Consider the following 105,523-nt stretch of genomic DNA (forward strand, 5'->3'; position numbering starts at 1 on the left):
CGACACGCTGGTATCACTAGCAATGAACAACCAGACACGTTAGTCAAAAGGACCCTGTTTTTGTTTTTAACTTGCTTTTGTATGTCACTTTATAATATATAGTTTTCACTAACCTAAATAATAACGAAACACTCAAAATTAGGCCAGGTTGCTACTGCCTGTATAGGATAAACTATTTTTTGCCTTGTAATGGCGCACATCATTCTTATGAAACCAGACGCTAGCACAAACCAAGACTATGTATGTATGTATCTATGTATGTATCTATGTATGTAAATAAGAAGCCTAGGATCCTGTTTTAAATAATTTAGAATTTTCAAATCACTATTGAATGTCTTATGCAATCTCCTGCAATCTCACTGTAAAGCCCGGTCTAGTATACGCTGAGCATACCAGTTAGTTATGGATCATATGGAGTACTTCTCGGAACATGACTGGACCATTCAAATTAGCGAGAAAGTTCCATTTATTCCTTTTAAGGAGCTGAATTTTGCTTACCGGAGCAACCCTACGGTCATATATATATATACATTGTTGGTTTTGAGAGATTGTCACTGCTGTGTACTTATTCAGAATTCTACTGTTTCCTAAACAGATTCACCAGTTACTCAGCAATTTTCAGCATTAGATATGCCAGAACCGGAGTACATCTCAGACGGGAAAAAAACAAGTTCACTTCGAAACCTTCAAGCCTTTTGCCACAGAGTGCTAACTGAGCCTAGAGGGCGTGTAGTTTGTTACTATCTATCTATGTTAGCGTTTACGTTAACAGTTACAATAAAACCTTAATTGAGGTAAATTGACAAGAGGCCGCATTACATGTGACCGACCATTTGCCAGCTATCACATTGAGGTTGGTGCCGTGTTGTCTGTCTTTAATTACATCGGTTTTCTCAATTAAGCCACAACTTGCAATGACTTATCAGTTTTTTTCAGATTTGTTACGCTGTTTCTTAACTCTGTTCTTCAATATTGTTACCGTACTTGACCTATAACAAAAATTAAAGGATTAGGCCAGCGGTAAATTACCTTCCATTATAAAACATCCTCAGCTCACAATGCGGTTCCTGTGAGTTCCAGCTCATGTTGTCTTCTTTTCCAGCCGTACGTGGTCTTTTAGCAACCTGTGGATGGTTGTCGGTTTCACCCTGACTCTACCCAGTTTTTGCCGCCGTCGTACAAAGTGAAATATTCTTGAGTACGGCGTAAAACACCAATCAAATAGATAAATAAATACCAAGATGTCAATGTTAGAGCGCGCTGTCTGTATCACCAACAACAAACGTTATACATGTAGCTTTACCATCACTAAGTTCCGACCTTTAACCTATCGAACAAGCCTGGAATATGTTTGGTAGGCGCCCTCAAGATGGGTAAGCGCGTACGTCAACGTCAAAAGCCATTGATCACTGGCTTGATACATGAAACGCTTTGGTTTTGTTTCTTAATGTGCAGATTATCATGTGTAACAAGATATAACACTACAAACAAATTTTTCAACTTTCGCTTTGGGTTAAAATGTCTTCAAAGTACAGTTTTCTTAAGGGCCCAGTGGTCAGTCCGAAAATTACGTCAACGATGATCCCTTTGGGGGACAAACCGAACGGGTCTGGCTGGTGTATTCCGCTAACGCCGACGACCCCCGATGTGCTATAAGCTACTATGATTAACTTCGATTATCGCCACATGCGGTTACTGAGTGGGAGGAGTAGGTCTCCAATGGCTGGGAGATTGACAGACCTATCTACCATGCCATCAGTAACATTTTAGACAATGTGACCGAATATATACGAATAATACAGTAATGTTTAACAGATGATATTGAATACACATTTATGTAGCAAGAAAGTGTGATGCAGAATCAGCATATCGCATTACATCAATCAGCTGCTGCTCAAACGTTGATCAGGTGTAAGCCTCGTCGAATCTGTTGATGTCGGGCGAACTGAGGATGACTCACACGATATCGACACCTGATTCTTCATGGCAAACGTCTTGTTGTCGTTTTCTGATTGTCCCATGTAATATAACACCCTCATATCTCTGTAAAAAATATGATAACATGAGTCTACATATCACATCACATTCTATATACCGGTACTTAACTCGTTAAGGAAAGGGTAACCTGGGGAGAATATTCGTCCCAGCTGTAAACAGGCATGGCAACAGCTAATTCTGAAATCAGCTGAACATCAGCAGGGGGTCTGTGGCCCCCAGCCGCCGGGACCAGGTCTTTGGGGTTCGGGGAGTGAGAAAGCACTAGAGAGCATTTAATACAAGATTAATAACGACAAAAATAAAGGATAAAAGTGTATTTTTACCTGCCACACAACAGAAAATAAAGTATTCAGCCATGTTGAATACATGTATGTCATAATAAAACACTGCATTTCATTAACGGTAATGTCCCATCACATGTAATTTCTGACATACTTCTTGGAACAGTGTCTACTTTTTCCTTTTTTTGGCTTGTAATGCAGTTAATCTTTCAATGGCTTTCCTCTTCTGTTGCTGAGCAACCTTCTCCAAACTCTTTATCCCTTTTCTAACAACTGTACTGGGAGGGACCACCTTTTCAGCAGATTTGATGTTTTTTAGTCTGTTCTGTTTTAATGTCTTCTGTTCCTCCCACAGCCTCTTCTGTTCCTCGGCTGCTGCCCTCATGTTGATACACAATGATTTGTCCACTTTGGTGTGTTTCACATCTGTCTTGGCAAAAAGTTTGATGGCAGTGGTGTTCCTGGCCTTAAGTGCATACTTTACAGTTTGGAATGCATTAAATGTGTTAACATTCATTCTTGATGACCGGGGATCAATTATGTCACCCATAAGGTTGAAAGATGATTCCACCATGGGTCCATGGAAACATGTTAATGCTGTTTTGGCAAGTTTACAAAGGGCTGGATACTTATTCGCTTCGTCCAAGGCTGCCCACCACTGATCAACGTCGTGGACACTTCTGTCAATTAGACTTGTTAGGCTCAAGTCTACATTGTACCTGGAATCTATGAGCTTCAAGTGACACACTAGATTGTTCTTCATCTGTAAGGAAAGGTCTCAAGCTCTCACCTAAATATTTGAGACATTTAACAGTTTCACTGTGGCCTCTTGCTGATGGGTCAATAGCAGAAATTGACCGAAGAAGCTTGCTATCAAGAGGTAGTTTTTTCTGCAAATGCTGAGCACATGCAACATAAGCTGCAGAAACTTGCTTCAGAAACTCTGTTACTGTTGTGTCCTTTGGGTGACTACTCTTAATGATTTCTTCCACATTACTTCCAACAAACATGTCCTTGATATTGACAAACAGGTTACCATCATTCAAATTTAGCACTTTCAACTGAGCTGCAGATTTCCCAGCGATGACTTCAGCTTTTACAAAGCATGCCAGAAAATCGGAGAATAATTGCTCCTGTTTGTCGTGTAACACATGAATCATGGGTGTATTTGTTTGAAGGAGGCAGGTGAATTCTTTCAGCATACCCAGGACTGCAGAATATAATGACATGATTAAATGGGTCTTTTTGGACTGGAACAAGACTTTTTCAATAATCCTGCGCTTTCTCTCCTTACCATCTGCCGTAGTTTTCTTCTGCGCAAGCTCTGCCCAAATTTCGTCTAATCTATTTAAGCCATCAGCTGTCAATTTTTGTTGGTCCACAATTCCATTTACAGGTTCCTGGTACAGTTCTTTATCGTCTTCCTTAAGGGACCCATAGTAGAATACAGCAAAGGCATCCATCATGACTAGGTTGGCCAAGCTTGTGTCATAACAAGAAAGCCACCTGTGAGGAATAAACTTCTTTGGCATGGTGAATGGTGTATCAAGCATTTCACATATTTCACTGAAAAGCTGTCTTAGATCTGTACTCCACACCAAATCATTATGTAAGTCGTTGGCTAGACCTTCAACCCATCCTTCAAAAGGGGAACAGAATTTCTTGCACGCATTATGTACATGATGACAAGAATCCCCGTCAATATCAAGCAAGTTAGGAGCTCTCTCTCTCCGAATTTGAACTTCCAGACCATTCTTAGAACCCCGCATCACGTTGCACGAATCCATCAAAATGGAGACTAAATTTTTCCATGGTAATTTCATGTCAGTGAAAAGGGAATCAAGAGTAGCAAGAATGCTCTTAGTGTCAACCTTGAAGACTTCAACTGATCGAAGATGTTCAACCACAACTTTCTTCTGTTCCACGCTGAAATAACTGGCTAATACAGCTAACATCCTTTTGTCACTGTTAGATGTGCTTTCGTCAATATTGAGACTGACAGGCTGAGACTGTAATGCACTGGCTGTATCTTCTGAAAAAGTCTTTCCCAGGCCATGTGTCAGTTTGTATCCTGCAGTCTTTCGTTCCAATTTAACACAACTCAGGGCTCTCGGGTCCTTTGCAAGTTCACAGGCTGTTTGGACAATCACTGGCACGAGGCTCAAGGGCAAGCTGTGTTCTGCTAGAACAGAGAGGACCAGAGCCTGAAAAAACAATAATTAAAATTTTAATTTAAGAAATAATTTAATATGTACATAATATCTTTAGTTCCATAGATCTCTCTCTGTCAAAAAACAATGATATTTGTGTGTGTCTAGGTCAAATTAATACAACAAAATGATCCCACAAGAGACGATCCAAGCAGATCTTTAATATTGCTCAGCTAATCATTATACAATCACTACTTATTAATGCGAAGGGGGTGGGGGTGTAGTCTAGATATACCTCTAAGCTGTTGTATAAATTTAAATTATTTCAAGAAGTCAAAGAGAGACTTTAAATCAGGAAGACAGCAATTGATTAATTATAGGCAGACAGCAATCGACTGTAAAATGAACTCTCTAGGGAATATCAAGGAGTTTCTAGAAGCCATAGATTTACTACCTGAAGATCCTGACAAACAATATATGCAGCAGAATGGCCTCCTTTTCTACAATAGCACTCTACAAACTAACCAAGTCCGATAGTAATGATTATGAGTAATAAATTTGAAGCAAATGAAGTAGAGCGTGCACTACACCAGTATAGGGCATTTAAGTCTCGTCGGAATTCTTTGCACTTCTGGGTACCCTTGCTGCATATAGGCATGCGTCCCCGAATCATGCGTTCGAACATGACGCCTGCTTGCGACGTGATAATGTAACCACGTCACCAAGCGAGCATGAACGTCACTAAGACGTTGGTTTCAGTGTCAGAGGTACCCGGAAATTGTGAAATCTCGCTCATTTTCTTCAAGACTTACATACCCAATTATAAAGCAAAGCCATATCCAAATTAATAGCATTAAATATGAAGCTAGCACTACAGTTAGTGTTGCAGTAGACTATTAGAAATCCTTCACCAAAACCATCAGGAAAAGTGCAAGGGCAGAGATTTATTAGGACTAAAAGACTTACTTCTGACCACTGTCAAAAAAGGAAAAAAATAAAATATTTTTGATTTTGTTGCAAATAGGTTAATTAATATTAAGCATGAATGTATATAAAAATAAAATAAAAATGAAGTAATGAAATTAAGGTTGTGATTAGGCCTACATTAAACAAAGGCTGTCAATTAAATCAAACATTCATGCCGACAATACTGTGAATATTGAAAATCAGACAATCAAATAGTTTTTCCAAACATAAAAAAGGTAAAGAGGCAGTCAATATAAGTTTACCTCAGAATGAACTTGTCTATCAGCAATTGGGGTGAGTGGCTCCGACTCCGAGTCCCGCTTCTCGGTAGGTTTTGCAAGCGTCCCCCATCGTGTAGCATCAGTCACAGCGCTCTTTTTTGTGAACGCTGATCCCAGCGAATAATTCGAACGCCGAATTGACATATTCTCAGCGTGTTTTGAAACTTTCATGGCATGGTTTGTCAATGCAACGCATCACCTAGAGCCGTAGTTGATGATGTCGTTGCAGTAGGTGCAGAGTGCTTTACCAGGGATGTCGCACTTTTTCACAAAGTTTGACAACTTCTCTGTTACGTCTTCGAAATTCTTTCCGATTTTTACTCGAACTGTAACGCTTCTGTCAAGCCACTCCCATCTAAATTTGTTGCGAACAGTCCTATCAATTTCTCGGACAGCCGATTCCTGGTCTCTTGTCAAAGTTTTCGCCATTTTCGATTTGTAACATAGCGCGAAATTGAATAGAACAGATCGAGTGATTGGCTGGAGGAATGACCCCTGAACCAATGAAAACAGCCGTTTCAAACCCAACCCAAGGCTTCTTAAAATAGAAGGATACAACAGAGCGCTCTCTGACAGTACGCACCAACCGTGCCTAGAATGCACGGACCGATGAAGTTACGGTACATTACCCACCCTATTTTTTTAATTTTTTTTTTAGCGAAATTTAACGTTTTAGAAAAATGGCCCTCTAGAATTTTTAAAAACGGCGGAAATCCGCCGATCGGCGGAGAATTGCCATGCCTGTGTAAACCAAATGAAACGTCAGACTTCAGTTTTTTGAAAGGTAAAACCTTTTGGTCTCCATGGGATTTCAAAACTGCTATGACGCCTATAACCTGTTTCTTGGTTGGAGATAAAACAGACCATGAAGATTCAGAATAGTGAACTGTTAACTTAAGTCCTTATGTACAGGACACAGATGCTTGCGCAAAGCTGTTCATCTGGTGTATCGCGATGCAAAATGATCTTCAGATTTTTCTCCTCTTCTAGCAATTGTTTTGTTTATTTCATTGGAGTAATTCCCTGTACATACAAATTTTTGATAAACTCGCCTTAAAGCCACAGATGAACAATTTGAGTCTTTGATCTCTTTGGTGAGTGTTTGATCTAGGACAAGGCTTTAAAGGCCTGAACCGGAAGGTCTCACCTCTCAAAAAAATGCCCATGACAAATCCAAGGCTGTACGTAAATCTCTCCAAGCTGAGCCACTAATCAGTTGAATGGCTGGCTAATACCAGACAACTGGCATAAACAAATGTGGTAAGACACAGATCAGAGGACTTCCACCCACCGTCATGTTGGGCCCTTAATAGAAAAATGTCATGATCTCTCGTGTCGTATGGTCTCAGGGTCATGAAATTTTTTTTTGTTAAGAGATCATGGCCATGGGCGCCTATAAGCTGACAAATAAACAAACAATAAAATGTGCAGAGCAAAAACAATTTTTTATATCTTTGTGATAAACATAACAATCCATGTACATGATTTTGAACATGTTGATTAGAAATATGTAAGTTATTAATGTCTGATATACAAGGTGCTGCCAAAACACTAAGTGTTTTCATAGACAGTAAACCAAACTAATAAACAAACACTGGGAATGATCAATAAAAAAACGAATAATCATTGTATAAATATAATGAAATGATATGAATATAACCAGCAATCAAAGGTTATAGAAAAATAACAGAACAGATGAAAAATGTAAAATGAAACAAATGAACACGAATGGATTAGTCCACAAACAGATGAAACAATACTGTAAAAGTTGCTTTTTGACATCTATCACTTCGGATCTACATCTTGTAACAATCATTCTATTAATCTAAACATCCAACACATCTACACATTTAAGTTTTAGCCATAAACATATTGCACAGAAAGCCATAATAGGTCTTACATGAATATCATGCATATAATCGCACCAAACATTACTTCAAAACAAATTAGAACAAAGCCAAAGTTCAGATTATGCAATGTATACATGCTAAGATGTTGGCTGCAATCCAACAGGTCTTTAAAACATGCAGTCTACAGACTGGTAACAATTCAGAGGTCTCGGACCAACACTGGCAACTAGTGGCAGTGGAGAGCCAGATGATATACGCTGTACATGGTTTTATACATGCCCTTAAATGCCTTTTATTACAGACATTCAGATATATACATCCATTTTCTACAATTCATACTTGTAAAAAGAAGAGTTTATATACTACTGACTCTTCAATGTACGACTAGTAATACATGTATCTCACTGGTATTTTCTTTTGACCTCAAGACTAGGTAAAACAATCAATATACAGCTTGTGATCTAAGACAAATACATTTACACATTTATTATCAACATGTACTATCTATTATTTCATGTAGTAAATCATACAAACTGCACAGGTAGCATGGTACACTAAACCCTGGAGCAATCATCATGGTCATTAAGCTTTGTCTACCTTACTATGGGGACAAATACAAGTCTGGGTAAATTTAGTATGGTTTGGCATATTCTAAGCATGTACCAACATTCGTTTTCCAGTCATGAACTACAATTTGCATATATGTAGTATTGCCATCATTATTGTATTTTTATATTACATTTGGAAAATAGAGTTTTGACATGACACACTGCCACCGATGTTTGTTTTTAATTCTTAACATGCAGTTAAGGATGTGTCCTAACATACTGAGTACAAAATAACTTATCAGCTTTCTGCTTACGATGTTTTCCTAAGATCCTAGTGTTCAGTTCGCAAATGAAGTAGCTTTCAGAGGTGACATCAACTGCGGAATCTAGGGATTTAGATGGGGGAAGGTTGTGGGCTGGTCCCCGTCTCCCAGTAAGTTTCTTGATGACATAATTCCCAAAATTTGTAGACCAGGAAATATGCACCACACAGTGAGGTTATTAGAAATGTTTGGATCCCACCATGCATCACATTTTTATCAAACGTTAACTGTGCAATAAAGAGGAAAAAAGTACATGGCTGCACAGATACATCACATAATGTGTTAGAGAAGGAACAAAAGTGTAAAGTGCTGTGAAGACTAGCTATACGGTAATTATATACTTCTAGGTAATGGACTTCTAATGAGAGTTATCTACCCTTGAACATGATCCAACTGTATGGTGGTCAGAATCTTTCCCTTGAAGGGATACAGAATTGATTCAGATTGGCTGGTGTGAGAGATAAGGTGTGAGAGTCCAGGCAAAAGATTTAACCCAAGAAATCTCATCGATTCTGTATCCCTTTAGGCTTTACACTGTGTTTGCAGCCACGTAAGGGGAAATCTCAGTGTCACAACTAAAGAAAGCAAAGACCCTTGAAGCACTGCCATGGCAATAAGGCCTTAATATCTTGCAAGTCATGGTATGATCAAGACAAGTACATGTTATGCGAGACCACAGCTGTCTTTAGACTAGGAACATTTTTACAATCTGTACAGCTAATAAATACTTAAAAATGACATTATAAACAAGACTACACATGAGTAAATTCCTCAAATGACTAGACATATTGTATAAGACTTCATAAAGATACATGTATAATGTATGTTTAAACAGAGTTTTCTGTAACCATTTTCAATTACCAAAAAAAATTCTCAAAACAGTACAGTTCAAAAAAAGTCACAAATTGCACAAAGCATGGTTGTAAAAATTCATGTGAAAAATGCTGAATTTTGCTACGGCCCTGAACACTTTACCCTAATGGAAATAAAGTGCATATTCTTAACAATTGCAAGATCTCTCACGTAGGATTTCATGTTATCTGGCACTCAGGTCCTTCATTGGGTAAATGGACCAAATCTGAGTGGAGCTGATTAGTCGCAACTAAAAAAAAATTGATAACGCTAATTTTTTTTTGGTATGTGTAAAGCTTGGAACACAGCAGAAGTCCTAATGCTGGATACATTTCTGATACTCTGACGCCATCTATAATTAACCCTATTCTTAAAGCATAATTACTTTAAGTTCTTATTTGTCGCAAAGCAATGTACTTGACAAATAATAGTCAGTGATTGACATACATCCCTCACCTGTAACAGTTAAAGGACAATCCAGTGTTAGTGTGTAGTGTTTGAAATTAATATGTAAAAGTAATTTCCTATTTCTACCAACACCACCAAAACCTGGTGAGGCAAAGTTTACCATAACAAGAATCACTGTAGGAAGCCAGACATTACCTCAGTGAATTAATGTATTGTGTTGAATGTTATGTATTATAATTCATTCAAACAGTTGTTTCATGATTAATCTTGTCAAAAGGTGCAGGTTTAACAATATTTTAAAATCACTTTCTTCTGGACTAGAAAAAGGGAACAAGTACGTGTTCATAGGTGATCACCTCACCCTTCAGCATGTACTAATATCTCAGAATAACCGTGATACTGCAAATGTTGAGTTCACCCATAAATATTCATTAATTTCATACATAAAGAATGCATGCAAAAATGACATCAGCAGTTATCAGTTGATGGTGATTTAGGTAGAACTACATATTAATGTACCCAATATTCAAGAAAAAGTAGTTTGATACTACATGAATACAAGTACTTGTAAAACTGACTAGAAAAATAACTACAATTTGCTCAAATAGAAAAATTAAAGTCATAATCATAATCATAGATTTCATCATCATACTCATAGTCATTATCAGTATCTTGATCATCTGAGTGAGAGGTGCAACTATCTTCACCTTCTAAATCAGAACACCTCATGGACACATGTAGGGCCACAGCATAGGCATCATCATATAGGTCAAATTTGTCCAGAGTCTGAATGACAGATTGTGGGAGGTGCCCTGAGGTAACCATGGAGATATGATCTATGGGTGGAGGGGTATGTGGAACAGCATGGGGAAGTGATTCCATCACCTCTGCAATTGATGTGGTGTAAGGGGCCTCATTGTTCAGGATGAAGATACTGTTCTCTGTAAAGGTCTGCAGTTGAAATGTGTCGGCAAGGGACCCATTATCAGAGAATGACGGTGGCATTGGTATTTTGCGAAGGGAGGTAACCCACTTACACCTAACCTCATCCAGCACTAAAGCTGGTTTGCCTGGCATGTATATGATTACTGTGTCATCACGGACTGTCATCAAATAAGCACGAGCAAAATCATCATAGGAAATCTCCGGTGGCAATACCTGCCAAGAATTGAATATTTTTGTTTGGGTGTCAAACATGGCAAAGCCTACTGATTTTTTGATGCAGAATTCCTCTGAGGGCCCTGTCCGATGTCTGTACCAGACATATATGTAACGGTTGTCCTTGACAACTGCACGGGCCAGACTAATGAAACGACACCCAGGAATCTGATAACATGTGTACTGGTGGTTGGTTAGATTACACATAAATAGGTGACCGGTGCCTTCCTTATTCCCCAAAACATACAAACTGCTGGCACAGAACACCATTGCTGGTGGCACATTTCTGATATTTGTCAAGGTGGTCCTGTAACAAGGGTTGTAATAGTCAACAGTACGAAAAGAATACAAAGATGATTGAGCATGAAGCAGATCTAGGACAAGTATGTTAATTTTGAGCATATCGGTGGGGTATGGAAAACTTGAGCACAAGTACATGTAGAGATGGTGATCATTTGTGACCAAATTACACACGGTCTGACGAGATGGAATGTTGTGAAGAACCTTCTCTCCAGCTATTGGGTAGTGGAACCATTTCTGATTTTCAATATCGTACACCAGCACTTTGAGGAACTTCAGGCCTTGATTGCACACTACTGAGAATAACACTTGCTGTTCCTGGTCGTGTAAAGGGCAATATGACACACTTACATATGACCCTTGACTGTATAGGGATGGGTCATCTTCTGAATCCGACTCATCTATGCTTGGAATAGATGCAAATCGTCCTTCACCTATGCTGGTCAAACAGGGATTTGGGGCAGGCACTTGATTTGATAGCTGCTCTGGTAGCTGTGGTTGCATAATTTTATTGACTAAATCACCACCAATGTTTTCTTCTTGCTCAACAACAGAGGTGCGAGGGTTAGAATCATCGTCACATCCCCATAATTTAATGCAGGTACCCAGTATATTGGAATGACATTTGCGGGCCTCAAAATCTGAATCAATCCATCTCTGAACAAGATATTTCAGATCAATGTAGGTGGTGTGCTGAACAACATTTGGATCTTCTAAGAGACGAAGCAGACAAGAGGCTGGTAGCTCTAAAATTTCATCATTATAAATTAAATAGTCATGAAAACGTGATTCAATAATCTTTTGACAGCAATCTCTGACATCAATTAAGTTGTGATTTTCTGCAAGAAACCTGGTACGCAAACAATTTCTGAGATCTATGTTGCCCAAATCTCGGTAAAATTGTCGACAGTATTCTTTCACGTCATCCAACAACAAGAAATCTGAAATCCGTAATATGTCTTCAATATTATCCGCTGTAACAACCAGCGAACCAGTATACATGTAATCTAAAATGAAGCCGAATACATTATCATCTTCCAATACCACTGATTCGGTCAAATCTATTTCCCTGGTTGTTTTCTCTCTCATATCACAGGTAAACATCGACAGAAAATACGGGCTCCATAGCGAGAGAATGGCCTTGTGTGCGGTGAACGTCAAGCCATTCAACATCAACTCGACGTCACACAACTCGCCGGTCTCACGCTGTCGAAGCAGCGGCTTGATAATGCAGTCCTGCACATTTTTCGCGAAGTGTTTCCTTTCGGCGCGAATATAGTGCGACATTTTCACATAAAACACGTTTCACAGAACATTCTTAGCGCTGAAACCTTTCAGGTACCGTTATATCCAGAGTGTGGGCCGTCTGCTGTCAGTCTCATACAAACCATCCCGCACTAAATGACTCATCTTCATTAACATAACATTATAACAAAATAATTAGCAAAAGGCAGATAAATTTCTGCAGTCATTTTGCATGCAAATTCACTCACTGTACACTTTTATTAGATATATGTTTTTTGTTTTATTATGCGCTTATAGTCTTGTTAAAAACCAGACTGTCTCTCGTTATATAGCGTCTAGTAGCGAAGCAGTTACTGCAGTGAAATACAACAACAACACACAGTGCTCCAAAGTGATGACGTTCCACTGAATGTAAGAAATGAAATAACAGTATTTGATAACGTAAGAATATAGCATAGGGCAATGCTAGCATATGTACAGCTTGTAAGCTTAGTATTTTCAAAGAAGAATTTTTATGTTATTGATCCATGGACAAGACAAATGCACTGATAAAGTGCGAAAAGATAGTCAGGTGTTGAGTTGAACACTTGGGTGTCAGTTGAAGTTCCGCGTGATGCATTGAGGCACGTGGTGCACTTCAAAAAGTGTGTATGGATGTTTAGGGTTGGAGAGTTGTGTATAACAAGTAATTTTGAACTGTTGTTCTATATGCTTTATAATGCTTGAATGTCACATCATTTATTGATTGTACTACACTATACCAGCATTTTACTATTCTGACATACAAAGATACAACAATCACACCTTCAGAAACACAATTTTTTAAAGAGCCTTTTTGAAGCATTTTTCACAAAATAATATTTTCCAGTTAACCCGTAGATTTGCCATTCATTTAAAAGTTCTAACTGATGTTAAAAATGCATTTATTTTGATCACTACATGTGTATTGTGGAAAAAGTTACAGTACAATGATCATTGTTTAGTCTCATCATGGAGATATATATGGTTACACATCCATGGTCTCACTGTGTTTGGTGTTTAATTAAAAACTTTGTAATACATGCACATATGTGCAGTGTGCTCTGTATAGGGCTGTGATAATATGTGATAGTATATGTAATCACAGCCCTACAGAACTAATGTGCAGTGCATTGTTTTGCTCTATTTTTGATGAACACATAGTCGTGGAAAGCACTCGAATAAAGTATGGAAAATAATCCCACAACAAAATTTGTGACAAAATGATCATGACTTAGTGACAACATATATATATGCACATAGAGAATGGATGTCTTGGTACAAGACACATACAGAGTTTGCTCCCTTTATACACAACAGTCTTAATTCTGCTGCGGTAGGCATTTCAAGCCAGTCAAACTTTCTTCTTGTTGTTAGTCAGTGTTCAAGTAGTCAGATATTATTGAGTACAATTCAAAATGAGATAGATAAATGAATATTTTCTTCAGCTAATAGACAGTACAGAAAGGTGGGTAATCAATATGTCTTTTTGATGAAGGGTGACCCCTTCAACGTTTTAAAGGCCTCAAATATCAACAAATTTGTTTCCAACTGTATCTTGGTTTACACTAAACATTTTGTTTGTTAATGCAGGGCACCCCACATTGCATTTCATTAAACAGCTTAAGAAATGTAACCATCATAAAGTGTGGATGATTAATTTGACACTGTCAAGGTTGTTGTCAGAAATTTCCAAAAATGTAGATAGGGTGCCCAAAAGTGATGCAAATGGCTTTTTGGAGTGTGCTTCACTATTTATTTATTTATTTGATTAATGTTTTATGTCGTACTCAAGAATATTTCACCTACACGATTGCGACCAGCATTATGGTGGAAGAAAACCGGGCAGAGCGCAAGTCAAACCGTCGACCATCCACAGGTTGATGACAGACCTTACCACGTATGGCCAGAGAGGAAGCCAGCATGAGCTGGACTTGAACTCACAGCGACTGCATTGGTGAGAGCCTCCTGGGTCATTACGCTGCACTGGCGCGCTAACCAAATGAGCCACGTTGCGTCATTAGGTTTGAAATTTAGAAAGTTCTTGTCCGTGAAATTGTATTACAAGATAATGTCATATTATAATTAGAAAGGATTGTATTTATGTATAGTCTTGATATGGTCTGCATACTCTATATGTTCTGAGGAGTATTTTGATGGGTTGGCTGTTGTGCTGTGTTAAATGGAGACAGGGATGCATATACACACATTTTCTGACAAATGCCTCATCAGGAAACAAGAACTGACTTTCAGGCTTCACGATCTTCTAGGCTTGACACCAGAGAATTTCTGTCTGGACCACTGCATTATTGTGTGCAAGTGATGAAATACGGCCCAAAATGCTTGTGTGACATTTGTCAACCCATCAACACAAAATTTGACAAAATTCACAATGATGCCATTTTATAATGGGAAAATGTATTCACTTCCATCCTGTGCAACCTGACTGTTGTTATCAGTGTTATTATTCTGTTTAACATTTGACTTACATCCTACAGGTCAATAGCAGAGTTTTGAGTAGGATGTAGTTTTCCAGTTGAGATTTGATTCAAGTGAAACATAATTGGGCATCAGATTTCACCTGTACACGTATTTCTGCATATTGTCCATTTAAGGAAATTGAAAATGTAATATTAGCACAAATCATTGTTTGATACATGCGTTCATAATTCAGACATCAGAGGTGAAGTAATTTTCAATCAACACAGATTTTAAAGATAACCATGTAAATATTTAGAAAGACTGAATAAATGTTTGTTATACTCATATAAAATATGTGTGTTATCGGAAATGCAGATTATATGAATTCCAGGCTGTAGGCATAGAGATTGTGTAACTGGTTGAGAATGTGATAGAGCTGAGTGTTGTAAACAGCCTTCAGAGATTTATTGTTAATTTCCTGCGTGGGGATAAATTTACAATCCAGTGTTAATTTGTCATTGTAATGAAAACAGTCTGTGCACCTGAACAGACAAGGGATGTATTCTTCAGACATATTGATATAAAACATGATATAATTGATTAAGAATATTTGTTCATAGCCTTCAGATTGCTAAGAACTTACAAATACCTTTAGTTGACAATTCAAGGTTAATAAAAGGGGAGCACATTTCTGATACAGTACCAGTTGATAGATTTGGCATTTGTTGTCTAACAATACATTTTAAGGGCATAGTCAGTAAATTAATTGTTTTTTAACGTCGTCAAAACATTTATTTGTGTTCTCTGTAAACTTATACTCTCCTCACTTTTTTATTCTAAGGAATCAAGACATGTATTTAAATTTTGTGTACCTACATGTTCATATGTATCAAGAAATTCAGAGTTACAATTTACTAATGCAAATATGTAATGTTATTCCATATTTGTGTTAATTCACATTAAAACTGTGGTGTAATTATTCATTGGCAGCATGCATACAAGCCACCTCTGTAAAAGGCTTATTTTGATCTGCCGTCAAGTAGAAAACACCGGGGGACTCATATGACAGCTGAGGAGGCGGTACATTCTGGATGGGTAGATTCTGCGTCATATTACATCCACGTAACACAACCAAGATGTGTAAATTAATGACATTTTAGCTCCTTATTTTGCAAGGTTGACATTAAATGCTTGATTGTAATTTGTTGTGAAGGGGGACAATAGATCAGCAATTACTCACCATATCACTTCTAATTCACACACTGACAGGGTTATGTAAATTATGGTCATTATGTTGGCTGCTGGTTTGGTAGGCTTGGAGAGAATTCTTTGACTGTCTAATTAGGGAGGGGACCGCAGGAGCAGTTCCTCACCTGAACATAAAACCTCTAATTAAGTAAGTAATTAAAATGGTCAGATGTTAGCTCGTTATTGCGCATGGGTAAGGAGAAACCATTTACGGCTATCTCAAGAAAGAGTAGGCAGTGGAAGATATTCTTTACCATATCGCTTCAAAGTAACACCAATAATAAGCCACACTTTAGCTCCTTATTGTGCCTGGTTCAGCTCTTTCTACATGACTATACCGGTCTCTGCAGCATACCTTTGTCATACTGTACAATGTTATGTTCTATTAAGTCCATCCCCTGGTCATTGACACCAAGCACCAATTCACCTGTTCCTGCTAAGAGCTTTTTTCTTTAACAGGTAAATTATAGGGAAACGGCTTGAACAAAAGAGGTGTGTAAAAGGAAATGGTTAAGCTGTATTGTTTCCTTTGTGTGTGTATTTTATTGTGTTTTGTGTACACTTTGTGGAGAAGGGGTTAGAATGAGGACCTGTAAAGCTTTACTGTGGGGCTGTGGTCATTAGCCTACCTGAGGCAGGTAAACCACTCAGCCAGATCCGCCCCAGCGGTCAGCAGCTGGGCTGTCACACTTTGTCAAGATGATTAACTGTGTGAGACCAGAGTTAGACAACTCTCAGGATCTATATGTACTGTGCTATACATTTGTGTGCTGAGTAAACGACCAGCTAGCTGTCTTTTGTTGGTATACTCTCGGTTGGTATACTGTCTGATATTAATTGTAACATAAATTGCCCAAAAGGAGATGTTTTAGCTTCTGAGGATCATCTAAAGGTAAAGTGTAACATATTTTATACCAGTCAAAATGAACTGGAAGTCAATACACTTTTGAATATTTCATGTGCCACATTAAGATATTAAAATTGTAATATAAACCCAGGATCTACTACCGTATGGATGGTATGAAGTGAACAATCATTACTGTAGTCTTAGTCTCCTCTTTCTTTTAGATTGGCCCTTTCAAGTATTATCAGCTATTTTCAGTACATGTATTTGCTGGTTATAATTGTTATGGGGCACCTTCATGGCCAAAGAGGGTTAGCACGCCAGCACGGCACAATGACCCAGGAGCCTGTCACCAATGTTGTTGCTATGAGTTCAAGTCCAGCTCATGCCAGCTTCCTCTACAGTCGTATGTGTGAAGGTCTGCCAGCAACCTGCTAGAGCCCGATTTCCACCCATAATGCTGGCCGCCATCATATAAGTGAAATTATTTTTAAGTACAGTGTAAAACACCAAACAAATAAAAAAATATAGTAATGAAAGCTCTTGAATTAAAGTTCATATTCATCAAATTCTGCATAACAGCCAAACTAAATTTTGCCAAATTTGCATTTGCTAATTGTAGTGTTAAATAATTAATTCTGAGGAAGTAGAAAGACACATGTATTTTCATGCCTTTTGGAAATTTTGGGACACTTAAATTTACATTTTTCTAAATTACATAGCAGATATTAATCCGATAAATTCATTTTCCCATTTATATCTTAATGACAGAACTGTACTTGGGCAACTGGAGCTGATGCAGCATCTCGGATTACATAGTGTTAAGATTATCTCCCTATCTTCATACATGTATACATGCACTGTGCATATGCATTGATATACCTCAGGTTATATCTTCAGGTTAATGTACACAAACATGTAAGCAAATAAATTTTGAGTATGCATGCATTGACATGTAGTCGCATCTTCCTAAAGCCTTGCTCATGAACTTAGAAAATAGACATTTTCTGTGTGTTTAAAAGTGTAACAGAATGTTATTTGAAGTGCGTATAGTGCATTAGGGAGCTAGTGATTGTGTAAGTGTTTAATGTGACGAATGCATATAGCTAGCCAGCAGGGATTGACAGTTGCTTGTGTCATATGTTGTGGGCTCTCCTTGGCAGGTCTGTTGGGCCAAGATGTACAGCTGAAATGGAGAGAGCAGTGTGGCAGTCTGCCTGAGGAGTTAGTTCTGCTGTGACACCAGGGACAGGCACATCAGCTAGAGGGACCAGGGACACCAACACAGATGTATCAGTCTGTAGGATCAGCTGCACACCATGTCACCAGGAGTACCAGTACTTGAGCATCAGTACAGGATAAGCAGGCCTTGAAATCTATTCACATGTAAGTGCTGTGCCCTTATCTTGCCATGCATATGTTAGAGTGGAACTAATTTTGAAAGGATTATCACTATATCTGAGTGAGTCTTTTGGTAACTAGATTTTATAGCCACACTTAATTGTTCAACGATTGCATAAGGAGGATATATCCTTAAGAGGATTAAATGTATTACAGTCACTGTTTTAAGTTATCTAATACACATTTGTGGATTTCGTACATAAGATCTTTGTGACCAGCCAGTTCAAGTTACTGCTGGGTTAGAAATGCCACAGGATATTCAGTTACTCAACAGTATTATAACAGTATGCAATTGTGTGCCAGTGGTACTAACGGGGTGCATGTAGGTATCTCCAAACTAAAGTTATATACCTACAGCTTCGCACTGCGTAAACATTGTCACTGACTATTACATGCTGTCGGCCACAAGCTCTAAAGGCTAAACATACACAGGTTTTTCTCGTCCAGTCCTAGTTACAATAGCTGCCTTATTTCTGGGTTAACTCAGGAAAGCTGTCCAAACAGTGCACACAGAGAGGTGTGTATACATGTGTATGTTCTATGTGGAAAATCCCCATGTATCCTTAAATCCTTTTATCATATTATATAGCGTTTGTGTTATGTGAGTAAATGTTAGGTTAAATAGTTCAAGCTTTCATAAGTAAGGCTTTTGATCTTGTGTGGGCCGATGTGCTAATCAGTTACATGTAGCTGGAATAAAGCAGGGAACCTCCTCTGAGTTGGGATTGCTGGTGGGGGGGGGTCAAGTAGTTAGACAGGGTCAAAACTGCAGACAGATACGAGGTCATGCACATTGCACATGTTACCTGGTACATTTAAAGTGAAATAAAACAAAGAAATTTGGATATCATGAAGCCTTTTTATACACCATGGACTTTCACCTTACTTTACTGGCGTGGGTCATATTATTGTATCCAGATTTTGTCTGACTGTCCATCCTTTCCCGTGTTTGAGATATAACTCCAGCTGTTTTCTGAGGCAGTTTTAATGTTGGCTGGATACAGTTTATTCATTACCACAGTTGCCCTGATGACCAGATTGTCGTTGCCACTACACTACATCTACTATAAAATGGTGTAACTATGTGTCCAATTAACTTGTTTGCAAGTGCAGGTTTAAATTTTGGTTTATGAGGCATTTCACTTTTTTTTTTTTTGTTTTTTATATAAGTTTAAGTTTAACTTAATGCCTCTTCGTAATGTAAATTTGAGGACTGTCAATTAAAATTTCGTCTATTTTGATTGATATTTTTTATTTCAAAATGCAGAAGCTCTCAAGTGTCTCATAATCGGTTGCAGGATTCATTTGTATGATTTTGGCTTTATAAGTGTTTTAAGTGTTCAGTCAACAATAGATAATGTGTGTACTCAAAAGAAATATAGCTGTCTTTGAATTGGGTTAATGAATATTGATTAGGACCTTATGTTTTGTTCATAGGAGGATGTAGTAGGTGTGTGTATTTGAGATGCCTGTCAAAACATGATACAACAGTTCTGTCATACAAAGCTTGGGTTGCAGATTAGGGATTGGGCTGACACAGTATATAGCAGCTTTACCCCAGTGGTTGACCTTCCAGACCTGCTAAGTCTGTCATGGCTATTCAAAGTGAGAGGGGTCCTGGGGATGTATGTCAGGAAGAATGAGACATTAGTCAATGTGTGACATGTGACAGTGATTAAACTTATGCTGTGTTATTGAGGTAGAGTCTTGATTGTGTTGTCCTTTGTGTGGGACGCAACAGGACCCCCCCCCCCCCCCCACCCGTGATGTATATAAGGGAACAAACATTGGCCAGTATGATCATGTTAAGACTGCATGGAGAGGTTGATGGGGCCATGTGACTGGCTTTTCCTCTTGAGACCTATACACTCTAGTGACCAGATATGGGGGTAAATATTGACTAGAGGCTTCCCCAAAGCTCTACCCTTCCCCTGTCTTAAGTTGATTGTTGACAGAGAGGGACACTGTCAACCGACTGGACCGCTTCTCCTAAGCCTAAAGCACATCTTCCTCGTAACACCTGGGTCAAAGGTGATCTATAACTGAGCTATCTGCGCTCTTTTTTTTTATCCACTCTCCTCAAACATCTTTGTTATTGTGTGGGTTACATGTGTAATAAACTTCATTGTGGCCCAGATTAGTTGTGTGTTTACCTAGACAGTACTAGCCTTTTACCTTTGATCAAGCCGTACGCAGGTAAAACTGGAATAGTTACATTACATGATGGTGTACCCTAATTTCTCGACCTTTTCGCTCTTGGAAAAGCAATTTTCAGCATGATTTATGTACCTTTTAAACTTGATTTTGGAGACAAAACTACATTTGTTGGGTGTGCTGATTTCAGGGCATCACAAAAAGTAGAATGTTATGGAGCTTCACAGAATAATGCCCTCAAAGTATGCCTAAATAAACACCTTGAAGTTGCAAACATCCAGAAAGGTTTAAAAATTAACCAGTGTCTTTAGCTGTTGATTATCATGTTATTGACCCATTTTTGTTGCCAATAATTCAGCAAATTGTTCCGCTTGGATTTTCTTTACATTTGAAGAATTAACTTATGCTGTCCAATTGGCACATGTGTGTAGGTGTTGAAATTAAAGCTGAGTTCATCAAGTAAGTTTGTGAATTGTGTCTCAGGTCTTGCCCTTGTCTGTGCTCCATCTGGAGTTTCTGATGTGCATCTTTGTTGTAAGGAGTTTGCCTGTTTTATAAGCAGTTCACACATGCTGTTAAACAAATAATGAACTGTGGCTTGACATTATAGCTTTGGAGACTGTATTGTCAGTGTAGTAGGTGGTGTTAGGGTTGTGTTGACAGTGTGGCTGACCTCAGAGAGGCTAAATCCCATCAAAACTTGATGGAACGCCATTCATATGCTATACTGCACACTGATAGAACATTATAGCTTCATTATGATTTTGTTTTGTGGCTTGCATATGCTGAAAAAAAAAATAATGAGGAAAAAGCATTTTTGGATGTACACAGATATCATATATCGGAAACATGAAAATAGATAATTGGCTTGATGACTTAATGGACTGTAGAAGTCTTTCTGTAGGAGATCACTATGTATGATAGAGGGTTAAGCTGAGGTTGTTGAGTACAGCAGGGTGATTATTGCTAAACATGCAGATCATAACTTTTACCTGTTTTGGGGAAGCCGAGAGCCTTATCTAACAGCCAGATTAGAATGCCAGAGCTATATCCTGCCAGTCATTATTGATTGCCTAATTGGAGTCCATTTATAGGGATGCTGTATATACAGCTGATGACTGATAGCTTTATCATGCTCAAGGAAGAACCACACCTGTATTTACCTGTGTCTGGTTCATTCCTAACGATGTAACTGTCAAGGGGTAATCATAGCAGCCCTCATCAGAGTGGGCTCTGGTAGAATGTGCGGGGTAGTGTAGCACTCTACTGACAGACATGATGGTATCTCAAGGCTTCACTCCAGGATGATAGGGATTTGGAAAGTCAATCATTTCATCAATGTGGACAAGACCTAGTGGAATTTCTGTGTAGCCGGGGTGATATTTGGGAAGACAAGAAAAAATCAGCAGTGTGAATTAAGTGTAAAAGGTCACGTCTCTGAACTAACATTAACATACACTGCTATCTGGGCATTTTGGGAGTTCAATGAAACATTTGACTCATAGACACAGTTCCATCATCTTTGTTACCAACATTGTCTGGAATTGCCTGCTAGCAAGGTTCAAGTGTGAAGTTACTAATTTGACCTTTTACACACTAATATTCGTTGTTCTGACTTTCAGAAATTGACAAAATGGCAGTGTGTGTATAGTCATTCAATTTTAGTCAAAAGCTGCAACTCGTAAGAATTTTGGTTGCGCTGTTCTATTTTCATTCAGCTAATTCAAATTTAACAAGTTGATACAGCAATGCCATACAATATAAACCTCACTTGAAACAAAAAAAGTTAATAAAATAACTGTCTGCATTCAAGATTAACAGTGGTTTTTACCACATCAGTTTGATGGTATAATTATGAGCTAATGTTGCGTTACCAGGTGGACATGTTCTGGACATGCAAACAGGATGGAAATTTTGCTGATTGCATCCACTGTGACATTTGAGCCCGTGGTACAGCATTTCCCTTCTAAAGTGATAGTGGTATTTGGCATTTATTCAGTCTCCAGTAGGACTATGTTGCCTTACACTTGATTTGCTTTCAAATTGCTCCTGATGACATCACTTAACTTAATTAGTAGACCTTATGTCTGGTATATTTGGCAGATCCCCAGTTTGGCTACCTGCTAGCTTTCCGACTTCACTCATTGCTGATGTATGGCACGACAGTTTGTTATAAAAACAGATAAAGAAATATTCGAGACTAGATACTTTCAGTTTCTTCTATTTTATTATTTTTATTTTGGCACCTGTAGAAGACACATAGCAGAACACAGTTGTGTTTGACACTGTATACTGCAGTTGAACTGAAATTTTGTCAAATGCTGAACTTAGTTTTGGAGTAGTTTTCCCTGATTCTGTGAGTTCTGCTGATCTTGACAAGGTGTTTCGAGGTTTGTTTGGAAGGTAAATATCCCACTGAAAAATGTAAGTTTCAGCACATGACTTTCAATTGCCTCTAAAAGTGCACTGTTTTTTTTTGTTTTTGGAGAAGTTTGTGGACAAATACATGTGGGACTACATACATTATTCCACTTGTCAGGTATTAGTGTTGGTGAGTAGAGCTAAGAACTAAAGTCATGTACCAATTATGGTTCAGGTTAGTATGACCCGTGTCGTTACACATCCTGTATGTAAATCAGATGAGCATTCCTACTGACACTTGATCAATAATCCCACCTCCTTGTGCTGCTGCTGATGAGTTGTCAAGGCACCTCCCCCTTCCCCCTGTCATCAGGTACTTGTGAACATTCACACTCACTCTAAGTATACATCCTGAGCTATTATCTATCTGACATAGGACTAGGCCTAACCTTAGCACAGAGTTACACAAGAAAAGCCCTCAGCACACAGGAATTCAGTACACACTTCACCAGCCGACAGATAAACACAGTGAAAGCTGCCAGAGGCATGAGCCGACTAACAACACTTCCAATCACCTGTTCTGCATACATTTACCTTATTTTGTCAGTTTGACTGATCTTTATTGTGGGTTTTCATGATTTTATGCGTAGTTACAGTTCACAATTTCAGTTCATTAGTAACACCTCAGAGTGAAACTAGATGTACATTGTCTTTTCTTCATGCTAATTAATGGTCTATTATGTTGCATGTTTTTTTTTTTTTTTTTTTTTTTTTTTTTTTTTTGGCTTCATCAGTTGCCAATAAAACAGTTAAATTTCAGATTATTTTCAAATTATATCCATATGATGTTAACACTCACACCTTAAGCCCTCACACTGTAACATCTCAGGAGGAACTTGCAGTTAGCTGAAGATGTTGGTATGTTGTTTGTGTATCTGCTTGATTTCATCATGAATATGATATGGAGCATTAGCTGGTAAAACTTAGCCAAATTAGCCAATAGCTTACTTCAGGTTTGAATTGACATCAGTTCCAAAGTGAAACAAAATGAAACATGGCATTCCCGTGAAAGTAATAGTATTGGATAATCACCATTCACAGAAGTTCATTCTTAAATTGGCTTTGATACACATACTTTATTCAGTTTGGAAGCAGATTTTTATTATAGTTGGCCCATGACGTGTTGTGATGTATTATAATATACCTGTGTTTTTGTGGTAGACTAATCATTCCCCTGGCTTTCTGCCTTTGGAAGACACCAGGGAGGCTGAGATTCTAGAAACAAGTGTGTAATGAGAATAAAAGAAGCTGATGCGCGGGATTCCTGGTACAGCGTATATTGTGGATGGTGCTGCCTCGGCTTGCGTGAAATGAAGGTAACCCGTAAAGGTGAAGCTTAGCTAACTTTGGGCTACATTAGGAATTTGGAATGTCTTCCAACAAGTGGGTGTTGGTGTAGCTGGTGTTTGGCTGGTGTGGGTTGGTTCATTCTATGGGGGGCTTTGAGCTGGCTTACCTGGGATCAGAGCTTCAGGCCTCGCCACAGATAAGACATATATGTCTGTGTACACAGGAAATATACAATAGAGGAAGGGTTGGCCAGCCGAGTTCTGACAGGGCCTGTGGACATTAGCCGTTGCCTTCCTAAGCTCTGGCATTACCCCAGCTGGACTGGATGATTATAAACTCTCTGGCAGACCTTACCTGTGGGTTTTTGGCTGGTCAGTTGTTAAGCCTGTGTAATTAGCCAGTGTGTGTGGTCACCTGATGTCCACAATGTTTGCCTGCCAGGTACCTGATCTGTTCCAGTTGGCCAGGTAAGTCATTCTCATTGCCAGGGCTAGTCCGCACAACTACAATCAGTTTTCTCACAGACCTTTTACAATACCTCCCAATAACCGAATCCTTCTCACAGTTCCAAGATCACATTTCATGGAGCCATTTTTATTCTGGCCAAATTTTGAAACATTTTTGTCCCCATTTTCATTACGATCTTTTGAGTTAAAAATACAATGACTAGTAAGTGAATACAATGACTAGTAAGTGAATACAATGACTAGTAAGTTAATACAATGACTAGTAAGTTGATAAAACAAATATATCGCAGCTTGAATATCTGGAACATTGAATGCAGAAATATGTGAATGCCTTAAATTTTACCTCCCAAATTAAAACTTCCTTCTTGTCTCCAAAGGATTTACTGACATAGTCCAGATTCCTCCTTTTACGAATAAACCTTCTTCTCAAAATTTACAAAATTACAAATATACAGTGATAAATCACTGCACTGTATGTTGATCTAATTACAATTCCTAAGAACAAAATTTCTGTTAGACATGATCAGTTTATAATATTTATACAAACATATATATCTATGTATGTATTCATGTTCATATAGGTGAAATAGCCTTTGTGTTAAATATTAATAAAATAAATAAACTACAAAATCTATCTTGTGGATCAGATCAGTTGCATTACTCAAAGAATTGCTGTAACTGACTGTCAGATGTGATGGGCGTCTGCCAAACCAGACCCTATCTTCTCTGATCCTCCACACCAGGTCATGTTTGAATGCTCCAAACTGTGGAGTGCTGATTTGAGCTAGAACCTCTTCTGGTGCATCCCGTTATGTTTATTACATATCTGCCAAAAATATGTTCAGCATTGTTTACTGAAGGTAATAACAAGGCACATAGCTCTGAACCACTGCTGAGTGATGTGCGCTCTTTTGAGTAAACTCAGTCTGGCTGGTTTTGCTGTGTTTTAACAGGATCCAGTATTGGGGTCAATATAGTGTATGTACTAAATGGCAAAATATTGGTGAGATTTCCGCTAAAATCCAAGACGATTATGTCAATGTCTGCAGACAGATTTGAAATGTGTTTTCATACTATATGTGTGTTGTACGCAAAAGGCAATAAGTACTTGTAAATACAGCTAGAACAGAAGTGGAATCTGATAAAATCTTGATAATGCTGGAGATTTTAAAAGTAAAATGGTCTCTGAACTGTAGAAGGTGTTTGTGAAAGGTGCAGATTTAGGTTGTTTTGATGTTGTTGAATGATAATCTTGTTCCACTTACCTGCTGTATGGACAGTCTCATGTGTCGACCAAGTCATTAAGGAACACAAATGTTAACCATTGTGGGAAAATGATTTGAAACATTAAGTCTATTAGACATTAAGGCAGTTTTGAAAAGTTTCATAAGGGATACAGAAATGTGGAATGTTTATACACCGAGACTGGGAATTGCATATAGATGTGTATTATGAATGTCAGAACTGTGCATGTACCTGTTTAAAGGTTAAAGGGTTTACAGTAAAGGGTTTTTATAAAAGTACTCATGTCATATTTCATTATGATTGAAATGGACCCAGATAAAGAACTTACTGAAAACTGAACTACTGAACTACTGTACTTAAGCTGAATGGTTGTTCCAAATACTGGAAAATATGGGAATTTAGGTCAGTGAAAGTTCTTTTCTTTGATGGGAGACACCCTGCCCTGGTGCTGGATGCATTGTGTAACATCTGGTTGATGTCACTGCATATTGTGCCCTGGCAGCAAATGTCTTTGTTATCTTTAAAGAGCTGGCTATTTCTGGCAGCGGTTAGTTTTTTTCATGAGGAAATATTAGGTCAAACCCAGTAGCATGGCTCAGGACGATTTGAAAAAGACAGACACAAACAGGGCTGGTCAATATTTTGCAGTATCTATGCCAACATCTGGCCGATCATATTCCTCTATGTTAAATAGGATGACAGGGTGTACTCTGTTGCTTCAACATACCGCAGTTCGTGCAAAGCACATAATCTTTTTGTAATAAAACCAATTCAAACATTGATAAGGGAAGGAATTGTCTGAACTGAGTGTATGTGGTTACATTTTTCTGAATAGTTAGGATGGCATATATGTCTTAAATCAAAAACAAGTTCACGAAAGACAATTGGTAAAACGATGAATAAATAAGGGTGAAGCTAATATTTCTGTTTGCCCTAATATTTGACTCCATTTTGAACTGTGTATATCTACAGGTTGAACATGTCCATAACAAGAAGACTTTATGCCGAATGTGAGCCCATTGTTCTGATGTGGTCAGGTTGCCGGAATGCCATAATTGTATAAGTACAATTTCTGAGGGTTTACAGAATATCAAGCATATCTATGTTCTGTCACCACAATATGGCTGCAGTGATAAGCCATAATCATTTATTCATTTTGTCAGTAGTAATCACCATTCTTCCAAAAGACCCACCCAACTGCAACTGATCACAAATAATAGTAACTGAAAAGCCATTGTTATATTCCCAGGTTAATGTGATAATACTATTGATATAGGAATATAGGGTTCTAATTAAGGCTTACAAAGATAATGCATTTACATACATGCATGTATGAGAGTAATGATTTTCTGACACTTTTCCGTAAGTCCCTTGGCCCAGCTGTTCTATAGTGTATTAGCTAATACTGGTATTAAGTCACATTTTATATTAAGTTTTTTAGCCAAATTCAGCAGCCAGTGTAGTTCTCCAAAGTCAAAGCATAACACCAGTAATTTTAGTTCATATTTAATTTATTTATTTGATTGGTGTTTTACGCTGTACTCAAGAATATTTCACTTATACGACGGCAGCCAGCATTATGGTGGGAGGATACCGGGCAGAGCCATGGGGAAACCCATGACCATCCGCAGACAGTTCATATTTAGTATAATGTTGCCTAATTTCCTTTAGGCTGAGTACTTAGTTGAAGACTTGGTTTACACTTAAATCTGGTATTAACGCTTAAATCAGTTTTCAACAACTGTGCCCTGATGTTTTATTAGTCACAGAAAGACAGATAGTGCTAATCATTCTTAAATCTCTCAGGCTAATTTTAAAGTTGAGATTGCTGTCACTTGATAGAGTGACGTCAATTCATTGAAGAATCACCTTTTCACAATGAACATCTGATTGGGAGCTCATTGATTAACAAAAGGATAAACCTTGTGTTTACAAATGCCGGCCTTTCAGCTATAGAAGCTTTCTGGCTCGTCACTGGAAAATCAGTGAGTAAGCCATCACTGCAATTCTGCTGTAAATGCATTATGGAACTGAGACATGTTTACAGTAATTGTACTTTCAGTAACTGACCCAAAAATTTGCATTTTCATAGGGAAACACAGGTTACAAAATATTACTTTTAGTTATGAAAGTGACATTTCTCCAGTCAGGCAGTCCCCTTCCTTCCAAACCAGTATCAAATCGCCTCTTAGAATCGGGCAAAATGAGTAACTTTCTCATAAAAAAAGTTTGGTCAATTATGTCATTTTATTTACAGCACTATTTATGACCGACAGTAGCCACAAAATTACTGGTGACTTGGGATTACCTCTAAGCTACTGTTGCTATGGTGTTGCCTGTGTACCCTGACTGATAAGTAAGTGTTTTGAGTTACATACAGCTGGCACTGTGGTGGTGTAGAACTGTTGATGGAGTTGGGCAGGGTGACATTTGTGTGCTGTCTGTCTGAGGGCCGAATGGCGCCAGGCTGGAGTGACAGACATAGTTGTGTTGAGGATGCCCCAGCTGGGGATGGTTCAGTGTGCTATGAGGGCCAGCAACTCTGCCCTGGTCATTGGTGTGACAAAGAAAGACTGACCAGGTGTGAAACAGCCCTACTCACATTCCTACAGCCTGAATCCTGTTATCTGACTGACCACTTCTGACCAGTTCCTTCTGCTGGTCAGTTGTTCAAGGATTACCTTAATCCTGTCCAGACATCTCTGTTGGCTCAGATGTCACCTTTAGTGAACTCTGTACAAGCCCTGACCACCCTAAGAAGCACCCACTGACACCCAGCTTCCCAGTACTTTTAAGTTAGTTACTTATTTAAAACGTCTCTGTTCAATCTTAGTTCATTGTAGTAAACACATATAGCAATGCCCGTCATCTTTAAATAATTTAAGAAATAAATTAAGGATGTGGTTATAAGCTGCATTATGTCAAGTATTAACTATTACTGAGCCTAGCATTAACTACCACTGTGTCAAGTATAAAGCTCTTTCAAGCCAGGAATTTTGTGTATAAACTGCATATGAGCAATTAAATGATACATGTAGTTAAACTACAACTTGTAGTAGTCAACTACTTGTTCCATCCAATCTACAGTATACCTTTACTGCTGTCTTTAACAGTTCATTAACTTTCTACACTAAAAAATATTCATGTGTACCCGTATGAAAATACATGTATTAAGAAATTCAGTTGTGTAATATTTTAATTTCCCTCATACATGCACATGTGTCATTAGTGTATAGTATAGTTTAGTGTATAGTATAGAAATAGCTATGTATATCATATCATGAAAAAATGCATGGGTGAAAAGCAAAAAATTACATTGCGTACTACAACCAAATTAAGGTAAAATGTTGGCATGATTTATGAAAGTTCTGTTTATGAGGATATTTTTATGACAGTTTCATGTGAAATGTGTATATATCAGAGAGTTTTTGTTTTAGAAAAAACACCTTATGTCAGATATGCATGACTTCTTCGATAGACATTGTATATTTCATTAATTGATTCAAAACATGCAATTATATGTCTTTTGAGGGTCAGATATAAATTTAATCTCTATATCAGCAGACCGTGCCTCTGGTGTATAGTACCTCCTAGGGGTATAAACTCTGGTAAGATATACCTCCAGGTTTCTCCTTTGGCTTTATCTCTGATCTGTACAATTTATCATAGTCGGGCATGTTATGGGATAAATAGTCAACCATTACCAGTTCTCACGAGCTTTCATACACACTGAAAGTGATGGCCATGTATACATGTTAATTGGGTGTATCGCATCAACATTTACAATTTAGTACTGTTACTCCAGTTATGGTGCTTCTTTAAGATCTCTTGTAAGACATACTCTTTAGTAAGTTCAGTACAATTAGTCAAAATAAACATTGGTCTTAATTTAGTTATGAAAGATATTAGAATTAAATAATCAAGCACATGCTTTTCTCACAAACTCTTTGATGAGTTTTCTCAGGGTTGGGATTTCTTTTCCATGCATCTGCTGTCTTTAGCTTGTCTCTGTTGTGGAGAATTGATTGGTGACAGGGTTAGTGTTAAACGGTGATCACAGCATTATAAGGCTTCCCAGGTAGCAGCGTAATTGATTCCCCGCTCCGAGAAATCGTTAGGGAGTTTTTCAGTTTAACGGGCTTAAACAACCCCATGGGAAGTAACCTTCAGCAGCAAGGTCCTTTCTCATTTCTTCTCTTGAATGATTAACGAGAGTTGCTTCGTTTTCTTTCTGGACTGGTGCAAGGAACTCAACAAACGTTGATTTGAATGTTTGTTGTTTTTCTCAGGCTTCCTTTCTTGCTTTTTTTGTATATTTTTTTTCATTTTTATTTTATGTGGGTAATGTTTTGAGGGGAAGAGAGCCCACCATCAACATATGTGTTGAGATAGAGCTCCAGTCTCTCCCTGCCTTAGGGGCTAGCTGCTGGGTTAGCCCTTGATCCTATCACTCTTTATTGCAGACTCTATAACTGTCCCACTCAAGTTTCAGTCTGGCGGAAAAGCAGACACACATGTGGCTGAGCATACTCTGGGGAAAAAACCTCACAGGAAATGGGGGGAAGTCCGAGCTGAAGCCTTGTAAAGAGAACAGTTTTGAAGGCAGTTTTGTTGGAGAAGCTGTGGCTGTCAGTGGATACAGGCAGTTTTCTTGGAGGTACCCTGGTACTGTTACTTCATCCTTGGGACGGGGTCTGAGCATGCCTTTTGTCAGCCATCTCAGTTGAGAGCTCATCTGTACTGTGGTTAGGGGAGGTTAGTGCTGGGCCTAAGGACAATGGAGGGAACAAGCTGGAAGCCAGCCAGCCTGTGAAACCAGTGCTTAGACAAGGAAAACAGGGCCGTGATTCTGTGTGAGTGCATGTACTGGACCTGCATCCCATACTTACTGCTCAGCTTGATTGATTTCTACCTTTCTGCCAGGAGGCTGGGGCCTCTGTCCCATCAGGCTACTACAGCGGCAGTGTGCGGGACGGGTCAGTTGTGTGCTTGCTCACCAGTATACCTCTACAAGCTCTGGTTGACTTCTCAACTGAACTGCTCTTGTTCATTCCACAACTGATTAACTATGTAAGTAGTTTTAATGGAATTATGTACAGAATACATAAACTTTTGTGTATTATATACATGTACATGTATGTGTCAGCTACCCTGACCCCGCCTTCTTAGTGCCTTGTGTATGGTGATGGTGGCTGGGTGTACCAGTGTTATCTCTCCCTGGGTATACATGTAATGTACATGTGAAGTTCTAGAGGGGGAGATAGGAGGGTGATGGTGGCTGGGCTATGTTTGTATAGCTCTGCTGGTTCATAGTTGGAGCTGGATAGAACATTATGTGGTATGGGTTTAAGTGGCCAAACATTACCTGTGTCAATAGATGAGGATAGGATATATACTGTATACTTCTGTTTGGCACTGCACTTCAGCTCATTTCCAGTCTGTTAAGGTTGTCTCTGCTATCAGTCTAACCATACATCTGTGTCATATATTTTTGAAATATCATGAAACCTCACAATTCTGAGCCATAGCCAGACCACAGCTGCATACACATGACATGGGATAAACCTGTTTTTGTAGAGCTCTGTAATATTATTTGAAATGCTTTGTCGATATATTACCACATATTTTTAGCTGGACTTATCTTCATAAATACACAGATAGCTTGAAAGAATTTCAGTAGGGGTAATAAAATCATTGAAAGCCCATGTGTTGAGCGGCTAAGAAAATAAGAAAAATGTAATGTTAATAATGCCTTTGGTAGATTTTGTCCTCTACTTTCAGAGTGCGCTGTATAAAAGTTGTCTTGAGTCCGTTTTGTAAAGTATGATTCAAGCATATTACATTAACTTTGTCATGATGCTGTACCCACACTGAGTTTGTCTGGAGTCTATTGCTTATCTAAAAACACCTGTAGTCAGTATTTATTTTGGATAAATTTGTTTGAAGAACTGTTATATAGCTATTCAAACTGTATCAGATATATAATACAGTTTACATCCCCTACAGTCATTGCAGTAAATCTATTCCATTTTGTTTATAGATTGTATGAATTGTAGGTGTATCCGATCTATGGTGACTGTATTTGAAGTGTGTAGGGTAGGACTGTAAGAGAGGATTTATATCAGTAAGCACCATCAGATCAGGGTAGATAGCCCACACCTTAACATAAATGGCATAAATGTATTGTATTGTTAGGGTGGGGGAGTCATAGCGATAGATTCTCTCAATCTCCTCAATATAATGCTACTCTACTTCAGTCCAAGTCATCTTTAATAGTAAGTAATGGCCACCTGTCCACCCTCTATCTCTCACAGAGCGAGCTCGATTAAACCATTGATCTGTAATAATAAGTAGTTCACTTATGGTAAATCAAACTTTAAGTCAGTTGCTTGTAGTTTAGACCCACTGCTGACAATACAGCACATGCTATTCTGTCTGGTTGTGAGAGGCCAGATATTTTTATGATAAATGTGTGTACATTTTCTGAAGTGATTACATATGTATAGGTGAACCTTGCCTGCCAGGGGCCTGATGTTTCAGATAGGGACAATGGCGTGCTACACCCAGGTGACTGGGTACATTTTATCAGGTTCAGCAGATTTTTAAAACTTCTGCAGTTCAACTGCTTTGGCAGTTCAAAACCTTTTTAACTATTCTGTTGAGACATGTTGAATACTTGAAGGGAAGAAACATTATTAATTTTTTTATTGTGTTTTTTTTTTTATTGTTTTTTTTTTATGGAAATATTACAGGTGTTAAATTCACATTGAACTCAGCCCTGTATTGTTAGAAGTGGTGTGAAGGCCGGGTCGGTCATGTGGAACTGGCATGAGTGATTCTAACCGTGACAGGTTTATTCCTCATCTTTTGTTCTCAAAGACCTGCTGTAAACACCCTAGAGACTACCCTGTCAATCATCAAGAGCAGCTCACCTGGCAAAGCTGTTGTTTTAATTACCACAGAATTCCAGAATTACACACACGTTACACAACTCATATTTTATACTCCTAGATGATGAGTCCTTTTTTTGTTCAGGCTTGTGTGGTGTTTTAGGCAGATGTGGGAGTTCATAAAGCAGGCTTCAGGAGCTGTGCAGCTTCTATTATGTATACCACCCAAAAGTTTGTCCATTTCTAAATTACCAATTTGTCCTGATTCAGGAGTTCCATGGACCTTATACAGGTGTTTTGAGGTTTTTGAGAAGGTAGAGAAATACCCTAGTGGAAAAAGTAATGTCATCACTAAAAGTAGTATTTTATGACCTGTATATATGTATCTTTAAATACACTTTTTTTTGGCAGCTTTTTAAGGCATATACAGTTGTGCTAGGCAGATACTCCAGCGACTGTGAGTTCTTCACTATGGAGATGTCTCAGCTCACAGCTAAATACACTCAAATCTAAACCTGATGGAATGTATTTATAGCTTGTTATGCAGAACTACCTCCCAAAATCTCTCATTCTGTTGAGAGACATTGCATGGATTTGGGGGCACTATGCAGCCGTTTGATGAAAGGCACGAGTATAAAATGATAAAGGCCTGTTTTACTTTTTACTTGTGATGGACTGTTTTGAATAGCCTTAAATATCCCTGACCACTATAGCTCTGAGTAAATACAACAGTGACACAGGTGTTGAGGGGAAATGGAAGTAATATATAGTCAAATATTTGCTAGCACTTTAATCTTCAGTGTACTGTGATAGTTTATATCCATGGAAAACGATTGAGGTAATGTGTCAGTCTTTTTAAGAGTAGCAGTAACATTTAGGATAGAGGGTATGTCACCCTCTGTATTAGGCCGGTAACTGTCTCAGGCTGTCATGATGGTTCCGTCAACTGCAATTCCTTAAAACGAATAGTAGTTAGCTTACCAGATTATAAAAAAGGATGAATTTTTGGAATAAAACAAAATGGCCCATACACAGTCACAAGCTTTGAGGCATGAGCACTTCAAAAATACACCCCACAATCAGGAACAAGAAAAACACCGTGGGATGATCCCCAACTACAACAACAACAACAAAAGCCTCTTGTAAAGCTGCTTGTCCCAGATAAAAAGTGATCATAGTGAGAATAAACTCAAAAAGTTGATGTTCTCAGCTGACTGCCTCTTGTTGCGCTATGTCCATTTTTGTTCAGAGAGGAAGGGTTACGATATTAATAGAGGAGTATTAAGGTTGAGGCTATTACGTGGATCATATGAACATGTTATTGTAATACTTGTTAACGGTAAAATAACCAATATATCTATGACTGACCATGTAGAACCTGTTTGAAGTGGCACGTGTCAACACAAAGCACTTGTTTTGGAACTTTTTAATAATCAGATGTCACCCTTACCATTATGAAGATGACAAATGTATGCCTGGGTGTCTGTACATTTCCACTTGTGGGCCAGAGCTGGGTTTGTTGTTTACAAGCAAACAAAGTGAACACAAAAGAGCATGTGACCTCATGCCATGTATAATGTACACAGTCTCATGCAGAACAGTCGCAGAACATAGTAAACAATGGTGGTGGGCGATATTGGAAGGTACAACATACACAAGTTTGTTTTGGTTTGACATTTTACATATAGCTGTTGGCAGTTTTAATCAGGCTCCTCATGAAAACCTGTTTAATAGTGATACTGTATGGGCCGTTCAGAGACATTTGTCTGGGTCGGGTGTGATAAATTGGGGTAGGGCTAACAGCTTTTAACTTTAAACTAGATAGGTTTACAGTTACAGTGCTTAAACTGAAGGTCATCCACTGAATGAGTGCCTGTATATATATAAATTACTAGGTTTCTGGAACTTTATTACCCATCATACACCTCTGGTGGGCAAGATCAAAGTGGGGAATTAAAGCTATCCCCTAGCCAGTCACCACAGGGAGCCACCCTAATGTGTCTATCTTGTCCCCTAAGATAGCTGTCTAATACCACTGGAGAGCTGAAATGTCTGCTATGGACCATTTACTTTGCCATTTCATCCCTTTGTTCTCTACAATTTGTTTTCTTCTTCTGGGCATGAATTGAGGTCAGTGAGTGTTATTTCTGAGTGAAGTGGATTTCTTTTCAACTGAAAGTCGTAACAAATTTTGTCTTTGTTGGCATCAGTTCAGGTAATTTCAGGTGTGATGGGGATACAAGTATAAGGGGGTTATACTTGTTTTGGAGCCCAAAGAGCTGTTTGTATAGTGAGATATGCTATTGTGTGCATGCTTGGCCCAAGGGTGTCCATCTGCCACCGCAAAACAGCTGAGCATGGTGGACATGGGGCTCTGATAAGTAAGGTTAATTAATCTGTATTGTGAAAAGTGTAAGACTCCAGTCTAGGCTGGGGATTAGCGAGATCAAAGAGAAGGTGTCTGGCTAACAGCTTGTATCCCCTTGCACTAGGGTCTGTTACCAAGCTCATTGCCCTGTCCCCCACACTCCCCCTATCTCTCTCCCTCCACCCACACCCCATCAGGTCTGGCCCCTTGGTTAGACCTGGACTGTGCCTTGTTTAACTAACCCCAAGTGAATCCCACCACAGATAGCTTTGTTCTCTCCACAAAATACATTTCTGGGCAAATGCCTGAAGGTGAGGGCTGCCCAGTGACAGGGGTTTGTGTAGGGCTAAGATAATGACAGACCTGTGGGTCAGGTGGTATATGATAACTGGAGCTCTGAGGGCCCAGTGAGTGAGGGCTGGGCTGGCCTAAGTCTCCAGTCTATATGATGTATTATCTCCCTGGCCCTGTGAGGCTGCCTTTATCAAGAGGGAAGGGGAGAAACTGTTCTCACAATGACAGGGGTAACCTAGTAAGACAAATTGATCTCACCATAGACCTGTTTGAGGGGGTGGCTGAGATAATGACTACTATTTGCTGACACTCTTATTAAAGGCCACTTTTGTATCATCCATTTACTGTATTTCTCATGCCATCTATCAGGGTTTACAGTGGATCCCAAAGTAACTGTGGTTATTCAGTCTTGCCTAGCTCCATTTCATAACACACTTTATATTTTAGTTTTCACCAAATAAAAAAGTAACACCTGATTAGATCTATGAAAAATGTTGTCCATGTGATCTTTCGTGAAAAAATAATATGTAAATGTATATAAGTCAAGATTTTGTGGTATATGTGTGTGTACACCATAAGCAATAAATCTAGGTTTCATCTTGATTTGTGTCTTGTCTTTAGGACTTTAAAAGCAAGGTTGAGACAGACCATCCACAAGGAGACCTTGTGATGTAATGAAAATATGTAAAAAAAAAATTAAAAAAAAATTTTAACATCACAGGTTGACAGACAAATACATAAGCACATGTACTATAAATTCTGTTATATGTTTTCTTACAACAATACATCAGTTGGACAACAACGTACCGTGACATTGATTCTGTCAGCCCAGTATGTCTCATGCGGTACATCTGATTTAGCATATTGATAACCTTAACTGATTACCATACATGTAAATGTGTTAAAATATTAGGCATGCGTATGTGTGTGCACATGCATTGCAAAAATGTACACGTAGTATTGGTAATTACTCCATTTGGTGGTACCTGTCTACACCTGTGTATCTTAGGAGAAATAGGTGAAGAAAAACTCTAGGTTGACCACTATTCCAAGCGTCCCAGATTTGGATGATAGAATTGGTTTAGGTCTCAGTAACTTTAACCTGACTTAATTGTTAATATAATCTTTTTCTAAAGTGAGCAACCAGTAACACCAGTGTGTGAGGGTGCCACATAGTTCACATTTTTTTAAGGCAGTGTTTTCTTTTCAGACATTAGAAAAGCTGTTAAGTGTTTGTGGATTGAGAGAGGGTGAAGTCTGAGGTGGTCACTGGTCTGTTACAAGCATATCCACTTTATACCTGCTGATTGTAGCACCTGAGGGGGTCAGGGAAGTCCAGCTAAGTCAGAGGCACATGAAGGACAAGCATTACCCACGACTCACTGTCAGTTTGTGTCTTCTGATTGGAGGAGAGCTGGCTCATGCAGTGCTGATTGTACCAGCTGAAGCCACTGGCTGTCTAGCTTACGGGATTCATAATTAATTCCTGATTGCAGCAGGGAACATCTATTTTCTTCACAGATAGAGAACCAGATATTTTTTCTTTATGCATGGGAATTTTTTTCTTTTTTTTGAACTGGATTACTTGTGGATATTGTACTCAGGATACAAGTAGCTGAAAACTGGTATGTTGGCCTATCAATTTCTCTTATTTTTATACATATATATACTGATTTACTGTTATTCTGTCGCATGTCATGTGCCTTAGTTCTAACACCCTGCTAATTGGCCCTGAATTTTATTTCTAGGAACACTTTAGTGCTGTTAGTGGGTAGTAAAAATAGTGAGCAGTTTTGTGTTAAGTGATCCAAAGTACTTTCATTGTTCAGTTGGGTGCTGTGATACAGAGGGGTGAGGGAACGTTTACATGTTGCCTGTCAGTCTTTAACACTGCACCCTTCTCCAGGCAATGAGCAGATTGCTGTAGAACAGTTCTCCAGGTCTAACATGTGACCAGTTATACACAGTACTGTGTGGTCAGTGAAACATGATTCCTGCTCTGCTGTATTTCAAGATCCTGGAATTGGAGATGGGTGGTGGTGTTGACCTGCCAAGCATTTATGGTGTTATCTTGGCTAGGAATAGGGTGGCTCAGCTAGGAGGAGCTGTATACATGTGTAAACTGGATGACACATTGTCACCTAGCAAGATGCTGAGTAAGTAAACTCATTCTGAGCAGTGAAGAAAAAAGACCAGATAGACTGGTATTTACACCTATGTGAGAGTCAGATGGCTGTAAGTGAAAGGGGCTTTTAGGATTACAGGCAATAAGCTTAGTTCACTTTTTTTGTGATGGAGACAGAAATGTATATCTTTTATTAAATTTTAATTGCATCCTGTATGTTTTATCTGACATATACATGTTTGTCTGTGTAAAGACCGAGTAGATGTATATCATGTTACACTTAATGCAAGTGTTAATGTACTTTGTTGACAGTGCAATTGTGGATGGGTGACCATGTGTACATATTTTTTTCTCTGTTTAATCCACGCACAGGGAGGTTAGGGAGACATTTATGATTGACCGATCCCTAGGTACACATGCATGTATATTATGGGTATATAATGAGGAGACTAATTTGTGTTTAGAGAACACAGGAAATATGACTAAGAGAATGGCAATGTGCACTTGTCATATATATCCTCTCCCTACCTGAGACAGGCAGGGTTGTGGCTTAGTAATCCTCTATTGTTATCCCCCACGCCCGTGTAGGTTGGGCACACTCACCTAGGGCTTATCCCCTCACCTGACCATACCTCATGTGAGGGCTAAAGGCAGATCTAGATCTGATCCTTTCAGATAGTTAGATTGTCGCACTCTTCAAAGATTCCATACCTAATATGTACATATTTGTTTTATCTACCATCATGGATGATAGATATTTGGTGTTTGGGCCATGATGGTTTATCTGCTTTCTGTCCAGACTTTACAGTTGAAGACATTTGTCATGTTAATGGTTAGGTCTCTTTGATCACATCGTCCTTGCCGCTGAGGACCGAGGTTGGGGGGGGGGGGGGGGGATCAGATGCGCAACTATTTCAGACTGATTTATCTCTTCACTGACTTGTCACTGGCTCTAGGCTGCCTCTCTTAACTTCCAGCCATGTGTTCTTCTCATATCTTTAGCAACTACTCATCATTGTATCCATTACAATGCTAATTTAAAAGTAACCTTTAGCATTTTCCTGTTGGCAGTAATTTACCTATATATATGTAGTTGCATTGTCTACCATTGACTGACTCACTGTGTCGCTGCTGTGAGTTGTCTTTACAAAGCAAAAGTAGTATGGTACATGTTAACTGAATTTGAGTTAACATCCACAGCTATGATCCTACAGTTGTGAAAAAAGTTGTCTGTACTTATAAGGTGCTTTGAACTGGGGCAAACTGTCGTTGAAAATTTGTGTGCTTGATGCGCTTGAGGACTTCATAGGCACTCATTTAACGTGAACCTTCAGATCATTTTTGCTGCACGATGCTAAAAGGTAAAGTATGAGTAGTTTTTGCACTAGTTACATGAAGGGGGCTTTTGAGTATGCTAAGGCGTGATTCATAAAAGCTATATTAGAAAGCTTAGCTTAACCTTAATCATACCTGGACAATGCACATGCTGTATTCATGGGCATCGACACACATACAGCTTAGTCCAGCTGTGGAATTCTCTGGTGATCTAACTTGATTTTCCAAGGTACTTGCTTGGAATAGTTGAAATGCTGCCAACAGTAGTGTTATACCAGTGTGTCTATAGTTGTGGATCAGGTGTTACAGAATGAGATCATACCTTAGCAGTCTGGCTGTTTATATACTACATGTTCATGTTAGCAGAAGCATATGTCCTAGACGTAACAGTTTCACCTTCACAGATGTAATATTTTAACATAGGCAGCCACTACTATGAACGTATCAGTTTTACACCTACATAGATCGTCTGTATTCTACAGCATTTTATGTTCACCAGACATAACAGAGTGACATAGACTGTATTTTAGAGGTAAGGTATTATTTGTATCTTCATGTAGACATTCTACCTGTAAATCTGTCTGTGCTCTAGACATATCAGCTTTTGAAAATGTCTGTATTCTAAAGATAACACTATAACCTGGGCAATGGTGAAAGGCATATTCGAGATGATTGAGAGATAGTATTCAGTTTTAAAAAGATTTTATTTCTGAAAAAAGGAGTACAAGAACTCCTGTCAAAAGCAGATATTTATACTAGGGTTTGTATTGAACTAATCAGTGGTATGTACATGCCTTAAGGGAGTCTTTGATCATCTGAAACACCAAAGACAAAACGTGTGAACTCTAATGAAAAGCTGTACTTTTATTAAAGTTAAATACTGTTCAGATAACATTTATCGTCTATTCTGAGATCTGTGAGATTTTAGTAGCCCCCTTGTTTTTTTGCTACTTATATACACTTTTGTGATAACATTGACTGCATCTATTGAAGTGCTTGAGATAAAAAAAAACAGCTCTTTTTTACAAAAGAATACACCTGACACCTGCGAGTGACATAACCAGGTGGTCTGCTGCTAGATGCCCAGAAAACCAGTGACATATATGGCAGATAAGTACATGTATGGCATATGTACCAGTATAGCAGACATATACATACACATTTTGATCACTGAATGTTACCAGTTGTAGGGTAATGAAAGATAGATAGATAATGTAGATAATGAAACTGATGCAACATTGGTTGAAAAACCAAGTCAGTGTTTGCTACATGTGTACAGCTTTTGTAACAAAAAGCCAATGTGCATGATGTTGGAGGAAAGGTGAAAAAAAGCACGCCTGTGTCATTCACGTCTGTGCCTGTACTGGTTCACCTAGCTGTTTTCTTCTGCCTATTGTCACATTTGATATATTCTTCAGTCGCAGAAAAAATCTAACTGGAAAGTTCACTGGAGATTTTCCTCATTAGCTATATATTTATAATACAATGTGCCTATTTACTGGTAAAGGTAGGTATTTTTCTTCACATGCTCACTGTTTTGAAAAATGAAAGACTTGAGATCATAATTTAGGGATAATGGTGTAAACAAGTGGTGAAAAGGATATGAAGTGAAGCGACTTATTCGTGAGCTGGATTTCTGTCTCGCACAATATGAACACAGCTGACATTGACTTTAACAGATTCACTTGAGTTGTAAGCAACAAAAGCATGTTGTAGACCCTGTTAGACACACAGGGTGTTCTGAAATACCTGTGTTAAGTAAAGGCCTCTGCCTAGATGTACAGCAGTAAACAAATATGGTCAGCTATTGTGGGTTGTGATTTGATCATGCACGTAGTGAGCAAATTAAATAACTGGCTGAAAGGAGCATTCCACTGTATTGTCTATCAGCATACTTCTGGGGATTAGCCTTTATTGTAATTAACAACAAGCCCTCATGTTTACAGGTAGACTGTCTGGAGTTGAAAAAGGCAAGGCCACTTGTTATTATTTAAAGCTCGTAGTAGTAACAGATATGTCACTAATGTGTTCACCTCTTTTACATGCAGAGGAGTCGATAAGTGAATTTTGCTCCAACTTGATGGGCCTTTATGGTGATGTGTTGGCATGGATTTTTTCATGTGGTATTCAGACAAAGTACGACAGTTTATGTAAACTTGTGTTTCCTGTGTGCTGTAATACTGAAGTACATGGGGTTATTTACAGGATCATTAGCCAGGGCTAAGATGTGCTGATTGTGGAGTTTTTTCTGACAAAAGTGTTAATGGTGTGTGGAGAATGAGGGGTGGATTGATTTACATTACATTCGTACTGTTGTGACAGCTTGTGTGAGCTGATAAGACAGGATGTTCTAATGAACCTCACTGTCAATTAACCACTCTATAGATGTAAGCTGCTGATACTGATAAATGTCAAGTAGGAAAAGAATTTTTTTTCTTTGGCAAAAACCAATTTTGACATTTTTAACCTGTATATCTAAATCTCTACTCTTGCACTTTACACAAATTCTTAGCTTATAAAAGCTTCTGCTGCAATTGTCTCCCCAAATTTAAAATTAACAAGTCACCCTGTTTTCTGAAGTGATGCCAAGAACAAGTTTACTCTATGGGCTGTGTATGTGTGGCTATTGCTTGGTTTTGTGCAGACTGGATTAGCAGGTGCAGTGGCTGCCTGGGTAAAAACCAGCAAGGTGAGGATAGTACACAAGACCCGGAGCTTTGCAGAACTGGGGTCTCCCAGCTCCAGAGCTGAAAGTCTGTGTGGCCGGCCACCAGGTGTCTGTTAGTTGTAACAGAACCAACTCACGCCAAGATTTTATTGATCAGTAACCTGAGTAAAGCGTTTAAACTTGTGAGAGGGCTTTAGGTTGATACCTGTGTTTCTGGCACAATGGACCATACTGAAGCCACCTTAGCTGATAGCCTCTGCAGCTGGATTAGCTTGGGTTGAGTATAATAGCCAATCGTTATAAATACTCATAACAGCCATTAGAAACGTGGTCACAAGGACAGGTTTGAGGTTGTCAGTGTGCCATGTGCTACATTTCACCGGAAATCAATATCTCCTGTGTGTTGTGAGCAATCTGTCTTGCAGTGATTGGTACTAGAAGTACAGTTAACCCCCCAGTCATGCTGTAACCCACTTATCTACTGGCTCCATTATCCATGGAATGTTGCATGTCTTTGTTAAAACCAGTATTTATGATATCACAGGAAAATATTTTGTGGACTTTTGCAGAAACATTGCATGAGCTCATCTTTCTTGCAGCTATATTTATATAGTAATAAAAGAATTCAAGTCACGTAGTGGTAGATATTGTTTAATACTGTTGTGGTACATATGAGTTTGGGATGCTAACCCTAGGCTATCATCCCTATCTTAGCCTGCCTGAGGCTTGAAGCTTTTAATTATGCCTCAGTGCTATCAATATCATTATTGATCTAGATCTGTAGCAGCCAAACTAGTTTATATTATCGACGGTATCCGCCAGGTGTATAACCTTGTGTAAAAGTGACCTTCTTTATTGGACGCCCTTGTGTTGTTGTTGTTGTTGTTGTTGCAGTAGTAACCTAATTACCTCATTATGCTCGTGAAGATCAGTCGAGGACAATTCGTCCATTGTTTTACTCAAGTGATGTATGTCCATGAAGATTGACATCTGATTGACTTTCTTTTTCCAAGGATGTTGAGTTAATTGAACCCCCCTCCCCCCCCCCCCCCCAAAGAAGTTTTTGTACAGTATGTCAGTGGAAACTGCTTCCCTGTGGTTAGCTTATGTGGAAAGAGCCTCTCTTGTTAAAGTGATTATCATGTCAATAGAGATTTTGTCTGATTTCCGTCTCTTTAAGAATCTGTCAAGGTTTTCATGTTAACTCAAGTATAAGGATATTGGCGTTAGGCCCTTAAACCGCTGCAGATGTCTCAGTCAGTGCTACGCTTGTTAAAGTATCCTCCTGAACAGGCGTCATGTGAACACGTAATTAGTCACTTTTCACCTTTTCCACCCTATGAAAAAAAAATATCATCAAGTGTAGATACGGATTGATGTCTTGCTGTGTTTAATTTTTTCTTGTGTGGTTGTATGATGAGCCGTGGCTCTTGATTTTTGATGAGGTAGATGTGCATTTTTTGTTTTCTGAAGTCAGTAGATGGGTAATTGTGAACATCGGACTCACTACGAATTTTGATGAGGCAGTGGTAAACAAATCCGTGTAATGCACCATTAGGTTTGCATGTGAGATCTTTGTGTATAGAATAAAATACCTGACTGAGCTAAGGTCTACGGTTTGTCCATGTTGTCCAGGGCTACCTGTCCGTTTGCCACCTGCCATGAGGACAGCTCCAGTCAAAAGGTATAACAGACTCCAGTAACAGTTATAGTGACTACAGACAGAGAATCCCTCATGCCTGCCAGCAGTTATAGGCCCAGAAATAAACATCGCGTTCAGTAAAACATTGTGCTGTGGTTGCCTGCTGGCCAGGATGTATGCCCATCAGGTTTCTACAGCAGATATAGGTCAGCATGCTGAGGTTTGAACTGAATTGACTGTCAGGTTTTGGCGGCTTTTTTAGGCCTTGAGGTATATCCAGTGTGAGATCACTGCAGTCAGTTGAAGGATCTGTCACACTGGAGAAAGGACTGGCATTGGCAGGTACATGTAGAGTCAGACATTGTGGTATACATGTAGTGGTACTCATCACCATTAAGTGTTGTTTACAAGTAAGTTTTCAAAGCTTCTGTGCTGTTTTTGGATGGTTATTGTTTTTTATCGTCATGCCAAGTGACGAGATTAGTACTACACAACATGTCCGTATTGACTATTGATGATGTGAGCACTGGTTGAAGGAAAGCTCTACTTGAGCTTGACAGGTTCTTATTTACCATTGTATAATCTTTGCCATCTTTACAGTATGAATATTTTAACATTATAGTCGAGGCTGTGTTCGAAAGTTAATCTGAAGATAGCTAGTACAGTGCATTTTCTGCCTGCCTATGCTGCTAAACAGGGATGGTTATGAGCAACATAGTGCATATGAACATGGCTGTGAGAAATAGTCACGTGGGCAATTTGATTAAGTATTCAGGTTTTTTGGTGTTGTATATTTTGGTGGTAGCATCATAATGTAGATGGAGATTTGTTGAGAAAGTCAAAAGATGAAAGCCTCCTTACGGATGTAAGAATTGGTCATATGTTCATTTGTCTCATTTTAACATAATTTGGAATGTGCACATTCGTATTTTTACGGGCAGTGATTCCATGATGCAGAAACATGCGGAAGGTCATGAGGTTGTCCCCTGGGCTCTGCATGGCTTTCCTCCTACCATAATGGTAGCTACCGTATAAGTGAAATATCCGTGAGTTTATAAATAAATAAATAAGTCCACAATGCACATGTTGGTGGAAGCACATGAAAAAAGGTATAGGCCTGCTGCTCAAAGTGTTATTCACATGGGCACCATAGTGTAGGTGTGAGGACTCTAGTGGCAGGTCACTGTTATCACATGTGTTTCTGCAGTGAAAGATGATAGCAATCTGAGCTGAGAGTTCCATCACTTAGCCTCTATTCAAGCCTCATCTGAGCATGACCAACAACATCTTCTAGTCAGTCCTACGATTATCAGCCTGTAGACGAAGTACATGATACATATGCACCATGAGCTTGCTGCAGAGTAGTATTATCTGTGAGAAAAACACCATATATAAGTGTTCTAAAGGAACTCTCTGAAGATCGCAGGCCTCTTGTGACTTACTCTTATAAATGATATACATGTACCAGTATAATTTATGCATGTTAAACCAAACAGTCTTTTCTTGCCAGTATGAGGTCTTTGTGGCCTATTGTTGACTTGACTATTGCTGTTGTCAGCAGTCAAGGCTTAATGAGTTCATTCACATTGCATGTATACAACATACATGCACCTTTGTCGAAAATCTTCTCAGTAAAGCTATTAATTATTAATTTCCATGTTTAGATTTTTGATTACAGGTAGGAATTAATTTTTTGTTAATGATGATTAGTGTTCGATCAACATTTACTATTTCCTCCCAGTGGCCATTTTTTGATGATCAGGTCAAAATTGTTTAAAAACTTGTGCGAAAGAATAATGTTTGCTGGTGGAATGTTATGTATTACAAGAATGAATAGGTGTACATGTAATAGAATGGATGTAATAATGGATATAATAGAAGAGAAGCGTTTTTTCTAGTTATTTATATAAATATGGCTTGAGGAGAACATGGTGCATGCAGATATACATTGCTGTTTACCGTGTGCTGATAGGGCAGTCAGACATGTGTGATTACCTCCCCTTAATTGTGAGACTGTGTAGCCATTTGGCCTATAGTTTAATTCACAATAACTGTTTAATAATAAACAACCACATTCCATTTCATCTAATTTTGTGGATATACTTTTATTTACATTAATAGTGAAATTTTTAACTTGTGTGATGATTGGTTATTTTCTGAGCTGGCACATTAAAGGCTTTATGTATTACACACCTCTAATGTTTGGAGAAGTTGATTTTATAATAGCCATTTTATTGTGGCTGTGTTTGAAATTAGCCCATATCCTGTGTGTGTCAATCGTGTATTGGGTTAAGCTGGCCCTCGTGTCTTTGCCAGGTCATGATTTTTGTATTGACGCATTGATGTCAGAAGGTTTGGCGTGATAACTGTGGCTGTAGCCCTTGTGTACCGAGCATGCATAATAATGAGTAAAGCTTGGGTGCTTAGACACAGTAGTCCTTGCCGATCTGAGCACACAGCTATATTATCAGAACCCCCTTAGTCTCCACCTCTTCCAGTACGACCATGTCCTGGGCCAGGTTTAAAGTCAAACAGGCAGGATGAGATTTTAGCACCCAGAGCATCAGTGACATGTGAGCATATAGGCCTGGCCAGAAATCAATAGGCAACTTAAATTTAAACAGTGTGACAAGAGGCAAGGGTCTGAGTATTTATCTAGACACATACAAGGTCAGCGTAGGAACAAGGCCTGGCACTGTCTTACATCTACATGTCTAACTGTGAGCCACTGCTGGGAGATGTGAGGACAGAGTGCTGAGGACAAGCCACAGGTAGCATTATAATCCTCCTGTGTGGTTCATGGTACAGGTGTGTGGTTCAGGATGCGAGGACATGATAATTCCCCACCCTCCCCACTTACCTGTATTTCACCTGACACGTTTCCTGTCATTAGCTGTGATTGGTTTTATGGCCCAGGTAATTTCAGTCTTGAACCACTGCTGATAACTGTTGGAGGATCAGGTATTGCCAAGCCGTACCATGGCTGACCAGTTGATATATGGCTTGATTCAATCAGTGTCACAGGAAAGCTTTCCAAGTGCTGTGCCCAGATACTAATTTACCTGTGTTTCATTGTGTGTAGCATGTATAGGTTGTAGCTTGTATCCATTGTATATGACACAAGCTCTTCCTGATTAGAGAATCTCCTGTTTCAAATGTTTGGATGACAAGGACAGATTGACATGGGATTTATTTCAAAGAGCACTATATGTGTATGTATCATTTTGCAGTTTTGTGATTATCTGACTTTCTATCTGATTACAGCCATGGTATAAAACAACCAGACCATGGCCCATCACGGCAGTAAACCCGGGGGGTCGATCAGCGAGGAGTCCGCCGCAAACGAGGGCATCTACTCCCCTCCCTCCAACTACTCAACTTACTCTGGAGAGGTGAAGTACATTTTCGACCCCAGTTACCAGAGTGAAGAGGAGTATTCTCAAATTGCGACCATTCGCCGTCGACTTAGCAGTTGGCAGCAGGCGGCCAGCAGTGGGACCAGATCGGTGGATTACCCACCATCCAAACAATACGACCCAACGAACAGACAGTCGCACAGACCAACGACAGCTAACTACTGCAACACCCAGGACGTCAGCACGCCCACCACTGGGTGCCCCCGTCGTCGAACCTGGTCCCCACCCCCTTTCGGCAGTAAAATGGGTATCGGGGGCAGCATACAGGCCATGAGGAGTTACCACAGTAACGACCAATTAGATGCAGAATCTCATCATGCTCATATTTACGAGGACTTAGAATCAGGGCCACCAAGAATTGCCCCTATCAGTGGCATGTTGAGCAAGGTAAATATTAACATGTGTTTGTCATTTCACAATTATACGATTTTCATACGCCTGCAGTGGCTACAATATCATGTCGAATTACGAAACTAGAATTTGTTATTGTAGGAATTAGTGCAGTAAATTATGTCCGTCATGTGGGGCTTGCAGGTGCACTTAATGGTGGTAAAATATGTGGAGCGAAGTTATTAAATAAGGGAGGCAACTGACTGCACATTGTATGCTCTGTGCAACCCATGATTTGTTGATTAGATATACTGTACTTCACCTAATGTAGGTGGCTTATAGAATCACAATTTCAGAAGCACACTGGGGCCTTAAAATGATAATTTCGATGGCACTACTTTAGCTTTTGAGATAAGTAATTAATTAGACCTTTCAAAAAGCTCTTAAGTGGCCTCATAAGGTGGATGAATCAATCAGGATTGAGCAAACTGAGTGACGTGAAAAAAGGTAAACTTTTAGGTGAAATAGTTAAGAGTTATCATAGTCTACTGATTTAACTTACTGTTATGCAACATGTATATATACAATTGATAGCATACATGAAATGATAAAGCACGTTGGAATTTGCGGGCCATCTATAATCTACATGTGATTCTTGGCTGGCTTAATGGCTGGAGGCAAAGCCAGAGACTAGAACGCTGTCCAATTAATCATTGGCTCGGCTTGCTCGGCTCGTCAGCAGTTTTTTCTTGACAGAACCAGTGGTTTGAACATTTTGGTGGTTAACCGAAGAGTGAATGTGGTGACCCTTACATTGTTGACCGTTTCAGTTTTGTACAACTAAACTCATTAAGCATTGGCACCTTTCTTGCCATTAAAATCTTTAAGCGTTGATAACTTAACCAGCAAATTAAGTCATTATTAGGGTAAGATTCCCGGTGAGGTGATAATCAGTCAGTTCTTCTGTCCAATTTAACACCTCCTTAGATTATTTAGAACTATTTTTTTCCACCTGATCAGCATTAATATCCATTCCCCCACAAGGGCTGTATTGTTAGCATGTGCCAGGCATAATCAACAGTGTAGTGCTAATAAGGCTTGAGTGGAAAACCTTGAGGGCACAATGAACTGATTGATTGTTATGTAAGTGGAACACAGTTGAATTACCTGCTTGTAGCGGTGCCAATATCATTAACCTGCCAAATTGAACTGTCTACATGTGGCTTCCATAGGCCTAATTTTGCCCCACCCACTCACCCCAGGGGGTAATAGCTCTCTGTATTTTCCTTACTAAAGCATGATAAGATAAGTAGTATCATTTGTTTGTTGTTGTTTTTTTTTGTTGCTTTTTTTTTCTCCAGGTACCAGCAAGTCATTTTTTTTGCACTGTCATATCCTTTGTGTCAATTGAATAGGGTCAGGCTAGGGTTGATTTGATTTGGACGAGCAGGTTTGTGACTTAAAGCCTTTGCCATTTTCTGTGGAATATTTACAATTTACATGTAGCTGCACTGTTAGTAATTAGCCATAAATGACATCTTTTCATAACGTTGCCCACCTTCGTATAAAATGAAATATTCTTGAGTACAGCGTAAAACACCAGTCAGATAAATAAAGGAATAAATGATTTATTTGATTTTCTTATTTGACAGAAGCTTTTATAGACCAAAGTACATGCCGCTGGAGTAATGTAATGTAATATATATAAATGATCTTTATAGTTCTTACAAAAAAAATACCTTTTTTTTTATAAAGAATAACATGCATTTTACACTAGTGCCCTGAATTTTAATAAAATTGCTAGTCAGTACACTGAGCTGTGAAACAGTAGGTCAATTTAAGTGTTTTTGAGTGTTTGTAAATGAATGTTTAAGATAGGGTTGACATCCTTGTGTAGACCTGTCATAGTTGAGCTGCTGTACATTGGCAGCAGAGCAGTCTGAGGTGTTGGATTCTATCATTTTCTGTTAAATTGCTTTAATTAAACATCAGTTAAGCTAGTTTTGTAGCTTGCCTACAGAAAAAGGTAAACTGAAATTGCGTCCATGAAAATAAAGTTATCCACGTGTAAAAGCTGATAATTGCTCATGGCTTTAATAAACTTTAATAACGAGAATGGTCACATTTGCATAAATTATGTTTTAACACTCATTTAATGCATGTTATTTCTCACACTTCGGCTTGCACTAAACTTCTAAATACTTGACTTTTCTCAAGTGCAGTCACATGAACAACGTGAGAAATTCAACACCAGTAATACTAGCGCTGTTAGATTTTTTATAGCATGCCCTTTTGTTGAGGATATACATTACACACTTGTACCCTTGACTTGTGGCTCATGCATATAGGTGACAATTAATTTCAAGAATTATTTTGAGTCGTTGGAGTGTGTTGAAGCATGGCAGGCAGTGGTAACTTTATTTACAGTGCAAGGCTGTGTAACCTGTGAACACAAGACATATCCAGACTTGATCGTCCGTCCTCCTAAGTATGTAGGAATGTGCCTTAGGGCTAAAAGTTTCATACCCCGTGTTCATGCTATCTTAGATATACAGCCGAGCCTCTTTGGTACTGGTCAGGAGACAAAAAAAATAATGTACAAACGATCTGCTTCAGTCAGACTCATGTCCACTCCTGTCCGACCCACTCCGATGACCCCACAGGTTGATAGGCCTGAACAAAGAAGACATCAAAGCCTTATCGCTGTGGACCTTTCAAGGCAGATTAAATCCCACTTGTAACCTATTTGTGACACTCAGGGAATTTTGATTTTGATCTGAGATTCATAATTATGCCGCTTTGTGGATCCCGCTCCGGACAGGTGGGAATGAATATGTGCCTGTACATACAGGTGTTGACTTTGCTTCTCTCCAATACAAGGCCTCGCCCTCGCCTGTAGGAACAAAAAATCATGAAATGAATCAGAATGTGAAATATTGGACACTATCAACATTGTTAACTACATGTGGCTTAAAAGTGCACTACTATGTGCCATCAACAGTTAGAATTTAATACTCTTTTTGTTTTATAGAGACGTTATCATTAATAAGTTAATGAAAGTAGCAGAATATACAGAATATACTATATTTGCACACAAAACTTTACCTTGAAAAATTTGTGGAGGTAAGCAAATATCAGAAAATATTACTTTGACACTGAAACTCACATTTTTCTGCCTTCCACACAATCCTTAAAAAATCTATAAGGAAGAATAAAACTCCAATAATAAGGCAAATGGAGCACGTATGTCATGGTGGAAATCTGAGGTCATCTACAGCAGTTATTGCAGTTGTTATAAATTTGTCCATAACATCACTTCTTTAGCATGTAGCCTTCTCTTAAATACTATTCGGAGTTTGATCCTTTTTTGTTGAGGTTTTATTACATTGTACAACCACACAGGGAATGCGTATTAAAATACTTCTCGCATGAATACACTGTAGTCACAGCGAAATGTTCTTTTTTTTTTATTTTCCCAACTGCACGAAGCTGGTTTCTAAATTAGCTGCCAGCATAAGTAAAGGTCTAATTGTTCAAAGTAATCTTGCGGGGTTAGTTTTTATGCATTCCCCATTCAACAGCTGTTATCGTTTCATCATGGACGTATGTGAAATGTAGTGTAACTACCGATGTCTGTTTGTGTTAGTATGTCAGGGGTTTAAGAGTTTGAGCTGTAAGTGGGAGCTTGAGGGGAGGTAGGTGCTATACTTCACACTTTCTGCAGGTATGTAGGTGTCTACCTGGCTATGAGACTAAAGACAAAAGAGGTTTTCACCTGTTGATGGAGTTTGTACCTTTAGTATTTGACCTGTAGTGAAGTGCCTGCGCGCTCTAATGTGGACAACCCTTGACATACCAGAGAGATGCGAGGCAGTCTTCTCCAGAGCACAGGTACACAGGGGCTGGCAGAGCCATGCTGTTTGGGTAATCAAAGCGCATTTTTCACGATTCTGGGCTTGGCTTGAGCCGGAGATAATTAACACACAGGACCAGACTGTCTTATGACTGAGGTTGTCCTTCAGAAAGTGCTTGTGTGTCAGGCCAGCCTAATGTACAGCCTAGCCGAGGGGAATGTAACAAGGTACATACATGTATAGTGTATACAGAGAGATGGGGCTTGGACAAGTCTGGCATATCTGCTGGCTGAATCAGAGGATTTCAATGGGATTACACTGGACCTAAGCTGAGTAGCCAGGAATCTGTGTTTACATCTACCCCTAGTGTGTACCAGTCGAAGTCCTGTGGTGGTAAACTATGGACAGGAATTGACTGAACAGTACTGGTAGCCATCTAAAGCATTTCTGAATGTACCTGTAACTTAGCCTGAACACCTGTAATTGGGTTATCCTCATACACCTGTGACCGGTGGGTTATTGGAGATTCTCTTTATTACGTTGGCTCATTCCTTGTGGTGAGTTGCTGTGTTATGCATAATATTTTAAATTTTATTTAATAAAGTTTTGTCGAAATATCAAAACATCAAATATCCGGCTCCGTTGTTTTTTCGGAGTATCTATGCTTTTGCTTTATGCTAAGCTTATTGGTGGATGAAAACATTTTTGCTGAGTTGTGTTATCGTATAATGATCAGTTACCGATGCCCCCACACCCTCACCCCCACCACTTCCACGTCTTCCACCCCCACCCCACCAAAGTAAAGGCATGGTGTGATATTGTCCTGCAGGTGTCTAGTTCTGATGACATTAATATGGGAAAGTTTAGGGAAATAGAATACATGTATCTCTAAAATGTCACCCTGATTTCATCGTCTCGCTAAATGAATAAACCCTGCTGTATGTAAAATGGTGATATATCATGATTATATGAGGCTGAGGCATGATACTAAATAACAACCACTGGACTGTGAACACGGTGCTAAAATCTTACCTCAAGTTATACTCATAATTCAACACAGTGTTAATGTAAGTTAATGGGCTGCGCTTGACATGAAGTAAATTACCCAGCATGCTGATGATGTGCCTGACATAGGTACTGTGATTAACAGCTGCATGAGAATGTATGATGGAATAATAATCAAATCGTCCAAGCTTCTAAGGCATACTTATTGGGCTATGAATTTTCATAAGAGTTAAGTGTAACAGGGACCTAGTGTTTCCCATTCCATGGTCATACTACAAAGTCACATATCCCACCGCTTTATATTCCATTCATTCGACACACTTGACTCATTGTTCTGCACTGACTTCAGTTTGTGTGAGTGGCTGTCGTTCAGCTGACACAATTGTGCATTGTTACAGTTTCTCATTGTTGAGGTATTGAGGTAGCATTTTTTTTTATAGAAAGGGAATTTGTAAAATTAGGTAGAGCATTCTTCATGTTCATGTTCATGCTGAGAGTTATGTTAATGCCTGCAGAATGAAAAGAACAAAGGTGTGGTCTTGATGATTAGTATGTGGACTGGGTCAGTGCTGGTAAGTTTATACCAACCATACTACATCTGTATAAATAAGTTGATTCGTCAGTCCTGGTTACTTGTACATACAAGTACTATAGTCCATCGCGCCTGATTAAATTAACCAGCCCATTATTGGCTTATAGACAGTGTTATTGGCGATAGCCTCCAGGTTTAGTTCACATGAAGGTAGGAGCGGAGCTAGGTCTTGCGGAGGAGTCAGTGCGGTGTGTAATGCTATGCAGGTCCTGGGTGATCATGTGGGCTGATAGGGTCAGCTATAGCTGGGGGTGGTGATTAGTGCCTACCCTGGTCACTATTGATGTCTTCTTGTACTAGTCATTGAGCCGATGTACAGTCGGTGAGCGGGTAGGACTGAAGTACACCTGGCACAACTGTCGTTAATGGTTATCTTATGTACAATGTATGTACCGGGTCGGACATGTGGCGCTAGATGTAGGCATACAATGATTTCAGTACAGGTAAATATGTCTTGTGTACAGGAATAGGCTGTTGTACATGAATAGGAATGTTGTGTGACTCCCTGTGAATATCAGCATAACTGCATGAAGGTGACAGGTGTGATTGGCAGACTGAGAAAGTCGGCATAAAGGTTATGTGCCGGTACTGAAAATGAAAGACTTCGACGAATGTAGTATCAGGTGGACAGGTATTGAATAGATTGGGAGTATCCGCCTGATTCGTTTTGCTTCTGTTTCTCTCGTATCTTGGATTTTGTTAGCGTATCACTTTCACCGTCTAGGACGGATACCTAGTGTCTGATTATAAGGTTAATGTTTATGTGATACCAGGAACTGAACTGTCCTGAGCTGGGTTGACACAAGTACAGGCACATTGTGAACGTCCAATGCCAGTCACTGTCACAATATGGCCTTCTCTACATCTATTGTTCATCAGTGTTTATAATACTGATCATCAAAGCCAAATGTTCTCCTGGGAGACATCAATTGGCTCCACCCAATCAACTGATGAATTACGCTGGTATTATACAGGTACACAGCACTCCAGTTGATGAGCAGATAGAGTTGTTCAGGACATGTTGTGGTGTACAGTGGCTGCTGGCAAGACACGTACTTGTAAAACAGTGGAATGTAGACTTCATCACTATTGATTTGCTCACTGCGTGTGGCTCAGCATCCTGGCGCTGCAGCTAAACCTGTATAAGACATGTTCATGCCATTGTCAGGGGCCTGTTTGACATGTTATTTCACGTAAAAGCGTGTGTTTCTGATGAAGGTAAATTCCAAGCCGAGTGTCTCAGGTTGTCGTGATCCATGTTAATGTAAAGGTGATGTGCAGGTGCTGGCTATGTGCTGGGTATATCTCGTTAACCTGAGTAGTGTAAGATAAAGTGTCAAGGCTGCCATACAACACCTGCTGGTAGGGATCCATCTAAAGGTCTGTACACACATGTCATACAGGCTAGTCGAGAGTTCTGTAAACAATATAGACAGATCTTTTTATACCTTCATAACAGTAATTATGGAAAAGTAAGAGTTCTCTTTTTTTTTATCTGCTTTTGTGTTTTGTGAGGTTGGATACGATGATTAATTTTCCTGTTTCTATTTCCAGACACCAGGCAAAGGCATCGTCCGGCCAATTGCCTTCAAACCAGTCATCCCGTCCCGATACATGAGCACACCTAACAGCCACCTGGTGGACAGAAATCTCAAGACGTTACATGGCTCTGGCAGTGCAGACGATGGCTATGGATCCCAGGATTACCATGCCCTCAGCAACCCGTCCAACCTCTCCCAGAGTTCCATTCATGTGGACAGCGACCGCTCGCTGAGTTTCTCCAGTGATGGTAATGGTAACTCGTCCAAACACGCTGAACGGCCAGAGTCATTTGTGTCCCTGACGAACCTGAGTCACTTGTCATCTGGTCACATGGAGGGGTACGTCCAGACGCCCTCCCCTAGCGATAGTGGGGTGGGGGAGCTGGAGGCCATATTAAGAGAGAGGGATGCCGAGATTAATGCTCTAAGAAATGTCATGGACAAAAATGAGCGCGCCATCTTCCAGGTGTACGAGGAGAAGAAAATGGCCTGGCAGATGGAAATGAGGGAGCTCAAAGAGGACTGCGATCGTCATTTAAAGCTACAGCAACGACGTGCATTCAAAGCTGAACAGCTGTTAATGTTACAAATCTACAAACTACAACAAGACAAAAAAGCGCTCAGCGATGACCTGGACAAACTTCAAGCAGAGAAGAATGTGGCAGCGGAGCGGTGTCGACAAATTGAGGAGGAGTCAAGCTCGCTCAAGTCACAGATGGAGGAGTCCAAATGGCAAACTCACCAGAAGTCAGGGGAAATAGTACATGTGAAACAGCAGTTAAAGGACGCTAAAGAGGACTTGAATCACAAGTCCAGTGAGGTGCTGACTCTGAAGTCACAGATACGTGAGTGTGAGGAGGAGCTAGAACAGGCTCAGACCGAACTCCTAACCAAGGACCGCGAGATCAGCACCAAAGATGAGGAACTCCGGAGACTCCGCAGTGAATACAACAGTTTGTTGCAGGACTCTCATAGAGAACGAAGGGATTCCAAAAGTACAGAGGTGCCAGTGAAAGAAAGGACTCCAGAAAAACTGTGTGTAATGGCAACCTGTACCTCCCCGTCAGTTAGTGCGAGAAAAACTGACAAAAGTCCCAGCCCAAGTGCAATGGACACGAGCAGCACAGGCTCAAACACTGAAATAATCCTTCAAGAATTTGATAAGGCCAAGGCCGAGTTTGAGAACTATAAGGCTGAGTTTGAGAAGGAGCGAGAACAGTGGTTGGAAGAGAAAAACAAAGTGATACGTTACCAGAAACAGCTTCAATTGAACTATGTCCAAATGTTTCGTAAAAATCGTATGCTCGAGGCTGAAGTGGAGCAGTTATCTCTGGAACTAGAAAACAGGGATATGAAGTTGTTGGCAATGAATGGTGAAGAATCCGTATGTTGAAATGCCTTTTCGAGTTTTCGATAGTTAGTGATGCCATTACCTTGGAAACACACTTGGTTAATCAGCACAGTCAGCTTGTAGTGATATTTGTTTTGTTTTTTTCTTTTGGTTTTATTTTATAATACAGTCCTTGTGTATTCCATCTAGTGTATGAAAGAGTTAAATGACTCTGTGAATTATGTGCCAAATTGTCAGACGAACAGAGTTAGGCATACGCAGATGATGCATAGGATTTTATTTACTGTTATTTTGTGTCACAACTTCATTCATTTCACAATGGCATAGATTTGCTGCTTGAACGTTGTGTGTGTGAAGCTTTCCAAGTAACAAGGTTTATAAATCCAGGTGGAAAGATAGTTGAAAGTTCAGCGTATGTGTGCGTAATAGTGCCGTGAATGTTATATTAACCCAGATAGTGTACCTGTATCATGAGTATTGTGGCTGTTTTATTGTCCTGTTGACAAGGCTTCAAATGAGGCTTATCCACCTGTGTCTTCAGAGAAGGAGGTACAGGACAGGTATGCACAGGTACGCTGACTCACTTGTTTTGCCCTTGAGCTATTGCCGCACAGGAAGTCTGACTTATTTCGTAGCTGACTGAGTGGGTCGTGTGGCTGCATTTAAAACAGAGACGAACTCTTTAATAATCAGTGGATGTATTAACTGTGTGGCCTGGGGCATCCCACATCCCTCAGATGTCACATGACTATCCATGATTACTGTACCACCAGACTATGAATGTGGACGTGTCAGCACATGTCTTTGTACAAATGTTTTTAAAACCATCCAACATCTTATCCTTATTGTGTATATCCATATAATATACTTAATAGACATGACTGGAAATTGATCTGGAGCTACGTACATATGTGTAGTTGTTTTTATATATTAACACTTTTTATGAAAATTAAACTGCCAGAAATAACTTCAAAGGGCCTTATCATGTGACAAAACTTATCTCCCCATCTCATCCTATATATAAATGTGTCCACAAGTACTCATTTTAAATGAAATGGTAGAATTAAGATCAGGGCATCATTTTAAGCATAAGGCTGATGGGTTAACATTTATTTCTAGAGTATGATAGTACTTTCTGACCTACTTCATTTGTTCTCAAAATGCTGGAAGAGGAGAAGAAAATTTTTCTCAGCATGTTACGATGGAAATAGCCCACACAGAATTGGTCAAGTCTAAATGTTTATTCCAAGATAAAAGTATAAAAGGCTTCAGATGTGCCCTCCAAATATAAGAAAAGGAAGTACAGTGAGATTTGTTGATAAGCCTTGGGTATTCAGAACAAAATGGTGTGTTTTTTTTTTGGTTTTTTGTTTTTGGGTTTAACTGTATTATTTTGGCATTTCTGAGAACAAAACAAAAATGCTACAGAACCTTTATGTTGATCTTTTGATTCAAACCCTATGACATTCAGATTGAATCTGATGTACATGTAGAGTCTTACAATACTATAGAGAGTTTACATGAATTATATACCAGATGTTTCATTTATTGATCGTTTTTGCTGGCCTACATCCATATTGCAGATGTATGCTGACCTTCAGAAAGTGCGCTCAGTACATGCAAGCTTTACATGCTGATTTGTCAGGCAATTCAAATGATCAGTCAGTTATCACCTCACACAGTTGAACTGTAGTCTTCCACCTTTGTCTCATTTATTTCACACCTCTAAAAGTGTGTTTTACCTCAAACTGCCATATTAAATACCATGTTCCATACTATGTACATGGAGATGTAATGTGAGTTCAGGAGTTGTAAATCACAGTGAAGCCATCGTCTTGCTGGTAGAGTATTATGGTGCTTTGGCCTGACCACATGGTGTCACTTTCCTCAAGTAACTATCATCCAAAGTGCTTAGTTTTCCTATTATAGTGTTATAGGGAAATCATTTTTATCTTCTTTTTTTTAATTTTTGGAATCAAAATCATTGTATAACTGCAGATTCTGTGTTTAGCAATTTAAAGCAGTTTAACATCAGTATAAATGTAATACGTTTCTTTTACCATGTACATGATGACACTTTTTTTGTTTGTTGGTCTGTGTTGAATTTTAGATTATTCTTTTCTAAATATAGTTTACCCTACAGCCCTTTTTTTTTGGTCAGGCATTAGAAGTTAACTCTTAGTAGGCTTTGAGAAACAAAGCAGGCTCTGTTTATGTGATTACATGTACCAGTAATATAATTAGGTCATGTGACATCTTTGATGTAAAGCAGTGATGTTGGGAGGGAAAAAGACATGTTTGAGCATGTCGGGTTTGGATAATCATGTGATAATATCAAGCAAATTTTACATCTGTAGGTTATCTAAAACGTCAGTTTCTGAAAATTCATATCCCTTTTATTTCTCTTTAAATAGCATTTTCAAAAAATCATCTATTTTTTTAAAACAAGCATTGGCATTAATGAAGCATTGTGCCTAACGGTTGTACTTACAGTATATCATTTTGGCAAGTTACGTTGATGGGTATGTTTTTGTGCTGTGTATGTCCTGAACATATCTGTGTTGGGCATTGTTAAAACTTCCACTTTGTATGAAGTGCCGTACCATAGAGCGTTCAGATCACAACGTTGTACTGTGTAGATTGTATGGATATATGTAATTGATATACACAAACGTCAGCCATTCTACAAACTAGTAGAAATGCAATATTTGTTGAAATAAAGTTATTTGCAATGATTATTATGTAAAAAAGCTGTTTGTTATTGTTTCTTTTTTAATATTAGTAGTAAATGTACCTGTATTGTGATGTGGATGTACATGCATTAGGTAATTTGATTTCTACTTTAGGTATATTTATCTGTTTGATTTGATGTGTTAATGGGGTAGTCAGGAACTTTTCATTCTCTGTGTTTGATAGAAAGCCAAGTGCCTGTGGTAAACCATTCCCTTTTGTCGGGCCCAGGTGTCACAAAACTTTCTATGTTCAGTAAATTTTCAAAATTGTCAAAGCATGGAGTGTTCCTGAAAAGAAAAAATTAAATCAAACACTACACAAGTATGCCAGAGGTGTTACTTAAGCCAAACACTTATGCCTAAGAGAGAAAACTTCAGAAATTCTGTGAATCCAGGCCCTGGTACCTGACAAAACTCCTGATTTTAGGCCACTGACGAATCAACAAGAACAGACAAGAATTTCACTGAATAACCTAATCAGCTTGGGAAATGTTGAACACTGCTGTATTGAGTACTGAAGTGCTGAAGACATCTTTACCTTTGATACTGAAACAGAGTTTTGATGCTTCCTTTGTTTGTAGTTAAAAGGTATATAAGACACAGGGTGATAGACACATGGAGGTTTTCGACACTAATCCCCTTGTCATGAAGCCGACTGAAAGCTAATGATTGGCTGAATCGTCAGCCTGGCAGAAGCCCTGTTTGTACAGCTCCTCTCAGATGCTTTGCATCAGTCCAAGCATCAGGCAATACCCTGGCAAATATTTAAACAGCTGACCACTGCTACACACTCAGGCTTCTTATTCCACAAGGATAACTTGTCAAGTTGACCATCCAGCTTCAGCGATCCTTCTTTCTCTTTAGCATTAACTGACAGTCATCTCTTTTTCTTAAAGATTTCCATTTACAAACGCAATCAGCAGACTGGAGAAATGCTGTTTTGACAGGATTTACATACGTTCAATTACTATACTTGACCTAAAAATTTGCCCCAAAAAAGAAGAGTATTTCAAGAGACAAATGACTGTCATAAAATGTTACTTTTGGTGCAGCGCTGAAAATTGCATTTTCCCAGTATAATGTCATCTTGTCTTCCAATGAAACCATGAAAAACCATTCTGAGATCAATAAAACTCTCAGAATCTGGCAAAATGAGTCGGGCTAACTTAGTCATGAATGAAATTTTACATCACATACATAACACAAGTCTTATCAATGAGCATATGTATATATCTTATGATATCCTACCAACTGTGAGCATTAAAAAAAATTCACAAAGCCTACAAAGCTTGCCATTCAGTTAGGGGAAAAAAACACATGAATTTATTACCAAAGATAAAAACAAAAAGAAAGAACACAGTGACAGATGAGTAGTAAGTTTGGCTGGCAGGAAGCTCTTTCTTTGCACGAAATTTCACCAGCCATATGGATACATTTGTCTTTTTCTGATAACTGGTAGAATAATGGTAGAAAATGAGAAGATTAATGGTTGTCGTGTTTATTTCTGGATATTCTGGTTTTTCTCCTAATTAGTAATCGCTGAATGCACACGTCGTGTACACATCCCATCCTGATATGTACAACTTACATGAACACATCTGTCATTACTCGTTAAATCAAGAGGACATAAAACTTGTTCTTCTCTTCTCTTCTCTTTGACGTCATGATTTGTTACGATAAATACCTTTCAATACACTAGAGCGTGAATTAGAAGGTATCTTAAGTAGGCTACACAAATATGATTGTTGTTATTTAGATTATTTAGTTATTACTGAAATTTCTAGGGACAAGGTAGGAATGACCTCAGAATGTAAATTCATGCTGATACTTAAGAAAGTTATGAACATATTTAACATTGGAATCTCACCCCAGTAGTATCAGTCAAGCTGAAAAAGGCGAAGTTAAAGTTTCCCATGACCGAGGACAATGATATCATGTCATGGCCATCGGCAAGACAATAACCTCTTTCATGTCAAATGTATTGCACTTTCTCACATATCTTCCATTTGTCATAAGGCAGATATCAGTTATGAAATGAATACTGCTTGCGTGTAGTCCTACTGCTCATTACCTTTAGGGAAAAAGGTTATTAAATTTAAACTAGACAAAAATTGCACCTGTATAGATATACACATACATGTTTTTGTAGAAGTTGAACGCATTCGCCTCTTAGTAATTCTAGCCAATAGAATTTATTGCACGATGTGTTTATTTCCTCAACATCAAAAGACGATATTAAAATCTGAACAGACACAGTTGCAAAGGTTATATAGGTACTCAAAAATATTTCCCTTTCATGACAGCAGCCAACATCATGGTGGAAGGAAACCAGAACCTGGGAGATACATATGACCATTGGCAGGTTGCTGACAGATCTTCTGATGTACAGCCTATTACTAAGAAGAACTTACATTCTATTTGTACACGTCTCCATTTTGTATTTTAACATTAACCTTCCGAATATATTTCACTAATAGAACCAGGGTCAGAGAACACCTGGCAGGGTGAAAATCAACGACAGCCAACTACAGCCAACCTGCTAACCTAACGTAGCAAGTAATCCAGTGGGGGCTGGACATGAAATTGTGATAGATTGGATTGTGATAGCTTCAGTGTAGGGTTTATTATGTGAAGTTCCAGCAGAGATCAGACTTATCATTTTGTTTAAGCGGACTACAGAAATGATCCTTGTGATGTCCAGTATTGTGACCACAGAGCATAGTGACTTAAATTAGCTGAAATAGATTAGGATGTCATTGTCGACAGTACCGATACCTGAATATTCCATAACAGCAGCGTTTGGCATAGTGATGTTGGTTTTCTTGGTCATGTTGATATTAATAATGTCTTTAAAATAAATTCAACCTACTTGCAGCCGCACAACCTCATACTTATGGTGCTTCATACTTATGAAGTATCACACCATGGACCTCAGACAGGACACTAAACCATTTATTTTGTAGGTGTTCATCACAACATTAAGGAGTTTTTCACGCCAAACAGGTGTATCGGTGGAGGAACTGATGTAAGAGACTGCCAGGTACCTTACAAACCTGCTGCCGTAAAGGTACGGATGTGCAGCAAGACCTGGATTCAAGCCAATGGCCTCATTTATAATAATGCTGGGGTCTATTGGCTGCAGAAAAATTATGTTTTAGCCCACATTCAAGGCAGATGCCCTATCATTGAGCTACCATATTGGTCATTAGGTGCCACAGCAAAACTTGGGGAATCCCCTGGTGTAAGTAAATTCATTGTATGTGAAGATTGTTTCATCCAGTCATATTTTACAGCTAGCCATGCTTCATTTTGTATGGTACAACATGTCACCAGTGGCCGTGACAATGTGAGAACAATAGGTGTTAGTCAACCTTTAAGCCAATGACTAACTTCTCCTGACCTGCTGGGTCACACCCACTCAGTCTATCCGATATCAAATCAGGGGTTTGTCATAACTGCACCTACTGACACGACACTTATGGCTGATAAATGACACTTGTTTAAAAAGAGTAGTTTTATCTGTGCTCTTAAAACAGCATTCAGATGATAACAGAACTTGTAACTGAACTCTGCCGATGCCCATATATGCATACAGTGGGTGGGATTCGTGACCAAATCAGTGCGTTAACCGTATTTTCTGATCCGATATCAACATCAGTGCTATAGCACATTACCAGAACAAGGCACTTCATTTTCGCTTTAGGTAGAAGCAGTAAGATAATAGAATTATGACATACTCTTTGTCGCGATTTAACATTCCAATCTGAAAGATGATGAGGTCGGTCATGACAGATTTATCCCCCCTGATGTATTGCTTTAGCCAGAGTAGTTCCCCTTGTCTCCTGAAGCAGTGAAGCTTCATTCAATAATTATTTCCGAAATTCCGATATATGTAGAGATCTTGAAGACACTTCCAGTGGAACACATAATATACATGTATCCTTAATCCAAAAGCATATTCTAAAAAATGAGCACCATTCTTTCAAATAGTACAAAGTTTGACATGGTGCTATCTTGTATTCATGTGATCATCATTTGCTTCTCAATGAGAATTGGAAAACAAACCCATCATTCTTTTAAAGCTAATTACAATAACACAAAATCTTTGGTTTAGGACTTTATTCTTTTAATCTGAGAAATCAGATTTATTATCAAACAATACGTAGTAAACTCCATTCCAAGGAAAGAACTTTGCAAAATCATGCTTTCTTGATTTCTCTCCCTTCGAGAAAGGTTTCCCTTATCAGCACTTCATTAAGATTTACTTCAACACAACAGAGCACAAAACTTCATCAAAAGCAATTGTACAACAATAATACCACAATCTGCTTTGTTTATGCTTCAGTGTAGAGAAATGAGTTCACTTCATCTCTGTAGAATTATGCTGTAGCCCATATTCATCTATTCCCGGGAGAATATCATGTTAAGCTGTGTGTGAACAAGCAGGTCATGTTGATGGGCATTTCCCTAATTGTCATGCGTACATGGCCTACTTGTGCAAACTTAGCTTAACACAGTATTCTCCCCTGAATAGATTTATAAAGTTTATGCGCACAAAAGTACTTGTGATGAGCCCACAAAAGGGCAGTACAGTTCACAGTCACTCAGAATCATGTTATCCTGGTGGCGAGAGATGAGAGCGGTGGTGAACGGCCCCCAGGATGGACAAGGTGTGGAGAAATTCTGTATGGTCCCAGCACAGAGGTATCACGTTGCTGCCTTCTCTGTGCCATAGGTCTGGGTCAGTGATCGGACACGTAGTTCCAGTACTCACAGCGGATTGTATCATATGTCTCAGCCAAAGATTTGCACAACTGCAACAAGATGTATTTTACCATACTTTGAAAAGCAGTATGACAATTTTGAGTTGACAGACTGCCTTTAAATAAAGTATCATTATGTACCATTCAAAGGGTATTTCAGGCTGATTTCAAATGAAGTTTAATGATTTTTTTATATCATATTTAGAGTGAAGTTGAAGAATGAAAATTTTGGACCCTATTGGACATGCTGAAGCAGTCACAGCTTCCTTGCAACATTCTCTGAGTGCTATACTTCTGCACTCAACATCAATATACATCTTTTCCTTGTACCCTGCCATTCTCAATACTGACATTCAAACAGTGCTACCTCACTGACATATCATGCCAAGACATCACACATGACACCCCATCCTTTACATTAACATTTGGTCATGTGTGAGAAGGTCTACGAGCAAACTGTGGATGGGGGAGGGTTACCCCAGGCTCTGCCCAGTGTCCTGCAACTACTGGCATAATACTTGATGCCACTTTGTATGTGAAATATTCTTGTGTACAGAATAAAACAAAAATTAACTAGATATATAAATATACATAACATCTGGCTGCAAACGGTACTTGGCTCATTCCCTTATGCGGAGCCCCATGAAACTGAGTAAAAAAGATACTGATAATTTAGTATTCTCAGACAAGGCTAGGTTTAAGATTGAAAATTGGTGTAATGCCTGTATGGAAAACAATCCACTCTGCTATTACACCTGACTTCAATTCATCATTACTACACACTGTATATCAAAGGCACTACATACATAAACATGATCTTGTTTGCACCATACCTCTATAGCTTTGCTGAGAGTTTCCTCTGGCTGTTTACATCCCAGCTCCAGCATTTCCTCATATGTGTCTACCATACAGGCAATCAGGTAAGGGGACCGATATCGCTCATCAAACAACTTCTGACAAAACTCCAACAAACCAGGGTAGGTACTCAACTCCTTGTCCAGCAACACACTTATAAAAGCAAAAAGGTTTACATACAAAAACATATTTTTTTATTTAAATATATATATTTAAAAAATAACTATCATTTATGTATTTTATGGGGGTTTTATGTCATACTAAAAATACTTCTCTTATAAGCGTCGGCCACAACCATCAGCAGGTTTCGGCCACACCATCCCATGTACGGCTGGAGAAGTGGCCAGCATGTGCTGGACTTGAAATCACCACCACTGCACTGGCAAGAGGCTCCTGTGTGACTCTTTTGTGCTAGCACACTAACTGCTCTCCCACTGAGGCACTGAGCTGGATTCAAGCACACCAGTCAATGGGGATTGGTCTAAACTTAAGCAGTTGTGCAGTGGTATTTATCAAAATCAAAAATAAAGTTTTCAAGCTGGGTCTTGCATCAAGGTTTTCATTCCTGACCACTGAAAAAAGGTCAAGAACTTAATTCATTCTCTGATCTTCTTGGTTTCACACATGGAGGAAACCAGGAATCTGGACATAAGCTGGGGTTGAACGATTTGTATGACATTTCAAATACAAGCATCTCAACCAATCTCATCCCTCCTACCACTGCGCTCCCCTCCAAAAACTAGGAAGAAAACAATGCTTAACACATAAACGCAATGGCTGTCTTAAGGTTTTCTGAACATACCCTTTCAAGTAGTTCCAGGCACTTTCATTGTTAGGCGCTTTACGAATCTTCTCCTGTGTGTATCTGGACAACACAAAACATCAGATTTACTGTATTTCACCTTTTAAGTGACACCATTTTTTTTTTTATTCTGACTCATTTATCCACCATATAGGCTTAGTCAGAATGTTTTCACATTTGATTAATTTCTTGTCAGAAAAAATTAAGTGTTGGTATCAAAAAATATCATTTTAAGGCCTTCATGTGCTTCAGAAAGTGCCCAGGCCAAACTTCAGGTGAAATGATGAGCTTTCCAAGGTGACGTTTGATCAAAAGTACACTCTGTACCATGAAGAGGTAATCCAATGTACACTGATGACTGAAGAATATATATGCCCTTCCCCAAATGCCTATGATTTAATAACCTCTAGATTGATTAATTACATTTACAAACTTAAAATGACTTACTACAATGTGATTTGAGTCCAGGAAACAAATATTGTGTTTGAAAAAATTGGTAGTCTACCATATACTAATACATATCCTTACCATTCAGAAAAAGAGGACAGACAAATATATTTTTTAGTTTTTTGCTCTCAGCACTACTAATATCTCTCCTACAAATTAGAAAAATTACAAGTAATGTCAGTTTAGAAACAAGTGTAATTTTTATAGAACACACGGTTCTTACTGGACTTCTCTGTCGATGACCTTGTCAGTGAATCTGGAGGTGTTGCTGATGACAAAGTATCTTTGATTCCAGGCAGAGTTATTCCTTAAATCTTCAGTCAGAAGCTTGTCAACATATTCAATCTCCGACTCCCACAGGTTAAACTCACGGATCACCCACTGTCTGTACAAACAAAACCAGGACAAAAATGCGTATGTTTAATAATACTAGTAGTACAATGTGTACTTAAACTATTAATTCAACAATAAATAACTGGACAATGCATTAAATTAAGTCACATACTACTGGGCTACTAAGAAGCAAGTGGCATTAGGACATTTTGTTTTACTTAAGAGTGACGTCACCAACACATCTGCAGTCATTCCAAGTGAGGAAGCTCTCTTCAAATGAATCTCCCATGAATGGCTCAATGAAAATTGCTGTTGGGCACCCCAATGATGTCATTCTTCAGCGATGATGCAAACGAATGTAAAACAGGTCGTAAGATATAAGATGGCGACAGTCAACAAATGCTTGAATGGCATGTGTCCACAGTAAACTTGGCACGCCAGTTTGAGAGATGGGTGGAAATTTGTGAGCAAATATTGGTCGACAAAGGGGCGTCCTTAGTTACAAGATGGCAGATGAAATTGAGTCCACTAGAGCACTCATTGGTGTATGAAGATGTTTTGTTCAATGTTTGGTGCATTCAGTCCTCATTTACAGTGTATTTTTAGCTTGTATTACTTTAATTTTCACTCAACACAAGAGATACCTTCAATAAAGAGCTCATCTAAGCGCATGTTTGTATATATGTGAAGGAGGATATTACAATACCAAAAACTGCACCTTGTTGCATGCCTAATAAATCCTATTTCAAACAAAATTGGAACAAGAGCGGCTGGACTCTTGGTTGCTTGGATGTGTGTAAGTTTAAACTTTCCATCATACATACTAAATGAAAAGTATGCATGATAAAAAATCATAACATAAATGATACCTGTGTTGCCAAGCATGGTAATTCTTAGAGTCAAGCTTCAGCATGGAGGCTGTGAAGCCAAGCTCTTTTGAGGGGTCTTTAAGCCAGTCCACAATCACTCTGCGATGGTGCCTGCAAAACAAACGTCCCCGGTGAGATATCAAAGATTACCTCAGCCTTACAAACATAGGCCTTTTTAAGTGCTAACAATCCCAACATATCATAATTAGATACTTACCAGACTTGATAATTTTTCGGGTTGTCTTCAATCATTTCAGATATGTAGGAGAGTTCCTCATTCAAATCCTTCTTGAGTTCCTTCAGCAAAACTCGCCTGTACAGCCTGAGAATAAGATAACATTCTGTAGTCTGCAACAGTTTTATCATTAGATTTTATACACAATAATTCAACAAAGATTAATGAACAACAATCTTTTATGTCTTAAAAAACGAGCATACAATGGATGGCCACTTAAAACGTATAAATGCTGCCTGTTTCAAAAAAAAATCTGTAGAACTTGGGATTTGAACTCTATCTTGCACTGTATTTATTCTCATGTAAAATCTGTAAAAGACCTGAAAATGACACACCGCATGCATAAGTGTAGATATCAAAACTCTAGACTCCGAATGTCTGAGTATTACTCTGCCTGTTTACACAAACTGGCATATATTTTCAAACACATAATTATAAACAAATATTTCTATGCTTTATGATGACATCAATTCTGAATAATATCCAGCCTACTGTCTCTATCAACAATAATCATGCTATCCATTCCTGCAACTCCAATGTATAAAGAAAGACATCAGGTAACTATTCCTATTGCACTAACAGTCTAACGTGAAGTATCAATACACTCACCACACAGTGTAATTGGCTGGGTTCAATTCGGCTGCATCCTGGGTCAGCTGCAATGCTCTCTCACTGCGTTCATCAGCCTTCACAACAGCTCGGAAATAGTCGTAGACATCACGGACTAAAGTGAAAGAGTGTAATAATAAACTGATCATCTAACTCTTAAACAATTATATCAACAGCTTGAAGATTATAAAATGAAAGAGTGTAACAGTAAACTGATCATCTAACTCTTAAATAATTATATCAACAGCTTAAACATTATAAAACGAAAGAGGGTAACAATTAACTGATCATCTAACTCTCAAATAATTATATCAACAGCTTAAACATTATAAAACGAAAGAGTGTAACAATTAACGGATCATCTAACTTTTAAATAATTATATCAACAGCTTGAACATTATAAAACAAAGTATTTCACTCCATAGTACAGCTCACATTTCACTGTTGCCAAATCAACAAATAGAAAAAGTGACAAACTAAAACTGTTTTCCCAAAGCTGCCATTTTTAAATTTGTAGCACACAGGAGTACCAATACAATCCATTTAAAATGATGAAGAGTTTCCAAACAATTCTGCTGAGATTACATTACGCAGCTTATGTGAATCCATTTTCACCAATGTTCTGAATAACAAGTCTTCAACACCTTGTCTTAGTTCACACTCTCACTTTTTTACATGTGTACATGCCATTGTGTGCTTACAAACTGTTAAACATCACATGTCATACACTAGGAAACTCTTAATCATTCTAAATGCAGTCACTTCTGACTCGAACTTCAGCATGTCATTGGATTTACTTCGATATTACTGCGATAAGTTCTAACCAGAATAGTCAGATTATGCGATAAAATTATAATATATTAAAAAAATTCATGTTATTGGTATACATAATGAGGCGAAGTGGAAACTATTTGCTTGGATATGCCGGACATCAGCAAGTGCACGTACTTGTTAATGAAGCCTGTGGCTTCAAATGTTTTTACGGATAAAAACATAGCGATGTTGTTGTTGTTGTAATATATTATTATTATTTCTGCCCAACTTACAGAACACGTTATAACAATGAGACAGCGGCGACCCTGGCATGATAATCACCCCATCTAGTATTGAAGCAGATTAAAACAGTATCCGCACAAGTTTGTAAATAAATGAAAACATGCCGATATGCCCCTGACATTGATTCAATCAATGGATTCAATGTGATCAATTGACTGTAATTGTGCAGTGATGCACTTGGTGTATATTCAATTAAGAAACATACATCTGTCTGAATAAGCTATCTGCACAACGGGATGAGGTCCGTCATCTTGCTGCACCGGGGTGACGTCTTTCCATTCATCTCTTTCTCGGTAGGGAACCCAAGTTGTAAGACTCCCACCCTCTTCTGAACTGCTGTCCGCCATGCTGACCGATAGAAGGGCCTCACCAGATGGCGCGCTTTGTTATTACCCCATTCCCACGGCCTCCCTATCATAGGGAGGCTGTACGCTGTAAAAATAGCGACAGATAACCTTGTGACCTAGTTGGTGGCTTTGAACAAGGTAAATATGTGCGCACAGGACTTGATACTCGACTTCCTTTCCAAAGTTGTGCGGACGATGTTATTCTTTTGACACGCCGAAAGTCAGTGACGTGTAACAAGACCTCAGTAGGTTCAAACAGTATTGCAAGTTTGCAGTAGTAAGTTTCAATGCCCCTTTTCTCACATCCATGAAGAAGAGAATGTTCTCCAAATTTACAACAATCCTACAGCAAGCTGTTGATGCGGTGCGTATGTCAGCATTATTTACAAACACATGTACAAGAAGTAACCAACACAATAGACTGTCAAGTCCATAGATGGACTCACAGCTGCATAGTAGCTTTTAAAAAATCCGAGAATCATCACTAATGTGAACATAATGCCACGATGAATGTCAGAATTTTCGAATATATACCAAGTTCTTGTAGGTAAACGGAAGAGTTATATATGAGAGGAAATGTCCGATGTCCACCCATTTTAAATGATTAAGAAGTACGTATATTTGAATGTATAAGAATGTATCCAGAGGATAGGAAGATCACAGTGTTGGGTTGCCAAATGGCGGAATTCTGTTTGCCACTCAAGATTAAACAACTGTGGTTGCAGGAAGAGGACTAAACTGTTATATGTTAAAACAGATGCCCAAGTGAATCTGTATTGTATTAACACTGTATTGGTACTTGAAATAAATCGCTTTAAAAAAAGATAAACAAATAACTTAAATATGCTGTTTTGTTAGTCTTTAGCATGTTACTCTTCCGGACTGAATGCACATTTTTGAATTTAAATTTCAGCTTGCACCAAACCTTACACTCCAAGAAGACTTTGTGTATCATTGGAAAGCAGTAACAAATTATTTCATAGACAACAAACGTGAGTAGAAAGAATGGGAGTTGTAAAGCTTTCAGTGCTGTTTTGATAATGTGGTGGAGTAGTTGATCATGTTTGTTTCATTCAAAAGCTGTTTTTACAATCAACAGCTGAAGTGACAGTGACAAACCAAAGCAGTACCATAAGCTTTACAACTCCCTGACGAATTCTTGTTTTTGCTGTTTTAACCTATTACTAGCTTACATCTTAATTCATATTGTACAGTTTAATTATAACATGATCAGATCCACATGACATACATTCAGTGACATCTCGGTGAAACAGGGAAAGTGTTCTTTTCAGTGAAGTTCAAGTATCTCACAAAAGATTTGTTATGATAAAAGGTCTTAAAAGTTGATCTTTTCTGTGTAAGTATGTCAGTCAAATCCATTTCATCTTGTTTTAAGTGAGACATGTTGGAATGTAAGTTAGCCATTCATAAGAACAGACTGAGGAGGATATGAATTAAAAGTATACTACACATCTCGGGTGAACGTCTTTTAATTTACCAGCTCTGTTGTTTAACAGTATTGAATATTTCATATGCTATTTTAAACATGCTCAGTGTGCTTTGTGAGTTGGATAACCGTTTTTCTGGCTGAAATAATTAACTTTCAACTTGGAAAAATTGCAAAGTTTTTAGAAAAGTGAAAATGAACCAGGATATTTTTTCATGATCAAAGGGTGACTAGCCCTGTCGTTTTGAGGAAATTATCAACTATTGAGGCTTTATGCAATTGACTTGTCCTATATAAGCCTTGAATTAGTTATAACCCAAGGCTGTATAATATAGAAAAAATGCAGAATAATTAAACACAGCCATCATCAAGTTTTTGCTACATTAATTTACAAATTAATATAGCAAAATAAAATTTACATTTTGTGTTTTGATCAGATGACAAAAAGCCCATTGAGCATACAAACATCCCATCTCACTTGGAGCAGATGTTACAGATCTTACAAGAGGAAGAGTCTACTTGTGAGAGTGGCAGCACTGGGCCGTGTATGGAGTACTTGTTACAACACAAACTCCTGGAGACACTGTACACACTTGCCAGAACAGATGTATGATTGTACCTAGATTATTTTATGAATTAGTCTATAAGCAAGTAAATAAATTTAAATGTCAAGTTCGTCAAGTTTTTCATATTTCATAATCGGTAATTATACATACATAAAAAAAATATTTCATATACATGTAAATACCCTAATTTTTCAACCTTTCATCTATAATGACTCAAACAAATCATTTTTGGCATCATTTTCAAAATAATTCCACTGAAAAAGGTGCTCGAAAAGGTTGAATGTTTACAGTATATATAAATATTTATCTTATTTCAGTACATTTTCTCAGTTTCTCACCATTGAAATAGTACCACTTGAGTTTTATTGCTCAGTTTCCTCCACGCTACTGTTAGTGTCAATGCTTTCAGTTTCCCCCTGGGATGAAGCAGACCGTCTTGGTGTTCTTTACGAAACTATTGTCCAGAATAAAGCAGCCCTTGCTACCCCACATCAACGTTCACCGTGCCGTACATGTGAGTCAATCACTCTTATAATTCTTTTACTGCTTATCAGTAATGTTATCCCTTTAAGTTCACTCTTCTTTTTTCTGTGTATGGTTAGTGAAAAATATAAATTTTGTGAAATTTTCTTCTTTCAAATGCTCTTATATGATGGCAAAAACAGTTTCAAGAATTTAAAAAGGTCAAAGTAAGTCTTGTTTTTTTTTTTTTTTCTCTGTGTTTGTGTTATACAGTTTTAAAAGCAACATAATACATTGTAGAGCAGAGATAATAACCAGTGCTGGTTGATGTGAAGAAGCTAACAGTCATGGAAAGGGCATTATACAGCTGAGAAACATTACCCAGACCTATGTACATGTATTCCTGTGTAAATGTTTCAGAGGTTGGTGAAGATCTGTGGTGAAGTGAAGGCTGGTCCAGCTGAGAATGAGGAAATTCACTTCCTGTGTACAGTCTGCTCCAAGATAACAGCTGATCCGTACCTCGTTAATTTCTTTTTAGATGTAAGTTTGGCTGATTCCTCATCATGGGTTGTGCACCTGTTTCCTCCCACCATAATGATGGCAGCTGTGATATGAGTGAAATGTTCTTGAGTATGACATAAAACTGCAGTCAAGTAAATTAATGTGCGTGTATGTTACCAGCGGTGTCTTGTTCGGCAGATTCCTGATAAATTATACCTTTGTATATGTTAGCCATCTCTTAATGAAATGCCTGAATATATTGCTAATGTGTACAGCTCTCAATGGCTCATATGTTACACTTTGCTCAGTTTGGTGGAGTTTTAAATCAGGAGGCTTACCTGGTATTAGCAAAGAGGTTTTCTCCGTCCTATGACAGGTCTCTTGACTCATTGACCTGCCAAAACAAACAACCGTGTCATGCACTCTATTTACACTTGCTGTATTATAACGTTTATTTGTTTTGAAACAGGTGAAGAAGAAGGATCACTCAGTGGAAAAACAAAAGGCATTGCCAAGTGCAAAGAGTATGTCAAAGTCAGAATTTAGTCTAGTCAACTCCCTGCTGGCTTTGTCACAAAGTGCGGTATGTATCTGTGGTGTTTGTATCTACCTGGTGCAATCTTTAAAGCATAATGCATGTATAGCTGCAATATGGCTGAAATATTGCTGACTTGGCATTAAACCACTATCATTCATTCATTCATAATGCACTTAGTGTGAAAAATAAGCATGTAATAGTCATACCTCAAGGTAATGGTATGCTATAAATTAGCTGCAGTTGCAAAACCATCCTTATGTTAACATATAGAATGGAATGTGATGACCAAGAGGTTATTTATCACATGACATGTATAATCCCACGATGAAACAAGGAATTTTCTAGATTCCCCTGCTTTCATTGTTCTTGGGGAAAGAATTTTTGTGTAACTCACCAAGGGTCCAGGCACAGGTATTATCCACCCATAGCACTGGCCGACATTGATATACAAGTGACAGATTCTGAATTTCAAATAATTAAAGTATAGGGTGTGTTTTTGGTGCATGTGTAGTATTTCACAGAGTATCCATGTGGCTATAAAGGCTGGTGAAAGGTTAATGTGGTGCTTTTCAGTACCTGCGTATTATTACTGGTGTGTTGTTTCGCAGGATGCTCTTGTGGCTGTTAAGGCCTGAGAAGGGTTAATGCTGTGCAGTTCAATACTGGTGTATTACTGGTGTGCTTTTTCGCAGGATGTTCAGGTGGCTGTTACAGCCTGCGAAGGGTTAGTGCTGAGCTGTTCAATACCAGTGTGTTACTGGTGTGTTTTTTCGCAGGATGGTCGGGTGGCTGTTACGGCCTGCGAAGGGTTAATGCTGTGCTGTTCAATACCTCTATGTTATTGGTGTGTTGTTTCACAGGATGGTCGGGTGGCTGTTAAGGCATGCGAAGGGTTGATGCTGTGCTGTTCAATACCTGAAGAGGCAGCTGTAGAGCGTCTGATCAACCACACTAATTTCTGCAAATCGGTGACAGACAGATTGTGTCATCTATACAAAAAGCTTCCTCAAACCTTAGACCCTGTTGATTTGGAATGTGTTCAAGCCAAGTGGGGGTATGTAACTTATATTATAACTAGTATACAACATGTAGATTTTAACATTCCTTTTCAGTGTTCATGGATTTTGCCATTCCTTGGAGAAATGCCAGGATTTATGTCAACATAAGTTAATTTGATGTAGTGTTCATCATGCGTAAAAAAGCTTGTATTTATATGTATATGGTAACCTAAAACAAGTTGGAAATAATGTTGCATTGTTGCCATTTATGGCATTGAAATATATTTAGCAGTCTCATTCATTTCATGCAAGGAATATTAAAGTTTTGTGGTGAATAGGTACAAGTATGTAATTGTCTTTCACTACAATCCTTGTTTTTGGTATAAATACACTCTATTATTTTTGGCCACTGTCATATATTTCATTATATATCATTTATTTCTGATCACCAATTCACTGATGTTTCAGACTGGATATTCACACAGACTTGGAGGACAGTCAGTCTTTTCCTGGTAAAAGAAATGTGATCTCCTTCCTTTCTTGGCTGGATTACTGTGATCAGCTGATAACCATGGCTTATCCAAGTGTGGCCTCAGCCTTGACATCTCACATCAGGTCACACTTCCTGGAGGCTGTCATGACACCAGCTTTACTACAAGCGTGAGTTTGGGGGCTGACGTAGTACCCAGTTTATAATCTGCTGTTAAGATACTATGTACTACTAAGTACTATGTTCTGGGCCTGCTGTAGAACACTGTTTGGGTACCACATGCAAGACTTGAAAATAAGTACAAAATATCACAGTATAGACCAGTGTCCTTCAAGATTTATGTGTCTTCCTGGATATCAACTGTTTCTGAGCTTAAATGAATGAAGATATGATTCAAACTACTATGATTTATTTTCTCCCAAATGTGTAGCATCTAGTAGAAGTAATATTTTTACATGATTGATTGCATGCCTAGACACTGTTAACTGAATGAAATGGTCACTCAGACGAGCAAACAGTTGTTAATTTTATAGGTGTGTATCTGTCCAGTTTTATCAGTAAAATAGAATTGGCTCCTTTCGCAGGTTTAAACTAATTTGGTATGTTTGCAGTTTATTATTTGCTGTTATTTGTTTAACTGCGACCTTGAGTCAGGAGGTTTCTTACTTGTGATGTGCCTTGCAGCTGTCATTGGTTTGCTTCAAGCACTTCATTTTCCTCAGCCCACGAATCTGGCCAAAACACGAAAAGCTCTGATGTATAGCAAATTACACGATGTCACAGGAAAATCAATAAGCAGCTGAATATTGTTTATTGTTTTGATCTTGGCAGATCTGAAACGGGTGCAATTCTGGCCACTAGTTACTTTTGTCGTTGTTTGAGGACGGTATGCTCTCCCTTACTACTAAATGGTAGGTGACCTACATGTATATAGCTGTTCTCAATTATTCGTGATATTTTTTGATGCAGTTACATTTTGTGTGTGGCCTCTCTTTTGCATATTTAGCGTGGGATATAATCTCCCTGATTCAGATCATAACTTTATTGACGTTATCTGGTATTTGTTGTAGAGTTTGTCAGCTTTGTGTTAGGTGTGATGACCACACCTGAGCCAGACAAAGAGAACGCCTGTAAGATACGACAAGTATTAATTGACAGATGTAACCATTTATCAGAAGAGGTAAGATGAACTGTTGAGCAGTGGCAGTAGGCAGTTTAACAGATTTGCAGATTTTTTGGCAATGAAAACATTGTGGTGAAGACTGACGAGTCTGTAGGAAGAAGTCAAAGATATTCTGTTATTGTACGTGGTAAATTTTGGCTTATATAACTAGATTTTACTATTGATGCCATAAACAACAAATTAACTTTAATTACCTCTTGATAATGAAGCTATTTCTTCAGATAGATGTAATGGGTCATGATGTGAAATTTCTGTTATTTTAAGGTTTTATTGTGTACTCTTTTGGCAAAATACTTTCCATCTTCATTTTTCTTCAAAAAACTTGCATAACCTGAAATGCTATCAGATGCTTATCTCTAAACCATTGAAATAAATCCATCAGGTTAGTCCTTAGTCTGGGTATCACTTTGTTGTTTAAGTGCTTTTTTAAAAGTAATAACAAATGTTCACTCCACTTTATTTCCAGCTATGTATTGCCACATTGAAGCTCTTTGACACTCTATTACAAAAGGAAGACAGTCACATAATCCAGAATCTAGTGTTGAGAAATCTCCTTGGCAGAGGCTACATACAGTCTTCAGAACCTCATATAGTAGCATCTGATACAGTTGTTAATGGATCTGTGGAGGAGACTGAGTCACGAGAAGTCACAGAGAGAGATGGTGTTGAGAAGACTGAACAATCTACACCTGAAGCCACAAGTATGTCTGATACAAAAAGCAAATTCACAGCAATATGTAACCTCCCACTTTAAATCCACAGTGTTTGCAGATGTTGGTTGATATTTAATCTTGGGGCAAACAGTGGAATGTACGATTAGCTAATTTTTGGGACAACTCACTCGGGGTGGGGTGAACTATTTTCAAAGCACATAGATTTAAATACATGTATTGGCTAACATGTCCTTGTACAAGTTTGGCTGTTTCATATTATGTTTGTGCTAAAGATAAGCGTATCACTTATCACATCAAATATTAGCTGCATCTCCATTTCATATGATTACGGTTTCTGAATGGGTGATTGTTCTTTACGTGCATGATGTATTGCATGTATGATAAGCTTTATAGCTACTGTAATTCTTCAACCTTTTAGCATGTTTTTCAAGGTGTTAGTTCAAGCATATTCTAAGAACATTATTTTACATATACTGATAAAATTACACTTTTTGTGAGATCCTGAAATTTGTCAAGCCAATGAATCTCTGTAAGCAAATGAAAAAGGTGCATAAATCTCACTGAAAGTTACTCTTTGATATGCATAAAAGGTTGAGGAATTTGTCCATGTACACACTTGTGTTTTCTGATAAAGCTTACTGCATGGCATTTAAACACCAGTGAGTCATCAGTCAAGTAGTCAGTCAGTCAGTCGTTTGTATTTTCTCTTGGTTGTCATTGCCTTTCATTGTGTACATACAGGCTCCACAACAGATTCTTCCTCCACAATGGACTCCACACCCTCATCTACCCCCTCTATTTCCCCCTCAGTCACCCCCTCCTCTACACCCTCCTCACCTGTCCGGACAGAAGTTCACAAGATCATCAACAGGTAAGCTTACCTGTGTATTGTTAAAGTAGTGGCAGTGTGTTTAAAGAGAATTTAGTACTTTGAGAGATATACAGAATATTGCCTTCTTTTTCGACCATTGTTTAACAATGATATACCTGCAGAGTACGAACATTTATCTTCTCATGATTCAAAATCTCCTTGACAGTTTTTTGATGTTGGTCCCTGACGAGTTAAAGTCCTGTGCTCAGACAACTGATGGTGATTATGATGTTTACCTGAGGGACGCCAGTAGACAGGTAAAACCTGCTAATGTTTGAAATACTTTAACACACCTCCCTACACAAAATATTCCAGCCAGTACAAAAAAATAGAGATAGTATTATCAGTTTTGCAAAATATACCACAAAACTCACAATAAAATGTTAAAACAAACTGTTTGAAAAAGGCCATATTAAATACCTTAATAATGTCTGGTTCATTTATTTTGTATAGTTTGGAAGTTTTTAACAAAAAGGTGTGATTTGTAAGCTTAATGGTAGTTGGGAGGAGGGCATGGGAATGGGTGGCAATATTACATACAGTACAAATACATTCAGTGTGAGGAAGTTGATCACTGTTTAAATCTGTAAAATTGACTTGCATCTACTGCAATATTGTGCAGTTAGTACATGTGTTCTTGTAAATCGTACCAGTTATATACATTCATAGTGCTCTGAAATGGCTTTTGCTGTGGGTGAGTGGTTTTGTCTTTATAACACGGCTGTGCTGATTTTGTATGTTGTAGTTCTCAGACATAGCTGGTGTGTGCCAGCCATGGGGGTGGCCCACAGAGCCAGTGACAGAGCCTAGCTATGTGACCCAGACGTTCCATGAGGGAACTTTCCTCTCCATGCTAATGGATAAGTTCTCAAAGATCCTTAGTCAGGTACCTTTCATCTTGATGACTTGATTAAGAGTATGGCCAATGTACAGATTCCATACAACTGGATATGCTACACGTTCATTTAACTACCTTATTTGTTTCTAGCTGTTTCTTGAGTTACTGGCTGTTATTATTATTTTTTGTATTATTCAGATGTCTTTATTTAAGCACAGGTACATACACAGATACAACTTCATAAGCCAATGACCGGCACATTTGGTAGAGCGTCCGATCCAGGGTCAATCCTGGGTCGAGTCACACCTAAGACCTTGAAAGAGGAAGTTGTAACTTCCTCGCTTGGTGTTCAGCATGAAGGGGATAGTGCAAGGACTGGTTGACCCGTATCAGTATAATGCCTCGGTCGAGGTGCTTACTTGCCTTCGGTAAGGCGTCTCAGTGAAACAGCACTAGATAAAAGAGCGATGGAAATCCGTCCTGCAACAAGGAGGCACGTTACATGCACTCTAATTATTCCTTCGTCGTCATATGACTGAAAAATTGTTAAGTAAACCCCAAGCACTCACTCACACGCCAACAGGTCAGATATTCCTTGCTTTAAGAGGTATGTGTTGGTTCAGTCGTGGTCTTGGACCGGAAATATTTATATCCTCCACCTCTCATTGTCTGTGGAGTTTGGGCTGACACAAAGGAGTCACCAGTTCTTGTAGGTCCACGCAACTCTATACGTCACATGTGGGAAAATTTGTCCGTAACTTTGTCAGAGGTTAGTGGTTTACACCACTCTTTCTTTCCTACCACTGAGAAACTGCTCATCATGAGATAAGTGACATATTCTTGAACATTAAAGATATTCAACACTAGTCAAATAAAATTTAGTTAGTATTTTTGAATCGAATGTGTTGCACTATGATTGTATTATTTTCAGCCATATGCAGTAAACCTGCAGGTGACCTCAGTAATGTCTCGCCTCTGCCTAGTTCCTCACCCTAACCTCCATGAGTTTTTACTGGACCCATTTCTGCCGGTGAAGGAAGGGGTCAGGACACCATACCTTATCCTCACCAAGGTACACGGAAGCCAAAAAAAGTTTTCCAGTTTCTAGGAGTTCTTTTGAAAATTATACATTATGTTTCATGTGTGTGGAGGGGAGGATGTTAAACAGTGTTTAAATCAGTTTACATCTACTTTAATAGAGGAGAGTTTCTGTTTGCAGTGAAATAAAATTACACTGGTATGAACAGCCTGTAATTTAGGTGCACTTTTAGGTAGATGTACGTTTAGGTACTTTAGATTGTTCTGCTTGGGTTGCTCTCATCGTAATGCTGGCCAATGTCGTATAAGTGAAATATTCATGAGTATGGTATAAAACACCAATCAAAAAGAATAGTTTTAAATTGTAAGTTTTCAGTGTGTTCAGCAATATGTTATACCAAGCTCTTTGTATTCATATTCGCAGTAAATGACTAAAAAATTGCACACACACACTTTATGGTGAGAAGTCTATGCTTGTGTTATATATATATATATTTTTTTTGTATATGTGACAAGTCAGCTTATAAAAATTGTAAATTGTAACTTTGTATTTGACTTTTCATTTGTGATGCTCTACAGAAGAACCTTCAGTGCAGAGCCAAAAAAAGAAAGATTGGCACTGACTTTATTTACAAGAAAAAAAAAATTATGCTTTACGTATTTGGCTTTGCTGTGTTGTAAGATATCAACTTGTTTTTCACTTGTATATTTGCTAATGTTCTCTGCTGCTGTTGTAGATAATGTCTGAAGTAAAGAATAAGACGTCTACGGATAGTGGTATCAAAGCCAAGTTAGTACAGATAAGACAAGAATTGATGGGAGCTGAAACCACAGTAACCAGGTAAGTTCTAGATTTCACTTGGCGTCACTACACTAGTAATGTGTGCTAGATTAAAGATAAAAAGAAGGTGGATCAGGAATGGTAATTATACCCAGTATTATATGATGTTGTGAAAGTAACGAATACATGTGGGTTAGACATTGCATGCAGACAATAACCGTAGTGTTCAGAGTTTGATGTTAACCTATGTTGATGAAAGTCAACTGATTAACATAACTTTGTTTACCTGAATGCATGTTGTTACCAAGTTTTGATGTTTGTAAATGTTAGAATGTGATTTGCATGGTATTGTTGATCTTGTTTATTTTAATCCTATGGAGATAAATTCTTTTGTAAAATCACCACATTAAACTTTGTTCTGCATAGGTCATAGTAAGCTAGAGTCACTTTCACAAAAGTTTACAAGTCAGTTTTTTGTAACTTATTTCGTAAAAGGCGTTGTCTAGGTTATAGTTCCATAAAACCCTGTCCAGACTATCCAACATCGTTCAACTTTTGTTGACTTAACAGCAAATTGAATGCTGTTGAAGTAAGTTGAATGTTCCATCAACATTACAATCAGAAAGGCTAACATTGTCCAACGCTGTTGTCATGTGTTGAGCTGTGCTTTTTTTTACCAAATTTTCGATAAATTGGAGGGAAATTTCCATCTTTTGCTCCAATGCATGAGACACAATGATTTCGTTTGTCCATGTCTTTGTAATCTATAGAGAGAGTGTTTTACAGGCAAGGGTATTTTTCATAATCCTGTATCAGTAAACTGCCTCATTGGGAGACCAGTTTTTCTCTTTCGCCCTTGGTGCTGCCATTTTCCCCTGGTTACGGGCCTTAAGACAATCACGTTATTTTTACATACCTGCTGATTGACTACTTTCACTCGACTTGTTGACAAAAAAAAACACACGCTCATTTTCAATTCAACAGTGTTGACCTGTGTTGAGTCTGGACATTAAGGCAATGTCATTCATGAGAAAAGTTGGGAAAAATTGATTTACAAAGTTTTGTGAAAATGGGCCTTAGTCTGTACTCTCACAATAAGCTCCAATTTGCTTCATTTCAAGCTAGGCTAAACTTTAATAATAAGCTACATTATACTTTACTTCAAGCTAATCTACACTTTCAATATAAGCTCCAGTCTGCTTAACTTCATGCTAGTCTACACTTCAACAATAAGTTCAAAACTGCTTTACTTCAAGCAATTCTACACTTTCAGTATAAGCTTCAGTCTGCTTTACTTCAAGCGGCCTACACTCTCACAATAAGTTCCACTCTGACCTACTTCAAGGTGGCCAACACTTTCACTTCAAGACATAATCTGCTTAATTAAAGCTAATCTACACTTTCAGTATAAACTTCAGGCTGCTTGACTTCAAGCAGGCAACACTTTCACAATAAGCTCCACTCTGCTTTACTTCAACCCATTCTACACTTTCACATCTTGCCGTCATATGACAATGTTAAGTACGACGTTAAACCCTAACCATACATACACTTTCACATTAAGCTCCAAGTCTATAATTTCAGTTCAGTCTGCTTTCAACATCAGTCTGATGTACTTCAGACTAGTCTACACATTCACATAAAGCTGTAATCTACTTTACTTTGAGCCAGTCTTCACCTTTACATGTAGCTCTAATCTGCTTTACTTCAAGCTAGACTACACTTTCACGTTAAGCTCCAATCTGCATTACTTCAAGGTAGCTAGTCTACACTTTCACGGTAATCTAGATTTTACTTTACTTCAAGCTAGTCTACACTATCACACTAAGCTCCAATCTGCTTTACTTCAAGCTAGTCTACACTATCACACTAAGTTCCAGTCTGCTGTACTTCAAGCTAGTCTACACTTTCAAATTACACTCCAATCTGCTGTACTTCAAGCTAGTCTACACTTTCACACTAAGCTCCAATCTGCTTTACTTCAAACTAGTCTACACTTTCACACTGTCAATAGCTGCCAGTTGTTAAGCATTACTCACTGGACATTGATACCCTTGACCACTGCAGTCATGTTTTAATCCAGCTTTACCTGGGTGAACTGTGGCTTTATGTCAGGTCGTTTGTGAGATACCTGGTGAAGGGCAGTGGTTTCCCCCAACCATAAACCTCACTTTTGTCACATACATGTATTAGTGAAAATTTCTTACTGATGGCACTAAACTCCTTTTGAATATTACAATGCATGTGATGCAGTTACCATGTCTGAGTATGACTACCTGTAGTATAGGTTTACTTTGATTGAGCAACAAAAATCAGTGTTTTGACTGGCATGGGTTTGCCAAAAGCATCTTTCACTTCTTCATCATGTCAGCCCTGTACTATATGGCACTGTTCTCTCTCTGTTGTTTGCCTATTTCCAGTTCTGTTGCTAATGTTGCCATTCATTTGTTTGCATTTTGTTGCATCTTGACATGCATATTAACAGTTTGCATTTTGTTCTTGATGTGTTTGTCAGTTTGCGACGACAAGTGTCTTATAAACCTAGGTAAGTTTGCTTGTGGCTTGAAGAATGTTATGAGAAATATGCTGTCAGTGCATGAATTGTATAGGAGAAAAAAAAATCAGATTCGGGAAATTCCTTTATCTCTATTGTTGTTCCCGTTAAACTAATGGCATGAATTACAAATTTGAGGCAACTTCAGAGGAATAATTTGTGTGTCTGGTTTGATGTTTTAATAATGGCTGACCTGAGAAAGTGAAAATAAATTTGCCACCCTATATTTACTCCAGAAAAGATCATCAAAGGGTTTTGTAATGTAATTTGAATTATCCCATGTAGAAATATTTGCACAAGATGTCCATAATTTTTTCCTGTCTCTCAGGATAACACATTTAACAGCTGCATAATTAGAATTGATTTGATGTGGCAGTAGTTATAATTTGCATTTCACATGCTTTAGTACTCAAGAAGTCATCAGTGCCAAGAGGAAAATACTCTAAATTCCCAGCAAACTGGATTGAAAATATGATGAGCCTTGTCTGAAATGGACAGGCTATTTTATAATTTCTGTTCATTTGCATGGAAAGTTCATTAGAATATATGAACTTTGTAAGTATCTTTGTGCCCTTACCTGAACAATACATTTTAGTTTTTAAAATCTTATGAATTATGTTTTCAAATTGCATATAAATTTATATTTTACCCGTTGAACTTGTTGAGGATCATATAAATAAGTTTCTTGCTGAACTGTCGTTCTGAGGAACAAATTTGTCTGATGTTGCAGCTCAGAAGATTCCAGTCTGCTGGAAGGGGTGATAGTCCTGGAGGAATTTTGTAAAGAACTGGCTGCCATTGCATTTGTCAAGCACCATGCATCCATTTCTGCTACATGAAGCAGAGCCGCTGGTACAGTATCAGATGTATGAAGTCACAGAAACAGTTGCCCTGTTAGTACATGGAAACAAAAGCAGTTGGAACAGCTGTGATTTGGGACAAAAGATATGTGGTTGCAGTTAATAATGTTAATATATATGTTTACGTAAACTATACATAGTTAAAGTATATCACCAGATAAAGATGCTTTTAATGGATCTCCAGGTGTCCCTGGGAAAGCAGCTAGATGTGAAACCATGTTATCTGACTTAAGACTTGACAGTGATGTACAGTTCTGGTACATGGGAGCTATATTCCAGTCAAGGCAACCCGTTTGCATTTGTGTGACAAAGCTAGTGACATAGTCAACAGCTCATTAGGAAATAGGTCATTAAGAAACCTGTTTTATATGACACTGGTTTATGTTTCTTGCTTTACACATGGAAGTAGCTGAGAGAATGAAAGTATATCTACATTATTGTTGTTACACAAGGTCAGTGTATATTTTCATGAGTCTTCCAACTTATTTGGTTATGAAATGTACATTGTGTGTTTATATTGTTATGGTTGCATGATTTTTTTTGGGGGGTAATGATAATCTCTGTTTTGTTGTACATATACATATAATGGCTATCTTAAGTCTACATGTATGTACAAAGCTGTATGTTGTATACTCCCGTATTCCCTGACCGGTGTAATAAACAGAAAAGACTTCCCAATTGTCCCACCAGCTTGTAATGAAATTAATGTCCCTACAATGTTCAGACCATCACTTTAGACTGAGCTCACAAACATCAGAAATGTTTCACTCCTAGTGGTCATAATGTATTATGATTTGTTCTGGATATATTTCTTTACCCTTTGTGCTGATATGTTCAGTGTTGTGAAGTATTTTTCACTTTATTACCAGACTATGACATTCTGCTTATGCAGTCTGTATTTCAGTACATATACATGTATGCCTTCATGATTTTTAATAGTTGTAGAAGGTTTTGTGCTGGAGCTGTAACTTTTGACACCTGCACTAGAGTCATCAGTTATGTCTATCTGTACAAGCTGTGGCTAGGTGCATGTGCATGCATGTCTGTTCGATTTTAAAACTTACAAATGTGTTATATTATAATTCGTTATTGATTGTTATTTCTCTGCTATGTTGATCATTTTATCCTGTTTAAGAATCTCATTGATACCCTTTGTCAGTAATTCTGTGATCTCTTTCCCTTGTTGCATGCAGAAGAGACATGTATTTTTGTGTTTAAGTGTTTGTCAATTTGTTTGTTGTTAACCCTTATTTTATATGATGATGACAGTTTCAAGTGAATTTTATTGAATGTCAGCCTGCCATATCAGAGTGGCATGTTCCATTTTGCGATTATTACATGTATAAATTGACTATTTCTGGAGACAGTACAAAGTAGAAAACTTAAACCAAGCTTGCTAATGAATTTGGTATGTGTATGTCTACAACACATCACAACTTCCGTTAAGTGAAACTCATAACTTGTGGTCCCTTTACAACATGTTTAAATGAAAAAGTTGTGCCATAAAAAAGTATTCGTTTATCAGGAGACTGCTGACAGTAGCAGATGATCTACCATTACTTAAAATGAAGCTGCCAGTTATTGCAAGAATCTAAAAACTTAGCTGATTTTACTTATGTATGTATTTATGTGAACATATTGAAGAGTATTTCACCCCCCCCCACCCCCCACCCCCACCCCCACCCCCACCCCCCTGGTGGAGTTGACATATACATGTATATGTGAATATAAATGGAAGACACCTGGTATAGTCCAACCATGACATGTTGCCATGTACATGAGGAATCCCATGACCCAGCCAGTAAGAGGTATTTTTGAGAGGTGTTACCATGTATACATTAGTATGTAGCATTATTTTAATATAAACAGAAGTTTATTAATAGACTTCGGAAGTAAGGATACAAGGATATTGCTTGGCGTAAGATTTGGGACGTCAGTGCACCATTTTAATGAGGACATGAAGACTTTAGAGTTCAGCGGTACATCAAGCACTTGGAATTCATAAGTTCGTGTCCTTTGTTTGCAATGTTATTTATTCACCATGCCTGCTTATGTTCTTTCATCTAGTCTTGTATGTTGTTAGTTGCCAGGAAACTTGAATCCGTAATCTGAATTAGCTTTTCTTTCTTATATATAAGGCCTGTTGGTAGATATTTTGTTCTGGTGGCTAAACAAACTGTGTAATACCATTAACTGACATTTTAAATGCTGGTACTAGGGCCTAATCCACAAAGTCCATTTTGACTAAAGTCAAAATTGAAAATCTCCTCTCAATGCTTAGTTTTTGATAATGAAAGACATATTTTTCTTAAGGTAATATTGATGAGGTGGACCAAAATTTTAATGTCCAGAGCCCAAAAATAAGCTTTAACATGGTATCTTAAATTTTGACTTCAGTGAAATGAAATTGGTCCCTGGTACCAGTAACCATTAGGCTGAGCCAATTAAAACCATTATAGGTCTACCCATTTATGTATCAGGATTACTTTGTTTGCATTTAGCTTGTTCATGCTCTTGTTAATGAAAAGACAGGGCCTGTAATCGAACAGAGAAATGGTAACATTGAAAGATCTGCGAAGTATTGATGTATTACAGTAATGATATTGAACCTTGTCGTATGACCAAGTTGAGTAGCCTAGTGTAGGCCAATGAAGGCTAAAGTTCTTGGTGCTAGGGATCTGCCACTTGGCGGATGATTTATAGAAGTCTTGTGCAATAAATGTTCTGAATACTGCCCATAAGGATTGTATTCTTTTATTTTACAAAAGAGATCAAAAAAGCGGTATCGATGCTATCTAAGCGCTATAGTCCTAATAGGCGTAGTCCTTCGGTTTGCAAGTAACTAGCATATCACAGGCCTTGTCTCAATTTGATATATTACAGATTACATTGTCTTTGTACAGAAGTTAATGTGTTTCGTACAGTTTGTTTTTATGGCCTTTGTGTATAATAATGGATGATTTTCAAAACGACGACGTTGTGCGTCTGAAGACCTAAACATGTACCGTTAACTAACCAGTTAGCCCTGGACATACGCGTCACAACACTTGCTATACATTTATCTCCCTTTATAATCAAGACGCTGGTGAGAACGTTGGTGATCGGTGAAATGATGTAAGGAGTTAGAGATATTTAGTCACTGAACTCGGCTTATTTTATTTAGTCCAGACACGTGGCGTGGCGTTTGAAGACCGTATGTGGGCGGAAGACTTTGCATACAGACACTAACTGGGAATACCACCGTTTCATAACCAAGGGTTGTTGTTGCACACCCTTGCAACGAGGCGCGGGTAATGACATTTGCAGCAGTAAGGTCACTCACTGACACTGTATAGCGCAACCTGCCTTGGGCTGTTATACTTGGTGTGTTTCATTTCATGTGAAGGAATATTTATGTGTAGGTACATCATGGGTTATAACAGATCGATAGACATGCAACTTGGATTGAGGAAAGTTGAGGTGATTTCCGCATGCTTAGGTAGCCTGCGCTGAGTAGGCTTGCATGTAGGTCCACCTTAGTGTACGTAGGTCATGTAGGCCTGAATCTGCAAGGTCTGTACATCTCAGGCCTAGTTAGACCTGACGTTGAAGCTACTGCAGAACCCACTTACGTTTTGTGTGATATTAAGAGATGTATGTACCACACGGTATTTGCTGATTTGATGTAGTGTGTAGTACCCAAGAATGTTTCACTTTCGCGATTTATCGTTGTAGGACACACAACAGATACTAATGTAGGCTACCCCACGAATAGCGTAAAGCAAGTCCAGGTAGGTGAGCCAAAATCGGAAAGATGAAAAACACGATGTTTTCGATTTTAAATGATTGTATGATATTGCATATAACCAGCCGTCGTGTGCACTTTTATGCAACAGAAATGTTAACGACACGGGCGTTAACAAAACGAGTTTTAATAAGCCTACAACAGACGAGGTAGGCCTAAGCCCACAGGTAGACAAAACAACAGGCGGCCATACATATATCGGCCCGCACGTGTTTCATTTGTGTACATAAGATCAAATACATTTGAGATTACACAGAGATGTACGGCTAAGGTTGACCACCAGTTACAGTAACTGAGACAGACATACTGCGTTGGCATACCGGTACTAACTAAGGTATATGCGACCTGTAGGCTGAGGCCTATTCGATGTTATTCCACCGTTGCGTACGACGTATACATGTGAATAAAGGGTGTCATTTAATATTAAAAAAAAACGTATGTACCGGTACGCCTGTGTCCAGGCCAAGACGTACACACGAATTTAGAAAACAGAGGTACGTTGGGTGAATGTACCGTTTTGGCATATTTTCTTCATTTTGGCTTATCCAGGAGTACCCTTGCCCTCCGGCAAATGATCCTATAGAAATGCGCATCCTTCACATTAAACCTGGCACAAATATTCTGTTATATTAGCCCAAGATTAAACTGACGGTTAGTTAATACCCTTCGCTGATCGCTTTATAAGCTTTTTTATACCATGCTTCTTTGAAAGCCAGGGATATTAATTTGATTCTGTTTGTTTGTCCGTCAGTCTATCACGTTTTGTTTTCCATCAAATTACTGGGCCAAATTTTGTCCTATTTTGATCAAATTCTTGTGTGGAAGTTCACTTTATGAAGTTCACAACAAGTTTGAAAACGATTTTAGTCCGCGTGAATAAGTTTTGCATATTTATTGAATCCATGGGGTCTCATTGGCGGTTGGTTCCCTTTCATTCACCGTCTTCAGACGTCATCCGATTTTGATAAAGCTTTGTGTGCAGGTCAGTTTTGTTAAAGTTCGGATCATGTTTGAATCCCGCGTGGTTCATTCGTAAGTTTTGAATATTTAGAATGGGATGGGGTGGTAGTTTTGTGTTATAATGAATAGCTTATGTTTCAGTTATACTTTGCTAATTACTATATCTAACAGGGTGTAAGTAGCTCCACAGCGAGTCCATGGAGCTAACATGCCCCTGTTATTATTATCCCACTATTACGCATCCCACATGTTAACAATACGTAATTGACCGGCAAGTGGTCGTGGGCTTCCCCTTGGCTCTGCCTGGTTTCCTCCAACCATAATGATGGCTGTCGTCGTATAGTTGAAACATTCTTGAGTACGGCGTAAAACACCAATCAAACCGTATATACATTAGCATGTGGACTAAGAGTCGTTATTGTAAGGTTTTGCTAATGTTTTCCCTTTTGTTAATTCACTGAAGCCTGTTGGAGTATAGTACGTGATGCCATTCATTGACGTTTCATTTTATGAGCCTAGAAGTATATGCCATTAAGCATTTTCTGTAGTGCAAAATTTAACATTTACCACTGAAATTGTACCAACGTTACACAAAGAAAACTTGTTGAGTATTATTAGTACTCGCTTGCTACGTTTCAATGGTTCTATATTTATATTTCAATAAATCGACAGTCCTGTAAATTGCGTCTCACTTTTTAAAAATATGGCGCTTGAGTACCTGAAAATTCAATGCCTAAGAGGCACCACGTATAGAACAGGCAAGACTGAATACATCGTTTATTGGGGTCGTGGCTAGCTTTGTCCAAGGTTACATTGGAAAATTCGTTCCATTTCAGGTATCAAGAAAAGTGGGCCACTCACAGTGCTGTATAAAGGCTGTTGAATTCGGCTGATTGCTCGACACGCATACTTGTATACTTGTATATATTTTTTCTCACCAAAGCCGAGCTGCAGGATGGTCAGATCAGCTGTGATTTAGGCTACACAACGTGCATGATGCCCCTATGCTTCCTACGTGAGATTTAAATAGTCCTTCAGATATTATATTAAGAATATTGCTGCAGGGAATGAAACGTTTTATATAGGACAGGCATTCACAGGTCATTAGCCTTTAATTTTAGCATTGTTCACCAGCAGGCTGAAAGAAGGTCATCATGCCGCCCGTCACTCTTCATCACGTTGAGATCGGAGTACACGATGGACAGGCAGCTCTCCGGAAATTTGTAAATCAGTTTCAGTTTCGTCTGCGTGCAACGCGTGTCACCGATTTCTGCAGTCAATGGGTGGTGGAGAAAGGCAAGGCGCGTTTTCTGTTAACTGAGCTGAAAACAGACTTGTCGGATCTAGCTACAAGGTGCAAGAACGATAATTATACTTTTATCTGGGATCAGTCCAAAGTTTCTGGTAAAAGAGATTCGATTGACTCGGTATTTAACATAGCTTTGGAGGTGAGAGATGTTAATAGATGTTTGAATCGCGTGGTTGGTGGTGGTGGTACCCTCGTTCGCCCCCTCAAGAACATTGCATCCCCGGAGGGTGACGTCCAGTTAGCCATGGTGAAGTCTTGTGTTGGTAACACTGTCCATTCTGTCATCAGTTCACGTGACTACAAGGGGCAGTTTTTACCGGGTTTCGTCGCATACCCGTGTGAAGAGGATCCATCAGCAGTGAATGCCTCTTTCATTGACATTACCCATATTGACCACGTCACGCTAGCCTGCTGGCCAGAACGATCTGGGACTGTACTGCAATGGTATGAAGATTGCTTCGGCATGAAACGCTTTCTCATTAACAGGTTAGTGTCTTTACTAAGCTCTTATTAGGGACGCGTAATTTGATTTGAGTCAGGACTAAGATGGACTGCTTGCTTGCTCGGAGATTATAGTAAAGTTAACATATTTTGATCGACAGTATCTCTTGGAAGCAGACAATTTATAGATAGTGGTGCCTGACGGGAATCTCATGCTACGGACAGCAAACAGTATACAGTCTATCTAGTACCAGTATTCCCCGTATGACACTCTGAGCCTTTACAAGCCAGTCTTATGCTAACAGAGCATCGAGTCAGATCTGTGCCAAGGTTGCCAGGTTTTAGCAGTGACCCGATTAGATTTAGACTTGTTCTTGGTTTTTTCAGGCTGCCCTTCCAGTTTCCTGTGCCCTCAGACCTGTCAAAGTACCTGTCGTCTACATGTGAATAAATCTCGAATATCACGTAAAACAGTAGTGGAATAAATAAATAAGAATAATAAAACATGGAAGGTCTAAACTACTGCATTCAAGTTTGTTCTGTGGCTGAAGATAACTGACATTTGTAAAGAAATCTTTGTCTCTTTATCCCTCTTCATCAGTGTATTATTCTCTGCATTTTATTACTCCTCAGCGACGAAACGGAAAGTAGTGGGTTCGTGGTGGAGCATGGTGATTTAGGAGTCCGACTGAAGGCGTTCGAGTACTGGCAGTGTGCGGAGATCGGTCTACAGTGGGATAGTGCCAACTCCGAAAGTTCCAAAGTGAAGTTTGTCATCGCAGAGTCATTGAAGTCAGACAGTAAGCTATATTCTTTTTTACCTTTTCCATTTCTTTTGACTTTTTTCGTTTTGCGTTCTGAGGGTGATTAAGGCATACGTACAGTGTTAAAATATAAGTACCATATGTTATAAATGAGATCAACTACACTCAGCTTTCTCTTTAGATATTAGGTACCATGCAGTAACAACGAAAGCAAAACTAAACCTTTAAGGCTTAAAGTCGAAACCGCCCACAACGTACCAACAAGTGTCTCTATACAATAACATAAAAGGGATGGTGTGTAAAACAACTTCATGAATTTGACCCCAGCAAAAAATATGTATATGATGAAATTGTTAGGAACTGTGTTATGATCAAGGATTGGGTGTAGTTGATATGTTATTTTCCTCTGTTAATTTCCAGCGCCAGACCAGTTGAACGTGTTCTTGACGGAACATGGTGGGGAGGGCATTCAGCATATTGGTCTACACACACCGGATATCGTCCGCACCGTGTCCCGCCTTCAGGCAAACGGAGTAGAGTTCACCGAACCGCCTTTCACATACTACACAGAGGTTGGCCATCAAATATATTAATCTTTTTTAAAAGATTTAAACTCAGAGCTGGATTGGTATATGCGACCCCATTGGTCAAGGCCCGATTGTTTTTGAGCGTGATTCAGTTTTTAATCAAATAGGCCAACGAGAATACGCAGACATTCAAGAAAAGTTTTATTTATTTATTTTCGATGGGTGGTTTACGCCGTACTCAAGAATATTTTTGCCGTAATAAATGATTATGGTGGTATATTATTTCGTCTGACCTATAAACAGCTCCCATTAGTATTAGGGCAAATTATTTAGTCATCTGGTTATAAATGTCCTGTTTCATTTGGTAAAATTGTCAGTTACAACTTTCTACCTTGAACTGAAATACGGGACATGTTTATGTGTTGCTCTACAGGTGGGCAAACTGAACGAAATCCACGAGATAGGAGAAAACGTGGAAGAATTAAAGAAGAATGGAATTCTGTTGGATAAAGAATCCCACGAAGAAACTAATGGGAAGCCTGTCAGGTAAAATGATATGTTCTGTGAATCTTCTGTTCTGCAAGATACATCATCGTGTAGACTTCTGATGCACATAGTCTACCAAGCCGTACCATTCCTTAACTTTGGAGTGTTACGTTCTTAAATGTGTCTGTCTCTTTATTAGGCTGTTTCATCATTACAAACGTCAACCAATCATACATTCAGGTATTGTTGATGTCGTAATGTCGTTATTCAAACATATCTATACTAATTAATTTTGCTGATTTTGTCATTTAGAAAATTGGTTTGATTTTTGGAATTTATCTTCAGTTATATTTCTGTGGTTTACAGGTACTTGATGCAAAAATTTACCAAGCCCTTGTTTTCTCAGCGGACTTTTTTCATAGAGGTCATTCAGCGCGTGCGTGCCACAGGATTTGGTGCAGGCAATATCACAGCTCTCTGGCAGTCAGTACAGGCGTACTTAGCAGCAACAGCCAGTGATGACCGGGATTTCACAACGTTTCCACCATACAATACCCCAGAGAAATAAGGCCTTCATATGGCTGACGCAAAGAGGAAACCATCTTCTCTTGAGAATCTTTCGGTGCGCACGTCAAAAATACAGACATGACGATTTGGTTATCATTTTGTGTTTGGATGGAAAGCATTAGTGCTTCAAAGTGCTATATATATATATAGCTGGAAGAATAGAGATCTGTTATCATGACATCAGTGTCACTCTGGTACCATGGTGTTAGCATTACTTGCACAGGATCGCCACATGTTCTCTGACAGGATGAATGGGTACCACAGTGACCATGGTACACCAGTTTGGATTAATCAAGCTAAACGGGCCATATCTCTAGTACAGATCTGTACTAGCTCTATGTCGCAAACCATAAAATTTCAAAGATACTTTAATGTCACACTACCAAATTTAAAAGGCACAGATGAAGGTCACACAACCAAATTTTCAAAGTGACACTACCACTCTTCAAGGTCAAACTACCACTAAGGTGACCTCTCACACACAACGTGAGGGCATGTTACTAATTCTGACAAACTTGTAATTCACTTGTAACACAACCAGTTCTTGGTCAAACTGCCGCAGCAGGGCATACATTCGCTATAACCAGTAACACTACAATATGCAGGTACATGTGACTTTGACAGTCATAGTCACATGTATCCCTGTATGCAAAGCCGTAAGTTAAACTACAGAATAACTAAGGATGAACTAAGTGCTTCTCCAGTTTGCATATCTCTAACAAACCTACATGCACAGTGCTAAATTTTATAAGCTAACTCCTAGTTCATATGTGGGATGAGAAGATATTACCAGAAGACCATTACCTGGAAATATGCAACTTCCCTATAGCTAGTCTCCACGGCTCAGTACACACGTTACACCATCTGTAGAAGCTCGCGCCACCAGGTGGAGAAATATGCCAACCTCATGGGTGGAAATTGTGAGCGGAATCATGGAAAGTCGAATTGTAAACGGCTGCTACAAGAACTCGTTACACCTTGGAATCGAAACGATTTCGAAAATTAATGTTGGTATGCAGTTATAAATTCATTGACTATTTTTATATTTCCAAGCAAACCTCTAAAACAATAACTATCCAAGACATTGTTGTCCTTTTACAAAACTCTCCCATGTATTTTTTTTAAGTCTGTTTCTACATAACCGCGTTTAGATCCCACCATGCATCAGCCATTTCTCAAACGTTAGCTGCGCAATAGAGAAAAAAATACATGGCTGCACATCACGTCACATAATGCGTTAGAGCTGGAAGAAAAGTGTACGGAGCCGTAGAGACAAGCTATCGGGAAGTTGTATACTTTAAGGTAATGGGCTTCTGATATTACTTATATACCGCAAGCAAGAAATGCACGCTTTTGAAGCGTCATTGTACCTGGGGGAGAACTTCTAAAGGCTACCCAAAAGACTTTGAAGCACCGTTTACGTCTTCAAAAGACCATAGCACTTTTTTAAACAAGGGTGGGTGTTTTAGTTTAAGGTTTTTCTAATCAGCAGTATTTATATCAGAGGTCTTGTTGGTTTACTTCTTTCACACGAGGAGAATCTCCTATAAGAGGTGGTGGCAAATGACACCATTTACACAAGACATACACGTGGACACTTGCGAGAAGGAATTTGAATATGTGTTTCATTTGTATCGTTATGCTAACGAAAATGAGTTAGGTGATTAAATGAATATCGGGATAAGGGTCAGCAAGTTTGTGGGAATATTTTTTCCCTGCTTGTGTTATAATCAGAATAATATGATGAGTGTCATTTGGGTCAAGAGCCTGGAGGCAGATTGAATTTTGCATTATGTCTTTTCCCATCACCTGAAAACCCATTAAGTGTGTTCTGTTGAAGTGTATACATCTTTAGAGTGAAATCACTTGTGCTTAATGTTGAACTATAAAAATGCGTCATAGACGTATGGCAAAAATTTCATTGAACGATGACCTCCGTTTAAAGTTGAAAGTAGGCCACTTTTTTTGGGAAAATATACTTGAGATATATTGATGATTATAAGTGCATATGCTTTGAGTGTTATAACTTTGTCCTAGATATCGTTATTATTATTATTATTATTATTGGTGGTGACGATGCTATAAGCAAATGGGTGCTCTAATTGGGTTTGTAGGTAATTCATCTGCCGTTAAACGCTGCTATATGCTAACATACTGTACGTTCTGAAAATGGCAACTGTTGAATTTCAGAAAGTATGAATTCACTTTAATGAAAGCAGCGAAGAATCGTTGATAAATCAACAATAGACTTCCCATATGCAGTGAGGCGTTAAACCTCATGTAAACTATTTACGTATTTGATTGATGTTTGTGGCCGGACTCAACCGGATTTTTTTCTCTTATGCAATGGATGTTAGGTTTGGTAGAAGAAACCGGAGCGTTAGATGCCTGACAAACTTCTTGAAGCAGCAACAGCAGGATTAAATACGCGATCTGGTCAATGCAAACCCCAAACCCGACTCACCCACACACAACCCATCCACAACTCGCCCCACACCTCACCCACACCTTACCCAAAGAAAACAATATTTCTTTCAGTCTTCAACAGTTTTATTCAAAGAAAGGAGATTCGGTATGGTGGCGTACTTGTCGTATAGTATTGGATGGCCATATGCTTGTATGCATCCCATGTATTTATATGTACACGTGATCTCCCGTTAGTGACAGGCAGCAACATTAGGGTGTTTAAACACCAAGAAACCGAACGAGTAGCTTGGTACTTTAACAGGCCATGTGGTAGACACGGTTGGACGAAGGTCGGGGAGATGGTCACCGTTCATGTGAAGCTCATGACCGTTTAACTTCACAGTTCTACAAGGAAAGAAGGAATTGAACAAAACGCCGTATTTTCTCCTATATTACAATATGCGGGTATGCACAGCGATTCTGGCATAATTCTGGCCTGAGCTATACAGCCTATATATTGTCCATTCATGCGTATAGGCGATGACTACCTGTGAATTTGCGCAGTGCTCGTGCATTACAAGAGACTACTGGTTACTCGGTCTTGTAACTTAGTCGCTAATGAGCAACGTGCCTTATATGGAATCAATACGATGGATAATGAGGCCAGATATGTGGGTCTGTTATCATGACGTCCAAATAGAGTAAAACATTCTACCATACCTTGTTCTGTCTATATTTAAACATCTGAAATAGGCTATCTGAACGGTTGTGTTGTCCTGTACACATACACTTTCAGTAATGATCTTTCCTGGGTTATAACCTGATGCAGGGTGGGAATAAGTTCTTGTCTTTCGCCTATGTCTGTTTTCATTGTTATTGATGGTAATAAGCGATCAACCGTACATTCTCTACCTCTTGTGTGGTCTTGGATGAAGTCTTTTGAAGACCACTTGCCTTCCGTTAACAGGAGGTAAGTCACACGTGGAAGAGTTCAAGTATCTTGCCAACGGTCGGTGGTTTACTCCACACTCTCCCGTTTCCTCTACACGTGCTTATGGCATGCCACAGTGAGTATGACAGTACACAATTATCAAATAAATTATAACATATACAGCCTAACACTACACAAGAGTCCACTTACTTGGAGGTGAGTGCTCCGTTGCCTCCAGCCGTTAACGTGTAGAGCTGGTAACTCCGCTGTGAGAACTGTGGAATGGCTAATCTCACTTCGCCATTTTGCATGTTTTGGTAGAAGAACGTTAAGTCACTATAGAAGAAACAAAAATATGAAAATAACATTTCTGAATCTTTGTTAAAAAGCGCTTTCATAGAGACAGATTTCAAGAACATTCTATTCATTTATTTGATTGGTGCTTTACGCCGTACTCAAGAATAGAATTATGACAGGTGCGAGCCCGGGGGAAACACACGACCATCCGCAAGTTGCTGAGAGACCCACGACCATCCGAAGGTTGCTGAAAGACCCAAGACCAGTCGGGTGATGAAATTTATCAAGCAAACCACCGTCGCTTATATGACGGTAGCCAGCATTATAGTCGGAGGAAACCGAGGATAGCATGGTGAAACCCACAACCATCCGAATTGCTGAAAGACCCAAGACCAGTTGGGTGATGGAATTTATCACGCAAACCACCGTCGCTTATATGACGGCGGCCAGCATTATAGTCAGAGGAAACCAAGCATAGATTGGTGAAACCCACGACCATCCGCAGGTGACTCACAGACATTCCCTCTTACGACCGGAGAGGAAGCCAGCGTGGGCTGGACTTGAACTCAACAACCGCATTGGTAAGAAGCTCATGCGTCAATGCGCTGCGCTAGCCCTCTAATGACCAGGACCCTTCAACCACGGAGGCCTCTGTAGATCTATAAGAGTTGAGGTTAATTTTTGTTATAAGATTAAGGCAATAAAGTAAAAGCAGGTGTAAAATTCCAACTCGTGAATTGGTTACTAGGATACGGTAACATACTTGGCAGAGCAATGAGCGTATATTCTGATTCGTCTATTGTTGTCGCTTGATGTAACATGCAGTACTCTCCTTCCCACCAATCGTTTGAACAGCAGCGAAAGCCAGTAATCCTGCAAGGTGACGAGTGCAATTTAAGTAAGAGACGTTAGCAGTGATGGATGTAGAAAAGAAGATGGAATTTTATTGGAATCACCATGTAAATCTTTGGCAACTTTAGAACCAGCAAATAAGCGAGTGTAGCACGCTGTCATTTAACAAACCATCTTCCTTTGGTTGGTATCCCCCCCCCCCCCACCAATTTATAACATTAACTTTAAAACCGAGAATGATGTATATAACTCATATATACATACATATTTAATATTTTTTATTCATCTGATTAGTGTTTTACGCTGTACTCAAAAATATTTCATTTATAAGACGGCAGCCAGCATTGTTGTGAAAGGAACACGACCATCCGCAGGTTGCTGACAGACCTTCCCACTTACGGCCGGAGTGGAAGGCATCATGAGCTCATATTTAATATGCCCCATTTCTCGCGTAAACTAATTCGGGTTCAATCTGTACATTATCTTGTTCAATCCTGCTGTTTCGATGACGCTTTCATTGCAACAGAGCAAAGGTCAGATCAGTTCGGACGCGAGTCGCCATTGTGTGGAAAAAGGTCCTCTACTGATCCGAGTTGAATACCCCTCTGACGTACAGGTAACGGTTCTCCCTGGATAGTTAGTAAACCGTAATGACCTCCGAGCAAGGTTTGTCTGGCAACCATATCAACACCTTTTGTGGCTGAAAGTCCCAGTTTATCCAACCACCTACAATCATCATAGTAAGACATAGTTATTTCAATCAAAGCCAATGCAATCATGATCTATTTATAGAAACATGTCTCACCTCGATCCGATGCAACATTTACGTTAGGTCTTACTTGTGACATTTCCGGCTGAACCATACTTGATTTCACGGAGGTATAAAACAGATTTTTATTTATTTATTTATTTATTTGATTTGTGTTTTACGCCGTACTCAAGAATATTTCAGCGGTCAGCATTATTGTGGGAGGAAACCAGGCAGAACCACGACCATCCGCAGGTTGCTGACAGACCTTCCCATGTACCAGATTTTTTTATATTTATACCTACATGCTGAAAATTAAGTCTTTCCCATCTTACAAAACTATTTCCTGACAGATATACAGTATAAAGTAATCATTTACTTAATTATTGTTTGACGCCATCCCAAAGACAATGGCGATCGGTTTTATTGGTGGCGGAAAGCGAGGTGTGTGTGTGGGGGGGGGGGGGGGGTGAGGGGGGGGGGGTAAACTAACTACATTTGGCTAGCAAAAGGTGATCGATTATCGTCAGTCAATAGACCCTCTCGAACAGTGAGGTAGACGAGCAAATTTCCTGTCCACCTTTCAACCATTTGCCCGCGACGTGCTGCTTATAACGGTATATTAAAATGGAGATCATTTAAGTTGCGGATATGTGTAGAACATCACTGTGCACATTACAGTGTGTAAGATCAACAGAGTATAGAGCTATATAGCTTACAGGAATCCGGCAATGAAGGACTCGGACAGGCCTGGTGCCCCACCCCCAGACCTGGAACTGGTCTCGGCCAGCCACACCAAGTTGGACCGTTTCGAATATTTGGCCATGGCGTCTGCAGCGGGATTCAGCGTGTACAACAAACTGTCCATTCGATGAGCTGACAGGAATTCTTCTTCTGTGGCATTTGGCCCTCCAGTGTAGTAGCTGCATGAGCGTTACATTCAAAATAGAGCAAAACAAATTGGTCATTTTTGCATTTTACCTAATGTTACTCAGGTCTAGGTTGTGTAGTCCTGTTTATTCCTTATTTTGAGCTGATGTCCAGGACATTAATTGCCTTACAAGACAAAATATTTGAAGCCAGATGCTCAAACCTAGATAAAATCGTACTACTACACCATAAAAATCAGCGCCTGATGTTTTATTGTATTGGTGCACAGTTTAACCAATTTAACTTGGATTACAGTTTTTGGCTAAAACTCAAAATCGATTTGTGAAAGGATCCCTTGTCTTTGCGACAAATTGGTAACGTAATACTCGAGCGTTACAAGAGAACGATGGTCAATTCATCTTGGACCCCTGTCGCCATTGTACAGGAAAAGGTGCTCAACATTTTAAAAAAATTATAGATACTATAATGACAAAAAAACGTCAAACTGAAGGCTGAATTTTCAGGGAAAAGACAGAAATCTTACTTACTGGTGCACTGTTAAGGCGTCAATGGAGGACGATCCCGTTGACATAAATCTGAAACGAAACATAGCACGTCGCTCATGGACTTTGTATGTTCAGTAAGATAATATTTGCTGCAGTTACGTGACGGCAATAAGACTTATACTTTAATTGGTGCTCACTCTGGTGTTTTTATGAATTTAACATGAATAAAATCGAAATGGAATCCTACATGTCTAAAAATGAATTAGTATATTATTTCGTGAATTGTGAAACGAAGTGGCATGTTATAGATCTCTTAAAGTTGGGTTGTAGAGTTCGTGGTAATTGCTATGTATGTTACTTGCTTTTGAACAAAGTCCGGATGGAAACTGGCTATCAGGGCTGGCCCAACTAGTAATCTCTGGTCATATGGTGGAATGGAGTTCATTAGATGACGAAGTTTGACGTAATCCCGTCCTAGCTGGACCGGATCTACCTTCTTGTTTACACGAAAATACAACTCCGGCTCTACAACCTATCCAATATGTTCTAACCAGATTCTGATCTAGTTTCGCAATTTGTGTAAATAAACTCGCAATGTTCCTATATTATGTCATATTATCTATTTATTTATTTATTTATTTTATTATTCGACTTATCTCGGTCCATTTTATGGGTAAGGGAACTAGACAGCCCAAGGTAAGCAACCAACCTTTGGTAAGCTGCTGAGGGACTTTCCTGTACGTGAGACGTACATATAACGAAAGTCCTCGTTAGGTTATATGTAAGCAGTCACATGATCGTCGTCCTTCGTTTATTATCATCGAGACCCCACGTGTGATGAAGGTAGGGGAATCTACACATATCTAATCCAAGGCTGGTGTAGAACTCGCACCTCGTTTGTAAAAGCTACTGAAAGGTGAGCGCTTTTATCCGCTGCGCCACGGTCTGCTCCCGTATTCTTTAGTACATAAAGAAATAAGGATACCATATCATTATATTATATATTATATATATTATGTAACCTGTATACAGTGGGTAAGATTCTATAAGTCAGTGTTTATAGGTTTAAGCGATTTGTTTAAATGATGGTTAATTGCAATATGTTCGTAAGATTACTTGCCATTTCCGAGTTCAAAGTTGAGCTTGTAGCCTTTATTAGCAGCGTATCTTAGCAACGACTCGGCATCTGTTGAATCCCATACGCCATTTTTTCTGTTCAGCAAATTCAGATCAAAAATCATCTCCCAACCGACATCTCGACAAAATTTGTTAATTGAATCAAATTCCTCTTCTAAAAAGGTGAGAAAAGTAAGAATTCTTACACATTAATACAGCTTATAATCGCACATGATACTGAATAAATTTATAACTTTTTAGAAAAAAAATGTAAAATTTTCTGCTTTGCAAAACAGGAACTTTTTCCACCTATTCCTTCGTGTATACTGTTTGAAAGTTCATGATCTGTTTTCCAACTATTTGTATCTTTAATTTATTTATTAATATTTCCTTGGAAGCAAATTGAAAACTAAAACACACACACACCAAACAATCTTCCCCATCTGATGGCTCACAATTCGTCTTACCCTTGTACATTTTCAATGCCCACTCACCTGACATGGCCACCCCACCCAGGGGAGCGTTCCGAAAGAACAGTCGGTCGGCATAAGTTCCACCGATTCGCCAATAGGCTGGAGATAAGCCTTTGGCTAAATTTCGAAATTTTTGGGAGCTGAAAAAAAAAGTCCATGTTAGTTACTGAATGTATACAACTGAGCTGTTTGTGTGTATGGATTACATTTATAAGGACGAATAGTTTTACCCTCCACATCTTTTGGATTTAGATGTAGGCCTATTTGAGGTGGAAATTTGGAGTGATATGGACATGGATTTGCCCGAGATGGACATGAATTTACCTGGGGTGGAAGTCCCTCAAATGAACATGGATTTCAAACGTATCCATGGTAACACTGAGGAATTTCTCGCTGACGGTGTGGACAGGTGCCCTAGTGCCGACAGTAACCGTGATCGTGTTGTCGTCCACCAAAAACCTCCCAATCAGTCGGTTAGCGGTTTGAGCGCTTCTCATGAGGACCAAGGTATAAAATGCAAACCTGAAAAATACATTCCTATACATGGTGAGAGTAAATTAACGAGATTAAATGATGCACGTTCTTGAGGAATGGATTCCAAACGTCAGCGGTTGGTATATAAATGTAATCACATGCTTATCTGCGTTAAAAGTGCCAGAAGGCTTTTTCTCACGGGTCCTCGACAACCTCGGACTTTGTCTTACTTATATAACCCATAGAATCTTTCTAAAAATTCAAAGGGAAAATGAGGTGACCGGCAGCAAGGACAAGTCAATCTCCAAAACACGCGCAGACTTAGTGTAAAATGACGTCATTATGCATGAACATTATATATTGTGAGATTAAGAGTGGGTTAGTAGTAGGGTGTATGTTACCCAAAAAGAAAGAGGTCCAAGATGTTGTCTAAGAAACAATACTCCTGCCGGGGAAATAAGGTTACTGAACGACAATTGCTCATTCAAGACGTTGATAAAAATTGAGACCATTCAATGTGATTTAAAGGTTAGGTTCCATTTTATATCATTGTGAAGCGACATGGAAATGGATAAAATACACAAACAGTCATTTATGTGTCGGAAATGATGAATATATGCATGGTACAAAGTCATATTTTTGATGACCTGAACTTTTTAACGTTTTTACCCCTGAACACCAGTCAAAAATCGTCGGGATAGGTATTCTCTTTCCCACCTTGACAGTTCAGATTGCTTCAAATCTTTCAGTGCATGTAACGTTTGCAATATACTTGTTAGCCTAGGATACACAAGGTGCAAGTTCACGCCCAGCCTTGGACATGGAATGTGTGAATTTTCCCTCTCTCAGTGTTCGTGGGCCCTTGATGACAATAAGCAGCCAAGAACGCTCGTGTGGAGGTTGTCTTCACAGTTTAACGTTCGTCAAGGAACGCCTGTCTTCCGCCAGTATGGTGTGCATATTTGTCAAAAAGTACGTCAGGAATTTGCCAAAGATCGGTGGGTTTTCCTGGACACTCTCGTTTCTCCCGTAAAACTGACCTGCATCGTATAAGTGGAAAATTATGACGTTAAACAATGATCAAATAAATGACATTTTTTTTATTATGACTAACTGTAATAAAGTGGTTCTGTTATATGTAAAATATCCTTGAGTTTTCTGTTGCCTAAATGGTTCTTTTTACCTTCGTATGTTCTTTCAAGGTATAGCCGTCACCTTTTTATTCAGTAGTAGACTTTCTCACTTACGATCAAACAGGAAGCCAGCCTGAGTCGAACTTGAACTCACAACGAACGCAGAGGTGATAGGCTCATGAAATTCACAGCAGAACAGTGTCAAGTGGCCTATTCTGTCAACAAAGACTGCTATGACTATATATGAGGTCAGATCCAGTTACCACATGCTCCGTGAACTAACTGGATATTTTCCCAAACCATCGCTTTATAAGTTCAACCAGAAAATCCCACTTCGTACTGCCTGAAGTTTGTCACATTTATTCCTAACTGGTGTTTTTTTTTCTATATCTCTCTGCATATGGTTTGATCTTTTCTCTGTGGACATGTTTTGTTGATATTGTTTAGAGTTTTGTCTATGCAAATGGTTTATTCCGTTTCTCAGTGTCTTATTAAATTTCTTTTCTTCTCTTTTTCTTTCTGCAAATGGTTTGATCTGTTTCTCTGTGGGCGTGAGTTGGTCTGCTTTCTTTCCGCTGATTATTTGGCGTGTTTCTTTGTCAACGTGTTTTGTTTGTTTTCTGCACATGGTTTGACCTGATCTGCGCCGCTTGATCTACTTTCTTTCCGCAAATGGTTAGACCTGTTTCTCTGTTGTGATTTGATTTTTTTCCTTCCTGAAAATGGTTAGAGCTGTTTCTCTGTTGTGATTTGGTTTTTTCTTCCTGCAATGACCTGTTTCTCTGCTGTGACGTTGTGTTTTTCCTGCGTGTAATTGATTTGACCTACTTCTCGGTTGTGATTTAGTTCCTTCCTGCAAATGGTTTGACCTGCTTCTTTGTTGTGATTTTGTTTTTCTCCTTCCTGCAAATGGTTTGACCTGTTTCTCTGTTGATGTGATTTCATCGGCTTTCTTTCTGCAAATAGTTGGATCTGTTTCTTTGTGGACGTGATTTGTTCTTTTCTTTCGATATATGGTTTGAACGGTTAGAATAAAACCCTAACTCAGGTAAATTGACAAGAGGCTGTATTTCGCCAGTTACATGTTACTGTTTGCCAGTTATCACACTCGTCATTGTTCTGGATTTTACTTCTATGCTGTACGTCTTTCATAGTATTGATCTGTTTCTCTGTGGACGTGATTGTGTTTTTTTCTTTCTGCAAATGTGTTTGATCTCTTTCTCTGTGAAAGTGATTGTGTTTTTTCTTTCTGCAAACGGTTTGATATCTTTCTCTGTTGACGTGATTGGTTTTTTTTTTCTTTCTCCAAATTGTTTGATCGCTTTCTCCGTGGACGTGATTGTGTTTTTTCTTCCTGCAAATGGTTTGATCTCTTTCTCTGTGGATGTGCTTTGTTTTTTCTTTCTGCAAATGGTTTGATCAGTTTTCCTGTGGACTTAATTTTTTCTGTGTCTTTGCACATAGCGTGATCTCTTTGACCTCTGAAAAGTTTAATATGTTTGTCAAGATATGTTTGCGGAAATGGCTTGGACTAGCTCTGTGTAGAATTTGATCATTTCTGCAGGTATGTGACCCTTCGTTCCTCAAATTTGTAATTTCTGTACTAACTACTCGACCATAAGATCGTCTCTTACTTTAACTTAATGGCTCCGTTGCCCCCCGGCATGCGGAGATGATAGTTTAGGTGCCTGTACTGCGGGATGGTCATGTGAATGTCGGAGTCCTAAAGATTCGCTAAGAAGAACGTCACACCATGCATATGGGAACGCCTTCTTGGGGGAAATATACCTTTTTATTTCTTAATATGCAGTTTAAGTTGTGGCCTAATATATGAATGTACAAATAAGCTTCTAAGCTGTTATCTTGTTGCGAAAACATAGCATTACCCTGCAGTTTTCCTGAGGTTCAATGGGTCAATGGATCGGGGAGAGCCCACATTGGGGCGCTAAGCTGGTTTCAAGTGTGTTCATCGATAATGTAATTCCCGAATATTCCCGAGCATTGTTGGAAAATATGCGTAAAATAGACGTGTTACTAAGAAATGTGAAACAAGCCTCAAACAATTTCTCCGCATTGATTTGGCATATCTTTCTTCATTTTCTTTCAACCTTTACTCATCGTTTCATAGTACCTTTTCAAGTACCCTTTAATTAAGAATGATAATCCATGCAACAAGCAAATGTTTACCGGCTTTTAGTCTTTTAAACATACACAGAATCCCTATGTAACTATGAATAAAGTTGGCATCGACATCTGTGTAGTAGTAAAACGGATGCTTAATATTTTTTCCATTAAGGATTCATGTTTCAAACTGACACAGTTTTGAGACCGTCACGGTTGTATACAGATTCAGAAACGAATGGAGAATACAGAAGTCTCCTGATCTATTAGAATGTTTTCAGAAGCAATAATTGAATTCACAGTATTACTATTGAACACATTTCAGAAAGTCGAGCACATACTTAGTCTGCGGAGCAACTAGCGTATATTCTCATTTTGTAGTTGTTTTCACACAAGGTCACGTGCAGCTCTCGACGACCAACTAGTCGTTTGAACAACAGGGTTAGCCAAAGGTCCTGTTTGGAGACATGAGCGGTCATTTTGTTTTTAGTTCAGTTTCAGCCAATTTTAATTCATAACTACCACGACGATTGCATTCGCTTTAGTTTGCGCATGTTTTCATTGTGTTCATTCGCCTGCACGTACTTTTCGTTGAACTTTATTAAATGAACACAATTAATAATGTCCAATACTGTCAGTTGAGATTGTGCCACTAGGGCTACGTGTACCTGTAAAACTATATATACTCCTTTCACTGGCAACTTTTTCACTTGTGTTGCCTGGAATACTACAGAACCCCGGATGGGTTATAAACATAAAAATAATAGTAAAAAAGCTATTCTGCTTTCCCCCGCGTTAACGGAACATTTTTTTTATTCTTTTTTTTTATTCGATAGCTAAGTTTAGTTTATAAAACTACATCCCTCCACGGCTCCGTAGAATGAATTTTGCAACAGGTGGTTATATTAACTGTACACACATGTTACAGTCTGTTGTTTTCTGTTATAAATCCCTTTCCAGACAACCCTCGTACTTGTCATAAAGCAACCTTAATTCCTGATATATATACTTACAGGTACTGAATTATCGTTCTGAGGGGCCTCCGTGGTTCAGTTGGTTATCGCGCTAGCGCAGGGTAATGACCCAGGAGCCTCTCACCAATGCGGTCGCTGTGAGTTCAAAGTCAAGCTCTTCTGAAATCCTCTGCGGCCGTAGGTGGGAAGTTTTTCAGCAGCCTGCAGATGATTGTGGGTTTCCCCCGGGCTCTGCCCGGTTCCCTCCCACCATAATGCTGGTCACCGTCGTATAAGTGAAATATTCTTGAATTCGGCGGAAAAAAAACAATCAAATAAATAAATAAATTATCGTTCTGGTCAATCAGATTTATAAATGCCTGCCTCGTCGCCACGCTTATTTCATGCTTATCCAACCACCTGTGGATTCGAACACCGGGCAGAAATCTTTTATTCATTCATTTATTTATTCATTCATTTAATCATTTATTTGATTGGGGTTTTACTGGTCAGTATTGTGGCGGGAGGAAATGAGGCAGAACCTAAGGGAAACCAAGGACCATCCGTAGGTTGCTGAGAGACTTTCCCACGTACGATTTGTTTTTGGTATGTCAATAATTAATTTAATAAACTATGATTTTAAAGTGTAATACAGAGTGGTTTCTGGCATTTTCTGTGTTATGTATTATTTCATGGGTGTACCTTCAAAACGTAGTTGAGTGTGCCCCACTGTAACGTGCTATTTTGGGCCTGTATGCGAATAATTAAGAAATTATTAGGTTATGTCTACACGCCTGCGTAAATAAAATCCTTTGCAGTGTAATATACACGTAGTAAATGTGCCCATGCAGACTACATAAATCCATTTGAACTGCTCCGGCTATTCGGTCCGCCTTACATGAAGCCATGTATAAATCCCATTGTGGAGTTCGGCCTCTGCTCCAGGCCGATGTTTCTCCCTGCCACAGGGACGTGTCTTCATAGACTTTCTCATCGCCTCCCAAATCCAGTTGATGGAGTGTTGATCGTGTTCAGAACGTGTGGGTCCTGGTATTTCTCAGGGGCTTTACCCGAAAAGTGGTAACTGAAAGAGCAAGTCAAACAGTATCTGACATACCTGTTGGTATTTAATTTAAGCATCAAGGAAAGGTGGCTCATAGGATTTATGTTATTTAATCCAGTCCAGAACATCAGGGACGTTTGACAAATCTAAGCCTATATCAGGTTAGGTTTGACACGTCTGGATGAGATGCTTCCCATTGCAAAGGAGGATAACAATGACATTTGAAAAAGAGGTACTATATGAGGAAGAGGATGGCAATAAATGTGATGCATATACTTACTGATGTAAGGTGAAGGAGGTGATGTAGTTAGACGCCTGTCGTTAAGAATCTAGAAGGCAAAGACAAGCTCAGGTCAATCCTTATATGGAGTTGCGAAATACATGTTGCGAAATTCTATGATCACGAACAGCGTCCAAATTGTGAAACAAACGAGACTGGTTTCAACCAAATTTAAGTACTATAAGAACCTGGGATATATACCCAACTTGTCCTCTCCCGAACCTGTAAAAGCCTTCGTTTCTTGTTTGTTTTGAAGTTGGATGTTATCCTCACGCATATCGAATGCCTCATACTGTTTCCTGGTTGCCGATATGGAAATATTCCCGATGT

At 38.8% G+C, this 105,523-nt stretch overlaps 6 protein-coding genes across 18 annotated transcripts; 3 read left to right on the forward strand and 3 right to left on the reverse strand.

The window, feature by feature from the left end:
- Positions 1–9,644: 9,644 nt before the first annotated feature.
- Positions 9,645–12,469, reverse strand: LOC135468734 (uncharacterized). The gene has a single exon (XM_064747133.1). The coding sequence runs from the start codon at positions 12,400–12,402 to the stop codon at positions 10,258–10,260; it is 2,145 nt and encodes a 714-aa protein (XP_064603203.1). The 5' UTR covers positions 12,403–12,469; the 3' UTR covers positions 9,645–10,257.
- Positions 12,470–18,165: 5,696 nt separating this feature from the next.
- On the forward strand, positions 18,166–58,019 carry LOC135467633 (leucine zipper putative tumor suppressor 2 homolog). Of its 6 annotated transcripts, none has more exons than XM_064745418.1 (3): positions 18,166–18,277; positions 46,456–46,994; positions 53,943–58,019. In XM_064745418.1, the coding sequence occupies exons 2-3, from the start codon at positions 46,479–46,481 to the stop codon at positions 55,320–55,322; spliced, it is 1,896 nt and encodes a 631-aa protein (XP_064601488.1). In that variant the 5' UTR covers positions 18,166–18,277; positions 46,456–46,478; the 3' UTR covers positions 55,323–58,019. The 6 variants fall into 6 exon arrangements, with proteins under 6 accessions (XP_064601488.1, XP_064601487.1, XP_064601484.1 ...); XM_064745417.1 differs by lacking the exon at positions 18,166–18,277 and adding an exon at positions 24,351–24,624; XM_064745414.1 differs by lacking the exon at positions 18,166–18,277 and adding an exon at positions 30,315–30,939.
- Positions 58,020–62,123: 4,104 nt separating this feature from the next.
- LOC135467634 (protein farnesyltransferase/geranylgeranyltransferase type-1 subunit alpha-like) lies at positions 62,124–68,328 on the reverse strand. The gene is made up of 8 exons (XM_064745421.1): positions 68,187–68,328; positions 66,926–67,040; positions 66,299–66,403; positions 66,082–66,192; positions 65,103–65,264; positions 64,433–64,495; positions 63,609–63,783; positions 62,124–62,826 (listed from the first exon to the last, which is right to left on the reverse strand). The coding sequence occupies exons 1-8, from the start codon at positions 68,326–68,328 to the stop codon at positions 62,755–62,757; spliced, it is 945 nt and encodes a 314-aa protein (XP_064601491.1). The 3' UTR covers positions 62,124–62,754.
- Positions 68,329–68,527: 199 nt separating this feature from the next.
- LOC135468100 (FHF complex subunit HOOK interacting protein 2A-like) lies at positions 68,528–83,805 on the forward strand. 2 transcript variants are annotated; one of them, XM_064746161.1, is made up of 18 exons: positions 68,528–68,692; positions 69,242–69,320; positions 70,213–70,382; positions 70,751–70,855; positions 71,224–71,346; positions 71,777–71,890; positions 72,706–72,899; positions 73,312–73,503; positions 74,165–74,244; positions 74,404–74,513; positions 74,983–75,217; positions 75,932–76,061; positions 76,228–76,318; positions 76,807–76,947; positions 77,831–77,971; positions 78,675–78,778; positions 81,234–81,263; positions 82,003–83,805. In XM_064746161.1, exons 1-18 carry the CDS (start codon positions 68,636–68,638, stop codon positions 82,109–82,111), a joined length of 2,205 nt encoding a protein of 734 aa, XP_064602231.1. In that variant the 5' UTR covers positions 68,528–68,635; the 3' UTR covers positions 82,112–83,805. The 2 variants fall into 2 exon arrangements, with proteins under 2 accessions (XP_064602231.1, XP_064602232.1); XM_064746162.1 differs by lacking the exon at positions 81,234–81,263.
- Positions 83,806–85,221: 1,416 nt separating this feature from the next.
- On the forward strand, positions 85,222–92,922 carry LOC135468187 (4-hydroxyphenylpyruvate dioxygenase-like protein). Of its 7 annotated transcripts, none has more exons than XM_064746285.1 (6): positions 85,222–85,246; positions 87,713–88,671; positions 89,260–89,426; positions 89,811–89,962; positions 90,351–90,463; positions 90,770–92,922. In XM_064746285.1, exons 2-6 carry the CDS (start codon positions 88,031–88,033, stop codon positions 90,969–90,971), a joined length of 1,275 nt encoding a protein of 424 aa, XP_064602355.1. In that variant the 5' UTR covers positions 85,222–85,246; positions 87,713–88,030; the 3' UTR covers positions 90,972–92,922. The 7 variants fall into 7 exon arrangements, with proteins under 7 accessions (XP_064602355.1, XP_064602354.1, XP_064602352.1 ...); XM_064746284.1 differs by lacking the exon at positions 85,222–85,246 and adding an exon at positions 85,269–85,495; XM_064746282.1 differs by lacking the exon at positions 85,222–85,246 and adding an exon at positions 85,269–85,422.
- A 705-nt stretch (positions 92,923–93,627) lies between these two features.
- Positions 93,628–99,679, reverse strand: LOC135467062 (heparanase-like). The gene is made up of 10 exons (XM_064744823.1): positions 99,494–99,679; positions 99,191–99,309; positions 98,701–98,871; positions 97,943–98,105; positions 97,623–97,670; positions 96,924–97,127; positions 96,071–96,182; positions 95,368–95,477; positions 94,518–94,643; positions 93,628–93,781 (listed from the first exon to the last, which is right to left on the reverse strand). The coding sequence occupies exons 1-10, from the start codon at positions 99,664–99,666 to the stop codon at positions 93,628–93,630; spliced, it is 1,380 nt and encodes a 459-aa protein (XP_064600893.1). The 5' UTR covers positions 99,667–99,679.
- Between the last annotated feature and the right edge of the window lie 5,844 nt (positions 99,680–105,523).

The sequence above is a fragment of the Liolophura sinensis genome, chromosome 6 (genome assembly GCF_032854445.1).
Source record: "Liolophura sinensis isolate JHLJ2023 chromosome 6, CUHK_Ljap_v2, whole genome shotgun sequence".
Taxonomy (NCBI): Eukaryota; Metazoa; Mollusca; class Polyplacophora; order Chitonida; family Chitonidae; genus Liolophura; species Liolophura sinensis.

Excerpts from the sequence above, each read along its gene's own strand:
- LOC135467634 (XM_064745421.1), bottom strand. The coding sequence starts at position 68,328 with ATGGCGGACAGCAGTTCAGAAGAGGGTGGGAGTCTTACAACTTGGGTT. Across the intron at positions 67,041-68,186 it reads GATAGCTTATTCAGACAGAT|TCCGTGATGTCTACGACTAT; the intron begins GTATGTTTCTTA and ends CTTTCACTTTAG. Across the intron at positions 66,404-66,925 it reads CCAGCCAATTACACTGTGTG|GCTGTACAGGCGAGTTTTGC; the intron begins GTGAGTGTATTG and ends TCTTATTCTCAG.
- LOC135467633 (XM_064745418.1), top strand. The coding sequence starts at position 46,479 with ATGGCCCATCACGGCAGTAAACCCGGGGGGTCGATCAGCGAGGAGTCC. Across the intron at positions 46,995-53,942 it reads TCAGTGGCATGTTGAGCAAG|ACACCAGGCAAAGGCATCGT; the intron begins GTAAATATTAAC and ends TTCTATTTCCAG.
- LOC135468187 (XM_064746285.1), top strand. The coding sequence starts at position 88,031 with ATGCCGCCCGTCACTCTTCATCACGTTGAGATCGGAGTACACGATGGA. Across the intron at positions 89,427-89,810 it reads AGAGTCATTGAAGTCAGACA|CGCCAGACCAGTTGAACGTG; the intron begins GTAAGCTATATT and ends GTTAATTTCCAG. Across the intron at positions 90,464-90,769 it reads ACTAATGGGAAGCCTGTCAG|GTACTTGATGCAAAAATTTA; the intron begins GTAAAATGATAT and ends TGTGGTTTACAG.
- LOC135468734 (XM_064747133.1), bottom strand. The coding sequence starts at position 12,402 with ATGTCGCACTATATTCGCGCCGAAAGGAAACACTTCGCGAAAAATGTG.
- LOC135467062 (XM_064744823.1), bottom strand. The coding sequence starts at position 99,666 with ATGAGAAGCGCTCAAACCGCTAACCGACTGATTGGGAGGTTTTTGGTG. Across the intron at positions 98,106-98,700 it reads CAACTTTGAACTCGGAAATG|AGCCGGAGTTGTATTTTCGT; the intron begins GCAAGTAATCTT and ends GATAGGTTGTAG. Across the intron at positions 93,782-94,517 it reads AACGGAGCACTCACCTCCAA|AACTGTGAAGTTAAACGGTC; the intron begins GTAAGTGGACTC and ends CTTTCCTTGTAG.
- LOC135468100 (XM_064746161.1), top strand. The coding sequence starts at position 68,636 with ATGAAGAAGAGAATGTTCTCCAAATTTACAACAATCCTACAGCAAGCT. Across the intron at positions 70,383-70,750 it reads ACACACTTGCCAGAACAGAT|TTTCCCCCTGGGATGAAGCA; the intron begins GTATGATTGTAC and ends CAATGCTTTCAG. Across the intron at positions 70,856-71,223 it reads ACGTTCACCGTGCCGTACAT|AGGTTGGTGAAGATCTGTGG; the intron begins GTGAGTCAATCA and ends TAAATGTTTCAG.